Source organism: Capsicum annuum, chromosome 1 (assembly GCF_002878395.1).
Source record: "Capsicum annuum cultivar UCD-10X-F1 chromosome 1, UCD10Xv1.1, whole genome shotgun sequence".
Lineage (NCBI taxonomy): Eukaryota > Viridiplantae > Streptophyta > Magnoliopsida > Solanales > Solanaceae > Capsicum > Capsicum annuum.
Genome location: NC_061111.1, coordinates 198,411,415 through 198,552,931, shown reverse-complemented (window position 1 = coordinate 198,552,931; position 141,517 = coordinate 198,411,415). Strand labels below are relative to the sequence as shown.

The 141,517-nt window shown below is 35.0% G+C and overlaps 5 protein-coding genes across 18 annotated transcripts; 3 read left to right on the top strand and 2 right to left on the bottom strand.

Annotated features, from left to right (window-relative positions):
* Nucleotides 1-5,147: 5,147 nt before the first annotated feature.
* On the top strand, nt 5,148-8,779 carry LOC107843692 (glycine-rich protein A3). Of its 2 annotated transcripts, none has more exons than XM_016688063.2 (3): nt 5,148-5,313; nt 6,634-6,971; nt 8,397-8,779. In XM_016688063.2, exons 2-3 carry the CDS (start codon nt 6,662-6,664, stop codon nt 8,597-8,599), a joined length of 513 nt encoding a protein of 170 aa, XP_016543549.1. In that variant the 5' UTR covers nt 5,148-5,313; nt 6,634-6,661; the 3' UTR covers nt 8,600-8,779. The 2 variants fall into 2 exon arrangements, with proteins under 2 accessions (XP_016543549.1, XP_016543557.1); XM_016688071.2 differs by having other exon boundaries at nt 5,306-6,531.
* Nucleotides 8,780-21,711: 12,932 nt separating this feature from the next.
* On the top strand, nt 21,712-27,308 carry LOC107843663. 7 transcript variants are annotated; one of them, XM_016688028.2, is made up of 4 exons: nt 21,712-21,984; nt 22,452-22,536; nt 25,523-26,185; nt 26,478-27,308. In XM_016688028.2, exons 3-4 carry the CDS (start codon nt 25,578-25,580, stop codon nt 27,160-27,162), a joined length of 1,293 nt encoding a protein of 430 aa, XP_016543514.1. In that variant the 5' UTR covers nt 21,712-21,984; nt 22,452-22,536; nt 25,523-25,577; the 3' UTR covers nt 27,163-27,308. The 7 variants fall into 7 exon arrangements, with proteins under 7 accessions (XP_016543514.1, XP_016543527.1, XP_016543523.1 ...); XM_016688041.2 differs by having other exon boundaries at nt 21,722-21,984; nt 25,548-26,185; XM_016688037.2 differs by having other exon boundaries at nt 21,761-21,984; nt 22,480-22,536.
* A 5,107-nt stretch (nt 27,309-32,415) lies between these two features.
* LOC107843638 lies at nt 32,416-75,859 on the bottom strand. Of its 7 annotated transcripts, none has more exons than XM_047399822.1 (27): nt 75,495-75,859; nt 74,246-74,326; nt 68,649-68,786; nt 67,258-67,368; nt 66,917-66,967; nt 66,687-66,787; nt 61,508-61,601; nt 57,823-57,954; nt 57,388-57,651; nt 57,207-57,285; nt 56,323-56,411; nt 56,152-56,235; nt 55,684-55,758; nt 55,525-55,572; nt 54,645-54,740; nt 54,166-54,395; nt 48,897-52,378; nt 48,720-48,799; nt 48,452-48,532; nt 36,709-36,780; nt 36,529-36,634; nt 36,239-36,293; nt 35,300-35,428; nt 35,091-35,208; nt 33,938-34,017; nt 32,962-33,067; nt 32,416-32,881 (listed from the first exon to the last, which is right to left on the bottom strand). In XM_047399822.1, exons 1-27 carry the CDS (start codon nt 75,657-75,659, stop codon nt 32,873-32,875), a joined length of 6,156 nt encoding a protein of 2,051 aa, XP_047255778.1. In that variant the 5' UTR covers nt 75,660-75,859; the 3' UTR covers nt 32,416-32,872. The 7 variants fall into 7 exon arrangements, 5 of the variants coding, with proteins under 5 accessions (XP_047255778.1, XP_016543492.1, XP_016543477.1 ...); XM_016688006.2 differs by having other exon boundaries at nt 32,962-33,070; nt 75,495-75,858; XM_016687991.2 differs by having other exon boundaries at nt 32,416-33,067; nt 75,495-75,858.
* Nucleotides 75,860-127,015: 51,156 nt separating this feature from the next.
* LOC124898697 (F-box protein At3g07870-like) lies at nt 127,016-127,884 on the top strand. Its single transcript, XM_047412508.1, has 2 exons — nt 127,016-127,480; nt 127,597-127,884. The coding sequence occupies exons 1-2, from the start codon at nt 127,016-127,018 to the stop codon at nt 127,882-127,884; spliced, it is 753 nt and encodes a 250-aa protein (XP_047268464.1).
* A 6,154-nt stretch (nt 127,885-134,038) lies between these two features.
* LOC107843633 (membrin-11) lies at nt 134,039-137,074 on the bottom strand. The gene is made up of 4 exons (XM_016687971.2): nt 136,602-137,074; nt 135,627-135,747; nt 135,395-135,544; nt 134,039-134,438 (listed from the first exon to the last, which is right to left on the bottom strand). The coding sequence occupies exons 1-4, from the start codon at nt 136,922-136,924 to the stop codon at nt 134,277-134,279; spliced, it is 756 nt and encodes a 251-aa protein (XP_016543457.1). The 5' UTR covers nt 136,925-137,074; the 3' UTR covers nt 134,039-134,276.
* Between the last annotated feature and the right edge of the window lie 4,443 nt (nt 137,075-141,517).

The window sequence follows — 141,517 nt, the reverse complement described above, 5'->3', positions numbered from 1 at the left end:
ATATCTGTATATGTGGTGGCCCCGACGGCCAAGTATTATATATATATATATATATTTGCGCGTGTTGTGCTGATACAGGTAATTAGACCTTTCTATATGCAACGAAGTGCTGTCCAATTTTTTTGGTGACATGTAAGTGAAAGTACAGGTATTTGAACGGGTTCTCCCGGGCCTTCTCGGCTTCGGGTGCCAGTCCGGCCCGATGGGATTTTGGGGCGTGACAAAAATAGGTTATGAAAATTGTGATAATTTCTTAGGTAAAAGCTTTGCTTCTCATCCCCAATTCTCTCTAGTCCTCTCATCCCTTTCTACTACTGTTCCTCTTCTTCATATTGTAATTTCTCCTTTTCATATTAATCAAAGTTTATTAGTTTCGTTCACTCTGTGTATTGATTGTCGAGTTGAGAATTTGGTATCGTTACATTGGTGCTTTCATTGCTCGTACTCCCATGTCAGTAATGGTACTAAATCGATTTAGTGGTGGTAATCCTGTATTTTTTAGGCTGAGCGATACTTTACTTACCTTGGCTTCCCTGAGAAGGATTGGCTACCCCTTCCTTCCCTCTATCTTGATGGTGAGGCACTTGAATGGTTCCATTGGATATATCGCAACAAATAATTTTTGAATTGGAAGCGTTTCAAGGAGAAGTTAGCTTTGCATTTTCAAGCACGAACCTCTCCAAAATCTCATGTGGTACACTCACAACTTACCAATATTCTAACCTTGCTATAGAAGATACAAGACAACCTAGACAAAATCCATATCTCAACTCCTGGTACACCTAATGACACGAGCTTTTCACCAACAATAATTTAAGAGATTCCAGTAGAAAATGCACATTCGGATTATATGTACTAGGTGTTTGATGAAAGTTCTCACCAGATTACAGACTCAGTCCATGAATTTGACACTACTTTTGACTTGGTATCGAATATTTCAGACGGTTGCAAATACTTTTACAGGTAACTCAGGTGATAAGCAAACCTGCTTGGTTTGGTGAACCTGAAATTGATTGTTCTGGTGATACACACTCTAGGAAATCAACTAGAGAGGAAGATGAATGTCTCGACACTAATACGCGCATAGTGTTCAATGGAAGTCTCCAGCGAAATGAGTTCCACCTACAATGCCAATTTGCAAATCTAAAGATTATTATGACTGAAAAATCTATTTTCCATATGAATTTGCCTTCTAATTTTAATGGACCAACAAGAGTTGAGGGAAAGGCCTCTCTTATCCCTCATATCGATGATGCTTTGATTGTTGAGTCTTTTCTTCCATAACCACCCAATCATCTTTGGCCAATTTTGGTGATCTAGCAAAATATGAGATCATGAAAGATTATGAAAGATGGCTTACCCACTTTCTATTGGTTCGATACCGAAAAACATTTATCCCTTCCCATTTCCTTTATGTTTCGGCATATCAATGTGGTGGTATTTTATATGTGATGGAATTTAGAAATATTGGTAATCATCTTGCTTCTTTTGATGCTCAAGATGGTGGTGTCATGATTGTCAGCCGTGATGCGACCTTACTTTCTAGAGATGCCAATAGCAAATACATGTGGTGCTTTGAGTATGTGGTGCTTTGAGTTTGTTGTCATGAAGTTGTCTTCTCTCAGTGCACAAACTTGTCTCAGGAACTTTCTTTTATTTTTGTCGTGCAAAAGGCATGCTACATACTTTGACGTGCTAACATATATGGCACAATTGCATATTCTTACCCTATGACTAAAGTGTGGGATCTTGGACAGTTTGGAGTGTGAATTCCTACATTAGTGGAATAATTGAGCATCAAACTATTGGTGTAGATATTCATGATATCTCTTCAAGCCTTGCTAGCCTTACCTCGAGTGCAGATATTCTTTTTGAGACTTTTTTATTTACTCCGATTGTGAGGTGTCACAAGACTGTTAAATGTCTCATGATTTTTGATAAAATACCACAAAGATGTGTTGTTTGTCGGATTGAATGGATCGAAGCTTATGAATGAGCAAAAAATTGTGATGGAGTTTTCAGTTGCTATTCTAATCCATTCATCGGTATGAATTTCAATTGTGGTGGTTCTGCTTTGTTCTATATCGGCCAGTTTCTTCTGATGATTTCTCTTAATAACCAGACCTCTTCCTCGACTCTCACCCCTTGTCCTATTGTACTCCTTGTAACTGATAATATGGTTACATGGCTAGCTACCAAAGTAATTAAGATCTCATTCCTTGGTCATCCTAAGGAAGAGGTGGAATGCTATCTCGCAAAAGATGTTGCCTTCAGTGAGCACGTGTTAGTTGGTTTTCCGTATAGCGTGTAGGAAATTATCTTGTTCTGTGGCACTTGATTTCAGTTATTTGGTTTGGTTGCTGCAAGGAGGCACTTCAAGAGTTCTTCTGGTACCCATACAACTGATCTGGGAAGACATAAGCAACAAACAAAGCAGTTGGCCAACAAACATTGTGATTAGGTTGTACCTTACAAAACATTTATTAGTTGTATGCAAGGGTTCGACTTACTTTTCCGTTGCTCCTTTGAGTTGCTATGCATAAGTTTGGTGTGTAAAATGTTTCCCAGTTTATCAATATCAAGTCACATCCCTAGTAGTATCCTTGAGCACATTCGTGATGGTGTATATGACCGAGCAGTATGGGAACACAACCATATAGAGTCAAATATTTTGTCTTCTCATATGGGAATATTACAATTTGTCCATCTGGAGATTGTCAAGATTATGCAAATAGCTTCAACTTTTTATGAGGCTATTAGAGCCAATGTTGTAATTGTAACAGGCTACAAAACTCTTTTTATGGGATTGTTTTGTAGGACATTTCTAAGAAGATTTTTTGGACATCAAAGTAGTGCTGCAAGATCTATCAAGAATTCCAGACATGTGAGGAAGTTCTTTGTTTATGTTCAGCCATGGGCTTTTGACAATGTTGTTGTTGGTGCAAGGCTTTACAACTTGAACCTTAAGGACAAGGTTCTTATTAGGGTCGGAGGTATTGTTATGAATGGGCCTAGACCCGTATTGGCAAAACAGCCCAAGAGCATATTAAGTGGCTATGTGTGGGATCCGAATTGATAAATAGCACTTGTGGGAGCAAAATAGGTTATGAAAATTGTGATAATTGCTTAGGCAAAAGCTTTGCTTCTCATCCTCAATTCTCTCTAGTCCTCTCATCCCCTTCTACTTCTGTCCTCTTCTTCGTATTGTAATTTCTCCTTTCCATATTAATCAAAGTTTATTAGTTCCGTTCACTCTGTGTATTGATTGTCGAGTTGAGAATTTGGTATCGTTACAAATGAAGCATATTCAATGGGACATATTTCATGGCTTTTCATTAAAAACACATTATTTTGCCTTAACCATCATAATATCATCAATATGGTGCATTGAGATTCAAACTCGATGTTTTACCCATATAAAGGCCTTTTAGGCATAAATTGATGGACTTAAACCCCACATATTATCATCCCTTTTGATAATATTGTTCTTGAGGAATAAATTTAAAACATAAATGATTCCAAACCAATTATTTTTCCTCAAATCCAACAATAATTATATTACTCCCTCCGTTTCATAATAAAGGAATTGTTGAATTTTGGCACACATATTAAGGAAAAAGCATTAAAGACATAAATTTAACACAACTTTCCATTTTTATTCCAAAAAAGAAAAAAGCTGACCTTGTAATACCTTTTCAAAAGTTAATTGGTTGTCAAATCATAAGGGCAAATTTGAAAAAAAATTCAATGATTCACTTATTTTGAAACACCAATAAATACCCCAACAATTCACTTATTCCGAAACAGAGGGAGTATTAGTAACAAAAGACAGATAACATAAGTAAATACCAACCTTGAAATTACCTTTAGATTTGTGATCTCATCTTGTTGGTAGAGTCTCGTGCTGATAACGTGTTATGAAATAATAAGCAAAGAACAAGAAGAATGGAGAGAGAAGAGAGGAAAGTTCTTTATTTCTCTTTGAGGGGTAAATTACAATGAAGGAAACCCCTTTATTTATAGGAAAAAATTTGTAACTTTTTCATAAATAGACATACACTATATATGGTAAAGTAGACATTCACTATATATATGGTACATTTACACTAACAATTTAAAACCTAGGGTAAGACTCCCTCATTATTTAGGGGAAAACACCTTTCCTTCTCCTTGACTATCATCTTTCTTCTCTTTTTGAAGTCATTAATCTAATTAAATTCGATTTCCTGTTGAGTAATTTATGATGGGTTAAAACAGTCCCCATGAAAAAAAAAAAAAAAAAACTTTCATTTTTAATATTTGAATCCAAAAAATTCTCTTAAGAGTGAAGGTATTTCTATTATTATTTGTTGCTAAAATTACTTCATTATGTGATAAGGAAGTTGTTGGAAACAAAATAACGGGACATCGTCCAGAAACTAATAATCGCAAAATCTTAAATGATGATAATTGGACAACAAAAAGTACACTGCTAAAATATCTAAACGATATGCTTCACTAACGATATACGATATACTCTTTGATGACTACATTACGGATTCAAAATAATAGGACTCGTCCAGAAGCTAATAATCGCAAAAATTTAAATGACGATAATTGGACAAGAACAAGATACTATTAAGACATCTAAACGATATACTACATTAACGATACACATATACCCCTTGATGACTACATTAAAAATGTTATCATGGCAAGGAAATATCCTTTTTTTTTTTTTAATTTTGTTTTTTTGGAAAAAGTAAAAACTAACTTTTGTAAATTCTTTTCCCTTCCTATAAGAAAGGTAAAATACTCCAAAAAATAAAATGGATATCTTAACAGAGATTAATATACGTGACATAATCCTTTTAACCAATTGTCACAATTGGTGGCCTTCAGTCAATTTTGATGTTTTGGAATTTTTTTGTTAATTAATTAAAAAAATTATATATTAGCCTTAATATTCTATCCATTACCAAAATTTTATATATTAAAGTATAAATTTTAATTTTAACCAGTAAGATTAGTTACTTTATTCATTAAAATACTCCATGCATACGTGTGTGATCTCAATTTTCTAATCAATATCCATTAACATAAATAAATCAATTATACAAATGTTCCATAAATAAATAATAAATATTGCATAAAAGGTGACACGCTGAAGTAACGCGTAAAGGAAATTGTGAGGTTCAAGATTCCTATATATATTTAGAAAAAAAAGTAGGTGTAATTTAATACTAGTATTTGATATTTATAAATTTACAAAATTTCTGAATAAATTTTCATACTTCAGGTTTTCTCTGTGTGAAACAAAATTGAACTACAAAGGTGACAACTTTTTTATTTTTGTGATATTTTCAAGATTTTTTTTTTATTGATTTATTTTTTTTGGTTTCTTGATGGGGTTTAGGTGATACAACTTGTTTCAGTTTGATGCGGTTAAATATTTGTTTTCTTGATTTTTTTTTTTTTTTGGGTCTTAAAATATGCAGTTCCAATTCCTTGTATAGCCATGTTTGTGTTTTTACTTTACCGTTGATTAGATCTTTCTTGATGTTATGCATGTGACCCTGTTTCTGTTTTGCTGCATTGATCTTTAGTTATGCTTATTCTTGTTTTTCAGCAAGAAATAGGTCTAATTCTGGCGGTTTTAGGCCCCTTTTGGATAATCATGATTTGAAATCAAATTGATTTGAAGTTAAAGTTTTGTTTGCAATTTGGATTTCTTTAAGTTTTTTTTTCTCTCATAAACATGAAAACCCCATATGTTGTAAAACTATCAAATTTTTGCAAATTCTTATACAATCTTACTAAATGGGCAAACCACTCAACGTGTTAAAATTATAAAGATCCATTCGTCAACAATAGTAGTTACTAGAAAATCACATGTTCGAACATTGATTTAAAATCATAATTCCAAATTGCATGTCCAAACGCCTACTTAGATCTTTGGTTCTTTTATGTTCTGTATCCCCCATTCGTCTGTAACCCCATTAGAAAGAGGGTAGGGGGTGGGTAGGAACTAATCAAATTGTTGGATTTAGAATGGTGGTGTTTTAGTTGTACTAGTTTGATGATTGATCTTCTTTCTAAGGGGGTAAGAGAGGCACTTTTTCCTTCCAATATTGGGCAAACAATTTGTAATGTATAGAAGAAAAAACTTATCTTGTCCAGTGATGTAGCTTTTTGCAGTTTCTTCTTTGTGTTTATGTAATTACTCTCCATTCAGAAGATTGAATTACATATTCCGCTTATCAAATTGTTACATGCCGAGTTGTATGTTTATCAGGCTAGTAGTTCATGATCTTTAGAAAGTCAAGATGCAGTAATGAGTTTACTAATAGCACATAAGACAATTGGCTTCAAGGACAATCAGAAATTTGGTTGTCATTCACCAAAAACTTACTTGTTTGGTTGAAATAGATTGATTGGCTATAAGAATCTTCATTCTCTACTTGTGTTATATGGTTTCCTTGATGTCGAGTGACTAAGCAACTTCATAGATCTGCTGTGAAACAAGGTTACTGAAATTGCTAACCGATGAAGGTTGTGTTGTGTTCTATTTATGGAAACTAATATTCTCCTTTTTACCTAGCCGAATTATCCAGTGTGAATATTTACATCCTTATTGTTCTTGTTATTTTCCAGGCTTTGATAATTGAATTTGAAAAGAAAAATGGGGGACAAGCCTGAAGGAACTGACAAAGGACTGTTTTCTAGTCTTGCTGGATTTGCCATGGGCCAGCACCACGGAGGAGGCTATGGGGGATATCCACCTCACGGACATGGATATCCACCACAAGGATATGGATATCCACCACAAGGGTACCCGCCTTCTGCCTATCCTCCTCACGGTGGATACCCACCAGCAGGATATCCACCTCCTCCAGGTGCATACCCCCCACCTGCATATCCTCCACCTGGTGGATATCCTCCTGCAGGTTATCCTCCCGCTTACTATCCGAGTCCATCAGCTTCACATCATGGTAATACATTGAATCATTTTCTTAGTAGTTATTGCCCTTTGCTTTTAAATCAATTTCAAGATATAATGTCCTTTTGTTATCTGCATGTCCCATATTTTCTTTGTCGCGCAGTTCCTTTATTGATTACATTCTTCATTGTGATACCATGACTCAATTATGTGCAAGAAGTCACAACTAGATCATAAAGCTTTTGAAACTTCAGGAGTGACGGTCCAGATACAGGGGATTAACAACCTCAACATACCCAGTGTAATCCCATCTCTCAAGTGGAGTCTGGGGAGAGTGGGATGTATGTAGCCTTATGTAGTGTAATCCCATTAGTGGAGTCTCGGGAGGGTGGGATGTATGCAGCCTTACCCTGCCTTGTGAATGTAGAGAGGTGGTTTCAGATAGGACCCTCGGCTCCAGTAAAGCATATAAAAAAAATCAAGTACATATATGGAGGATTAAGACTTAAGAGCATAGCAGTACATATATAGAGGATTAAGACTTAAGAGCAGAGCAGTTAACTCCTGAACTTATAAATCATTAACATGCATATATGCAAGAGGATTGATCACCCATGTGATCCATTCATATATGCAACCACCTTAACAAACAGACGAAATAGTTGTTGCAGCTTTGATGAGATACACCATGCCTATGTTTCTTGGATTTTGTTAATTGGGGGTTGTGGGTGTGTAGGGGATGGGGGTGGGGGGTTTTACCCTATCTCCGTCCCCTATGTTAGGCGGCCATAATATTTTGTTACTTTCTAGTACTGTTACGTCAGAATAAAAGGTTCCACACGGGCGGGGGTATCCTTGTTTTGGAAAAAAAAAAAATGTTAATGATGTCGAGACAGATGAGGCTGGTTTTGGTTGTCTGTTAATAATTGCTGCCTGCTGCTTGATCTGTTTGTTAATGTTAACAAGTAACAAACTAACTTACAGGCAATGTCCATGTCGTGTAATTTTCCTGTAGTTTGCTGCAGAATGGATTTTCAATTGAACTCAAATGCATGATCAGATGTTCGTTTTTGGTTTGGACGTGCCTTTATATATGCTTCCTTGTTGTTTTTTACAGGGATGTGCTACTTCTCCGTGGAATTGATATTGATTTTACTACTTATCTTGACTGCTATATTTATGCGTCTGTATTGGTCAATGATCAAATATCAGTTTTGGTTTTACTCGTGTCTGATTAGATAGAATTGGATAAAAAAAATACCCAAATAGAGTGGTGACATTTCGTGCATATTAATTTGTTTTTCTCCTTCTAGCTATCTGCATACCTCTTTGCATTTTCCGTCTAAATCCATCATTTGACAAGTGAATCCATGCTTCTTATGAACAGCAAATGAGTACATGAACTTGTCGTAGTGTGAAAATGATTTTGTTAATATCTTTTACGTTACAGTTGGTTGACTATTCAGAACTTTTACAGGGCATGGACCTCCTATAGGGGGGATGCTAGCTGGTGGTGCAGCAGCAGCAGCTCTTGCATATGGGGCTCACCATCTCGCGCATGGTCATCACAGTCGTCCTTTTGGCTATATGGGCCATCATGGCAAGTTTAAGCATGGAAAATTCAAGCACGGGAAGTTTGGCAAACATGGCATGTTTGGCAAACACAAGAGATGGAAGTAATTCATTGCCCAGAGTTACAGGATTGCTGCTATTATTTCTTTGCTTGTTACTTTTCTGTTAGACGATAAATTTCTGGTGCGTTTTGTCTGTCTATTCACTGACAATCCGTGCTATCAACACTATCGATATGTTTTGTGTATATATAGTGTTTTCATTTAAAGTTGACGATTAGTTTCTGAATGGTTTCATCCATGCATATTATTTCTTGATCCGTTTTCAACTCATTTAGTATCATACTTCTAAATGACCACATCAAAAACTTCTTGTTATGAGTAGTTATTTATTGATCCAAAAGAGAAATACATTTAGTTCATAGATCAAAGTGTTCTTTTAGTCATGATACATATATTGATTTACATTTTCAGTCTTACCCCTTTTGTGCCAACACAGAGGATAGCAAGTAGCAAATGCGTCATATATCATGTAAAATCAGATGAACTAAAGGAACTTCGAAGACCATATTTTATAGGTGAAGATGACTTGTTTGGTTTACTACATTGAAAGGTTGTCTCGGTTCATATGGTTGCAAAACTATTGATAAAGAACTGAATATCTGAATCATAAAACAAGATGGTTGGAAATAGTTGATGAAACTTTGCAACATACATACGTACGTAGAAAGACATACCATGTTTCCATTTATGCTGCACAAAAATAATTAAAGTCGAATCCTAGATGTAAAAATAGAAGAAGGTGGGACCCCCTTTCTGTTGAAAGAAATGAGATTATCACGGTTAATTAACCAAATTTGCCTGACGTAGAGGCAGTCAAGAAAGCCGCATTAGTGAATATATATAACCTACAGAAAAGTGAGCTAACCAACTAATCTTGCTTGTACAATGGAAAGGGTCACTGGTTTATCTCTCCAGCGAATCAAATTGGCCTAAGGTGTACGTTCATGAGCCCATGTTAAAGTTTTCAATTAATTCTGGTCTTGAGCTCATGCTAAAGTTTCAATCAATTCTTGCCAATATCCACGCCAAGAAAATCCATTAATTTTGGATATGAGTATCCTTTTGTCACCATGTATTTGGATAGTTTATATTTGTCCAGAATCAATGTCATGCACTAGATCATGAATCAACTCAAAATGAAGATCGAAGTTTAATTTCCAGAAAGACACTTGTGATGTCAATAAGATCGATTCATCACCTCGAATTCAAATTAGAGAAAAGTATAGCTCCATATCTTAGGCCTTCTAGTTAATCAAATACGTTTACAATGTATAAATAATGTAAACTTTATACAAATTTACATATTATACTTATATATACATATAATATACATATGTGTACATAATATATACCATCACAAACAATAGAGTGTATATGTTATATGTTGTGTATACTTGGTCATTTTTGATAAATTAGATAGCCGAATGATATATATTGGTAATTATCTCTTTAATTTATAGTACTATGCTTTTAGTTTTTCAATCTTAATTGAACTGTCTTCTGAAATTTATTTTTGATATACTAAACAAGTAAATAGGAACGAACAGAGCAGTTTTCTGTGAGGAAATTATGTCCAGTGCCACCTGACAAGTCTTGAATTTTTGTCCCTCAAATGTCCGGTTTTGAAATTTTTTCCGCCAAAGTGGTCAATCTTAAATTTTTGTTCTTGCTTAATAAATTTCAATGTTTGCTTATGGAGCGGAACTTGTGGTCAATTGAACAAGTTCACTATCTTGAATGTCCTAAACGTCAACCTTATGTGCAAAAGTCAAAACTTATGTCTGATTGACGACATAAGTTCTAACTTTTGTCTACGAGGCAAAACTTCTGGTCAAATTGAGTAGGTTTATTGTCTTAAAATATCCTGAACGTTTACCTTATGGGCAAAAATTAGAACTTATGTTTGATGGACAACATAGCTGATTAAGTTCTAAGTTTTGTCACAAGACAGAAATTCTAGTCAGTTGTCAGGTTATTATTTTGAAATGTGCTTAACATCTGCCATATGAGCAAAATTTGTTAACCAGGTCCAAAACATCAAAATTGCTCTTTGTGAATGCTAATTTTTTAGATTTTTCTTATGGAAGACAAAATATCCAAACCACTCATTTTAATGTCAATGCCGGACTTGACCTTGTGAATTTGAGCATGACAGACAAGTCCAAACAAATAATCTGCTGGGAGAACATGGCTAGTGTGGCCAAGTTGATCTATATAAGGACCACCAACACCATATTCCTCACCAAAATTTCTCATGAAGTTTCGCATCAAAGAGTTTTCTTGACATTTTTAATTTTCTTGAAATATTTTGTCTAAGTAACTTACTCCCTTCGTTCAACAATACTTATCTATTATTAATTTAACACACAAGTTAAAAAATGATATATGATAAAGAGTAATTTTACTATATTGTTTTTTAAATATAATAAATTTATTGTCTCGAAAAATGCATAAATAGTACTCCTTCTGTCCATTTTTACTTGTCCATTTTTCTATTGACAGGTGAATTAAAAAGCAGTAAATGACAGGAGCAATTTTACCATATTATCCTTTGAATATAATAAATTTAATGTTTTGAAAAATACATTATATAATGAATTGTATTTAATGAATAGAAATAGTTAAATTGTCTATTGATTTTATAAAGTGGATAAATATTATTGGACATTCTAAAATAGAAAGTGGACAAGTAAAGACGAAGGGAGTATGTAATAGCAAGGGTAAAATAGATAGAAAGGGATGATTATCCATTGATTTTTCAAATTGGAACAATATTGCTAAACATCTATTTTTTAGTTTAGTGAACAAATATTATTACACGGAGGGTATTATGGTCCATTGCAAAGTCCCACATCGGTACTACAAAGTATTGGTGTGGGGTATTTGTAACCTTGGGCTCTTCCACCTTAATAGCTAGCTTTTGGGATGCAGTTCTCCTAAGATTGTAACAGTGGTATCAGAGCCACCCATCACCCTTTGCGCCCACCGTGCCTGGGATTGTGACGCCGGTATGGCGGTGTTCGGTCGAGACTAGCAATGTTTAGCGCACAGCCATCGAGGCACCTGGACACCTGACTCGAAAGGGCTACCTGGGAAAGAGCTACCTACATAAGTAGAGTTAAAGCTAACTTAGAGTGGAGCCGTCGAGGACGATGGATGCGGAGTATGGTGATTTGTTATGGTCCACTACAAAGTTCCACATCGGTTCTATAAAGTATTGGTGTGAGGTATTTAATTTACAGCCTTGGATTCTCCCACCTTAATAGCTAGCTTTTGAGGTGCGATTTTCCTAAGCTAAGGTTGTAACAGGGAGTAATATTTTTTAATTGTTTCTTATAAATGTGGTGCCAAGCTTTCATTTTTGCTGAAATAGTCTTCACGTTTACCTATATATAACTATTTTTTTCTTGGTAGTTGAAAGCCAGGTCACCCTTTAATTAGTTAGCAAATGAGAGAATATATATATCACACCAAACTTGTCAACTTTATGATTGATATACTTTAAAAAGTAAACCCTTAAAATAGTAAGAAAAAAAAAACCTCTTATGTCATTTTATTCCTACTTTCTATCCACCCCTTTGAAAAAAGATTGGGGAAATTGCTAAATTATAGGGGAAGTAAAAGAGGTTTGCAGTTTTGTATAACATATAACATAAAAGTACTCAAGGTCATTCAGTTGGAAATAAGGTTATTTCAGAAATATAATTTTAAATTATTATCTTCTATATAGGATAATTTCATGATTATGATATAAAGTTATCTTGATTTTAGCTAATATCACTATCAAATAATGAACAAGTTTGATTTCAAAGTTCTATTTCTTTAACCAAAGAACCCCTAAGAATGATGTTATGTCATTTTAAGGGAAAATTTCACAAATTAAATAGTCACTTTTTAACTCATGTTTTTTGAAAAATAACCTCTTTGACTTGGATCAAACTCCACAATGGAACTCCAACATGGCAAGACATGTATCTGTGTCATTTGAAACTCCATGATAGTGGTTATTTTTTTTAATGACAGAGCCAATTTAAAAGATAGCCGGTGAGCCCTATTTTTATGCTTTTTTAGGCCATTAGGTTAAGTCGGTATACAACAAAAAGTAACTTTTATGTCATATTTAATACATAAATATATTCTTTAACTTGATTTTAAATTACATCTATGACCTTCAACTTTGGGTGTGCATCAGTAGACACTTAAGTTTGTATAAGTTGAACAAGTAGACACACGTCCTATGTGGTATAATACACGTAGGACGCCATGTATGACAAGAATTGGCCACGTAGGACGCTAAATAGGACATATGTGTCTATTTGTTCAACTTTATACTAATGTAAGTGTATACTTGTGCACACCTAAAGTTGAAGGTTATAGATATGTAGCTTGATTTCAAGTTAAAAGACATATTTATGTATTGTGTCTTTACATAATTAATGGTGCCAAACTTTTATATTATCAATGTATATAACTAAGAGTTTAAACCTACTTTTATCGCTACTAGGTGTAATTGTATTAATATATGATAGATTAACATTGTCACTATTAAACTTTAGAAATAGTGAAGTAGGAAGGGAGCAAGAATTCCATATATGTAGATATTTGTTTCAACTATACATTCATAAAACCATATTGTATAAAACCTAACCATGTGAAAATACACGAATTTCCAAGAACATAGAGGGGCCACTATGAAAGAATCCAAGGTACATGAACACTGAACATTCGTACTTACCAAATTTCCAAGTAATTAAATCCCATGCATATTCACTTAACAGGGTTAATTTTAGTTGATCAAATCACGGCTAAAATCGTGGAGAAAAGTGAATTAACTTATAAGAGTTTGAATCTCGAGAAATTAAGGAAAATGAATCCAACACTTTAAAATAAAATAAATAGTACTATACCAAAAAAGTATACCATCTCATCTAACGATGTTTTTACATTATCTGTAATGTAATGTGTTGTAGCAAGTTAGTTATCATTTAGGCTTATTATAGAAATTTACTTAGACTTATGATTTGAACTTAATTAATAGATTTGACCTTTTAATACTAACGGGTCGTTTGGTGTGAGGTATAAAGGATAAGTAGTCTCAAAATAAAATAAAGTATTATTTTATCCCATATTTGGTTGAAGGTGTTAGTTAATAACGGAATAACTTATCCTACCATTTACATTATAGTGAAGGGTAGGGGTGTTCATGGTTTGGTTTTTAACCAAACCGAACCGCGATCCAAGCCAAACCAATATTTGGTTAGATTTGATTTGGTTTGGTTTTACTCTAAAATAACCGACAAAATAATCAAACCGAATCGATATATATATATATATATATATATTATAATTATTTATGTATTATTCATAAATACAATATAAATATTTGTTACACTTTATATTTTAATCATGATTTAACTTTAGTCGTAACACATTAAATCATTTCTTCATCTAGTTAATAATACCTTATGAGATTCTAAGTGAATTTCGTACTTTGATTGGCAAATGATACTAATTGTGAAAATAATAGTTTGTTGTATATTGAAATTTATAGCTGAGATTCATTAGACTATATACAATCATTAATTTTAACATTGTTTTAACCTTGTTGAGTAAGAAGTTTATATGTTCACCTTTTGGAGGGTTTATCATATCATTTTGTTAAATGTAGTTTTAAAATATATTCTTAGAAGTGTACATATGGTGTTGTTCATAGTTTTGCCGAAGTATAACACTCAGTTGACATCTTAGTTTCACGATTGAGATACAACACACGGTTAACATCTCATATGTTAGATTGGATTTATTTTTTTTAATTTTCAACTTTTACCATTAGTTAAAGTTATAAACCGAACTAAACCAACAAGAACCAAACCGATGGTTATTTTTTGGTTTGGTTTTAGAAATTTAAAAACCGACTAAGTTGGTTTGGTTATGGTTTTGACCAACAACCGACCCAAACCGATCCATGAACACCCCTAGTGATGAGATAAGTTATTCCATATACATGGTGGGTTAAGTTATCTCGAGTAATTCCGTGATAACTAATCCCCAAATTAATTATCTCAAGATAACTATTTCCCAACCAAACGATAGTACTCAATTTATTGTACTTGTGAAATTATTGATTTGAAGTTTAAATACTCAATCATAAACTCTAGCTCAAAAAATGTATTAATCCTTATCTATAATTATTTCATAAATAACCTTCGTATATAAATATTTTATTTATTTAAATTTTTGTAGTATTTTTCGTATTTTAAAATTTAAGTTATATAAATTTTATTTAATATTATATAATAGTATAAGTTTTTATAAATGTATCCCATAAATTGAGGCGAAGAAAATATTATTTACCCTGCTAAAAGCTATACTTAAAAGTTAAGTCATAGCAAAATGACCAAAAAGGTTGTTTGAAAAGGATAAAGTGGACCCAATGCGCCGCTACTTTCACATGCACATGACCTGCTCTCCTATAATTTTCCCATCAATTGTAAAATATTTCTTTCTATGTTAATTTTAAATAGCGTAGAGTATAAAAATACACCTAATTATTTTTTTTCTTTTACAGTTACACACTTAAACTAATAAAAGTGTGGAAAACACACTTAAATTATCACTTTTAATTTAAGAAACATATTTAAATTATTATTTATTTATTTAAAAAACACACCTAAAAGTTGACTAGATCAAATATTTACTTACAAACTCTTTAATTATGTTTAGTCATTAAAAATCAATCCAAGTCGCATATTTTTATTCTTGTTTGCTAATACTACTTTTTTTTTTTTTTTTCATTTTTTACATATTTTTTATTCATTTCGGAGGTATTTGTCAAACTAATGAATGATAGTTTAGGTGTGTTTCTTTCACCTTCAATAGTTTAAATATAAAACCCTTTTTAAAAAAATAATTTAGATATATTTTTAACACTTCACTCTTTTAAATATTATATTTTTTAATATTTTTATTTGACCTGTTGGGTTTTTGTTCTGTTTCTTCCTTGAAGTCACAAGAGAATGTTGTTCCACTTCAAACTTAGCCAATTATTATATAAATATGGTTTGTAGTAAAGATTGTTGAAAGTTTTTTATTCCGAATCAAACGTCTCTAGTTTAAATTTTGAGAATGAATTTAGAATGAAGATCGGATATCAAAACCAAAACAAAAAATTACGCTACCGTTTTTGGGAAAAAAAAAATATAAATAACATAAATATCAATCCTTTTAGAAATAATTACACTCTTTCCTACTTTTTTAATTACTTTATTCTTTCTCCCTATTAATATACATAACATAGCCGATATATACATAATATTCTGTGTATATATTGGAATTTTTATAATATATTTAGGGAGGTGAAATTTTTTGTAATATTGAAAATATAAGTTGTGTATTCGTGTAATTATAAAAAAAAAAAAAAAACATTTTGGTAGTTTTGTTTTTTCCTAAACATTGTCGGATTTCATGCTAGACCTTTCAGGGATGTATATTTGTATCTTTAATATCTTTCCATATCAATAATATTATCCACTTATTTCACATTTACTAATTTTTACAGTAAGAGGATAAAAAGAATCTTTGTTATACTTCAAGAGATATTATTAAAAGAACTAAAAATCATATGCTTGCATTTCAAACAATATTTAAGAACTCTTGTCCAAAGAAGATCCGATTAAATTGTTAAAAAGATATAAAAAGATCGTCAAATTGAGTTTAAGAAAATAGTTCACATGAAAAAAAAAAAAAAAAAAAAAAAAGATAGTTACAAAAAGTAGAACAATCATAAAAAAATGTGTTGCAATCGATTTAGAATTCTGCATAAAAATATTTTTTATAAATAGCGTTTTTATTGAATGAACTCTATGCAACATAAATTTAAATTAATTAAATTTTAATACGCGAACAATGGCCCCAAATAAGAAAAAAAGGAATAAATATAAATTTTTAGGGTCTTTTAAGGATAAGAAATCCTAAGAGCCTTAACTCTTAAGGAACTGTATGTCTACAACAGCTATTATTAGAAACAAACAAAAACAAAAAAACAAAAAATATATTTGGCATCAAAAATCTCTTGGCCATCTTTCTTTATAAATTTTAATAAAACAATTTTAGTTTATCCAAATAAAATTTTTGGATATTACATTTCACCATAAAATATATGCCGTTCATGTTTGTGACTTTAGCATGACAATTTTTGTACATCATTAATTATTTGTTTTTTTCTTGCTTTTTTCTATTCCAACTTTATTATTTATATCAAACAAGTCGGTGAAGCATGCATCGGTCAATTTCAAAGAAACATAACAAAATACACAAAAATCCACAATGGATTATTTGTCTTTATTTTATCACTTTTTTTTAATCTATTTTTTGACTCTTTAATTTCAGGCCAATAAACCGCTAGAGGAGGTGACTGAAAATGTCTTTTTCCATAACTACAAAAAGAAAAGAGAAAAGTGAAAATTACACACCAATAAATATTTTGAAGTTTCATTGTCAATACTATGACGTCCAAGTCGATTTTACTTGCTAAAATTGATTGTTAAATTAAAGATAGAGATTTTCCAAAAAAAATTTACTTTAAGATAGAACCCCACATCCTCTTTTAGATTAATTAACCCAAAGATTTTATTGGCTGTTGATATTGATTAATCGATACAAACTTAGAGAGTCGCTTTTGCTAGATCAGTTCTTTTCACCGTGTATCCTTAATTAATGTAACTTTAAATGTACTAATATATAGTAGATATGATTAAAAAGATTAAAATATATATATATGTATTACATTAAATATAATTAAATAATACTCAAATCAAAAAGTTTGTGAAGAGTGTTTAAAATTTAGTATAAGTAAAGGAATAATATTTAAAATTTAGATGTAAGGTGTAATTTATGAAAGGTATCCAGCTGAACGTTTTTAATTGATTGTAGTTAAGTCCTATAGAGGAGAAATAATATTTAAAAGACATGCCATGCAAAAATAATTATGCCCCTTTATATTTACATTTGATTCTAAAGTTACATATTAAAATAAGAATACATATCATAAACTACAGTTAAGCAATTAAAGTTCACAGAAGTTAGTATAATTTTGACAAGCATAATTTTTCAAGCTACTAAAATAAAATAATACTAGTTGCACTTAAAAAGGAATTGTATTAGTTTGAACTTTGTGTTCAGTCAAATAATGATAGGTACAAATTAATTTTTTTTTCTAGTAAAGTTTAACATCGCATTTGATCATTGTTTTACAATGTTTAGCTCTATACAATGATTATAATATTTTCTGTTTTGTAATTGTTTTCACTTGCTAGATTTAACCCCTTACACTATAATATTTTCCGTTTCATAGTTATTTTCATTTGCTACATTTAAATTAAGGATTTTTTAAAAATATTTTTTTTTAAGATAGAATTAAAATTTTCGTACATTTTTATCTCCTCTAGATTTCATCTATGAAATTACACCAGATATATATGTTGTTGTATAAAGTTTAGCTCTTTTTCTTTATATTTTTTATGATAAATTTAAGTATATCTAATTTTATCCTCTATGACATTAGCTTATGTGTAATTGAACAATCAAATTAATATGCTAAATATACATATGTCCAAAAACTCGCCCACTTTAGACAAGGAAGTGGGTAAACAACTTTTACTAAAAATTTTGACCAAAAAAAAAAAAAAAAACTTTTACTAAAATTTGTAGAGAAAGTTTAGGCTTTATGTTATTGAAAGGAATCAATATTTCAGAAAGTCTTTTGTCTTTATATCACAAGACAAAATAGTTTTCCTCATAGATACTAAGCTTGTTTAGCAAGTCTAATGAATATATTGCCAGAAATGAAAAAGAAGAAAAAATGATAAAATATATTTAATGCAAAGGTATAAAATAGAAAAAGGAAAACTAAGAAAGCTAGTGTTGTTATTTTTGTGTGTGTTTAATGGGAAAAAGTCATTAAAATTAGTTTGAATAATATTTGTAAAGTCAAACACATCTGAACTATTAAAGTAACCTATTCCACCTTTATATTTTATATATATTAAAAATAAATTTAATACCATCCTGAAATGTATAAATCACTCTCACAACATGCCATGTTTTACATTAGCCGACATATCAGCTCATGTCAAAAATTATAATTATAAATATATCTTTTTATTTATATTGTATTTGTTTATTAACTTTTTTTTAGTTAATTATATTTTACACTAATTAATTTCTAATTTATCATTAAAATTAAAACTCCATTACAAGTGTAGAGGAATCTCTATTTATAGGCATAGTGAATGACTTGTGGCATAATGAAAAGGGTTTCCAAGAAAACCCTTATACTACTATAGCTAATGATATAACGTCAAGTATCTTACTCGTTGTAAGTATCAGTTAAAATTTCCTGATTAGGTCACACAACTACATTGCGCATATGCATATTCTTGATGCTCTTGTCCCCGATCCTTTTCATCCACGTTATTCTATCCTTTCGAATGAAAATACTAACTCTGAATGATATTTTCTTCGAGATGGTCTTGGGTGAAAGTTTTGTTGTTGATGCCACACTTATCGTTCATCATAGAGCATTTATTTGCGAGAGGTTCCCTCGCTATATTTAGCAACCCTCGAAAATCTTTATCCAATGCACAATTAAAATTAAATAACTTATTCTTCCAACTACTAAAATCGTATTTATTAGGATCATAAAATATTTACCTTTAAATACTTTTTCTCCAAATAGATGATATCGCCATTTTGTTGAAGGCTAGAGTGAGACATGCCTTGGTCAGTGGCAGAGCCACCTTTATCATAAGGGGTTCATCTGAACCCCATTCGACGAAAAATTATATTATTTATATATGGTTAAAATTATTTTATATATATATATAATTGATGTCGAATCCCCTTCGGCTAATTTGTATGCTTACTTTTTTTAATTTTAAACCCCTTTAGTAAAAATTTTGATTCCGCCACTGACCATGATGTCATTGATTGAATCCTCAATTTTTAATAGTAAGAGGTTCCAAATTTAAATTAGAAATATGAGAAATCTTTATTAGAATATACTTTTTTTCTTAAAATGAATTTTACACAGTGAAAAGTTAAATTGATCATAATCCTAATACGAAATATCAATATATAACTAAGTGAGATACTAAGAATGTATACTCTTTTCTTAGTAGTTCCTTAAATAAGCGAGACTTTTCTGATAGAAAAATTTGCATGCAATCGAAATTGATCTTTAATTGATTTAACAGTCAAATATAATATGCGTTTTTTTTTGATCCATCTTAATTTTAATTTATAATAACAATATACGTAGTATATTATCCTCCTTTTTAAAAACAACTCACATATAAATTCTCCATTTTCCACACCATACTAAGCTTATCTATAGAATATATTTATTTATTTTAATAAAAGAAGAATAGTTGGTTAGGGAAATGAGGTCACTCTCAGCAAGAATTAGCTGTACTTGAAAATGATACTCTCATTTACAACTAAAGGATTGGTTACAGCTGTATCCAATTTAATTTCTTTCAACTCCCTTTTCTCCACTCCTAAATAAATATTACTATTTGGTAAAATACAATGCACAAAAAGGTCCCACAATTCTCTACTCTTTATTTTTTATTTTTATTTTTTTAAAAAAAAAGAAAAATGAAAATACTTATTCCACTTATCATGAATAATTACTTATAATGATATTTAAATAGTTTGATAATATAATTTCTTTACTTTAAGTTCAGACACCTCAGTGAGAAGGTTTGACAGGTTGGATATTATGAGTTTGAAGAAGGATAGAGATAGGTCGAAGATGTATTGAGTTGATGTGATTAAGCAGGACATGAGATATATTCAGATTATTGAAGACGTGACCGTAGATAAGGAGATGTGAATAACGCGCATTAATGTAGAAGATTAGTCGGTGAGAGTGTTGTCGTGCACTAGTCATATATGATAGTGTAGAATTTAGTCGTAGAATCTGTCTTGTTGTTGTCTATTGTGTTTTTATTATTGCACTATTTTGTAGTTAATTGTTGTTTTTGTAGTAAATTTTATACTATAGCGTGTTGTCATATTATCTTCAATGTGTTCTGTTGTTTTTTTTGTACTTGAATCTGCTGCACTTGAGTTGAGAGTTTTTCAAAAATAATATTTTTACCTCTCTGAAGTGATGGTAAAACTTGCAGAAACTTGAATAACTATTGTCTAAAATCTATATATGTTAAAAATTTAATTTGAAGTTATTGTAGCTCAGTGAAACACATAAAACTTTAATTTCTTAGTAACACCAATTGATCACTTTTAACAATAACAACAACACCAAATATACCAACATAATTCATAAGTTTGGGCTAGAAAAGATATTTTACTTTGCTTACTAAAATTGCACTGCCATAATATTTTTTTGGCAATTTAGATCCTATTATTACAATCCAAAAAGGAAAATAAGTTCACAGGATCATGCTTTTTTTTTTTTCTTTTTTCTATAAACATAAAAATATCCTCCTGTTACTCTCTATATACAAAAAATGTATTTCCTATATACTTCAAGAAATGCAAAGCAATAAATATATATGTATAATTGTTTTGACACATAAATTTCTACAATGTTTAGTTAATGGTATAAATTTACTCTGAGATTAATTTATATTATCAATCAAACATGATATAAATCTAAGCACAAAATTTATTCTCGGATATATAATCACCCAACATGAGATTATTTTATATCATCTTCTATAAGGGTCGTTTGGTACATAAACTAAATTATGTCGAAATTATAATTCGTACACGAATCTATCCCATGAGAGAATATAAACTAATCCCAAGTTGGAAGGAATAAGATTAGATATTTATTTCAAGATTAAGTTTGGTATTAGATTCATATCATATTTGGTTGATGGTATAAATTAATTTCGACATAAATTTATACCATCAACTAATAATATAAATTTAGTATCAAACTTAAAATCATTCACCTTATCTCATATACCAAACGAGCCCATATAAATTAGTCAAAAACTATAATCTCAATAATTTAATATACATACCAAAATACATCATGATATAAATTAGTCAAAAATTATAATCTCAAATAACTTAATATACATACTAAACTACTTCATAATATAAATTAGTCAAAAATTATAATCTCATATAATAATTTAGTATACATATCAAAACCACACCTAAATTAATACAATGTTCCTTTACTTTCTCCGCCTATTTCGTTCTAAATAATGAAACCCCATGTCTTCTTCTGTTCTCACTCTTTCTTTGTTTTCACACTACCAAATATATACTACATATAAAATAAATTTATATAACACACATATATATATTTTTATGACAAAGTAATGTTAAAAGATAATTTTCATGTATCTCGATTAATTTCACGTGATATGTGTGCACTTCAACAGCAACAACCAGGTAACTCGCTCTACACTCCTGAATGTTACATGTATATATATTTTAAAGATCGGTTCTTCTCGTGATCTGTGCACAGTCTACATGATACTAATATTCTTGGGTTTTGGTGGGTTTTCTTCAATCATTGTTATATATCACACCTCTCTTTAAATAATTCACTTTATACTATTTGGGATCTATTAAGTTACATAGAGGGGTGAGGACCATTTTTGGAGTTTTGGGTAAATTTTGGTATAGTAGTTGTATTAGAACTGAAAAAAAGTTTTTTGTGGAATTTTATTTTTATTTTTGGAGTTTTGGGTATTTTTGGTATAGTTGTTTTAGAAGTGAAAAAACGTTCTCTTGATTTTTTTTTTGTTTTTGGAGTTTTGGGTATTTTTGGTATAGTTGTTTGCAAAGTGAATAAAAGTTTTCTTGATTTTTTTTAAAAATTTTTTTGAATGACAAAGTTATGAGGATTTTCTCAGGCTTTTGGAAGGATTTGTGTATTTGCAGCTCTAAAAGTGGCTTTGGTTTTGCTATAAAGGAAGAGAAAGCTTCGTCGTAGAAAAGGTGGTTTTTTTTTTGGTTTGTTTTTTTCTCTTGTTACAGTGTTATTAGTCATTAATCTTATGTTTATTGTTTGTGTTTGATGTGGTTTTGTGCTAATTTTGAGTAAATGTTAAGTTGGTTGACCTTTGTTGATTGCAGAAGTTTCTTGTTTGAACAAGTTAAGTAGTAGTAATATTAATGGGTAAAAATAGTATATCTTTTAGAGGGATTGAAACTTGAAAGACCTAAAATAGAATTAGTGGAATTAAGGGCTTTCTGCATTAACTGGTTTGTTAGTAAAATGGTAACTGAAGTGATTTTTTTTTCTTTTTTGACAAGAGGGTGTTGTTAGGTTGTAAGTGGGTTAAAAAATGTGAATTTTTTTTGTCAGAAGCTATATTATTATTGGCAAACTGTTGAGTGCTATATAGAAGTGACAATGATACATGAATATCCTTTTCATGAATTCTCTAAATTGTAAGCTGCTAGATATGATTGCTAATGTAAAAGTTGGAAAGAAGGGAGTGTTTTAAGCAAAGGTGGATTACAATACATGCTTTATAGCAGCTTTTAGTAAACTTTTCCTGATTAAGAAAATGTTTTATGAGCCTTGCTGAGCTATTTACCTGGAAATGTGTTTCATTTTTTTCTGAACCTTGATAGCAGCACATAAAACAACATATTACAGATCCGCTAAATGGTTTGATACTTATAGAAGAAGACGGCTCAAAGATTGCAGTGAATAATACAATTTGCACCGATTACAATAGTCTGGCTCTTACTTTTGAACTTTATAGAGAAAAAACCTTCAAAAAGTGCAATTTCGAAAGGGATGTAATGACTGATCTTAGGATAGTTTTAACGCGTAGTTGTCGCCTTTCTTGTCGTTTTTGTAGTTTTAACGCGTAGTTGTTGCCTTTCTTGTCGTTGTTTCTCTTTCTTTGAGGTTTTTCCGTTGAATATACTGGGAGTGGGAAAGTGGGTTAGGAAGGGGTGGGGGCGCCGAATAAGCAGGCTATGTTGCTATGTAGGGGTGTTTGGATTAACTTTTTTTAAGTGACTTATAAGCTAAAAGCTAAAGCCAAAGTTGGTAGCAACCTACTTTTGGCTTTTGACCTTTTTTTTTTTGTACTTTTTAAGCTTAAAGTTATGCACTTTGTGCCTTTGTCAAACACTTTAAAAAATTAACAGATGCTTAAAAACCAAAAACACCTAAAAATAAGTCAATCCAAACACCCTCATACAAAGTTTAGAATTTCAAGATAAGTGACCATTCTTGTGGTAAAATTTGTTGCCTTTCTTGTCATTTATCCTCTTTTTTTGAGATTTTTCCTTAAAAGTATACTGGGAGCAGGAAAATGGATGGGGGCGGGGTTTTGGGGAGTCGATCGAACAGCTATGTTACTACATAGGAAGGTTGTAACTTCAAGAAAAGTGACCATTCTTGTGGTAAAATTTGATGCCTTCCCCTTTGCTCTTACTGGGGAAATTACAGTTTGCTTAACCTGTTTCTATGTTTTCTTAGACTATCCAAACATGCCCGTCTTTTTTCAGATTTATTTACTTGAACCATGAGGTAAATTATTTATCAGATGCACTTCAGTAAAGAGATTAGCTTGCACATGATTAATTGGCTGTTTTGTCTCTGCAATGCCAATCAACTAGGGAGCTAATTTTTCCCTTTGATAAATAAGTGTTATCATATTTCTAGATCCATGTTGAAAAAATAAGTGGATGTTGTGCTATTTAGAGGTTCAATAATGATGCAAAAATACCAATCAAAATCAAGTGTTTTGAACTGTAATCTATCTGCACCAAATGGCTGATATTTCTTCCTGCGCAGCCGTTCCTCTTCATGGAGCCTATATGTATTATTAGATCTCTCCATACACCTTTATCCCCTCTCATTCCAAACAGTATAATTTCTTAATGAGCAAAGGGGGGAAAAAGGTCTGAAATCTAATTGTACTTATGTTGCCATCTCTATTTCCACGGGCATTTCATGGAGATGTGATTTCCTAGATCTCTAGTTCTGAAAAGATTACAGTGTCGATTGCATTAGCATTGTGCAAGTACGATAATTAGTATCGCTGAAAAACTGTGGACTTGTCACCTGATTTTCCTTTACATTACTATCACTTATATAATAGAAGATAACAGATATAATGATGCTTGATGATTAACTTAACATAAGTGTCGATATGGTACTCCCTGGACAAATTTAATACTAGAGATCGATATTGCTTTTTCATGCACGTAACTTTGTTTACTCATTTAAGAATTACCAAATAATGCTGGATCTAAATTAACCGATTGCTGGATTTGTCGACATCTTCCTTTTAAAGGATGCAGCCTTTGCCATAATCTAGTAAATCCATGATTTGGCTGATTGTAAAATGGTTCATGACTAGCGTTCCATAGCAATGACATAAAAAATGCAACTGCTTCTTTGTTTCTTTCTTCTTTAATTTTAATGTGAGTTCCAGTTTGTTTTTCAATTCTGATGTGTGTGATTTTAACTTTGGATCAACTCAAGTTTGTACAAAATATTACCCTTCTCCTTCCTTTGTGGAAAGGCCTCCATCCAATTTGTTTGTAATTTAAATCTTGCAGTGCCTAGTCATATTCCAAGGGCTCTACACATAAGTTCCCTTAAGAAGCTAATAAGCTGAATTAATATGTAGTAGTAAGGGCGGCAACATGTGATGTGCGAGTTAGGCGCACATCACGGGTTTGAACCTAGCCGTAGAAAAAAGCCTAGTATTTAAGTGGAGAAGGGTAGAGGGGCGGATCCATTACCCGCCGTTTTCAAACCATAAGCGACTAGTCCTCGCGTTTTTTCAGTTAGAAAAACGTACGTTAAATTGAATGTTTCTCATTACTTTAAGTGAATGATAGGGAAACCTATTATCATCTGCAGTTCTATGTGGAATTTTGTGATAATTCCTGTTTGACCTTTATTAACTATTTCTTATGTTCCCATCCTGACCATCACATGGACTAACAGGATTTTATTTACTGTGAGATCAAAGCATACAACAAATGGCGGTGTTTTGACAAGAATGGATCCTCAGGCTTTTATTAGGCTGTCAATAGGGTCGTTGGGTTTGAGACTGTCTGGGACAACTTTAACCGGTACCAAATCAGGGATAAATGCACTCTCTTCTCCCTGTGTGTGTGAGATCCGTCTTCGAGGTTTCCCTGTGCAGACATCATCTGTTCCCTTTATTTCCTCACCTGAAGCTACCTTGGATATTCACAATGTTGCATCCAGCTTTTATCTTGAAGAATCTGATTTGAAAGCCTTACTGGAACCTGGCTGTTTTTATGCGCCTCACGCATGTCTGGAGATAGTAGTATTCACAGGACACAAAGGTGGCCACTGTGGTGTTGGTATTAAGAGGCAGCAAGTTGGAACGTTTAAGTTGGAAGTAGGTCCTGAGTGGGGTGACGGAAAGCCAGTCACTCTGTTTAATGGCTGGATAGGAATTGGCAAGAACAAGCAGGAGTCTGGAAAATCTGGAGCGGAGCTTCATTTGAGAGTGAAGCTGGACCCTGATCCAAGATATGTATTCCAGTTTGAGGATAAGACGAAACTAAGTCCCCAAATAGTGCAGCTTCAGGGAACCATCAAGCAACCTATTTTCAGTTGCAAGTTTAGTCAGGACAGGTAATATTTTTCTTTTCATATTTTAAATATGCTTTTTTACCTTTCCTAGGGAGGATTAGCATACAAAAAGAACGGAAGTACTACTTCTATTATCTACTTTTTTCATGGCACTAACTCTTAAGTTGGTTCATTTCTATTCTCCACTCTTAAATCTATCTGTTTGTAGTCCTTCGCCAGAGATGGTGTAAAGTGCTTGTACAGGGAATATCTAGTCTAGCCCCGTCTTCTTTCCATAGCCTATTTTAGAATCTGGTATTTCCTGTAATTGTTGTGTTTAATGCTGAATTTACAGGGTATCTCCGGTAGATCCATTAAATAATTTTTGGTCAAATTCAGTTGACGGTTCTGAACTAGATGTAGAGAAAAGAGAGAGGAAGGGATGGAAGGTGAAGATACACGATCTCTCTGGCTCGGCTGTTGCAGCAGCGTTCATAACAACTCCGTTTGTGCCATCAACAGGTTGTGATTGGGTGGCCAAGTCCAACCCAGGAGCCTGGTTGATTGTTCATCCTGATGTTTGCAGGCCCGGATGTTGGCAGCCATGGGGAAAGCTTGAAGCATGGCGTGAACGTGGGATCAGAGATACCATTTGCTGTCGCTTCCATCTTCTATCCGAGGGGCAGGAAAGTGGTGGTGATCTTCTCATGTCTGAGATCTTGATCAGTGCAGAGAAGGGTGGTGAGTTCTACATAGACACGGACAGGCAGGTTCGAGCAGCTGCAAGTCCATTGCCTAGTCCAAGAAGCAGCGGAGACTTTGCATCACTAAGTCCTGTTGCAGGGGGCTTTGTCATGAGCTGTCGAGTACAAGGGGAAGGGAAATGCAGCAAGCCCCTCGTGCAACTTGCCATGCGACATGTGACATGTGTGGAAGACGCAGCCATTTTCATGGCGCTTGCTGCTGCAGTTGATCTTAGCATTGAGGCATGCAGGCCTTTTCGCAGAAGGCTACGGAGAAGTAGTCGCCATTCCTGGTGATGTATACACAATTGATGATGGGGATACTGATTGATATCATTCTCTAATGAAGCAAACCTAGCCCTTGCTGTGTTTCTCCTGATTGTTGTAACTTAAACTTCTTGTATAGAATCAACTTGATCTATCTATTCTGTCTCCTCTCAAAAGTTGGTTAAGTTTGGTTCTCGCGATCCAATGGCTGAGATCCTCAGGACCATCATGGTTCTGTTCTCGCCGTCTGAATCAATTCTCGACAAGCAGTATGACGATGCGATTCTGACTAGCTCTCAGCATGAAAGAAAAACCCAGGTAGTGTAAGGAACAACATATGTCGAGTTTGATGTGTAGCTCTATGCTCAATTGTATTAATCAAGGAGGCGGTCCTTTGAGGGGTCAAAGATGTCGTACCAAGACAGATTTTGGGACTTGCTATCCTCTTTGGATCTTAGGTGCAACCTTAGAGAGCTTGTTTTGGCAGCTATTCTGTTATAGTTATGTGTCCCGGTTTTCGAGTTCTAGTTCAAGGCAAGGCAGGATGGGACTCACGGGGGTTGGGGGGAGCCTTCCCCTTCCCCTGCGAATGACGATTCCATGCCTTAAAGGCTATTCACCTCGGCATGCTGATCTGCGATTAGTAGCGATTCCAACTTCACCCCCACCCCCACCCCCCAACATATATATATATATAGGCAGATAATGAAGAGTGTAGTTTCCAAGAAAAAGGACTCCCAGAAATTGCCTATAGCTTGAGCATAAAATTCACATGTTATACAATGGCATGATCACATTTACAGCATTTTTACTAATGCTCACAAATGGTTGTCCGAATATTGATGATAACCAGCCTATAGCACTAAGCTTACCTGTCAAACTTGATAAAATCAAGAATGTAAGATTAGCTGAATGCTTGAATTATTGTGTTATGGCATTTATGCTCAAGAATTTATCATAATTTTCAGTCAATTGTGTGCACAAAATTAGTTTTACTGTTCTATGTTTTGCTGCTTGGATAGCTATGGCGTAGCAAACATAAGCCCTCAATTATGACCCATAACTATAGTTTCAAATAAATTACATTTTGCAGCTAAGGTAGCATTATTTATATCCCTTCCTCTCTCGTTACTCACCTCACTCTCTCCTAATATCGCTCGCCTCTCTCTTCCCTCTTCCTCTTTCTCGCTGCCTTTCTCCCTACTCCTCTCTTTCTCTCGCTCGCTCGCTGCCTCTCCCTCTTTTTTTTTCGTGAATATTTGTAAGCAATAGAATACCATTGCATTTGCTGTACTTGAGCTAAGGATTTTTTGGAAAAGATAGTGGTAAGGTCTGCATACATTTTACCCTCCGTAGATCTCCCTTGTGAATTTTTACTAGGTATGATATTGTATTGTATATTTTTACAAAATGGGTTTAGCATAAGGGCTCCATTTCTTTCTTTCTCCAAAAGGAAGACAAAAAGATAAAAATATTACCAAATGATATCAGTAGTTAAAGGAAGACAAAAAGTTAAAAATAATAAATGAAAGGGCAAAAACAATAAATTGAAGGACAAAAAACAGCACATCATGGAAATTAAGGGGGGCATTTCGGACAAATAGTTTGGGCCAACAGGATATTGGAGAAATTAGCAAGAGGGCGCAATTTAGGTAATTAGTTTGCTTTTAGGGATAAAATAGTGAACTAAGCTAGAAAATAGATCATAATAGTAGACCCCTTATGCTCTTGAAATTTTAAAATATTTTTACTAATTGACATGAAATATGTGCAGTGCACGAAATGTACGAAACGTGTATAGAATGCAAGAGAGTTTGGAGTGCAAATTTAGTGGTCCAAGAGGTTGAGTAGGCTACTCTATGTCGTATTATTTGGAATGAAATCCAACACTTGTGGTTCAAAGTAAGCTTCTAAAGCTTTCCCATAGTAAATGATACCTGGTAGCAGCACATGATCTCCCATCTAGATAACGACCTTGATCCCGCTCGCTAATATGTTAAAATACCTCACCACATGCTTATTATCAAGCTTGTATTTTTACATTCACTGACAAGTCTCAAGAGTTCTCCTTTAAGTTAAATAAGACCCGTATGTTACTTTTAGCTTCTAAACATTTCATTCGTGTACAATCTTCTCCATACCTCTTTGTCATTACATTAAGTGTTTATTCACTTATCTCTTATTGGTAGATTATGGTTCAAGGTACCAAGATGTTATGACCACGAAAGTAATAATCTCACAGGCTAAATAAACTATGTAACACAAATCTTAATTGAACGGGTGGCAACTCAGGGCATAAGCCTAGTATGGGCTGATCCCGATGCCTTAATATGTGGGTGGCAGTTCAGGGGAAAATGTAACACCTCGTATTTTGCATGCACTTGTTTAGGTTGAGTAGGTCCAATAAGGAGTATTTGAAGAGCAAATTTAGTGACTTGAGGCAGGAGGACGAGGTGGTGGTGAGATTGGATGCCCAAGATGTTTGTAAGAGGGATAACTTTAAGTATCTTGGGTCTTTGATTCAGGGGAATGGAGAGATTGATGAGATGTCTCTAATCGTATTGAAGCAGGTTGGATGAAGTGGAGGCTCGCCTCAGGAGTGTTGTGTGATAGAAAGGTGCCCCTTAAGCTTAAAGGAAAATTCTATAGAGTGATAGTCCGTCTAGCCATGCTATATGGAGCGGAGTGTTGGCTTGTCAAGAACTTCCATATTCAAAAATTGAAGGTGGCAGAAATGAGAATGTTGCGCTGGATATGTGGGCTTACTAGAGGGGATAGAGTTAGGAATGAGATTGGCCGAGAGAAGGTGGGAATGACTTCGGTGGAGGACAAGATGCGGGAAGGAAGACTCAGATGGTTTGGGCATGTGATGAGGAGGAGCAAGGATGCCACAGTTCGTAAGTGTGAGAGGCTAGCTTTGGATGGTTTCAGAAGGAGTAGAGGTAGACCGAAGAAATACTGGAGGGAAGTGATTAGACATGACATGGAGCAACTTCAGCTTACCGAGAACATGACCCTATATAGGAAGGTGTGGAGGTCGCGGATAAGGGTAGAAAGCTAGGGTGAGTGCATGGGTTGTAGCAAGTAGTTAGGAGAGTCCCTGTTTAACCGGGTTAGTAATCTAGGATTGTGTCAATAGGTAGGAGACGCTAGTCAGGAGAGTTTGGGTGTGGTGGGCGGCTTTGGTCTGTGAGTGTAGGTTACTGCTATGTGGGTGTCCTATTTCATATTTCTTATTGCTTATTACTCTTAGTTCTCATATTCCGTATTGCTCTGAGTTCTGTTTTACTATTTCTAATTCTTTTCTCCTGTTAAGCCACCCATTCTGCTTTACGTTTCATCACGACTTTGTTTACTATTCTTTATCTTGAGCCAGGGTCTATCGGAAACAACCTCTCTACTTCTTCGGAGGTAGCGGTATGGACTGCGTACATTTCACCCTCTCCAAATCCCACTGTGTGGGGAATATACTGGGCTGCTTGTTGTTGTATTTTCCTACATTCCACGATTTGTTCAAGTTCATTCATGACTCGTTCTGACAGTGTACATATAATTTCTTGAGAAAACAAAAATAGCAATTTTCGATTCAAAATTGCCATCGGAAGTCCTCCTATGAATTTTTCTTTCATTAGACATTCATCATTTTAAAAGTTTGATTTTTTTCTATATCAGTGGCATATAAAAATAATCAACAAATATCATATGAGCATTTTACCTCTAAAATTCAGAACAAATCATACTTCTTATTGGATGATGAAATCAATGGTGGAGAAAATGGTGATTTAGGTCCAGAAAAAGAATATGACCTAATAGATGTTGAGCTTTATTAGTTCATTACTTCATTTTCATTTAATGTTTCACACTATTAATCAACTGTCAAAATCGTCCTCACAAGCTTGATTTTTTTATTTTTTTAAAGAAAAAATTAGTAAAGTGTAAGTTTCCACCCAATGGTAAAATGTTACTTAAATATTTTATTAAAATTTGACTTTAGTCCATCAATATCTTCTATATAAAAACGTAAATATTTAGCTAATGAAAAGGCATCTTAATTCATTATTTAACATCATAATCGTAAAAAATAGACGATCTCAAGACAAAATTGGAACCCAGAAGCTCAAGCGAGAGTGTGGTGCCACTGGAAAAATGTCTTGTTTTACACCACAGGTTGCAGAATCGGGCCTTAGCTTCTACTAAATATTTGAAAAATATTTTAAAGTAAGATTTTTATTGTTATAAAAATACTTATAGTAAGAAGAAATCGAACCTCAAACCTCCTTGAAGACGCCAACAGGTCATGGGGCTCATTGTGTGCAAAGTTGATGTGCAGCTTATTTATATTCACCTTTGTAATATTAATTCTACTTGCATAAATTACTACGTAGTTACCGTTCAAAGTGGTGTGACACTTGAAAATTCTGAATCCTGAATCCATTATATAGAGATTTTTCTAAGTTATAAATGACCACCCAATAGATCCCTCAAAAGATTATTAACCAATAGAAACTTCTTTCTATATCCCAATAATTCGATTGAATGGTTGAAGCATTTAGTTTTGTTTCTAAAACAAGTATAACATCTATGGAAAAAGGTTATATTTATCCTTGAACTCTCAAAAGATTTTCATTATTATCTTTTTTTTTTCCAACATATTTTCCCTTTTTATTCAATTTAGGATCCTATTTATCCTTATACTCTCTCTCAAAAAAAAAAAAAAAAAAAAATTATATTCACCCCTATAACGTTAAATCTCCATTGTCTTCAACGTATTTATCCCTTTCATCCAATTTTAGAATATTTTTGCCCTTGTACTCTCAAAAATGTCATTCACCTGTGCTGGCACATTTTTTCCTCCGTCCCATTTTATTTGTTCCAAATTTTCTAATTTGATTTCTCATTTTTCTTGTCATTTTTCATTAATTAAGACAATAGTTTTTTTATTCTTTTTTACCCTTAATATTAATTATTTTTTCTCCAAATTAAAATGTAAACATCATTTAATAGGATTACATGGTAAAGTAGCCATGCTATTAATTGTCTTCTTAATCAATGTGCAATGTTAAAATGTTAAATTGAGTCGAGTAAAATGATAAGTGTGTGTGCTGGGGTGGGGGGTGGGGTGGGGGATGGGGGAGTATTTCTTTATCTATTGAAATTCCCAACAGGGCATTTACTCGTATATTCTTAACTGAGGAAAAACAAAAGAAAAAAAATCACATATTACTCCCCCCAAAAAGGGCCATTAAGCTGTAAGCAAAACAACCCAAGAGCAACAGCCAGAAATTGCCAAAATTTTAAAACATAAAATTCACTTGTCATTACAATAGATATGGTACAACCACTTTTACAAAATGGCTTGAATTTACAGTCTTGCTTGAGCTTCTATATCTACAGGTATATATATAGACCTACAACAACATTTTTACTAATGCAGAGTCCATCCTATAGTACTACTACTTGTCATGGAAGTGAGTATTCCATCAAAGCTTGGTAGGCAATGACATTGATTTTGTTGGTGCTTATTTAATGTTTTCTCTCCCATTTACTCTCCCGTCTGCCATCCCGTTCTCTTCGTTCCACAATCTGCCTGGACTTACTCCCCCGGGAAGTATGCCTTTGAGAAGACCCAAAGTTCATAGATGGTCCCTCAAGTGCTGATACCAAGTCTGCATCCCCAATACTACCCGTGTCCCCCGAGTCTCTACTACCATCAAAGTTTTCTTCGTAACTGCTGCCACAATCATCGGATCTGTCACGTGATTGTAAAATAGTTGGAAGTTGGCCAGAGAATTGCCTAGTCCCTGATAGAACAACGGTAGGCATGGTTACCATTGATGAGCTTGTTGCAGTTTCGGGCGGTGTCATCCCTGTACTAGTTCTGCTACCTTCATTACCTGCTCTTCCATTTTCCCTTTCACGGTATCTATCTCGCGGCCTACTGCATTAGATTGAAAAACACATCAAAAGAAGATTCCTTGTATTTACCATGCTGTCAAGACCATGGCATCAGTTGCCACAACCAGAATCCCACGGACATGACCCATGTCATATGAGCAACACACACTAGAAAAGAAATGCTAATTAACTACCCATCAAATTTAGTGCATTCAAAGTTCATAAACAAGGTTCAGGGTTTGGGGTTTATCGCATACGATTAGAGGGCATCCCTTCTCATCCTGGAACAGGAAAGGGACTCTATCAATCTAATGACATTAAAATGACGTGCTTGATCAATTTGTACCAGATATATGCACGGCTAGTACTGCATTCTCGAGTTATTTCCACTGGACAGTAGATATTCTTTTATGTCTAGAAGAAAATTCAATAGATGTGAGAAAGAAAATCTAAAGAACAGAATTACCGACTCAACCATTGGAAAATACAGTATTTCCCCTTTTTTCCAAATGGGGAAAGTGGGAGGGGATTACAATGTGGGAATTTGAACCCTCACCAACACGGTGAAAGTACAGGTAGCCAACCATCTAACCTACTAAGAATCCCCGAAAATGCAGTATTTTTGTTGTCCGTGAAAGTAGATCTTGTTGTAATCTTATATGGCATCCAAACGACAAGCCTGACCAATTTAGAACACCTCCCTATGTCCAGCGGCAATAACTAAAGCAAATGTTGTAGTTGAAAAATGAAAAAGGAGAATGCGAGCACTCCCCATAGGGGACAGGGTTTTGGAAGGAGCGAGACAAAGATTAACCTAAAATAGTTTGCTTAACACAGAAGATTGTAGTCAGATGCCAAAAAACATCGTTATTGTTTATCATGAAAAGAAGTAACAGGAAACAAAACTTACCCACTGTGTGTGGATGAAAACTCTCGTCTCGATGGTCGGACTCCAGACTCAACTTGCTCAAGTTCTCGTTGCAGTTCTCTCTGCAAGAAGATCAAGTGAAATCGGCATCCAAGACTTCCGCTCCATCACATGAAACTTAAATTTAACTTAGCATAATCACTTATGATGAGGATACAAATTTCTTTACAAGTACCGAATGGTGTCTAACACTAACTTTTATGATTACAAGGAAATGGTTTATTAAGTATAAAGGTGAGGCTGAAAAAAGGGTGACAAGTCCACACTTTCCGTGGAAGGAAATGTGTCATTAAGCAGTTAAGGCTGAATTAAGACAAACAATTCAAAGGACAGAGCAACCAGGAACTCGGGGAAAGGAAGAAACAAAGAAAAACTCCCAGAGAAACTTAAATCATATGGTGAAGATTAGGAATCTGAATTCTCCATGCAGAAATAGAAATTTTTATTTTTATGAAGCTTATATGATGGTGATATCTCACTATATTCAGAAAAGTCACTAGACATAAAGGTGAACATCGCTGATGCAAACAAAACCTAAGCATCCACTTGGCATGATTTAATAGGTCTAGTTTGAAGATGTATCGTGTGTGAGCAGGAAGCAGAAGTTAATGATCATTTATTTTCATCACTGTAAGGCAGCTAGGCGCCTATGGAACATGTTTCTGTGTATATTAGGTGTCAATGGGGTGATGCCTAAGACAACATTGGAACTTCTGAGAAGATTGATAATAGAGGAAGAAAAGAGCACTGGCGGGGGAGTGGAGAACTATCCGAGCTTGCATATGGTGCTCACTCTGGAAAGAAAGGAATGCAAGGTGTTTTGAAGGTCAAAAGACTAATTTAAAGAAGATTAGAATGAATTGTGTAAGTCTTTTGTACTTTGGTGTAAACAGACTCCTGTAGGGGAGGTAGTAGATTTAGTTGACTTTATAGGAAACTTGTATACTTTTTGTGGTGTGCCCACCACTTTGTGGGATGTAAGTTTCCAATTCATCATTGGTTGAATGATGAACCTTTTGGTGTGAATATAAAGGTACCCTTTTCTCAACAAAAAATTAATAGGTCTAGTTTGAAACACTTTGCCCCGTCTGTCATAAGCAAGGGATGACAATTAAGCTATGATCATATTTCATACCTGTGTTTGCTTTTCTTTCTCTAGATCAAGGCTGTGTCGCAACTCCCTAGTTTTTGCACGTTCAAGCTCCAGCAGACGTTGTCTCTCAATCTCCTTTTCTACTTCAGCTATCCTCTCTCTGACACAGTAGCATCATGTAGACATTTTACAACTAAAATGTAATCATCAGATAATGTAAGCAAGAGATTTCAGGGAGTACTAGGAAAAACCTATCCAGCTCTTGTAGAAGTTCAGCTTCTCGAAGATCTGCCTCTTCCAAGAACTTTTGCCGGGCATGTCTGTTGAGTAGTTTCTTTTGCCTGCGTGCTACAACCTCCTCTTTGAGTTTGGCCTTTTCTCTGGCAAGATGAGATACACAGAAGAGATCAAGGTCAATTCCTTTCATTCGTTTTTTTCCTCTTCAGGAAGACAAGTTTAGAACTAATAAGCACCCTCAGTTGAATAGTGTTTTATTTTCTTCAATCAAATCAGTTCTACTGTCCATGGGTGAAGACGAAGGTAGGAGATGAAAGGCAAGATGCCCTATTGAAAGTTAAATTGCTAACATTAGCTAGCTCAGCACCGCTGCATGGATTAGAGAGAACTTACCATAATGAATAAACAGAGAACAAAAAACTATAGTCTAACGCAAAAAACCTTTATCCTGCATCAAATACATATAGGAGACCACCAACCCCACATTTTGGACAAGTGAATCTGAACATTGAAAGACACCTTAGTCACTCTAGACATAAGTACAAATCTATGCGTGATATGAATTGACCAACCCCTAAATGGGTAAAAAGGCAACAAAGTAAAGCAGGGGTTTGTCTTCTTTTTTTTTTTCGTGTGTGATTGGGGGTGGGGGGTGGGACAGAAAAGTAGTTGTACATACATGTAAAGAAGTGCAAGCTGCTTTTCAAAGTGAAGGATAAAATAAAACTCTTAATTAGAAATAATCAGCATACCCAGGCAAGCGACACTGACACCCTGAAGCTACAAAGTGACGACGAAATGTGGATGTATTCAGCAACCATGATAAACTAATGAAAGCTTATGCTGAACACTAAACTAGCAGCCAGAGGAAAGAAAAAGATAAAAAGTTCAATTATACAGCTAAAAAATACGACTTCTATCTAAAGTATATATAGATTGTAGTTGGTGCATACAAGGATTTGATTTCCTCTTTGATTTGCTGCAAGCGATTATCCGGCCTTGCCGAATCTGCAAAATAGAATTTAGAAAGGTGAATTCCAGAAAATATGAATGTGCCCCCATCAATTGTAGTTGAAATGCAAAATTAGCTGTAGCACTTAGTTCTACAGCAGTTCATGCAACAGTATCAAGTCAACCTTCTATTCAGTGCGAGCACGTAGCAGTCTCACTTCCAAGAAAACAAGCTCTAACATGATAGATAGATCATTTGACAAAATATGCACATATTACCAGGAAATATTACCAGTTAGGAAGGGAAGCTGATGCAAATCATTAAATTCAGCTGATAATTCCTGCATTGTTTTTTCCTTCTGAAGAAGTTCCATTTCAATCTCGGCCTCCTCCAATTCCTTGAAGAATTGATGCTACCATCAAGACAAAAGCTCGAATAATAATGAATGTCATACAGCTACCAAATCCTTACCAGATCCTTTTGGTGGCATTCCTTTGAGAAAAAGTCGAAGTATGAGTTGACAGCAGCCAAATCAGCTATGACCTGAAAAATTGGATACTCAATACAGCATTCTAAAAGACAATCAAGGTCAAATTAGCAAAAATATGGTTTACGGAAATGCAAGAGGATACTAGTTACTAGTTGATGGAACTATCTGCAGAAAGATGCCCCAACCACGAAATAAACAACTAATAAACAAGAAAAGAAACGTAATGAAGAGTTCTTTTTATTTTTGAAATTGGTAATTGTTTTTTTCTGTAAGACAGTACATGGGTTGTACTGAAATCATATTTACAAAAGCTCTAAATCTACTGTCCTATCCCTATAATGAGTCTAAGACATCAATGATAAAGACTATGACATTAGAGAATATTTGATTACACCTAAAACATAAAGGTTCAGCTTTACTTGCCGGCATGCTATTCTCTACATTCTAAAAAACTCTAAGGTTCCTTTTCTTCCAGATTGTTCATTAGATAGTAACGGGAACTATTCTCCAATTATTCATGTTCTTGGCATGTACTCCTGTTTCTTCCCAGCTGTCTGTATGTATTTTTTCCTGGCATAGTCCATGCTATATTTTTTAGATTGAGAAATATTCTGTTATGATCTTTTGGGAAAGGATCGATTCACCGGGCGATATATAAATTCAGCTCGTTAAAGGGAGGCTGAAACCTTAGAGTTCAATGGAAGAGAGAACTTCAATCTCTTGTTTTTTGCTGAAATACGACTTATTCATTTATTCTCCAAAACTCCCCTTTAAATAGGAGTATTAGGGGTCGTTTGGTACAAAGAGAAGTTATCCATGGATTAGCAATACAGGGATTAGTAATGCAGGGATTAGTAATACAGGGATTATTTTTTATCAAGTGTTTGGTTCATTGTATTAAAAACTAGATATATCATGTATTTTAAAACTCTACAAAATCTTTTTTACAATTATACCTTTAAATTTTTATGAGATTTTCTAGTTCATTTAACTAGTTAAGTTGCTCACCCTTTGTGCGATATTAAAAAAAGCTAAAATATGAATAATAATTATAACTCCGCTTAGTTGATCATTTATTTCTTTAAAAAAAATTGAGTCTATTTAATCAAGAAAAATTTAAAACAAACAAGTAATTGAGATTAAAAAATGTAAAGCACACTATAAGAACATCACGGACGGTTGATAATATAATTTTATATTTTCAAATTATATATTTATTTGACAATAATCTTTTCTTTTTAAATTAATCCGTCTGTAAATTGAACAATTACAAAATAGCATAAATGTAGTTCACATTCGAAGCTATCAACCAACATAAGAGAGTAAATGATATTTAAGCACTTGATCCGCATACGCAAAGTAAAAAAAAGTTGGCAAATTAATGTAACATAACAATAAAATTTGTAGTGATTAAATTTAAAATGAAACTAAAAGAAAAATTTAATAAAAAGAATTGAGGGGTAGTTGAGTCATTTAATTCTCTTATCCATGTATTATTAAGCCATGGATAAGTAATCCCATGGTTTCGTAGGGATAAGATAATACACTCTATGGTGTATTAGCTATTTATGTATTAGGTGGGATTAGATTTAAATTGGGCAACCAAACATTGTACATAGTTGGACTAACTTTTAATCCGTGATTAATTTTATTTAATACGGCCTACCAAACGAGTCCTTACAGCAATAGCCTAATCCTTATGAAAGTAGAAAAAATAAAACTCTATTCTAGAAATTCTAATCCTAATGGAAATAGAAAACATAAAACCCTATTCTAGAATAATAAGTAAAACTTACTAAAATAGAATTACATATTTAATGAATTGCCTTCCACAAATCGACAACATATTCTCCACAGTTGATTAGTTACCTTACCGTGAATAAAAAGATGGACCACTGTTTCTCCAGTTTCCCCACAGAAAAACACCTAGAACACAATGGATTCCCCTCTTCATCAGGTTATCTTGAGTCGGCATAACTTCCTTTGCCAATAATCAGACAAAGTAGGCTACTTTGTGTGGGATTTTAGCTATCTGAGTAACTATTGGTTTGTCTGGTTAAGTTTCCTGTAAGTTGTATTTACTCTAAAAGCCCCTATGCATTTCCCTTGCAATTTTAGAATGTCTTGTCCGATTCTCAGGCCATTGAACTGGTCAATGGTGTTGAAAGATTCTATAGGAATTTTCAAATCATTGAGATTTCTCCTGAACTCAAAATTCCACCCTTCAGGTGTCCACAATTCAGATATTGTGCTTTGCTGATGTAGAACTAGAATGTATATATCTGAGAATAAGATCTCCAATCATTCTTCCAAAAAATAGTTTTAGCTCCATCTACCACTTCAATCTTGGTGTTGACTTTGAATTCATCCCAATAACATTCTAATAGACTTCCATAAGCTAACACCATAAGGAGTAGTGACTTCCTTTGCCATCCAGTTATCATCATCCTCGTATTTGTTCTTAATGACATTGCACCATTGGTTCTGATTTTCACTAGCATACTTCCAAAGCCACTTCATTCTTGGAGCATTACTTTGATTCTTCAAATTCTTGATCCACAAACCCCCACTTCTCTTCTCAATGGTCTGCCTTTTATTTGACTAAATGATAGCCTTCCCTTTCTTTGTTCCCTAGCCAAAGAAATTCCCTCTTGATGTTGTCCAACCTATTGATGATTCCTGTTGGTACGAGAAATAAAGACATCATAAACGTTGGAAGTGCATCAAGTATAACATTAATTCGAGAGTCAATCTGCCACACAGAGAAAGATATTGGGATTTTCATCCTGCTAACTTCTTCTCATGTTTCTCAATCACCCCATTCTAAATTTCTATGAACTTTGACTTTGCTCCCAGAGGCAAACCTAGGTAAATGATAGGCAGAGTACCCACTTCACCCCCTAAAATCGTCTTCAACATTTCCATGTTTGGCAAACATTGACCGAATAGAGGAAGCTTTTCCTCTAATTCACATGTAAAGAAGTGCTTAATCATTGAGTCCCTCCTCTACAAGTACGAACAATAAAGGTGACAGGGGGTCACCTTGTCTCAAACCTCTCTGTGTGCTTAAAAAACCCTGTTGGAAAGCCATTTATAAGGACTAAGAAGTTTATTGTTGGGATACAGTAATAGATCCATTGTCTCAAATTTTGTACCCAAATCCCATCTTCTCTAGCAAACTCATAAGAAATCCCCTATTGACATGATCATAAGCCTTTTCAATGTCAAGTTTCCATAGTATTCTTGGTTTCTTCAAACTCGGGTTGGATCAACCGCCTTATTAGCTATGAGGGCAGCATCCATAATTTGCCTTCCTTGAAAGAAAGCCAGTAAATGTGTCGAGGCATAATGTGAAGGGTAAGGGGATAGTCCTTAACAACTTGGATCATGCAGCCCCTTCATGTACAATGACAAGTAAACCTGTTTTAAAACCTAGAGGTGGTTTGGGCCGAAACTTTTTTTGAGCAAGCAGAAAATTCGAAACTCCAGTCTGAACCACCATCTTCTAGGGATCAGAATATTTCCTTTAAAGAGCTCCACGAAATTAGAACTTTGGCCTTAAGTTTTTGGAAGCCTTCCAGGGCTGGGAGTCCTCAACAGAGGATCGTGAAGGCATACACAGTATTGAACATGACTCAAATAACAGAGAATTGCACAAGCAAACAGAAGAAGAAACTTAGATTTCTAATCATAATGTAAAAGCTCCAATAGCAAAAAGAAAGGTAGATAATGAGATCAACGATGCAAGAGGAACAAGCTTAGTTTTACGGATACACGATCTAGAACCAGTTGTCGTACAATCATAGGAGTTCCAGGAAGCAGAAGTGGAGGCATCAAATTGGGTTAATAGCAACATCCTGGAGCTAGTTAGTGGAGGCATCAAATTGGGTTAATAGCAACATCCTGGAGCTAGTTATGGGGTTGTCTTTGAAGGATGTGAGAAGGAAGCTCTAGCGTTACTTATAAAGCTAAATGGAAGAAATGTTTTTGGAGAAACAAAGACAAGGTAACAAGATCATAACACCAAAAAGCAGGGAAATTGACAAAAATGAGTTGAACTTTGAATCGGATCTAAATAAAGAGGTGGAGGGAGTCAGAAATAGGGGAAGGCCTCTCAGTTTGACTTATCAATGAAAACCAAACTTTTATCCTGGAATGTGAGAGGGCTTAACATGAGTTCCAAAAGAATGACGGTTAAGAGTCTAATGCAAAAGTGGAAAGTAGACATCTATTGCTTTGAAGAAACAAAACTAGAAAAAGGTGTGGAAGATTTTGCTAAACAATTGTGGTCATGCAAGTGGATGAAATTAGGCTTTTTAGAAGCCGAAAGGAGTTGTGAGAGAATTTTGATATTGTGTGATAGGAGTGTGGAAAAGGATCTTTGTTGAGAAAGGTCAATACTCTCTAACTTACAGATTTGTAGCAGTTCAAAATCTTTTAGTTGGTGTCTCACCGGTGTGTATGCTTCTCATACCAGAATTGAGAAGAACAAGTGCTGGAAAGAATTGCTGCAATGAGAAACTTATGTGATGGTCCGTGGGCCAGTTGCGGGCATTTTAACACAATCAGATACATGGTTGAGAGAATGGGGTGCCATAGAATCGCTAATATTATGTCTGAGTTTTGTGAATGGATAGATGAGATGGAACTGCATGATCCACCACTAAAATGGGGAAGATTTACATGGTGTAGGGGAATTAATCATAAAAGTGCAGCTAGATTGGATAGATTCCTGTACTCAGTGGAATAGGATGAAACTTTTAAAGATATAAAACGGAGGATTCTGCCTAGAGTATTATCTGATCACGCACCAATCATCTTGGAGTGCGACAATTAGGATCATAAGGGGTCATATTTCAAATTTGAAAATTGGTGGTTGGAAGTAGAAGATTCCATGGATATGATACAACGCTGGTGGAATGAATTTGTAGTTGAAGGTAGCCGGGACTATAGGCTCAGTGTTAAACTTCAGTTACCGAAGAAAAAGCTCAAAGTCTGGAGCAGAGAAAAGTTTAGCGAGAATGTTAACAGAAAGAATAGTCAACTAAATGAATTAACAGAATAAAATCATGTGCTTGATTCCAGAAAATTGATTGAAGAGGAGATGATGATAAGGGCCAGAACTGTAATAAAATTGGAGGATTTAGCCAAGAATGAGGAGGCAAGCTAGAGGCAAAAATATAGAGTTTGGCTTCAACAGGGGGATAAAAATACTAGATTTTTTCACAAGATGGCAACAACTCATAAGAGATAATACTATTGATAGGTTGGTGGTAATGGGAGAAGAAATCCTAGAACCAAAAGATATCAAAATGGCTATGATAAATTTTTACAAAAGTCTACTCAGAATCTGAAGCATGGAGACCTACATTCGAAAACACAGACTGTCCGAAGATCACAAATGAAAAACAAGATTGGCTACAAAGACCTTTCGCAGAAACTGAGGTTTACCAGGCTATTTCTCAATGCGTCGTAGATAAGACCTCGGCCCAGATGATTTCACAATGGCTTTTTACTTGCTGGGAAGTTTTGAAAGAAGACTTGATGAGCTCCATACATAATTATCATCGGAATGAAGTTTTTGAGAAATCTTTTAATGCTACAGTTATAGCATTAAAACCTAAGAAGCATGGTGCAGAAGAATTGAAAAGTTTTAGATCAATAAGCTTAATTGGGGGTGTTTATAAAATTATCTCTAAGTTGGTCATAGAAAGACTGAAGACTATTATGGACAAGTTGGTAGATGAACATCAAATGGCATACTTGAAGGGGAGACAAATATTAGATGCTGAATTTTGTGCAAACTTGACATAGAAAAGGCATATGACCATGTCAATTGGGATTTTCTTCTGAAAATACGGAAAGATATAGGGTTTGGTGATACGTGGATCAAATGGATTGATTTTTGCATCTCTAGTGTCAAGTTCTCCCTTTTAATTAATGGCAATCCTAAAGGTTTTTTCCATTCTCAAAGGGACCTAAGACAGGGTGATCCAATGCTACCATTCTTGTTTGTCTTAACAACGGAAGGGCTAGATCATATGATTAGAAAGGCTAATGTCAGTGGCTGGATAAAAGGTTTTGGGGCACATAGTAATAGAGACGACATAGAGATCACTCACTTGTTTTATGCCGATGTTTTTTTGCGAGGCATAAGTGAACCAAAACAAACATCTGAGGGTCATCCTAACTATCTTTGAGGTTGTATCTGGATTCCATGTGAATTGGAGCAGAAGCTCTATTTTTTCAGTCAATCAGATCACTCTGATGGAGTGGATCTACTAGTTGTAAAGCTGGGATGCCAAGTGGGAGCTCTACCCATAAAGTATATTGGAATGCCTCTTGGTACAAAGAACAAAGCCCAAGATATTTGGAGCGAAGTGGTGGAGGGGTGTGACAGCAGGTTGGCTACTTGGAAAAGACAATATTTGTCCCTTGGTGGCAGATTGATATTGATAAACTCTGTTTTGGATGCCCTTCCCACTTATATGATGGCTTGCTTTCCTATTCCTAAGGGGATAGTGAAGAAGATAGATAAATTAAGAAGGAATTTTCAATGGAATGGTTCTGAAGTAAAGAACAAAAATCTTGTGAGACGGGATTCACTACTATGCAGCAAGAAGCATAGTGGACTTGGAATAAAAAAAATGAGTATTCACAACAATAGCCTATTACAAAAGTGCCTACAGAGGTTCATGACAGAGGACAGATCTTTGTGGGGAAGATTCATAAAAAAAAAAAAATGGTTTAATGAACAGCTGGATAACTGAAAAAGTGAAAGGTACATGTGGATGCAGTCTATGGAAGACCATAAAAAATATGTGGTCTAATTTTTAGACCAATATTAGAATTAAGGTGGGTTATGGGTTTAAAGCTTCATTTTGGGATGATTGGTGGATTGATTAGAACAACTTGAAAACCCTTTTTCCAGATCAATATATTTTGATTCTTCAAAAGCAAGCAACTGTAAGACAAATCTGGATGGAAAATGGATGGGAGCTGAACTTCAGAAGGGCTTTGAATGACTAGGAAGTGTGGAGCCTTTTCGATAAAGGTGCCTTCTCAGTTAAATCAATCTATTGGAAAATGAACAGGAGAAATTGTGTGTCAGTGGTATGGCCATGGAAATTCATTTGGCAATGAAATTCCTACCAGAATAATGTGCTTTGTGTGGTTGGTAGTTAGAAGAGCTTGTTTAACTCAGAAGAGACTACAAAAGAAAGTTCTTCAGATTTTCTCAAGATATCTATTGTGTGGGCAGGAAGCGGAAAACAATGAGCATCTCTTCCTGCATTATGAGATAACTGCAAATTTGTGGCAAATGTTCTTTGGTATGTTGGCGGTGATTTGGGCAATGCCAAGAACAACTCTGGAACTTCTGAAGAATTGAAAGAGTATTGGAAGAAGAGGGGCAGAGGAAGACGGGTATTTAGATGCACAGAGAGGAACCTTAGATATTTTGAGAACAATAGCAATCCCATCCACAAAATTAAGATGAATTACCTCAATCTTTTCTATTTTTGGTGTAAACAGGATGTAATGGGGAGATAGCAGTTTTTGTAGATTTCTTTGACAATTAGTAAGTTAGTAGTTGTACAAAGGATCCCCCATTATCCTATTTTGTGATTGAAACCTTTAGCCTTAGCACCAGCTTAATGGTGCTGAGCCTTTTTTGGATATGAAAAAATGTTACCCTCTAAAAAATGTATAAATAACATAAATATCAACCCTTTTGGAAGTACTTACACTCTCTCCCACTTTTTTAATTACTTTACTCTCTCTCCCTATTAATATACATAACATAGCCGACATATACATAACATTTTGTGTATATGTTGGGATTTTTGTAATATGTTTAGGGAGTTGGGATTTCTTGTAATATTTGAAACATAAGTTGTGTATTTGTGTAATTTTTAGAAAAAATAATTCTTTAGCACCTTTCTTCTTAGTAATCAAAGCTATGAAAGTAGCATTAAAACTTCTTTCAAACCTTTCTTGGTCGTAGAACTTCTGAAAGGTCTGCATAATATCATGTTTCACCACATCCCAGTATTTGATGAAAAACCCAAACCATCTGGACCAGGTGCTTTGTCAATTGCACAGTTCTTTAAGCAACTCAACACCTCATCCTCTTCAAAATTCTTTTCTAAAAGTCTTTCATTTCCTCCGTTGTCATCCTTGGACAATTTGTGAAATTACTGGCAAGTCTCCACTTTACTTCCTCAGAATATAACTTATGATAAACTCCAAAATTTCCTCTCGAATCCTAACTTATGATAAACTCCAAAATTTCCTCTCGAATCCTAACTGGATCCTGGACTAGGCTCCCCTGAATTAGAGGTTGGTCTATATTGTTGTATCTCTTATTTGCATTAGCCATCTGATGGAAAAATTTGATGTTCTTATCCCCTTCTTTCAACCACAAGCATCTGGATCTCTGTCTCCGTGATATTTCTTCATTCTTAATCAAATCCTCAAATTTCATGAGAACAGATGCCTTCCACTGATTCATCTTCTGTTAGAACTCTGTCCGTAGCAATGCTTTCCAAAGATGCCAATTTCTCTAGTAATCCCATTCTTTGTTGCCCTAAGTTTCCCTGCCAACTTCTGCTCCACTCTTTTAATTTATGTTTTAGGGCTTTTAAGTTGGAGGCTAAGATAAAGTAGGGCCTACCAGTATAGTCAAAAGAACTCCACCACTCCTTTACTCTATCCATGACGCCATCAGTGTTTAAACATCAATTCTCAAACTTGAAATAACTCTTGTTCTTCTTCTAGGTACCACCTTCAAAATAGCAATTGGAGAATGATCTGACACTAATCTTTCAAGAGCAACTTGCTTCAGATTACTGAATGTCATCCCATTCTTGAGATACCAAAATCATGTCAATTCTTGAGGCTATTCTTTGATTATCCCCTTTGAACCATGTGCAGCTAGCATTTTCTAATTGAAGATCAATTAAATTCATAACCTCAATCAGGTCAGAGAATTCCCTCGTTCCCTTTGTTCTTCTAGTACAGTTTACATGGTCCTTTAAATAAACCTTTGATGGAGCCAATCTCCTCCCATACCATTCTTCTTTCCTTGTAATAGTTAGGAGCATACACCCTTGTCATATGAGAGTTGAAATCTTGAAATTGTGCTTCAAATTAGCAGGTGGGAGTGTAAGCTCCTACCTCTAGTATTTCCCCTTTCCATACTCTACTATCCCATAATAATAATAATATCCTCTTTTAGTCCACTAGCCTCTCAACATGTCATTTTAATTTATCTTCCCCCTTCCCCCCCCCCCCCCCCCCCACCCCCCCAATAGTTGCAATATCAGACCTGCGAAAACCCCCTCTAATTTTGTCTCCCATAAATATATGATATCAGCTTTCCAGTCCCCCATTATGTTCTTTACAATTCTCCTTTTATCCCTGCTGTTCAAGCCCCTTACATTCCATGATACAAGTTTTATTTTTTTCTTTTGAAATTGATACATTCCATGTAAACATATGTTTCTCCCCTTATCTCTATTCCCACCACTCTTGAATTTTACATCAAAAAGCACTAAACTTTTCAGTTCTGTAGAGCCTTTATATTTTATCTTCTTACACACCATTGTAGATTCCTGGTACCTTGCTTGTCTGGAGCAATCCACTTGAAGAAGTAGTTCCATGGCTTCTTCCTCATGGCCTTGAAATCAGCCTGCAGTAATTTCCCCAATTTAAGCATGTTTGTTCTCACCGATGCAGAGACCTTCTCTTTCTCTACAAGAAGTTGTTCTTGTATATGCAATAGTTCTGCATCTTCAATGGAAATCCCTCCCCTATGATTTTTTTTTAGGGATTTATAACTTTTCTCATATTCAATTCTCCCCTTATGTCTTCTTGAGTATCTGTCTCCTCCATGGTTTGCGTAGGTTCTTCTATCAAATCCCTGATAGAATTCACCTTTGTTTCTCGGACTTTTCAAAAATGTCGACGGGTGCGTGTCGGATCCTCCGGAAATAGTGTATTTTTGAAGAATCCGACAAGGGTGCAACAACATTTTTGGAGAGTCCGAGCAACTTAGGAATTCACCACTATAATTTCCTGCACCATACTTTGTTCTGATGTTTGCACGGCTGAAAAGGAGACTTGAGATTTTAATTCTTCAAGGGTAAGCTCACTGGACTGGAATGATCGTTGTTTAGAATCAACTGAGTTGGGCTTGTTATTTTGTTAAAAATAACAAAGCTTGCTGGATCAGGCCCATTATCCTCTTCTACATTTAACTCCCTCATGTTGGGCCTCACTAGGCCCAGTGTTGGACTCTGCATTCAGTGAATCACGTGGAGATTTGTCCTCCAAACACACAGCTGTTAACTGACCCTCCCCCACATGCTTTTTTGTATGTGAAGTCCTAAGAATTAGAGACTTTTGTACTAAATCGCAGTGATAGCAGAGGCTTTGCAATACTGGCTTGTCCGAAGCTTGAACTGGGAATTTTGTGGGACTGTCTTCTCTGGTAGGTCTGCAATTTTTTTCGGCGACTCTTCGAACCTTAGTTTGCTTTCCGCCCATATCGTGAAGTGATAACTGATCCCTCCTCGCAAGATTTTCACCTCTTTTGATATGTTTCTACCGTCATTAGCTACCAAAATTCTCACCCACTTCATATGATTCTTCAGTTCAGTCTCCTCTTCAGTAGCAACCCATCCGCCACATATTCGATCAATTTCCACAAAAATCTGATGCAACCAGAGGTGTAAGAGAACTCCTACCACTTTAATCCAAGTTTCTTTGGTTTTCGAGGAATTTGGAACGCATCCTATCACCGGGCACCACTATTCTAGGTAGAAAGCTATATTCTTCCACTTCCATTGACCTTGTATCGTCTGTTCCACCATGAATATGTTGGGAAATTCAAATAGGAACATGTCTCCATATAGCTCATATATGTTCACCCCAAAGGTCTTCTTCCACTCGGCCGATGACCATCGACCATCTTCATATCACAGATAAAGAAGGCTTTTTTTTATCAATTATAAACAAAGAACTACACCAAAGGGGTACTTATAATTACAAGTAGTAGTGCTATCTCTAAGAACATTGGCTTTTAGCTAAGATGGTCACGCACTTCAAAGAGGAGGCAGAATCTCGTTGCACCCATTATCAAAAAAAGTTCCATGTGCTTGGCCCATGAAAAAAGAATCAGGCCCGCAAGTGGGAGGCCGTGCTGAGAATATAATTAAGTAAATGAAGTGTGATCTCTCTAACAGCTAGAGCTTTCAGAGGAGATGGCCACACACTTCCAACAATTTGCAAACTCATGTCAAAACCATAGGACTGTTTGTGTTACACATTGTCCCACATCGGAAAAGGGATTATATGTATTGTATATAATCCTATGAACTCATGTATCCTGTTCCTATGATTCTCTCCTCCTCTGTTAGTTCCTCACAGGAGAGGAATCAACACAAATGTGGAGTAGGAAAAGATCACATCAGACATGTGAACTAAAGAATGAATGATGCTGATTGCCAATTGCTACTTTACAATCAAATATAAAGCAGCTGATATTTTTATCATAGAAAGCAATTAGTAGTTTTATTCAAACCAAATACCACAAGTGTTCTAGATAATGTTCAAACGTACAGCTGGAGTTACTTTATACATATCGTGTCGGATGAAAAATGGGATATCTCGATGAAATATAGATCATTAACAAGAGACTTACTGGATTAAGATTATTTATACCTGAAGGATTGTTTCACGCGTATGACCAAAATCTGGATCCATTTGCTGCTGGGAATTTGAAGAGAGAGCTTCTTTCAACATCTTTTACCCATACAAGAAGTTCACGTTAGACGTACTTACAAAAATAATGTTGTCAAACTAATAGCAAGATTTTTGGAGAGAGAAAAGAAAAAATAGGAGTAGGAATTCAATATTTGATGTTTGAAATTCTAGACATACATTACTAAGAAAGTGACAAATGAAATCAGAGCCCTTCATGATCCATTACCTCTTTAGCCTCATCCCCTTCATTTCTCAATCTACATAAAGCTTGGCAAGTTCTTTTCTCAACTACGACGGGAAATCTTTCTGGGAAAACATGAGACAAATTGGATTGTACAATACTGACAGAACTTGATCTTATATCTGCTTTTGGTTGTAACAGAGAAGTACAAGAAAACTATACCATGTCCTCCTAATGCAAAACTTTCAACACTGCTCCAAATATTTTCAGGAATAAGTGAAAGATCTTCAACTGGAGAGTACAGACAAATATTGGCAAAAAGTGTAATCGAGAGTTGTGCTAATGGTCCTTCACAGGTTGGTTGCGATAGTTTTGTCAAACACTGTAGAACTGTATCCGCTGCTGCAAGAAATGATTGCAAATTGCGTCTTTCCGAGAATGGTACATAGTTAACAAGAAGTGCCATTGTGTGGATTCTTAAACGCTGTGAAGGGTCAGATGAAGCCAGCAGCGCTACCTGATCCCATGTACCAGAAACGAGCGCAGATATAATCGGCTCACGTGCAAAAGACTTACTTACTGATGAGGCTACTTTATCGTGAGTACTAGAGCATATTAAAGCAGACCCACTATGTCCATCTTGGCTCATAAGCTTCCCCAAGTGTTTGAGTGCAATAAATCGTTGTTCAGGCTCCGGATGGCAAAGCATGAAAGAGAACAGATCAATCATAGAACCTTCACATTCATGGTACCTGTGCATACCTCTTTCACATAGCAGAGAGATCCATTGATCACTGTGAAGCCTCCAAGCAATACTTGGGGCACCATGCAAGAAATTTTTCACTGCAGAGCATACACTGCCAATTACACTATGCAAAGAGAGGTGTTGAGGAACAGCAAGTACAGAACCAAGGATCACAGAAGCAAGCTCCCACAAGTGGTTCTCTTGAAGCACTAGAATCATTTCGGCAAGTCCTTCAAGACTTATTTTCCAAAAATCAGAGAAATCAGAAATAGATTCCATCTTAAGCGGAATTCCCTCCTCACTGCCTTCAGAAACTGGAACTTTCTCAGCAACCAAACTTAGGCATCTTGAGTACACAAAACTTTCTGCAGACACAAGGGCTAGACTCTTTGCTAATTTATGGTGAATCATAAAGCATCGTTCAATAGTTGGATTGAGCTTAGAAATGAGTGCTTCTAGCTCCTTTAAGAATCTTCCAACTTCCACAAATTTGAGATGAGACTTTTTGTTTACAACAGCATTATGATCGATGTTCGTTTCATCACTCTCAGTTGAGCCACAGATATCCAAAAGAAAAGTTGATTGCTGTTCAGATCTAACATCACATGGTGCAGAAATATCCATTTCAGACGACGGAAACGTAGTGTAGGGAATGACACCCCAACCTCTCAGTGTCTCGAGGAGCAAACCTCTGCAATTTCTTACAACAGCCTGATATGCACAAAGATAATCAAGAAATGAAGTAGTTGGCTCACAAGAAGCAAAATCAGCACAGGATATAGAAGACTGCAATAATTCAACTTTGTGTTGCAAGGATAGATCAGGAAACATCGATGCCAAAACAAAAATTGGCATTGCCCTGCATAGACCATCCTCTCTTGGAGTGCTCTGGTTCTCTTCTTTGATGATGTCAAAAATTTCGTCAAAGCATAATGATTCTAAATTAAGACATGAATCATCACTCACTAAGTTTTCATTGGCAGAACATTTTCCCAAAGAATATGAGATAATTGGCTTTACCAATGGCAACACTGAACTGAGAAATGACACATCACAGTATGAAGACCTACACAAGGAAACAAGAACTTGCATCAACCTTGGTACTTCTGGTACCAGTGCTTCCATGTGCTCAGCTACGATGGCTTCAAGCACATATAAGACAATTGCTTTTGCATTCTTAGCAACAAAGCCTTTTGCAAGCCCAGTAGATCTTCTACAAAAAGGTTGGTTCTCTTCTCGTACAAAAGGCCATGAACAAAAATCAGAAAACCAACATAATAAATCAGGTACAATAGCAGGAGAAAAAAATCTTAATTGCAAAGCAACAGCCTCCAATATAGATTCCCCAAAAACTTCAAACTCCTTTTGCAATTTTGGAAAGAACTGACTTATGTCAGGGTATATAACAGAAAAAGACTGATCTTCATTCTGTGGACTACAACTTTCACCCCCTTTTCTAGAACTTGAATTGTTGCCAGATTCTTCAATTTTCTTGTCATCTTTCTGCTCCAGGCAACCTACCACAGAAAGCTCATCTGAAAATATAGACAGAAGATATGTCAACTGTGGAAGATCTGAGACAAGGAACAGTTTCTCCTTCTGATACTGTGCAGCATTACGAGATATTGCCATCCAGCCAAGAAAACGGGCAAGAGGGGAAGCTGAAGATGAGAATGCAGGTATCTTTTGCAGCCAAGCTGAAGCAGGAAGTAAATTAGCAAACCGAAAACCGCTCCTGTAGTTAATTGAAAGCTCGGACCCTTCATCACAACCACTTGAAGCAATTATCAATCTCTGAAGAAGGATCCAGCGACGTCGAACTGCATGCAGCTTCCACTCATTCAAATGGACAGTTCCTTCTTTTAATTGATAATAAAAAGATCTCAGCTGCTGATTCAAGTGCTCAGCAGACTTTATGATTGTGTCAACAATGAGCTCAGGAGAACAGTTCAATCTAGTTCCAGAGTGCAATAGAAACAGCAGAATTTGCAATAGTATCTCATGTGTCGGGTGCTCCTCCTTTTGCAGACGATGAATTAAGAAGTCACATATAAGTGCTTGATTTTGACGAAGTAAGGTTATAGCATCTGCTGATTTTATATCTTTCCGAGATATATCAATTTTTCCATCAGTCCCTTCAACATAAGGAGTTGTACATTCCCCGTCGGAGTTCTGCTGATACTTCCTGTCAAGCTCAGCTGCTTCAAGAATTATTTCAAGAACAAATTTGTCCCTTTTCCTCTCAAGATCAGCTACAATTTTGAAGTCATTGTCCTCCTCAAAAAGTTTCTGAAGAACAGAAACTTCATAGTTTTTACATGGCTTCTTAGTACTCAGTTTGTTCATAATAGCTGAACTGTCCCTGGAAGACGACATAAAGAATGGATTAACATAGCACTCCGCTGCTAAAAGCAAAGCATCTATAGCAGCATCATGACCCTCGGAAGTGATCTCACACTGAGAATGCAAGTCCAGAGCTAAACGCCTAAATTCAGAAGCTTTCATCTGACAGTCTCGATAACTCATAAGCTGAAAGTAATCAGCATGCAGATTAGAATACTCGACAGTATAATCAATAGCAGATAGCAATTCGTTACCAAAATGATTGTTTGTAGACTTTTCAACAATGTGACTAATTTCCTTCTTGACATCAGAACTTAAGTTTCTGCACTTTTTCTCCAGGCTGCCAGAGACTAGTGAGATTCTATTGAGCTCTGGGGGGGCAAAGAGAAGGTTCACTTCCTCAGGGATGTCTACTTTTCCAGTCATATCAGAATCAACTTTTGCATCAGAATCATCATGACTGCCAGATCTGGAAGAAGCTCCACCATTGCGGAAGACGGAAGAAAGAGGTGAAACATTCAATAACTGTGGTTCTAGCAGCTCAGCACTAGGAGGTTGGCGAAGGTCAATGTCAGAAGGAAGCTGCATGTGAGGTTCCAAAACTGAGAGAAGTACACTGCATATTCATTGGTTCAAGAAAAATCAGTGACGAGGGAAAAGCTTACTGTCATATGCGCTTACGTATCAGTCAACAGACAGAGTTCAGGATAAGTGGATAACAGATAACTCTTCACTATGAGTCTATGACACATAAAAACTCCATTATATATAGACTCAGCTCAATAAATAGAACTATTAGGCTTCACTGATTACGGCTAGCCAAACAGCCCAATCAGATCTCACCAGAGCAATCATTCCAATTGAAGTTCTTGTACCTGACAAAGTTTTTTTAGTTTTTTGTCTCTGAAAGTTGTACAGAAATCCTCTTTCCAAGATAATCAAACAGTACATGGACTATATTTGTCCAGGCCTGGCATGTTGGTGCCAACAACTAAAGTGTCTTTTACAAATTATTTTATTATAATAAGAAGAAGAAGAATAGTCACAGGACATAGAAAAGTAGCTCTTACTTGCTTAGCATCAGCCTCAAAAAGAACATTTAAAAGGTGTTTAGCACCAACTCTATTTTCAATGTAGAATATCATTTCCAATCAGTACTAACACCTGCTTTAATCAAGTAATCTACTTCATACAAGAAATCTATCTTTCTGAGAGGAATGCAGGGTGAGAATTGAAAAGCAGACGGGCAGCAGAATTGGACAAGATGCAGGATATATTCAGAAGAGACCGAAATTTTTTATTTCACATACGGATAATCATAATCAACGGAATATCTTCTATGCCTTGAGTTCATAATATCAGGATAGCATCCAGATTGATGACATCTTACTCTTTACTGAGCATAGACTCCCAAAGTGGCTTTCAAATTAAAGTTATTCCTTTCATAAGACTAAACACCCTTTCAAAGCACTATCTGATCTAGCAAACAAAATATCCTCCAAGTATTGGTGCGCAACTCCGTGTTCTCTAAGACTTGCTTAAGGAGGGTTAAGCCTTTAAGCTAGGTGCGAAATAAGTTGAGAAAAATAGGTCATATGTTTCGCTTCACTTAAGTAGCAGTTTGCTGAACGCACTAAGGCGCTAAGGCATGCAGATTATCACCCATGAGCTCTGTAAAAGAATCCCACATCAGCCATATAAGGGATTGGTGGTTTCTTTAATATGACAAGGGCAATCCTCACCTCTTGAACTAGCTTTGGTGTTGAGTTAGGTCCAAGATCCATTTCTTTCAAGGCTCTGTCCGGAAGATAGCCACACTGTCCAATAAACTTTTTCTGTTCATTTGTCTGCATCATTGTGGTTTGGGTTTATATTTATATTATATATCTATTTTCGATCTTTCCGCTCAATTAGGCCTTTCTTCATTGAAATCCACCCTTTTTTCTATCTTACCCTTCAAATGGACCCAAAAATCTAACTCGGCGATCTGAATCCGCATCTCCAGAGGTATAGGTTCCCCAATTGGCCATTGTTGTTCTTGATCAGTTGGGGAAAAGCCTGCAATCAGATTGTTCTTTCTCTAGGTTGGATTGTTCTCAAGTATATAGATAGATAGATAATAGCTTAATCGACCATCACCATTTTGCAATTTCACAACTTTCAAAAGGTAGCATTACATAAAACAGGATAGAAAGGCAATTAATGGCTCTGTCATATCAATTTACAGATACAAGACCCAAAAAGGAAGCAAAGTATTTAATTTATGCTGAAATCAGTATTAAAATCAAAACAGCATAGAATCAAGAAGGGCTAAGTTCTGAAATTTGAAACAGGACATAGAATGAAGTTGTTCCCACTAAGAAACTCAATGTTTCAAGAAAGACTTGCGCATCGTTCTATTACCTTGGAGCAACTGATCCACGCCTCCATTCAGCTTCCAGAGAGGGAAGGACAGCAGGCTTGTGCGCAGCTGTCTGAATCACATTTAATGCAAGAGCACAATTTTTCTCTTGCTTTTCAAGGACAACTGAAGAAACGTTCCCAAAGGCTATAACGCTCTGTACAGGGGTTATTGCAGGATCAAGGTATGGTTCTAGCATCTCAACAAGAAAAAGCACTTGGTGCTTAGCATCCTGAAATGATAAAATTCCAAAATTTAAAAGCTTAAAGGTGATAAACAGAACATCTAAAACTTTACAGTGATTCTTCCCACATAGACTACAGAGCAGTTGTATGATTTCCTGGATAATACAACAACTAATCCTCGGTCCCAAACAAGTTGGGATAGTTATATGAATCCTCATCTTTCAACTAAGCTCACATCACCATCATAATATAACTCCCTGAATAATAGTTGACCAAAGTTTTAGTCAAAAGATTACCTTATATTTGATCAAAATATCATCCATAACCCCAGATAAAGCTAAGACAATATATTTAAGGGCTGCACGTGCACGAGTAAATGAATGGCGGGCACCCTGATACACATTTTGGGCAAAGATAAGTATTAATAAAAGCGTATATAATGAAAATGGGCTCTCAACAGCAAGAATATGGTCACATAATGGTCCCAACAGTCAGAAATGATCTTTGATAAATATGAAATATCCAATTGTTACAGCACAGGAAAAGATAAAACTGAGTCATGCCCTGTAGGATTGACTTGTCATACTATTGCTGCACTACTGTAACATATCGGCTATGACTTCTCGTATAGGTTGGTGATTGGTGTCAGTCTTAGCAATTAGACATGCTTTTTATGTACAAGGATTTCAAAGATGTAGAGCATCCACCAGTAAACTACTGCACTCAAAGACCACCTTAAACCCTTTTGACTTGATTGACCATTCAAGCATCTTTATTAGAATAATGTTGACTATCTCCTTCAAACTCAAGGATACAGTATACGAGACTATAGAACAGATCCAGTTCAAGCAAGGTTGTTTGGATGACGTTAACTAGCATGCTTCATATCTTTTACCAAGAAGAATTGTCCTCAAATATATGTACTACGAGATCCTACAGCATTTGTACTGTATCTGGCAGTTGCACTCATCAACGAAATATACATCTTCCTAGTTGCAAAGTTCCACTAAATCTACTTTGCTGCATTAGGTACTGCAGCAATATTGTCTCCATCATTCCTAGGGTTATAAAACGGTTAAAAAAAGGTTTATTGTCCGCAAGCAAGTTTTTACTAGTCAATCAGATAACCATAAAAAGCTTACTATGGTAAAATGAAAGAAAAATAAATAGACACACCTGGATTACAGGCAAAAGGTCCTCCAAAAGGTCAAGTGCTAAGTCGATCTGTAATAAGAGAAATCTTAGAAATTAGAAAAATTTTACAAGGTTGCAAGGTAAAACCTAAATTCTACTACATCCTACACAGAAGAGACTAAGAAGAAAGTTTTGAATAACCTTTGCTACCACTTGAGGCATCCATGGAGCGAAGACACCAGAGCAAAGATCAATGAGCACACATGCAGCCCTCCCCTGCCAGTAAGTGTCGAATTTTCAGTAAATAAAACAACTTCAGAACAAGAAAGAACAGAATTAGATGCTAATGTAAAATATTTTTCAAATCATTCATAACGTCATCTTAGATTGTAACATTCTTTCCTGGCTCTTATATGTATTTGCGTAACTGAACAGGAACTGTGTTGAGAATGGTAGCCAAACAGCAAAGCAGATAACGGGTTTCTCTTCACAGATAAAATTCACAGGCAATGAAGAAAAGGACAAATAAACTTGGTTGATCTTCCCAAATAAAAATTCAACAGAAACCAAAGCAAAGGCTGAGAAGACAAATGAAAAATGTTCAGCATTAACCAAAGGGCAGATGTTGTGTTAACAGAAGGGAGCCTAAAAGGAAGTCGGAGAACCTACATTTGATGGTGAAAATGATGATAGGAAACCTGCACAAGCACGAAGCAGAGGACGATAAACTGATGAAGACGAAGTCCCAACAATCTGCACAATAGCAACAGTAATGACACTGTGGTCCTAGATTGAAAAATAAAAAATAAAACAAAGTTTATGACAACATCAAAGAACAACCTGGGCCAGGGCTTTCTGTACAAATGGTTGTTTCCACAGAGATACATCTTCATCAATTGGGTCACTACTGTTGATGCTAGGACGAAGAGCTACAGGACACAAAAATAGCAAGAGAAAATAAGAGAGGGGAGAAGAATTAATAAATTAACTTGATGATAATGGCATAGATGGGTAAGATCCATATCTTATATCTGCCCAATGAGAGACTGACCCAAGATTAACAGTCACTAGAATTTCATCAGAAAAGTTATGGAAACAGTAGCTGGAAGAATGATCAGAATGCTGGTCAAAAGAGACGTACTGACAGAACAGTCACACAACGGGACACAGTGTTGCCAAAACGATCACCAGAAAGAGGGGCAGTTATGCGGAACAATCATCAGAAAGATACCGGAAACAATCACTGGAAAGAGGAGTTGTGCCACCAGAGCAATTACCAAAGAAGGCAAGAGTAATAAGACCACGAAATTAAGAAAACTTAGGTCAAAAAAATGCCAAACAGCATAAGTTTGTGCACTGGTAGGCGGAAGCCACTTAAATCTCTACCGAGATTGTAGAGACTCTAATACCAAGTGAAAAAACAAGAGAAGGAAAAAAGAATGAATGCAAAAGATGATGACAGTCAAATACACGATGCATATAATCATAGCTGTAAGATAAAATACATATATGTTTAGCTGGCAATGGACTAGATCTGACAGGGAAAAAAGAACTCTCTACAAAACCTTAAGATCTCAAATTAATATGCACTTGGAAGTGTAAAACATGTTATTTTTTCATAACAATAAAGGAAAAAAGATAATCGATTTTCAGCAAATATTAAATCAAGGACACGGATTGTCAAGCTATAATCGAGTAACTATGGAGCCGCAAAAGCGATATACCTGGCAGCAACGCTTGAACTAGGGGCAACGCCAACCAAAAATTAGAAGCATTATCTGCCAACTTGCTGCAGAGCAGGGGCTGTAAAAAATGAAATGTTGAATGTCAAAAGACGCAACATGTATTAATAAACGTATGACTACGATAGTTTAACTTTAGTAGAACGCTTTGATTGTAATTGACCTGGGATACACAAGCATAAAGAACATGTAAAATCCCTTCTTCCACAAGCCCAATATCTAAGACATTAGTGAAATTGGAGTCCCACGTATATTCTGGTATCTGAAATTCATCTCCGAACAAATCTGAGTAATCAGCAAAAGAAGCAGGGGTGCAAGGCTCAGATTGTGACCCTTCTTCAGGCACTGAAGTTGTAATTTCACTACAAGAAAGTGAAGCTTCTGGCGGTTTTATAGGCTCGAGGAACTTCAACAGAATCCAAGAGGCCTAGATAAAAGACGAGCAGAAAATAGTGCAAGTAAATGCTTCTGTTATTCTCAAGGAAATATTTGTATCTAGTAGAATCTTGCTTTATTTTCTTTCTGTTATGTCTTCTAATTACGCGGAGGGAAAAGAGGATGGTCTTTATTCAATAACAAGAAAGAGTAAGTGTATTACCATTCTGCAAATATTTCCCAGGTTAGAATCCTTGTAAGCTTTCCTCAGCAAAATGAAGATCGCATCTGGACGAAAAGCTAAGTAACAAGATGTAGGAAAAATCAAGGATGACATGTTGCGTGATCTCCTAGGCTGCCATGATAAAACATACAATTAGCCAGCAGCAATGCCATATAAGTAAGCAACGTGACCATCTTAGAGACAACTGTGCCTAAATTCTTCTACATGGCAATAACACTTGATTACTTTCGAAGATGATCCAAAAACAGTAATAAATGAAACAATAGAGCACATTTAAAGACCCTCATCAACAGAAGAAACATGTAAAGAAAATGTATGAAACAGAATAATATAAGTTCCCAAGCTGAGCCTGCAGAATTACAAAAACTGGCAAAGCTCTTTTCTTAAATAAAGGCGAAGAAGATACAATAAAAAATGACTGATTAAAAAAGAATAAAATGAATCCGAGCAAGATGCAAAGTTGCAACCCTTGTATACATCAAGTGTTGAGCCAGAAAGTGGAGTAAGCACATACATTTGAAGGGAAATCTCCCCACTCCAAAGAATGCAATAAGTCTAGATTAGGTCAAACTTCCCCCTTCCTACTCTTATAAGAGGCATTTGCACGTACAGGAAATAAACATTGCAAGGATATAATGGCCATCGATACAGCATACACATATACGTTGGACAGGAAAGATGAATCATGTCAGAATTTTGAGGCCAGCGAAATCTCTTCTGCCTTTCTACGTAACTGTGATTGACAACAAGGAAGGCTAGCTAAGCACTCCACTCTGAGAGAAGAGGGGTTAGCATGTTTTGGCAAATGAGAAGGAACACGTGCAAAATCTCAATTTTACATTTTTCTGTGAAGGTAATCAACTACAAAAGAACACATGCTAAATTAAGAGCATAAATTCCGTTCATGTCCACACTGGCATGTTGTCTCTAAGAACTGCCCTGCTTTTCCCAACCAAACTCTCATCCAATGTATCCCACCCCCTATGGTGATTTCTGCCATTTAGGACTGACTAAAATCTTTGAACTTTCTAAGGGCAGATTACCTTCTCTTGTATTTCATGATCATCTTTTCTCTTCATCTCTTCCAATCTGATGCAATTTTGCTACTTCACCTTGTTTCTTTATATATGAAGTAATCACATGCTCAAACAAAGATTACAGAGAACAGGATCTAAACAAAAAAAGAAATCTCTAAAAAGGAAATGCATGTCAGTTGCTTTGAAGTCTATTAACGTTATAGTACAGAACAGTCGGTTCATCTAACACCATCACAATGAAAGGAAACCAATCTTTGACAAACTGAACTCAGGAGTCTTTGGCATTGCACACAAGCCACATACACTATATAACAACTAGCACAGCGCAATTTTGTGAAGAAAAAGGACCTTGGTGATAATTGTACAGGAAGCGTTAAGTATATACAACAAAGCGATGTGGACTTTTAATACTCCTTTACAGCTAGTGCTACCTATGTACAACTTGTAGTAGTAAAACATGGGTGGCCTAAGATTGGATACTCCAACATCAGGGGTTTGTCGGGCTCTAATACATATCAAGTAAAATAAACTTTGGACCTCAAAGCTAGCTCATTAAGTAAGAAATGTTCAAGAACATATAAAGAGACTACAACTGTAACCTCAACTAATGTAGGATTCTGATCCCTGCAAACCTAAGGCTAGACATTTAAACTTTGGACGTCAAAGCTAGCTCATTAAGTAAGAAATGTTCACAAACATATAAAGAGACTACAACTGTAACCTCAACTAATGGAGGATTCTGATCTCTGCAAACCTAAGACTAGACATTCGGAGCAAAAATATCATAATACAAAGGCCAACATAGGATTAACCCAACATCAGAGATGGGTTTAACACTGATAACATGTCCAAAAAATAGACCTTAAACTTAACTCAACCGAAAACTAGCTCAAGTTGTAAGGATTGTCCAAGATCGAATAAGGATACTACAACCTAATGTGGGATTCCAACATATCCCTAATACTTACGGCTAAACTTCTAGATCATATAATCAAATAATATAGGTGGCCTTATATTCAATATACCAACAATAGGAACCACTCTAGCTGTGATAGCATCTTAATAAAAATAGTCCTTAAATCTAACTCAATTCCAAAACCTAGCTCGTGAGGTGACATTGACCTAAGAGTGCAATTTTAAGTAATAAGGGGACCAAATTTATGTGCATACTTCAATTCCTAAAGGAACTATATGTATCATCCTAGGGAAATCTCACCTCAGAAAAGTACAAGACAGAAATGGGCTAGTCTCTGTTGTTAATGATATACATGGCTGGAATCTCACCTTCAGAAGATAGCTCAATGACTAGGAAGTATATAACTTGACAGAATTCTACAACGTCATTGAACAATTTAAGAATCTAAATGCCAAAGAAGATTTTTTTTCATCTTGTTTTTTGTGCATAGAAACAAAGGTTTTTCACTCTGAAGTCAACTTATAGATTTCTGGACAGTCCCACAGTGCTCTTGGGATGTGGACCTAGAAAATGATTTGGAGAGTTAAAATACACCTTTTGAAGGTGACCTGTTTCACTGGTTAGTGCCAACACAGGGAAATCTTATGAAAAGGGGAAGCAGATGTGTTCTAGATGTTTTTTTGGTGTGAACACGAAAGACAACAAACCGTCTTTTCTTACATTGCAAGGTCACAGCATAACTCTGGCAGATTTTTCTAAACCTTAGGGTATCAGTTGGACCATGCTAAGGAATACTTCAGATATGCTAACATGCTGGAACAGAGATGGAAATATGTCAGGATATACGGAGAGATGGAAGATTTTCCTTGCATGCATCTGGTGGACAATGTGGAAGGAAAGGAATCAGAGATGCTTTGAAAATAAAAGTATCCCCTTCCAGAGCTTGAAGATGAACTGCCTAGTGACTTTATTTTGGTGAATACATACCCTACCAAATAAGGTGGAGGAGATTACTCACATTTTAAATAAATTAATGAGGGTATAGGGATAGGAAGTTTTGGTGTTTCCATCTATACTTTGTAAATACTACTGAAATACACTATTGGTGTGTTTCTTGTCTATATAAAATGTCAACTTTTTCAAAAAAAAAAAAAAGGGACTAGTTAACTGTGTTTATTAAAGCAATATATGAAGATGCTTCTTTTTGCCCAATGTGCTCAATGAAAATTGATCCATAAAGTAAAGGTCGGTCTTGTTTTCTTATCTATATGGAACTAGGTTAGAGATTAACAATCAGGATAGTTGCAAAGTAGCAACAGATCATTTGTGTCCTAAGAAACAGTTTCCAGCGAAGAGTACAAGGAGGAAAAGTACTACTCTCTCTGTCCCAGTTTAGGTAACACTCTTTCCCTTTTAGTTTGTTCCCAAAAAAAGAAAAGCATATTTATATATTTAGTAGCAATTTAACTTTAAAATGCGCATTGTGCCCTTAATAAGATGATTTATAGTCATGCAAATATCTAACTTATTTTAGACCACAAGTTTCAAAAGTTTTCCTCTTTATTAAATTCCGTGCTCAGTCAAACGCCATCACATGAATAAGGATGGAGGAAATGCTATTCCTCCTTTAGAGGAGACAGTTACTAGTTATGAGGCAAAATATCACAAACTGAATGACAAGAAAAGCAGAGGAGCAGTATCCTATGCATACCTCAAAATTCGATGATACAGTCAAAGCCATTACAGATTGACTGCTTCTTGAAGCTTCAGATTCTGAAATACTGCCTACCGACCTGGCTGTTTCCCTGCTTAAGCAGGAAAAATCATAGAGAACAAATAAATGTTTACCCCCAAAATAAAGCTTATACAATACTCACATCACATCTAATACTAGGGAAGTGAATATTCTTTAACTGAAGTCAAGGTTGGGAACCATCTCAAATAGGCTCAATAACAAAATTATCAACAGCCAATGGAACCCGAAAGATGTGGCCAATCCACAATGAGAGAACTTTACCCAAATGAATTGGCCATCCCCTTTCAATAATTAGTAGCAATTAGGGTTGTCAAAGGCGCGCTCAACCCCTGAAACAAGGCCCAAACCTGTTCAGCGATTTGACTCACTTAATGTGTGCTTCAGTGTCGTCATCAAGGTTTTTAAGGCATACTTTTCCTTGACCGTGAGCCTCTTCTGAAGAGGCGACACTAAACAATTGAAAGTTCACTTTATCATAACTTTTTTATACTTATTTGTTCATATCTTTGTCACTCATGCTTATAATTATTAGTTGTATTGTTTCTCCCCTCGCGCCTTTTTTCATTAAAGCCTGCACACAGTAGGGCTGGCAACGGAACCGGAACTTTCTGTTCCGTTCAGATAGTGACGTTTCCGATTGATTTCCGGTACCGGTAACGACACGGTCCGGTTGGTTCCGGTTTACCGGTACCCAATGGTCCGGAAAACGATACCGGTCCAGACCTACGAAAAATTCCGGTATTTCCGGTTCCAGTACCGGTTGACCGGTTTCCGGTCTGTAACTTTTAAAATTTGGCCTTTTTTTCAAAAAAAAAAATTTTACTATAAATATACTTCATTTCAATTATTTTTTTCACACAAATATTATCAATTTTCATATTCTCTCTTAATATTCTCTCAAATTCTCTCTAAATATTTATAGTTTTATTATATTAGTTGAACACTTGAAGTTGAGGATTCATTTATTATATTAGTTGGAGTTGAAGATTTTTTGAAGATATTACAAGCTTCAATTATCACCTTTTAATTCCGACATTTGTTATACGTCTGCTTTTACGCAGGCGTTCGGTATATTCGTTCCAACTTTAATCTCTTTTTATTTACGTTAATTATCTATATTTTTTATTTTTAGTATCTACATTTATTTACGAACATCACTTTGTATTTGTATTGCTTGTTTTAATATTTTATTTTGAAATATGGATTTTGAAAAAGATAGTAGTGGTAAAAAATCAAATTTTGGTAAGGTCTTTCGTAGAAATAAAAAAAGTAAGGCTAGTACTAGTTCATTACCGGCTAGATTTAATGAAACTTCATTATCACAACCTAATGGTTTCGATGTTGGTATCGGTATGGAATTAGATAATGAGACCCTGAATAGGCGTTATAATAATTTTGAGGAAAACTTATCAGAGGAAGATGATATAGAAGAACAAGAATTAGGTGATACCCCTACCCCTACTAGTCCAGTTACGGAATTATCGGAACACGGTGAAGAACTGTCTCCTTTACCGGAATTTACCAGGGCCAAAGGTACCGAACGTACTAAAAGGTCTTTAGTTTGGAAATTTATGGAGCATGATAGGGTAAAAAGTACTGCTACTTGCAATAAATGCAAGAACGTTTTTAAACATTTGACTGGGGAAAAAAATGGTGGGATAGGATTGCTAACTTCGCATTTGATGAGATGTAATAAAGAATTTATTCGTCTAAAAAACGAGGCTAAGGCAAAAAAAGATGGTACAACGTTTGTACATGAATCTGTAGGAGGTAATATGGTTCAAACACGTTTAGACATGTTTAACCCGGCTGAAGTAAGTTCATCCTCGACATATAGTGAAGATGTAGATAGAGAAGAACTAGCGAAAATGGTTGCTGTTATGGGTTTGCCTTTTAGTTTTCCTTCGCATCCCGGTTTTATTCATTATATTCAACAAGTATATAATCCCTCTTTTAAAGGTTTTTCATGAAATACAATTAAAAATGATATTTTTAAATTTCAAGCTGAACATTGTCATTTTCTTCGTTGCTTATTTGATAAATTTGATGGTAGAATATCTGTTACTTCTGATATGGGTACTAGTGTTGTCGGTAATGATTCTTTTAATCTCACGGCTCATTGGATTGATCACGATTGGAACATGCAAAAAAGAATTATTGCTTATAAATGTCGATGAGTCTAAAACCGGTATGTATATAGCTAATACAATAGCGGAGAGCATGAAATATTTTAGATTTATTGGTAAACCTATGGCATGCACATTAGATAATGCTTCTAATAATTTGAAAGCTATTGACGAGTTAAAAACTAGATTATGTTTAATGTATCAAGATCATTTTCATGTTAGATGTTCTGCACATATTTTAAATTTGATAGTACATGATAGTATTCATTTGTTTGGAAATGGTTGTCTTAAAGTGCGAATTGTTTGTAGTTCTATGCTTAAAAATTAAAAAAAAGGCTGTAATGGATGATTTTAAACGTAAATGTGAACAATGTGGCCTTCCATATAGAAAAATTCCAAAAGAAATTCCTACTAGATGGAATTCTTTGTTTCAAATGTTTGAAGTTGCTGTTATATATCGTAAACCTATACAATTAGTTTATAATTCTTATAATGAGGATGTTAGTTTAATGCTAGGTGAAGATGATTGGACTGAAGTAGAAGAACTTTGTAAATTTTTGAAAACTTTTTATCAAGCTACGAACACAGTATCTGCTCAATATACTCCAACTATTTGTTCTGTTTTAGTAACTATTACTGCTATTTCTAAAGTACTTGTTGAATATAAAAAAATATGTCCTAACAAAGAGGCAATTGAAGCTATGATTGAAAAATTTTAAAAATATTATTTTCCTATTCCACAAATTCTTTTAACAACTAATTTATTAAACCCATTTTATAAAGAACATGGTACAGTGATGTTGGTTAGAAAATTATACAACAATTTAGAAATTGGACTTCATCAAAAGCCATCAGTTGAAACTTGTTGTGCTAGCATAGTATGTACAGCTAGAAGTTTACATAACTTGTATCAAGTTATGGAACAAAATATTGGGCCGATTGAACCTCCTAGTTCTAGACGTAGATATGATGATTTAGATGACGAGATGGGCGAAGAACTTGGTCTTCAATGTTGTAGGAGTAATGATTTTGATTCGTATCTTTCGCAGGACCGGGAAAATATTAGAGATGAAACTGGAAAACAACAACTTTAATCGTGGTGGAAGACCCAGATCAGACAATTTCCAAAACTTTCAAGGATGGTTCGAGATTTGTTATCAGCTCAAGCTTCTTCAGTTGCTTCAGAGCAAGCTTTCAGCGCAGGAAGATTTATAATAGGAGATCATCGGTATTCGTTAGCAAGGGATAGTTTGGAGATTTCGGTATTATTTAAAGATTGGATCAATGCCGAACGAAGAAATTTTGGGCTCCCCAAATTGCCGCCCCATATTGAAGACGAAATAGATGAAATTTTTGAGGAAAATAGTGATGATGGAATGGAAGCAATGGAGGAACAAGGAAATAGACCAATTCCGGAGGATTTATCCGTCGAAGAATTAGAAAAGTTACACCAAAAAAATTATAGACAATTTAGATATTAATAAGATTCTACAATAGAAATCTAATTCACACAGAACCCTTCCTAGAAGGTGGCTGCGTAGCTTAGATTTACATTTAATATCTTTGTAATAAATGTACAACTTACGAAATTTGAATAAATATAACGGCTATTCGCCTAATTTTGTTTTAAATTTTCTCTTTTGTTTGTTGCAATTATGAAAAAAAAATATATATTATATTAAGTATTTAAGTTTATAAAGTTAGAAAAAATTTTAACTTCTTAAACTTACTAAAAATATTATATTAACTTAACATATATTTTTTAAGCTAAAATTTAAAACTTTTTACAATAATTAAAACTTAAACTTATTATAAAAAAGTTAATAAATTATATATATATATATATATATATATATATATATATATATATATAACTTATATATTAATCTCATTAAGTTATAATTTAAATTAAAACTTAAAAAAAAAAAAAAAAAAAAAAACTGGTACCAGCGGCGATATTCCGGTAACGTTCCGGTATCGCTCCGATCCGTTCCGGTTCCACACCGGTAGCTAGCGGAACGGTCCGAACAAGGGAAATTTTCCGGTATTCCGGTTCCGGTAACTCCGGTTCCGGCGATATAAAACGGTAATGAGGTTCCGGTACCGTTCCGGATCCGGTCAAACCGGTCCGGTGGTTCCGGTTCCGGTCCGTTGACAGCCTTAGCAACAGTAAGCTCACTTGTAATGATGATTGGTATTGCCTTGACTAATAGAACGGGAAAAGTGTGGTGATGCTGAACATTCCGGAAGTATATTGATACCTTGGTGGCAAGTTCTTGCCCAGGCTGGTCAAATATATTTTTTAGGGAAAAGAAAAAGAAAGAGATTTAACAAATTGCTTAATCTTTGATTAAGTTCAGATCCCTAAGCAAAGATAAGTGCTCTGTGCGTACTAAAATGTAGAGTAGAACTGATAAAAAGTTATTTTGTGAGAGAAGCATGTGAATGAAGCCACTTTACCAGTAATTTAAAAAAAAAAACATGTGAATGAAGCCCTAACCTTGCCCGACCCCTTTTATAGATATTATCTTGTATGAAGTTAACTTTTTAATGAACCCTGGGGTAAATTCTATATTCCTGCTACCAGTGTTATCAAAAGCAAAAAGCAAAAAAAAACCTCTAACTTTAAGCACAAAGCGCAAATAAAGAACTTCGCAAAACCTTGGCAAGAACACCTCCAAACAATAATTGTCCAGTATCACAATAATAATATTTGAACTGGAATAAAAAGTAATGATAATTTACTAGACCATATTAGATATCTTGTTTCTCATTATGTTAACGAGTTCTTCAGGGTTAGGAATGAAGCCTTAACCAATCTAATCTCTCAAATCGTAACAACTCCAAAATCCAAGAGAATAAAGTCTTTTAAGGAAAAACAAAGATTCAATTGCCACTGTGCAGAAGATAGTTAATAATCAAGTAATATCTTTGATAAAATCCAATACATACCAATTTGTGGAAACCTATTAGAGAAATATCTTGTACAAGAAATCGGGGACACCAACCTTTCCTTTACAATTTGAAGAATTGGATAAAGGGGACCGGCAATCATTGCAAGAAATCGAGTAGCATGTTCCGCAGAATCTGAAAAGCTGTTAAGATCAGCCTGCACGAATATAACAGAATTCTCAACAGAACCACATAATCCACCAAAACTGCGCTACCAGCTTGCCCCATTTCATATTTCAGAATAACAAAGATACTCCTATTTTTATATTTGAGATTAATGAAATACCTCTAGTTGGGGAAGGAACACTCCCAGCCGGTTTGCGATGTCTTGAAGCAGCTATAAAATCATAGGTCAGACAAAAAGAGCTGAAAATATTTACAAACATGTTTGCATACATCTAAAACAAACAACATTACTACTGCTTACTAAGACATTAATCCAATAAGTCTTATCCTTAACAAAAAGGATAAGACTTTTTTTTTTGGTTCAAGGACAAAAAGGATAAGACTTAAAGGGATGATGAGCCACAACACAAATTTATCTGACCATGGCAACGGGCAAGGCTCACATATGCATCTTACAATTAACGTGTAGAAGAGAAGTTCACCAAAAGCAGTATCTTCTACCTGAAGATGCATATCATTATCGTCCTGCTTGCTTGATATTATATGGGGTAGCAAGTAGCTGACAACTGGTTGAAACTCTGGTTCAAGACCAGTAACTGTGATACCAATCAACTGCACAGCAGAAAAGAGGGTATAAGTAGGTGATGAAATTAGAGCTCCGTACTTAACTGGTGCCGGCAATAACAGCAAGCAACCAACAAATTAGAAAAAAGATAAAAAGAGTAAAAGTCAAGCCCAGCCCAGCTCTTTGCAACAATATCTTAGTTTCCATTGTTTCTTTTTGACACATCTAGAGTAGATAGCAGAACGGATTATAAGGGATATTTATATTTTTCTTGGTATAGAAGCTATTACTGTAATCTGTGATCGACCTAGTTGAAGAAAGGGTAGGAGCTACTAATGAGAGGGAACGAACAAGTGGAACTTTGCATAAAGTTCGGATGGCTAGGATTTCCATATAGAGTCTAAATGAACTGTTTCTAATAAAATAGCAGCCCAAGTTCTTTTCTTCTATTTCCTTCTGAGTTCCCCTTTTTCTCAATCAGCTCTTTGTTGGAGCAAAATGAGCATATCCTTACCAGTGAAAGCTCCGTCCGTAGAATCCCCCCCCCCCCCCCCCAAGTAGCCTAGTAGTTCAGTCATCCCCCAATCTTGAAAGTCTCTTCTGAAGAGCAGGTCCCAAGTGTTATGATGCCAACTCTGAAACAGGAAGGGTGCAAAGATGGATTTTGTACATTGAGGGGTAGTCACTCTTTTATCCCTTACTTACTTTTGGTGAACCCACAAGGTCCCTTATAGTGTAGAAGATTGCGTGTATTTCAGAGAAAACCATCTTCTTTTGTAGATTTTCTACCTTTTAATATACTTCTTGTGTACGGGCTCAGCCCTTCTGTTTTTAATGAAATATTTACCATATATAAAAATAAGACTCTTCATTGCCATTTTGTATAAGTTCGAAAATTCATCTTTCAAAGCCACAGGATTTGATCTTCAGCAAGAATTTAGATGACAGAGGGGGAGCAGTAAAACACCAATTGTCGCTACTTATGACATTAAAATCAAAAAAAGGGGAAATTTTATGAAATCTAAGAATTCACTTTAAAGTTATCATCATGAACACGGAATATAGAAAAATCTTAAAATTACAATCGAATTAATGTAGAACATAAATCCACAATTAGACCAGTCTTAATAAAATAAACATCACATTATCTTTCATATTTTAGTGAGTAATAATTTGGTGACTTCAAGTTCTTAAACTTTTGAGCATGACTAAGAATAGGGATGGTGACATTTATATGAACTGACACCGAAGAGCAAAAAGGGAATGGCAGGAGTCCAACACAGCAAAAGCATTATTAAATTCACGACAAGCTCCAAAAGTGATTTACCTGTACAAAGAAAATTGCTATAGGGCTCCCTCGCAAGCAAGATATCCGAACATAACGGCATGGAGTATAATTCATAGGGTATATTATGTCCCGTCGAGGGGCTTCACAACGTGGGCGAACTTTCGGAAATGTCTCTGGCTATGAACACACACAGAGAAATCAAGAAAACATGCACAGTTAATCAAGGGGAGAATTCTTATGAGAAATATCTGGAAGTTTCACAGCCACTGAAAGTACTAAGAAAAAGTAAAACATTTATGAGAAACTTGACAAAAGTATCCAACAAAGGGCAGAAAAGGTTGCATATAAAATATAACATTACAAGTGGAGGATGTAATTACTTTCTCCAGTCCACAAATCTTTATGACAGAGTAAAAAGCAAATTAAGTATTATTTTACTAGAGGTCAAGTAATTTCTGAATGTTCTTCATGCACTAGGCTCCAACTTACGATTAAGGGGCCAGTTAAAACCTGATAAAACCTCCATAATAACTGAGAAATCCCTGAGTACCAGTGGCACATGATTCGAAACTAGGTGGATTATGGGGCTCGTCTCTCCATCCTTTCCACTTATTTTATGGTAGGCTTCGAATTTGTGATGTGTGCTAACTAACACATCACGCAATCTGCTCTTACCACTGGACCAAAGCCCTGGGAAGGTATCGTAATTTACATGAGACAACTTGATACATAATCAAGGATAGAAAATAAACTGTTCTATAATCAACAACAACATATCCAATGAAAGACCACAAAGTGGGGACTGGTGAGGGTAGAGTGTACGCATGCCTTACCACCAGCTCTTAAGTACACATTATAGTCATCATCATATCATATGATACTAATTCTATAAGTGGGAAGCCCAAGTCAAAAACTAGATTACGAAAATAACCTTCAAAAGTCAAACGACCAAATTACTCCTTGCCTAAAGGTGGAACTACCTTTTATTAAATGATTTAGATCAGCCTTACTATTTAATGGGGATAACTTTCCACCTTCCACTAATAAATTTACTCACTCCGTCCCATTTTAGTTGGTCATCTTACTAAAAATAAATGTCTCATATTAGTTGATCACTTACTAAATCAAGATAGAATTAACAAAAATCCCATTTTATCCCTATAATTAATAGTATACATTGAATATAAACAATTACAATTACAATGTCCATTCATATGCTCAATGAATATCATTAATGTGGGTAAAGGGTAAATAGTAAAATTCATCATTCAATTTATGATTTCTTAATCACCATGTAAAATGGAACGTGTCCAACTAAAATGGGACGGAGGGAGTATTACACTAGATGCACCTAATTAAATCCACATATTTCCCAAAGTTAATGTCTTAAAATTTCTATGCACGAAATTATGTCCTAATGAAATAGCTAACTCTTGCAATTCCTACCATTTGTATCTTTTGTTGTTCCTCTTTCAACATTTGGCTTTTATTCCCTTTGTTCATCTTTACTTATCCACTTTTCTATTTTGCACTGTCCTACAATATTTGTCCACTTTATAAAACCAATGGATAATTACCTATTTCTACCCATTTTACCCTTAAAATTAATATGATTCATTATCTAATGTATTTCCCAAAGCATTAAGGGGTCGTTTGGTGTGAGGTATAAGGGATAAATAGTCCCGGGATAAAAGGAAGGATTATTTTATCCCATGTTTGGTTTGAAGTATTTGTTAGTATTGGGATTACTTATCCCACCATTTACTCCATAGTGATGGGATAAGTTATCCCATATGCATGGTGGGATAACTAATCCAAAGTTATCCCAAGATTAGAGATTAAATATCCCGGGATAACTCTTTCCCAACCAAACGACCCCTAAATTTATTATATTCAAAGGGTAATATAGTAAAATTACCCCTATCATTTACTGTCTCTTAATCCCTGTGCCAATAGGAAAGTGGACAACTATTGTTGGACGGAGGAAGTAAAATGTTAACTCATTAATAGAATTACTCCAATAAATATAATTTCTTTCATTCTTCGACCTTAATCCAGATGTGCACACGATGAAATGAAGAGCATATTAAGAGTTCATCAGAATACTTTTCTCTTAGATGCAATATAAACCTAAGTTGCTCGGCCTCTTCACTTTCGGTGTCGCACCGTGTCAACACGACATGGGTGTGGGTGTGGGTTCCCTACCTACTCTGATCAATCAATTTTGTGTACTTTGACTAAAATCGATAGAGGAATTTCGGAGGAATTTCAAACAGATTCAATGATTTTGTAATCAAAACAAAAGCTAATGTGAAATTGAAGAAAATGGAATACATTGTACATAGAAATTTCTACACCACTCCTTTTCCTTTCATCTCCTTCCAGGAAAGTCCTCTTCTTGATCAATATTTTCTCCACTAATTCTCCACATAATATCTCATAATTTAGGTTTTATAAATACTTGAAATATTTTTTGCCGAATCCTCGCACCAGTATCCATACATAGATCCATATCTCCAAATCTTAAAATTTAGGGGCCGTTTGGTTAATGAATAAAAGTAGAGTTATTCACATACTAAACTATGTATAATTTATACAACTTTTGGTAGGTGGACAGAAAATAAGTTATTCATGTATAAAATTAATACAATGTTTGATTTTGTTTATAATCGTGGTGTCCGGACCACCTTGCGCGGACATCGACTAATTCCACGGGATATTTGTCACCTCCCACCAGCAACAGGTACCAACTCTGTCCACCAATGCTAGAACATATGGAAAGAAATCACCTAATGTCCATCTCTGTTGGAAATTGAACCTGAGACATTATGGTACTTAACCCCACACTCTTGGGTGCAAAAGAGAAAAATTAATACTCCCTCAGTCCCAAATTATGTGTCGCCATTTGACCGGACACGATATTTAAGAAATAAGTATTGACTTTGTTAAAGTTACAAAATTAACCTTCTTAAAGAAAGGAGTAATAGTATTTAAAATCAAGTGGGACCACTTTTAATTGAAAAAACAAATAAAAAAAGGAGTAATAGTATTTAAATCAAGTGGGACCACTAAGGGTAAAATTGTAATTGTGTCTTTAAAAACTTACCAAATAAGGAAAGGCGACATTCTTTTTGGGAAGGACCAAAAAGGAAATGGCGACACATAATTTGGGACGGAGGGAGTATAATTTTTGATTTGCAGTTTTATAATCCGCATAACTAATACATGTATAAATTATGAAGGAATCTATATATTATTTTATACATGATAGAAAATGGAATAAGTTATACATGAATAACTAAAACATGCATAACTAATCCATGAATAAAATAATACATAGATTCCCTCATAATTAATTCATATATTACTAGTACCCACATAACTCTCACTAGCTACCAAACGACTCCTTAGATCATGAAGGATGCGACCTTTAGATCCTGCACTCGTATCGGAAACTCGCACCCAAGTCTGAGAAACTTAGATATAAACAACAAAGCCACGGGTGACGCGCACAACAATCCATCTTCTCATTAACCACTCCATCAAAGCTTTTATTTTTGTATTCGATAGTTCCATTGATCTCTTTATTAGAATTTAACTGCATTGCATAAAATGTACTCCCTCCATTCCTAAATAAATAATGTTGTTAACTTAGGCAAACCCCTTAAGAAACTCATTACCAAAAAACAAAGAGTGTTTTTACTAACTTACCCTTAATAAATATCTTTAAAAAGATGTAACTCTTTATTAATTTCTCGATTATGTGAAACTCTCTTTATTTAAAGACGGGTAAAATTAGAAGAACATCATTAATGTTTTCTTGATTATCTAAACACCACTTATTTGAGAACAAAATGAAAAGGCTAAAAACACCACTTATTTAGGAACGTCGGGAGTATAAAATACTCTTTTAAGTGCTTTTTGTAATATAATTATAATAATTGTCTATTTCTATATATTCTTTACGTGTTCTTTTATGTTATGCCTGATTAGGTATTATCTTTACCAACTTTATTCAAGTATAATTTGTTTTTGCTTTTTTTTTAAAATCTTTATAGATTTGCTCAAAAAGGAAGACATTTATTCATGCAAAGAATTTGATACGACCAAATGTCAATTTTTGCCACACAGATTACATACTAATAGGATACTTGTGCAACACATGTTCCTATAGACTAGTAGTTTTAATAAGTTTGGGGTAACAGGGGCAACACAGGACCATAATTTACAAGTAATTTTTAAATATATTGAGACACTGGATACTTCTAGAAGCTACAAGGAGCATTATTAAAGGATATTTATTACAGCAGAAAAATCCACAAGGGTCAGTGGTGTACAGTTCAAGTTCAAAACTTGATGGATAATGGGTCCCCCGCTTAAATACCGCGCTTTTCTCTGCAGCAGGATTTGAACCCATGTCGTGTGCCGAGTCCATGCATTATTTGTAGTACTCTTATCACTAGACCTAAGCCTTGGGAGTGTGTATTATATTTAACGTAGATATCAAATGTTTCGGAACATCTCAAGATATAAAATGATTTCCATTATGCCCAAAGGTGTAAACACGAGCAACTTCAAGGAAGCCGTTGATGGATTACCAAGTAAAGAAGTTACTATTTCTCATGGGTTTTATTGGACCACAAACCATCCTTCACCAAAAACCATCAACCGCCCGCCTGCACTAGAACCACTGTCTCCCCCAAGGCACAACCTTATGAGTACTCAATCCGTTTAGTCCAATTCCCTTGTGCACTAACAAAAAGTGAAACACTAGTTTTTCCTCACAATACATGGTACTAAAGTAGCTAGGGAGTCTTTCTTGGTTTAGTGAAACAAGGCAAGGTACTTCTAGGCCTCATCACAATACTTAAGACATATTGGTAGGAGGCTTTTGGAAGCAGCCACCTGGTGGAATACATCTCCCTTTTTAGCCCTTCCCTTTTTAATTATAAGCACTGCTTACATAAACTAGATCGTTTTTCTGATAAAAATAAAGACCCTTCCGGTATTTTTTTTTTTTTTTGAGATAAGGGTAACTTAACCTTCCCATAGATCTTCTGGGAGATGGTTCCTTCGGAGAGGACGATGACTATAATTAGTGATTCTGCAAACCACCTTCCACCCTCCCCAATCCCATTCTAACCACTAAACAAAAATAAACACGAGACAAATAGGCAGTGTTACAAATTTGACTCTATGTGGAAAGGCATAGTACATCAAGGGCTAATGATGCCAAAAAGGTCAGCAACCACTGTGATTCTAAAATATAGATGAGTTGGTTCCTCTGGGAACCTGCAGACTCAGCAATTGCAACCTAACATTAAGGATATCATTTATAACATAAAACGAACTCCTTTATTGTAAATCCTCCATTGTAGCAACCTACTGTAGAAGGTTTGTGATAATTGAACTCACTTATTTGAACTCAATGGGAGGTTGGTGATTGAAAAGTTACAAATAGATAGTGATTGAAGCTCTTTTACATTAGAAATATACAAGAACTCAATGGGAGTAATATAATGTCAATCATATGGATTCCAAACTTCAAACGTGTTCCTATTGCACATAAATGTGAAACAAGAGATAGAAACTTCAATCAGTACAATCATTGTTGCAAAGATATCTTTACGCCAAACCTTGTATCGCAAGCCAGCTGAAATTTCCCATTCCAGCACAGATTTATTGTATATCCTAATATGTGAAAGCAGGCAGGGTTCCTGGATTGACAAACGAGGACACCAACCATCAGTTAACTCCAAAAATTAGTAATCAATAAAAGAGGAAATAGGCCTAGGAATATATAATGACACCAGCAGTCAGAAGGTTCATCCTAGATAATTAAGGCTTAAGAAAGCAAACTCTGAGACAGCAGTTTAATCATCTGTAGCAGGTGAAGACGAAGTTATCTAAAATCAAACAATTAACCAGCAACACTGATCATTATCAGAGAAAAATTCATTATTAACCCAAAATTCACTACAGGGAAATCAAATGAAGCAACCCCAAAATCAACTCAATTAAAAATAAGCTATTAGAAACAAAAAAACTCCACTTTAACCCAATATTCTTCAACCCTAAAATCAACCAAATTAAGCATAAGCTATTAGAAGCAAGAAAAAAACTCACTTTAACCCAAATTCGTCACACGGAAATCAAATGAAGCAACCTCAAATTCAACTCAATTATACATAAACCTATTAGAAGCAAAAAAGATATAACTTTAACCCGAAATTCACCACATGGAAAGCAAATGAAAGGGTAGCCCGGTGCACTAAAGCTCCCGCTATGCGCGGGGTTCAAAGAAGACTGAACCACAAGGGTCTATTGTACGCATCATTTCCTTACGTTTATGCAAGAGGTTGTTTACGGCCTTAACCCGTGACCTCGTGATCAAATGGAAGCAACTTTACCAATTACTCCAAGGCTCCCGAAGCGACCCAAAATTCAACTTAGATATTACAAGCCGAAGAGATTTAACTTTAATCCAAGATTCATCAACGCCAAATTCAACTTAAGCTACTAGACGCCTTTTTTTTTCCACTTTAACCCAAGTTCATCAACTCAAAATTCAGCTTAAGCTATTAGAAGCCAAAAAGACTTCACTTTAACCCAAAATTCACCACATGGAATGATGGAAAGCAAATGAAGCAACCCGAAATTCATCTTAAGCCAAAAAGATTTCACTTTAACCCAAAATTCAACTTAAGCCAAAAGATTTAACTTCAACAAAAATTCATCAACTCAAAATTTAACTTAAACAATTAGAAGCCAAAAAGATTTCACTTTAAACCCACATTCAACTTAAACCATTAGAACCCAAAACTCTAAAACAAACAGTTAAAAAAAATACAAAAAACTGAACAAACTGAAAGAAAAGATACATACATCGAGTTCGAGTAAAATCCACTCTTTAGTATTTGTACCAGTAGACCAATGATTCTTGAGGTCAGGGTCAAGTAAATGAGAAGCCTTCTGTAATGGTGATTCTCGAGACATACCCTTTACTTTAAAGGATAATGGCTTTACCCTCGGCTCTAACTCCGCCTCCATTTTTGTTCCTCCACAAAAAACACACACTCTCTCTCTCTCTCTTAGTGTCCTCTTTACTGCAAAGATACAGAGGTAGGGAGACTGTGAATAGACTTAGAAGAGTATCCAATCTTTTCACTTCACTGGAAAAAGTAGTATTAGTTTAATCCCTGTTCCGACATTGAGAGGGCTTTTTATATGTGAAGATCACTGATCCCGAATCCACAAACGGGGCCCCGACTGGCTTAAAAAGGGGAATGAAGGTGCTTTTCCTTTTCTTTTTTTTTTTTTTTTTTTTTTGACAAACAACATAGTAAATCTAGATAATTTGAAGTTTAATTACAAAATATCTCAATATTCTACATAATTATTGAAAACCCCGATATTAGATTTATTGAGATGCATAATTATTTTTTGATATATTCAATAAATATAAAATTTTTTATAAAGAACATAATTAGCTTCACATATATTTTTTTTCAATTTTGAGCCTGCCGAAATACATAATACATCCAACAAAAATACATTTTTCCTTTATAAAAATACATAATTAGCTTTTAATATATTTTTTCGATTCTAAATCGATTGAGATACATAATTAGCTCTCAATATATCCAACAAAAATATCTAATTAATTAGAAATTTTTGTAATTACTTTGTAAGAGTTGGAATTTGTGTAAATATGATAAGTTAAGGTGCATGTTCGTATTATTTTTTTAGGTCAAACACATCGACAGACCCTCAACTTGCCACCATCTTTCACTTTGGCACCTCAAGTGGATGTTGTTCACTTTTGGCACCTCACTTTGGCACCTCAAGTGGATGTCGTTCACTTTTGGCACCTCAAGTAGCATACAGATGTGTCATTTTGACACTTTTTGCTTAGTCATCATGGGATGTGGGTTACACGCATTTTAAGCGCATTTCAGAGGTATTTTCATAATTTTATCATCTTTCTTCTCTTTCATCTTCACTCTTTCATCCATTAATTTTCCATCATTTTTTTCTTTTCTTAACACAATTTTTACTCCATTAATTCTTGGGGGTCAAGTCCACAATATCATGTTTTTACTTTTTTTCTGCTTCATTATTGTGTTATTGGAGTGTTCTTTTTTTGAAGTTATAATGAGACTTGCATCTTTTTGCAATTCCATGAAAAAAAAATGAAAATCAAGCAAATTAATGAAGAAAAATTGCAAATCAAAGCAAAATCGATGAAGAAAATATGAAAATAAAGCTAAATTCATGAAAGAAAACTAAAAACCAAGAAATATCGATGAATGCAAAACATGAGATTCATTTTCAAGTACCCATCCAGTAAAGTATCTATGTTTTTTTTCAAGCAACTCACACTCGTATTTATGTTTTCTTCCGTTAATTAATTTTCTAATTGAACACTGACCTCCTCCTTCTCCATATTTTTTGTCATGTATCTGAAATTCTGGTTCCAAGCAACTCTCATTCATATTTATATTTTCTTTCGTTAATTTATTTTCTAATTGAACACTGACCTCCTCCTTCTCCGTATTTTTCATCATATATCTGAAATTCATGAAGTTATTAATGCGGATCTATCATTGTTAGAGAATGAGGAGGTATGTTTATCATTATTGAAAAGTTCAATCTCCATTAATGGAGGTTTAAGCTAAAAGAAAGTTGGGTAGAGAAGACAATGTGGGGGACTTTTTTGTAATTATTTAGTCAATAAAATATGTGTCATTAATTCATTAGATACAATTGTCATTTGTTTTGGTCCTTTTTTTTAAAAAAAAATTATTTGTGGATGTATATAATGATGTGGCGATATAAAATGAGATGGCACAAATCAATTGGTCGGTTAATTCATATTGGCGGCGATTGAAATGTACGCACCAGAGTTAATGTCGAAAGGTGCCAAAGTGGCACAATTTATAGCTACTCTAGGTGTTTAAAATGAACATAGTTCACTTGAGGTGCCAAAGTGAAAGATGGGGCCAAGTTGAGATGTCTATCGATGTGTTTAGCCTTTTTCGTATTGTTTCCTAAGTCCCAGGGGGTCGAGTGATAGTGGATTAGAGTTATGTGGGTATTAGAGGTTATTTGGTACGTAGATTTTATTACGTGATTATAGTCTTGTTAAAATTAATGTTTAAATTACCTTATATGGGAGGTGAGACAAAAAAATTTCATATTGAGTGAAATAAGATCAGATAGCTCAAGATTAGAATTGATATTAGATTTATATCCTGCTCGATTTAAGGTATAAATTATTTTCGAGGTAAATTTACATTGACAGTTAAATATGGTATAAATTTAGTTTGGGATTTAGCATCAAATTTAATTATGAGAAATCTCACATTATCCCACGTACCAACTGACTAGTAATATAAGAAATCTCACATGTGTCTTATGTGGCGTTCTACGTGGTCAACTTTTGTCTTATATGGTGTCCTGTATGTATCATGACACATAGGATCTGTGTATCTATTTGTTAAACTTTATACAAATTTAAGTGTCTACTTGTACACACTGAAAATTGGAGGTTATAGATGTAATTTGAGGGCAAGTTAAAGGGCATGTTTATGTATTATGCCTTTATTCTATAATTGAAGTATTTTTCTATTTTTTTTTAGCAATAATGTCTTTCTTTCAGGCTTGTGTGAAAATTTTATTTTTACATACTCTCTTCGTTGGATTTTACTTGTCATATTTTGACTTGACACATTTATTAAAAAAAAAAAAACAATCAATAACATAGTTATCTAACCAAAGTAACCTTATTAAATAATGTTTACATTGTGTCTTGAAATTAGCCCCCATTTGGTCATGAAAATCATAATTTTTCAGAGTTGGAGTTCGAGTTGAAGTTGAAGTTGGAGTTGTGTTTGGCCATGAATATAAATTAAAGTTGTTTTTGAAATTTTGTGAGACAAGTATGAGTGAAAACAAGCAAAACTTGTTTTCACTTTTTCAAATACAATTCCAAAATTGTATTTGGAATTTTCATGGCCAAACACATCTTGTTTTGATACAAGACAAACAAGGGAAAGCACAAAACATACCTCAAACAATCCACAAATTCAAGAAAAAACGTGGACCAAAAGGGGACCTCACTCGGATTCGACAAGTATAATAAGAATACGAGAAACAAGGGTGTATTTGACACCCAAAAACAACCAACAACTCAACAATAACGAGATGAACAAGATGACAACAAGAATAACTAGATTCGGATTCCACAACAACAAGATATAACGTTACAAGATTACAAAAGACAAAGGGGTAGATAGTGAGACATAAACTACTATAATGACTAAGAACCTAAGTGTAGATGACACACAAATACCCTTAATGATGATAGTAGGAACACCTACACTCTTCAAAGAGACACAAGAGAGGACCTCAATCCTTCAAGCACCCCAAGTTCCATGCAAACAAACAACAAAAGAAACTCTACCGTAATATTGTAACCTAGTTTCGGCCAAGCCTCACAAGAGAGAGAACTTGAGGTTTTCAAGTGTGTTCTTCTATTTTCAACATTAAAAAACTAAGTGAATAAAGCCTAACATGTTCCTTATATATTTGTAACACCCCAAGAACCTATCTCGAGACGTCACACGGTGCTTAAGGCCACATGTGGCCTCAAGCTAACCCTCTAAGCCTTTCATCACTTTCAGAACTCACTATAACACTAATCATGCTAAAATAGGGAAGAATAATCATGTCATGAACATACTTGAATGAAGAGAAAACTGGCCTGTACTAACAAAATACTGAAATTTCTGTACATACTGATACTCTAGTCTGACAAAGCCTCTACTGCATAAGACTGAGGAGCCATTGGGACAGATCCCCAACTGACTCATACTGAACTTAAAAGAAACAACCATCTATTAACAAGACAAAGTCAGGGACATAGGTCCTCTAACCATGAGGACTCACCAACTACAGAATGTAGATGAAAGTACCAAAAGATCACTGTCATTGCTGAGACTGAGCACCTGGACCTATATCACGAGAAAATATAGAACAATGAAGAGTATGGGAATCAGTACTTGGGAATGTACTGAGTATGTGGGGGTATATGCAATATTATAAATAATATCATAAATAGATAAGAAAATCATGCATGCTAACAATAACGACTCTCTTCGCTTGAACTAACTGAAAGTATATTCCTTGTAAATCAGCAATAGTAATACAAGTGTTGTAAACCTTATAAATCATTGTACTCAACTCAAACTCTTCAACTCAAAACTTAGAGTAACTTGTTGACTCAAGAAACTTGACTATTATGGACTTGGGAGTTTCTTATAACCGACATAAACCATGTGAGCTTACATGGAGTCCAACATCTTGCCCACATTGGAGAGAGCCATTTTGTCCTTGCCATCGGAGCAGAACCTTAACTTTAGTGATCACTGCCTTGGCCTTTGTCCCTTAATCTTAATCCTACAGTGGCACGTAGTTTTGGGGAAGTAGGATGCACTGAACTCACACTTCCCGCTTGGTGCTAAATACTACTCCCATACCTAAGCTCAGAACGCGTTAGGAAATCCATCTTAATCAAATAAAGGGTATACCATAAATACCAAATCATAAATAGTTCTCTTCTTTAATTCAAAACGACTATGGATTCCTAACTCGACTCAAATCAAAATAATCTTTCTCAACATTACGTACACTTGCTTATCAAATTGCATCAAGTATCAAAAGCTTCGAGAAAGCATCATAGGACTCATTCTTGACTCTCAAGCTCAATATCAATATGTATATGTGTGTGTGTGTGTGTGTGTGTGTGTTCAAAACTCAAACTTCTCATGGAAAAGCATAACTCATGACACTTGTCTTAAATCGCTAAAAAATTATCAATACATAATAACAATATATAACTCATGGAATAAATTCTCAATTTAAGAAGTGAAACAATGAAATAGTCATGTAAAACACTCTTGAATAGCTGTAATATCCCATATTTTGGACTAGAATGAAAGTCCATCATTCCTATGCGTAGACGTTTCAAAAGCCTCAAATCCTATGTAAATTTAGTGTTTTAATCAATTATGTAGTGTGAAAATCTATTTGAGCATGAATTTAGATCGTAGACGTTCCCTAACTCAAGTACAAGTTGAAAGCTTTCCTATCGTTTAAGTTTTAGTGAGTGTCAAAATTTGGGTCAACTTTATTTGATCATAACTCCTTTTATATATTGAATTAGAGGGCCTACTATATATAAAATGAAAGATCTTTGAATTATATTTCCAATGATACTAATTTCATCCAAATCCGACACCCGAGCAAGAAGTTAAGACTTTGCAAAGTGGAGTACGTTGCCTAACAAAAGGTGTGCGATAAGGTGTGCGACGCACACCCTAATATATGCGATAAGATGTGCGACGCATAACCTAATATGTGCGATAAAGTGTACGTCGCACATGTGGGTGTCCAGGTGACTTAAATAGTCCGTTTTGGGGGTAAAATGGTCCTTTTTCCACTCCTATATAATGCCTAAACATGGAATTAAGCCCTTATTTCACCAAAACATATTCTTTCCCGTAAAATCCTCTCAAGAACACAAGCTAGGGTTTTCATAGAAGATTCAAGTTCAAGGAAATTCCTCCGTCAATCATCAAGAATCTTCCTTCTAATGTATGCGTAGTGTTCATCCACGGATCCCTTTCATCCGTGGAGCTCAAGAACCATGTTTAAATAATAAATTATGATCTTTATGTTGTTGTGTGATTATGTCCATGTTGATGGTTGTTAATTGTGTTTCAAGAAGGTATCTAAATGTGTTTCCAAGAAGTGTATGAGCATGTTAGTTGGAAACCTATGAATTTGGGTGGTTTAAGATTTCTAAATTTTTTAAGTACACCTATGCTCAATATTATGCATGTAAGGTGTTTGATAAAATGTCTAGAATGATAAAAAATCATGTATTATAACTTAGGGGGTGAACTATATGATAAATTCATGCTAGTCTATTATGTTCAAAGAGTTCACTTGTCATTGTTGTGCAATATATGTGTTAATGGAATGTACATGATGATTGGGGAATGGATTTATAATGTGTCTATATGTCTTCCATGCTATGAACAAGATCATGATTTTGAAGTATCACATGAGTTATCCCCAAATTATTACAATATGAACTAAATGTTACATGTTTGCCATTCCCTTATGGTTAAATAGTTTCCATGCCATTATTATGAATAGTATATGTTGTTGGAATGCCCATGATATTAGAATATGATATTTATGACTTGATTTTAAGCATTCCTATTCATGTTAGATATTATGATGGTCATTTACTTCATGAAATCCCTCACTCATATATTATGGATTGTTATTGATGGTCATGTACTCAAGAAAGTCAAGTTGTGTCAGTTTACTTCCATCGAGTCCTGGGGGTACTTGTAGCCGAAAAATATAGTTGTGTGCCTAGAGCCATGACATGTCACGATACGCTTAGTCAAGCCATGATCTATAGAATTCAGTTACTCATGTGACTCAAAAATCTCAGCAGTCTCAGTAGTTCAATAATCTCAGTTATGCTCAGTTAATCTTAGTAATCTCAGTTAATCTCAGTAATCTCAGAAAATCAGTACTCTCAGAAATCTTATGAACTTAGTAGTATTCCATCAGTCACGGAACTCAGTAAGTTCAGTCAATCAGTTCAGTTCAGTTTCTTTCAAATAGGAGTAGGATTCAGCACCGAGCGAGCCTAGGGATGGGGACTCACCCGCTAGTGAGGACTGAGATCCTTAGAAGAAATCCCTAAGTTCCAGAAGCCAGTGTAGGTACGAGATGTCACCCATTAGATAGGACTGACATACTCAGGGGTCACCCATTAGCACATTTATATGTATAGGACTAATCCCAGGAGTCACCCACTAGATTAGGACTGACTCCACAGCAGCTGTCTTTACCGGTGGTGTGGTATTGACACCCTTCCAGTTAGGGCAGAGATTGGACCCCAGTTAGCTTAGCATGGGGCATGTCGGTTACATGAATACATCCCACAGTTATAGTTTTAGTATCAGTCTTCAGAGTAGAAATTAGAAATCAGGACTGTCAGATATAATCATTAATCTCAGTAAGGAACTCAGATAGTTCCACAGACTTAAAGACCACCCGTCATATAGGCGTGGTCTCTTATTAAGTTATTCAGTATCAGTACTTCTAGAGATCTCCCGTCAGATAGGCTTGATCTCAATCTCAGATTCAGTTGAGTATTCTCATTATTAGTTCCAGAGATCACCTGTTATTTAGGCTTGATCTCAAGCTTAGTCACTCTTAATCATTATTAGAGGATTTAGACTGTTAGATACAGTCACTCAGTATCAGTTACATCGGTTAGGCCGATCATAACAGTTATATTAGTTAAATCAGTTGTCATAGCTTACATTATCAGTATTTCAAGACTGTTAGACATGATCAATCAGACCAGTTCTTCATAATTCGAACTATCAGAAATAGTCATTCATTTATTCAGTATCGGTAAAGTCATGATGTCAGTATTCAGACTTAGTAGTCAATATCTCCACTAGTTCAGTAGCAGTTACGTATGTATGTATTCTCACGTTCATATTAGTCAGCATGTTCATGCATATAAACCCCATGCACTTAGCCTACCCCCACGTATACTCAGTATTTTTGTTGTACTGACGCATTCGCGCTGTGGTGCTTTCTTTTATGTTACACCATATGTTTTGAGGCGCAGATTCCAGACCAGCAGTAGCAGTTCAGTTAGCAGTGAGTTCTCATCTTTCGAGGACATGATCATTACATTTATTATTCTAGTATTTCAGTTTATTTTAAGTTTAAGGAGTTAATTGGAGACATGTTCCTTCAACTCCTTATTCAGACAGTTTAGAGGCTTTTAGACGATTACAGAGTTTTTAGATTCAAACTTTAGTATTTTCAGTTTTGTTTTGGTACTGTGATACCACCTCATTCAGACGTTTTATTGTTCAAGATTGAACCTTATGGCCTTTTAGTTTATGTTTCCGCATTTATATATATATATTATGCAGTTACAGGTATAGATATCAGTCATGGGTTAGCTTGTGGTCCTCCGGGGTCATGAGCACCGTGTAGCATTTCGGTTCAGAAAATCGGGGCGTTACAATAGCTCAATTCTCACAAATCAATAATAGAGTAATTTGGGTATAAACCCACTTGCACATATCATGAAATTCCAATAGTAAAAATAAATACTTTGGGCACAAGAATAAAAGGATATTCTTGTTCAAATCCTACATACCTTGGATTATGAATTTAAGAATAAGAGACTTGATTGGAATTTCTTTCTTGCACTTTTAGGCTAAGTTTCTTGATGCCTTTGACTTGGAGAACTTAATTCTTGAACAACTCGGTGAAATCTATGGGAGATTCCTTAAATTTCTTTGAGAAGATTTGATTTAGGATTTTGGAAGAAACCTTAGCTTTTAGAGAATTTTGGAGGAGAAATGAGAGAAAAATAATCTTCTCTCCTCCACTTGGATATATATATTAAACCAAAATGGGTGGAAAAGACCAAAATGCCCTTTTATAAAGGGTTGAAAATTGATGATCTCGGTCTGTGATGGTCGAACTGATGGTCCACCAGATCGTCCATCACTCGAGTGACAAAACTGGAAAATTATGCCTTAACGTGACAGTCAAAGTGACGATCCATCAGGAAACTAATGGTCCACCAGATCGTCCATCACTAGGGGGCCAGAAATGAAACATTCTTCCTCGACTTGACGCTCCTTGACAGTCTATCAAATTTTTGGCGGTTCACCATTTTGGCCGTCACATGATAGCCAGAAAAAGGGGTTACTGCCTTGGCTTGACGGGACACTTGACGGTCCACCAAGGACTTGGCGGTCCGTCAAGTCTACCGTCAGGCCTGGGCGATTTCGACAATGCTTAGTAAAACGACCATAACTTCCTCGTCCGATGTCAGATTTTGATGAAATTAGTATCAATGGAAAGCTTATTCAATGATCTACATGAAAAAAGTAGAAATTAGAGAAATACAACATAATATAAACATCAATCACTTTGGAAGACACCCCTATCCACTAAAAAAATAGATTTAGGCTTAAGGAACAATCGAGGTATTACAATATCTCCCTCTTGGACATATTCATCCTCGAATGTTGCCAGATAGTCCAAGAACAAGAGAAAATAAGGACGCACAACTAGAACGACTCACTCGAAGGGCTTACTTTACTCTTAACTTTTTAGTATTTCATAGAATGCTCGAATCATAGAGAGAGTAACCATATAGCTGAATACACTGGATTAGAAGGAAACTGAAATAAGGAAAAAAAATAGTACCTTCATCTTTATTTGAACTCGTGAAGAAGAAATGGGGGTATTTGGCTCGCATATCTGCTTCTGCTTCCTAAGTAGCACCCTTGACGGATTGATCTCGCCACAGAACTTTAACCAAGGGAACTTTCTTGTTCCTTAGTCTACGGACTTGATAATCTAGGATCTCGACCGGAACTTCATCATAAGAAAGACTATTTCAAACATCTAAGATCTCTGATGGATCAACAACAACAGAATCACCAATGTGTTTCTTGAGCATAGAAACATGAAATACAGGATGGACAACTGATAATTCTGCAGGCAACTCAATCTCATAAGCTGCTTTCCCAACACGATTCAAAATTGTATAAGGGACGACATATCGGGGAGTAAGCTTTCCTTTCTTTCCAAATCTTTTCACCCCCTTCATGGGTGAAATCTTCAAGTACACCAAATCACCCATTCAAACTCAAGGTCTCATTTTCTTACATCTCCATACAACTTCTGACGACTCTGGGCTATTTTCAACCTCTCCCGAATCAACCTAACTTTCTCCATAGCCTCGAACACAGCATCAGGTCCAATCACAGCAGTTTCACCCACTTCGAACCAACCTATGAGCTATTTACATCTTCTCCCATACAAAGTTTCAAACGGAGCCATTCCAATACTAGCATGGAAACTATTATTGTAATCAAATTCAATCAATGGAAAATGTTTATCCCAACTTTCTTTGAAATCAAGAACGTATGTTCTTAACATATTCTCCAAGGTCTGGATGGTCTTTTCAGCCTGACCATTGGTCTGCGGATAAAAAGTGGAGCTAAGATGAACTTGGGTACTGAGACCCTTCTGAAAAGCCCTCCAAAAATGAGAAGTAAATTAAGTACTCCTGTCGGAGATAATAGACAAAGAAACTCCATGCAACCTGAAAAATTCTTGAATGTACAGCTTAGCATAGTCCTCAGCAGCGAAAGATGTATGCACTGGCAAAAAATGCTTGGACTTAGTCAACCTGTCTACAACGACCCAAATCAAATTATGATGACGTCGAGAAAGAGGTAAACCAATCATAAAATCCATATTCACTTCCTCCCACTTCCAAGTAGGAATACTGAATTCTCGCATTATTTCACCGAGTCTTTGGTGTTCAATCTTAACCTGTTGGCAAGTTGAACACTTTTCTAAGAACTCCGCTATATTTTTTTTCATACCATTCCACCAATAGATTTCTCGTAAATTACGGTACATCTTGGTAGCACCGGGATGAATAGAATATCGCGCTCCATGTGCTGCAGCCATAATTTTTTGCCTCAAATTTTTTAAATCTCAATACACCATCTCCCCCTTGGGAGAAAACCTTCACCTTTTGGTCTTTAACTGACTCTTTCAGTTCAATCAAATAAGAATCCATATCCTGCTTCTCCTTCACTTTTGTAACCAGGAAAGATTCAAAACTACTATGAACCCAAATATTACCCTCATATGAATCAAAAAATCTAACTCCTAACCTAGCCAGACGATGCACCTCGCAAATTAACTTCTTCCTATCTTCCTCGATATGTGATACGCTACCCATGGATGACTTGCTAAGGGCATCTGCCACTACATTGGCCTTGCTCGTACCTCCCAATAGAGATATAGAATTTGAAATTGATCTTCTCCCTGATATAGAGCCTATAACTATTCCTCCGTATCGTATGGCCCCCGCAAAACTTAAGGAGTTGAAAGAGCAACTCAAAGATCTTCTAGACAAGGGTTTCATAAGGCCTAGTGTATCTCCTTGGGGTGCACCCATTTTATTCGTGTGAAAGAAAGATGGTTCATTGCGCATGTGCATTGACTATCGTCAGCTCAACAAGGTCACAGTCAAGAATAAGTACCCTCTTCCTAGAATTGATGACCTATTTGATCAGTTGCAAGATGCCAGTTATTTCTTGAAAATAGACTTGAGATTCTGTTATCACCAGCTTAAATTCAGGGAGTGCGATATTTCAAAGACAGATTTTCGCACCCGTTATGGTAATTTTGAGTTCCTGGCCATGTCCTTCGGGCTAACAAGTGCTCCAGCGGCTTTTATGGACCTCATGAATCGGGTGTTCAGAAATTACCTGGATATGTTCATTATTGTGTTCATAGATGATATTCTCGTATACTCTTAAAGTGAGAATGACCATGCAGAACATCTCTGAATAGTTTTGCAAACCCTTAGAGGTCATCAACTATTTTCCAAATTTAGTAAATGCAAATTTTGGTTAAGGTCAGTTGCTTTTCTAGGTCATATTGTTTCTTCTGAAGGTATTTGAGTTGATCCTCAAAAGATAGAAGTTGTGAAGAATTGGCCTAGACTTATTTCCCCATCTGACATTAGGAGTTTCTTGGGTCTAGCTGGCTACTACCGTCGTTTTGGTGAGGGTTTCTCTTCTATCGCGTCTCCTTTGACTCAGTTGACCCAAAAGAAAGTTAAATTCCAGTGGTCAGATTCTTGTGAGAAGAGTTTTCAGAAGTTGAAGACTCGACTCACTTCAGCTCCTGTGTTGACCCTTACAAATGGTGTAGATGATTTTGTAGTGACTGTGATTCTTCTAGAGTTGGTTTGGGTTGCATATTGATGCAGAAGAGTAAGGTTATAGCCTATGCCTCCAAGCAGTTGAAGCCGTATAAGAAGAATTACCCGACCCATGACCTCGAGTAAGTTGCAGTGGTTTTTGCCTTGATAATCTAGAGACACTACCTGTACGTTGTTCATGTTGATGTGTTTATGGACCACAAGAGTTTGCAGTATGTGTTTACTCAGAGAGAGTTGAATCTTTGGCAGAGGCGGTGGTTAGAATTGCTAAAGGAGTATGATATAAATGTGCTGATCTTTCGGGAAAACATCAAGAAACTCATTGACAACCCTAATAGACTGAAGAGTCGGAGTCTCAGACTTGGTGTCTTTAACTCGGACCAAATGATAGATACAACCCTTGGATATCAATTTCCTAGATTTAAGATAGGCTATGAAATGAATCTTGGGAGCTACAGAATTTTTGGACCACTAAAAAGCTGGCTCATTAGGAAACTGAAACTTGACTACATGGGTATGACAATCTATAGATGCATAACAAGAGTGAAGCCAATCCATACCCAGAATAAGGTCAAAATCAACTATGTCTAGCTCAATCAAATCTGCAAACATGAATCTGTGAAGGACAGTGATAGGACACTTCTTATACACTTGTTTAGCAACAACAGATTCACCTACTGGGTAGAAACTAGAAAAGGCTCAGGAATCTTTTCAGCATTGTTCTCAAAATTCACAGCCACTAACGGAGTCACATAATAAAGACTTGACCCAGGGTCCATCAATATATACACATTAAAATAAAATACCCGGAGCGTACCAGTAACAACATCTGGTGAATCATCCTGCTCCTGGCGGGGTGGTATAGCATAAAAATGATTCTAGCGCTGACCATTTGTAGTAATAGACGAGGCACCTTGAGGAGGAGTAGGACGAACTAAAGGGATTGGAGCACTAATAGCTTGACTCTGGGGACGAACATCACGGCTCCCGCATACGGATAATCTCTGAGTTTGTATCCCAACTTTCCACAACTAAAACAACCTCTCTGCTCAGCTATACACTCTTCAGGATGCGTCCTACCACACCTAGCACATGGGGGATGGTTAGGTCTATTACTCACACTGTTCTGAGACCTGGAAATAATAGGCCTATTACTCTGCTCCTACCTGATTTTGGATGTTGGAGCACTGGCTGATGAAGGCGCTGGCATGAATGAATGGCTCTGGAACTGAGGGTGGATCCCTCCAAGAAATCTAGTCTAGCTATACCCCTGCTGCTCTGATCTAACCCTCTTATTCTCTCTTACTCTCTCTCTCTCTCCTTTACCTTGTCTACTTCAATTTGTTGAGCATGTATCATTAATTTAAAATGATCCATGTCCCTATTAAGCATAGCGGATCTACACCTTTTCACGACATAACCCAACACACCAGCCAAAAACTTACTTATACTAGTTCTAGAATCAACCATCATACCGGGAGCATATTTAGATAACTGGTTAAATTTAAGACAATACTTTTTAACTGTCATGGGGCCCTGTCTCAAGTTCATAAATTCTCCTAATTTTGCTTCCCTCAGCTCCGGGGGAAAGAATCTATCTAAGAACACGTCCTGGAACAACTACCAATTCATGGAAGCGGCATCCTCCCCTCTACTCTTCCTCCACATCTCTACCCAATCATAAGCAACATTTTTCATGCGATAGGAAGCTAACTCCAAACTTTCTTCTTCTGTTACATGCATAATTTGGGTGATCTTTTTCACCTCATCAAGATACATCTACGGATCCTCACCTGTCTTTGACCCATAAAACTCTGGCGGATTCATTCGTATAAAATCGTGAACCCAAGCTGCCGCTGAATTACCTTCTTGTGGAGGTGGGACTACGGCTTGAACATTGGCCTGAGCGTTGGCAGTAACTACCTGGGTTAGCATCTGAAAAACTTCCCAAAATTCGGCATGAGTCACCATCTTACCTAAAGGATCAACGAGTTGAGGTCATTCATTGTTTCTGCGAGCCCTACGAGGAGGCATTTTCTGTCATAAGAGAGCACAAATTAATAGCAGAGAGAAATAGTTGTAGGCATGATAAACTTTTGAAAGAAAGAAATGACTTTTCCTAAAACGTCCCGTAGCCTCTTGCTCATAGATATGGTGCGCTACACACCGATGATCAAGACTCTAAGTAACGCGGCTTGTCAAACTCCCTAGGACTCTTTAAACCTTAGGCTCTAATACCAAGCTTGTAACACCCCAAGAACCTATCTCGAGATGTCACATGGTGCTTAAGGCCACACGTGGCCTCAAGCTAACCCTCTAAGCCTTTCATCACTTTCAGAACTCACTATAACACTAATCATGCTAAAATAAGAAAGAAAAATCATGTCATGAACATACTTGAATGAAGAGAAATACTGGCCTATACAAATAAAATACTAAAATTTCTGTACATACTGATACTCTAGTCTGACAAAGCCTCTACTGCATAAGACTGAGGAGCCATTGGGATAGATCCCCAACTGACTTGTACTGAACTGAAAAGAAACAACCATCTACTAACAAGACAAAGTCAGGGACATAGGTCCTCGAACCATGAGAACTCACCAACTACAGAATGTAGATGAAGGTACTCAAAGATCACTGTCACTGCTGAGACTGAGCACCTGGACCTATATCACGAGAAAGTGTAGAACACTGAAGAGTATGGGAATCAGTACTTGGGAATGTACTGAGTATGTGGGGGTGTATGCAACATTATAAACAATATCATAAATATATAAGAAAATCATGCATACTAACAATAACGACTCTCTTCTGTTGAACCAACTGAAAGTATATTCCTTGTAAATCATCAATAGTAATACAAGCATTGTAAACCTCATAAATCATTGTACTCAACTCAAACTCTTCAACTCAAGACTTAGAGTAACTTGGTGACTCAAGAAACTTGACTATTATGGACTTGGGAGTTTCTTATAACCGGCATAAACCATGTGAGCTTACATAGAGTCCAAGTTCTTGCCCACGTTGGGGAGAGTTGTTCTATCCTTGTCATTAGAGTAGAACCTTAACTTTAGTGATCACTGCCTTGGCCTTTGGCCTTTAATCTTAATCCTACGGTGGCACGTAGTTCTGGAGAAGTAGGATGTGCTGAACACATACTTCTCATTCGGTGCTGAATACTACTCCCAGACTTAAGCTCAAAACGCGTTAGGAAATCCATCTTAATCAACTCAAGGGTATACCATAAAGACCAAATCATAAATAGTTCTCATCTTTAATTCAAAACGACTGTGGATTCCTAACTCGACTCAAATCAAAACAATATTTCTCAACATCAAGTACACTTGCTTATCAAATCGCATCAAGTATCAAAAACTTCGAGAAAACATCATAGGACTCATTCTTGACTCTCAACCTCAATATCAATATATATATATATATGTTCAAAACTCAAACTTCTCATGGAAAAGCATAACTCATGACACTTGTATTAAATAGCTTAAAAATCATCAATACATAATAACAATATATAACTCACGGAATAAATTCTCAATTTAAGAAGTGAAATAATGAAATAGTCATGTAGATCACTCTTGAATAGCTCAATTCTTACAAATCAATAATAGAGTAATTTGGGTATAAACCTACTTGCACAAATCATGAAATTCCAATAGTAAAAATAAATTCTTTGGGCACAAGAATGAAAGGATATTCTTGTTCAAACCCCACATACCTTGGATTATGAATTTGAGAATAAGAGACTTGATTGGAACTTCTTTCTAGCACTTTTAGGCTAAGTTTCTTGATGCCTTTAACTTAGAGAACTTAATTCTTGAACAACTCAGTGAAATCGATGGGAGATTCCTTAAATTTCTTGGAGAAGATTTGATTTAGGATTTTGGAAGAAACCCTAGTTTCTAGAGAATTTTGGAGAAGAAATGAAAGAAAAATGATCTTCTCTCCTCTACTTGGATATATATATAAACCAAAATGGGCGGAAAAGATCAAAATGCCCTTTTAAAAAGGGTTGAAAATTGCTGATTGGGGTCTGTGATGATCGAACTGACGGTCCGTCAAAAGAACTGACGGTCCACTAGATCGTCCATCACTCGAGTGCCAAAACGAGGATATTCTGCCTTGACGTGACGGTCGAACTGACGATCCATCAGGAAACTGACTGTCTACCAGATCGTCCGTCACTAGGGGGCTAGAAATGAGACATTCTGCCTCGACTCGACGGTCCCCTTAACGATCCGTCAAAATTTTTAGCGGTCCACCATTTTGGTCGTTATATGATGGCTAAAAAAAGGGTTATTTCCTTGGCTTGACGGTCCACCAAGGACTTGGCGGTCCATCACGTCTACCATCAGGCCTGGGCGATTCTAACAACGCTTAGTAAAACGGTCATAACTTCCTCGTTCAATGTCGGATTTCGAAGAAATTGGTATCGATGGAAAGCTTATTCAATGCTTTACATGAAAAAAAAAGTAGAAATTAGAGAAATAGAACACAATATAAATATCAATCACTTTGGAATCCACCCCTATCTACTAAAAAAATGGATTTAGGCTTAAGGAGCAATTGGGGTATTACAATATTACAAAACAAATAGAAGTTAAAATGACTAAAAAGGACCTTTAAGAATGGGATGCCCCTCTAGTGTATGGAGTGAGCTGTTTTAGTGTGTATTTGGGCCTTTAATTACACTTCTCTTGCATATACACTTGGTTGCTTTCAATGCACACCCACATAAGTCTATTTCCATGATTATTCTCGTATTATCCTCTCCATCTTGAGAAGAATTTGCCCACAAATTCACGGATTTACTTCGTTCAATTGTCCACTTCAAAAAAAAGTACTCAAAATAGTCCGCAAAATATGAAGAACTCGAGAGCTCAATATGAACAAGTCTCGGCCAACATCTTCATTTTGAATCTTGGCTTTCTCTCAATCTTGAGACTTGACTTCAATTTTATCCGACTCAAGTCTCCTTCCATCATATAAGCATCATTGTAGACTCCATATACTTCGTGTCCTTTCTTCTATACTCCCCTATATGGATATATCGGTTTTGGGGAAGTGGAGTTTCGGCTGAGGGGGCTATTTTAGTAATGTGGAGCTTCGGTTATGGAGCTTGAATGGGAGGGAATAGGCCTCGAAGTTCTTCTTGTGAGACTTGATCAACTTGCGGGAGAAGTGATCTACCTTGTTCTCGATTTTGAGGGTAATTAGTAACTTGGCTCATGGCATTTTGTGGTGATCTTGGAGGGTTAAATTTTGTAGGCAAAGGCTCAGGAGGAATGGTGATGGAAGGGTTTTGGTCATTACCACTTGAGGAAACATGGAGTTGAGGGGTAGAAGCACGAGAGTTCCTTCGACTCTCCATTTGATCCAACCTCTCATTCATAGTAGACATCTCCTCGAATTGAGGACATAGCGTGAGCATACTTTTCATTCCTCGGTTGATAGTTTCAAGTCTTTCTAAGATAGAACCAAGAGCATTGTTGTCCATTATAGCCAAGAGTTACCTATAAAACAATAAACAGGTTATTCAAGAATGGTTCTCACACTCTCTCCTTAATCCTTTGTCCCTCGAATTTTCTCACTTTTGATCTCACAATTATTATAAGTTTGCTTGTAATCTATGAGACGTTGAGAGGTAAACCGAGTGTGTACAATGACTCAAAAGAGTAAAAACACACAAAGGAACATAAACACAAAAAAAATGGTTTCAAAACCAACTCACAATCTAGTAAATTGTCACTAGTTTGTAAGTTAGTATTGGAATCAACAAACGAAACTAATGAGACAACAAAATGAAAATAAAAGATCACAATTTGAGCTTAAAATTTTTGTGTGAACAGTAACTTGGGTGATGTGGCAGTACACTATTGGTCACGGCCCCACAATTAGTCACTAGTTGAAGTTTACAAACTTTAGTTACTATGTAATGGAAACAATTGGTTTTGGAGGGAAAGTATATGTCTTGAATCTCCTTTAAGTCTAATATTCAAAAGTCAAGACTTGACTTTGTACAATTTTCACAAAACAAGGTCCCTTGAAACAAGGAAAAGTGGTTGAAAAGTAGACGTCAAGTCAAGGAAGTGATGGCTCAAGTCTTCTCAGAAACAACTTTACAACTTGTAGGTTCACCTTTTTGAATCTATATTGCACTTTTGGTTGTCTTAAGTTGTAAGATGATATGAAGAACAAGATGAAAACCATAACAATCCTTCAAGAACAACAACAATATTCACGAATTCAAGACCCAACCAGCCACAATAAGTCACAAATTCTCGCCCTAGGTCCTTGTTCACAACACAACTTTAACAAGTTCAAGCTCAAATATAGATCTAGACACCTTTTAGTGTTAGTGAATCACGTAACTAACACAATAAACAACAATACACACCAAAGGACTACTAGATATAGATGCTATAAGAAACGTCCGCCAAGATGAACAACAAGAACAACATTTTCAAGGCCAAGAACAACAAGAACACCCAAGTTTTTTTCTTAGCAAGAAAGCCCAAGATTGGTATTGTAAGAACAATAACAATGATGGATTTGATACCAAATGATACAATACAAACAAGGGAAATCACAAAACATACCCTAAACATTCCACAAATTCAAGAAAAAATGTGGACCAAAAGGGGACCTCACTCGGATTCGACAAGTATAACAAGAATACAAGAAACAAGGGTATATTTGACACCCAAAAATAGCCAACAACACAACAATAACGAGATGAACAAGATGACAAAAAGAATAACCAGATTCGAATTCCACAACAACAAGATATAATGTTACAAGATTACAAAAGACAAAAGGATAGATAGTTAGACATAAACTACTATAATGACTAAGAACCTAAGTGTAGATGACACACAAATACCCTTAATGATGATAGTAGGAACACCTACACTCTTCAAAGAGACACAAGAGAGGACCTCAATCCTTCAAGCACCCCAAGTTCCAAGAAAACAAATAACAAAAGAGATTCCACCTTAATGTTGTAATCTAGTTTCGGCCATGCCTCTCAAGAGAGAGAACTTGAGCGTTTCAAGTGTGTTATACCATTTTCAATATTCAAAAACTAAGTTAATAAACCCTAACATGTTCCTTATATATTACAAAACAAATAGAAGTTAAAATGACCAAAAAGGCCCTTCAAGAATGGGTTGCCCCTCTATTGTATGGAGTGGGCTATTTTGGTGTGTATTAGGGCCTTTAATTACACTTCTCTTGCACATACACCTGGTTGCTTTCAATGCACACCCACATAAGTCATTTCCATGATTATTCTCGTATCATGTTTTCACTTTTCTCACTAAAGTAAAATAATTTTTCAAAAAAAAAAATTATGACCAAACGACTACTTAATTTGAAAAATGACAATTAATGCTAAGGGTAAAATATGAAAAAAAAAGTAGTCATTTCTTGATATGTCAAAAATAACACGTAAAAGTAAAATTAAATGATGAGTAAAAACAAATGAAGGAAGTGGGGACTTTGATTTGTAGGTGATAAAAGAGTTTTAAAATGAGGTGTAGGTGACACAAGTCTTAATAATTGAGTGGATTTGACAATTACTTTATTATAGATTAAGAAAGTTGGGTAAGTTTGAGAATAACCCACAAGTTTTTAAATTTACACTTTGATCTAAATATTTACCTAATATAAATGAAATCGGAGAGAAAAAGGCGTGTTTCTCTCTCTTCTCATCCATTGTTGTTTTCTCTCTCTTAGCAATTTTTGTTGTTCATTGTTGTTGCTGCTTTATTCATCATCTTCTGCTTCTTCATTATCATCATCTTATACTTTATTATCATCTTCATCCTCTTCTTGTTGACCATTGTTGTTGTTGTTGTTACCGTTGTCGACGCTATTTGACCAAATTTTTAGGTCAAATTTTATTTCGTACATCACTTTTCACTTTGACATTACTTCATAGGAGACTTTGGTAAGTCAAATTATAATTTTTAGTTGAATTTGTCACCTCGGTAACTGCTATTGTGTTGTTTTTCAACAATAGATAGCACGCAAACATGAATGCAGTAGAAAAACCATTTCTTTAAATAGATATGTTTCAACGGAAGACTCATATGTTGGATTCACGTTTATGGTTCTATAGTGCCGTAACATGAATCAAACAAATAGATCATCTGTTGCAACATATGACCCATCTATTGCAACCGATTAGTTATCTGGTGCAACATGATAAACATTTATTGCAACAGATTAGTATCTGTTGAAACAGAACCTGAACTCGATTCCAACAGACGTGTCGTTTGTTGTGACAAGGTAAATATTTGTTGCAATATATTAGTAACTTGTTGCAACATAACCTGAACTTAATTCCAATAGAAGGTAAATATCTATTACAATATATTAGTAATTTATTGCGATAGAACCTAACCGTGATTCTAACAAATGTATCATCTGTTGCAACAGGTAAGTCAACTGTCACAATAGGTTAATTATCTGTTGTATCATGTTACTCATCTGTTGGAATCGACTTCAAAGGTGTCTTAGTACTGTAATATCTATCCCAACAGGCACTTCATCTGTTGCAACAGATATATAGTCTGTTGCAATATATGATTCACCTGTTACAACAAATGACTCGTCTATTGAAATCAGCTTCAGGAGCATAACATGAATCCCAACAGGCAAGTAATTTGTTGCGACTGATCACTTACCTGTTGCAACAGATTACACATCTGTTGGGATTCATGTACGGAACTATGAAATCACTATTAACTTTTCTTAACAAATGACTTTATTTAGGTACCACTAATGGAGGGATCACTATCAATAGGGGTGGATTGTCATAGTCAATGGATGAAGAAGAGCAATCAATTTGTATGGCATTAGAAGGAGGGTGAAATACTAGAGCCGATAGCTATGATAGTCCAAAGTGATATTTCGTATGATGATTTTGTGAACTTAATCATCAGCTAGTGTGGACTGAATTGTCAACCGAAAGAACTCGTCATCAGCTACATGCACAACTCCTTTGAAAATCAGAGGGTACTACCTTTCAAGATAACCAATCAGGTTCGGTTGCGTGCTTATCTTAGTGATTCATCCAGGCCGGTATTAAGGGTGTACGTGGTTGAAAAGATCAGAGAAAATAAGAACTTGAACGTAGAAGAAAAACAACAACAAGACATCTTTGATGATAGGTTGGATGGTCTAGACATGAATATTCCAGATGATGATCACGCACCTATGCCCATTGATGCGACCAATACGGTAGGCAGTTCTTCTCGATCGACACAGTCTGGCAATCTTCAAGACGACAGGATCGGCTTTTTCAATGGAATGTCTTTCAAGGACAAGAAAAAACTATTTACTGCTTTGTTTATTTCTCGCTTGAAAAAAAATTCAGAATAAAGAAGGTGATTAATTCGAGCAGTGTTTTTTCCTACAAATGTGCTAATCCAAACTGCAAGTGGTGGTTGGGAGCGGTGAAGTATGTAAGTTCTAATAGATTCGTTATTCATAAATATGAAAAGCATCACACATGTGGTTCAGAGCATATCCGGGCCAAAATCCTCACGCCACGGCAAAGGTCCTTGGTGAATATTTAAAGAGTAGTTTCCCCGACGGCAAAGGCCCTTCTACAAGGGTTATGTCCAATCTACTCCTTACAGAATTGGGTGTCCTGCTTAGTTATTGGAAGATATATACGGCCATGGGGATTGCCAAGGACTTGGTTAGGGGGACACATGAGCATGGGTATTCAGTCCTGGATGCCTACCGTCACATGATTGAGTCCACAAATTCCGAAAGTAAGACGACATTGGATGTTGATGAAAACGGAAGGTTCAAGTACTTTTTTATATCTGATGGTGCTTGGATTCAAGGTTTTCGACATTTGAGAAAAGGAATATCCAACGACGGTACCTTCTTGAAGAGCAGGTATAATGGAGTTCTACTAGAAGTTGTGGCACGGGATTCGAAGAATCACATTTTTCCTATCACTTTTTGTGCAGCGGACAAGGAATGTGATGCTTGTTATGGATTTTTTTTGAACAACTACAAAGTTGCATCGAAGATACCGAAGAGTTGTATTTTGTTTCGGATAGGCATCCAAGTATTCCAAAGATGGGTTCAATTTTCTTCACTTTAGCTTACTTTGGTTGTTGCATCAGGCATTTTGGAGAGAACATTCAGACCAACTATCACAATGAAAGGATCGTGACCCTTTCTTATAGAGAAACTAAAGCATATAGTAGAGAAGAGTTTTTAGACCATTTTAATCAAATAACAGATGTGCATCACAAGGTAGCAGAACTTCTCGCACGTGTCGATTTCGAGAGATGGAGCCGAGCACTCTGTCCGGCAGATAGGTACATTCTTGTGAATTTATGTCTTGTTTGAGTTACAAGTTTAGTATAATGTCGTACTAAGTGATTCTTTTATATAGGTACAATATTATGACATCAAACATAGATGAATCAGTGAATTCATTGTTTGGCAATGAAAGAGAACTTTCCATCAAAGCTCTGTTTGAAATAATAAACAAGAAGTATGGCCAATTTTTTAACGAAAGGCGTGTGCAGTTCGAGGGCCCAAGAAGAGCCCCATTTGTTCTAGAAATCAAAAAAATAATATTAACGAACATCAGTTTGGGGAATAGGTTATTATCTCATCAAATAGTATATTACAAATTCAGTATCACCAGTCATGGTGATGTTGCCACAGTCGATCTTCAAACAAGATCTTGTACGTATAGAGTTTTTGACTTGGACAAAATACCCTGTCCACATGCTATGACAGAGCTTCGAGCTCAATACGGTCCAAAATATGGACCTAAAATTTACGAGCACTCCTCTCAATATTAGTCTGTAGAAAAATATAAAATGACATATAGTGGGCATATTACTCTAGTGTCTCCCGAAGAATTTTGGGTTGTTCCTGCAGAGCTTTTGGTAAGATTAATACCTCCTCCATAAATTGACCCAAGCACTATCAAACCAGTAAAAAAGCCATACAAGAGGAGGCGTGGAGTCGGAGAATCATTTTCATCAAGAAGAAACAAGTGCTCCGTACGTAAGCACGCTAGCCACAAAAGAACTACATGCTCGAAACGTAATCCACCGTGATCGTTGTAATTGCAAAAACTTGTGTTGTTTATTATGGACTTTTCTATATTTAACTCATTATTGTGAATGTAATGTTATCATTTATTACATATAAAATATATTTTTGATAATTTGTACATCAATAAAAAGAGGCAAAATATGAACTAAATAATATAACAGACCACAATTATTTTCAACAAATTACCCATCTGTGGCAACAGATGGACATTAGCTGGAAGAACATAACACAGTTCTATCAAACTAGAACGTTTTCCTCCAACAAATGGATAATCTGCTGACAGAAATTCAATCGATCTGTTCCGATATATGGTCCATCTGTTGAAAGAACTCAAACGCCAAAATTGCTATTGCTACTGGATTTAAAATTGTTCCTTACCTCCAATAGTTGACATGTTAACATGTTTAGAAGAAGGAATAGAGAGAATGAAAATTAAATAAGAATTAAAAAGCCAAAGTCGACCAACAATAAATTTTTCATTAAACAAAAAACAAAATACATTAGGTATAGAAAAAGAGGCAAAATATGAATTAAATAATACAACAGACCATAATTATTTAAAGTAGATTACTCATCTGTGGTAACAGATGGACATTAGCTGGAAGAACATAACACAGTTCCATCAAACTGGAATGTTTTCCTCCAACAGATGGATAATTTGCTGACAGAAACCCAACCGATCTGTTCCAACAGATGATCCATCTGTTGAAAGAACTCAAATGCTAAAATTGCTATTGCTACTGAATTTAAAATTGCTCCTTACGACTCCAACAGTCAACATTTTAACATGTTTAGAAGAAGGAATAAAGAGAATGAAAATTAAATAAGAATTAAAAAGTCAAAGTCGTCCAATGATAAATTTTCCATTAAACAAAAAACAAAATACATTAGGTATAGATCCGATATAGAATTGAAAAAACATTCTAATTATTATTATTTTCAGCAGCAACATTATTATTGTCAGCCGACCAATCTTCAAGCGGCAGAAGCAAGGTTCTCCTAAGCTTACGAATCTCCATGATCATCCGGGCTCTCGTGGCGGACAACTCCCACCGCAGGTCATGAACCTGTGACTCAACTTCTTGGATAGTGTCTTGTAGAATTGCAATGTCCCAATTTGCATCATCCATATCTAGAACACACATGAATTAACAAAAAAAAGTAAACACAAAGGTAAAGAAAAGAGTCTGAATGTAATACAATGTATACTACAAACTGGTAGATTTACACAGGAAAAAACCTTACCTCAACGAGAAAAGAATATGCTCTTTGAAGAGAAGTGGTTGAAGATGTAATCCAAAAAGACAAAATGCAAGAAATAAATAAAAGTGAAGGGACCTATTTATAGAGAATTGAATCAACAATGTGTTAGGTAAAAAGGCACGACTGTTCAGGTCTATTATATTAATTACATTCAAACTGCTGCCTTTTTGTTTTCTGTGAAAAGACGTGACTTTGTTTACATCCAAACTTCTCACCTTTTCAAAATGGTTTGAGACTTAATAACAACCATTATTATTGAGTTGTTGCAATGGATCATCCATCTGTCATAACAGATTTTCCATCTGTTGTAATAGATGGTCTATATGTGCAACAGATGGTCTGTCAAAATAGATTTGCCATCTGTTGAAACATATGTATTATCTGTTGTGACAGATAAACCATCTATTGGAGGAGATATTTTGATTTCTTCTAATAGTTGATTCATCAATTGCAATAGATGGAGAATTCAATTCATCAGCTATTTTGAATGTGTTAGATAAAAAGTCACGACTCTACAATTCTTTTTTAATAGTCATCACATGCGTGCAGATGAATAAACATTGTCTGACATATCTTGATAGGGTAGGAAGAATAAGGTACGTGCAGATGAATGGATCCACTTTCATGTGTGAGAGTTATATATTATTGGTCAGGCTACCGTGACAGACACACATAAAGTACAATAATTTTGTAAATATAATTTTTACTGATTAGACATTTATCCTTCAAACAAAATCCTGTATTGTACAGTTTAGTTTGATAGGTGCAAACTGATAAGGGCGAAGGGTTCCAAGATGGTGGTGTCGATACCCTGATACAATTTAATGATGGTTTACACTCATGTTTTTGTGTTAAGTTTAGGAAAGAGTTTAAGTTTTTGGTGGCAGTGTAAATATCCAATAGTGATTGGACCAATTTTAATGGTGCAATAGACTTCTTTAAAGGCCTCTGAAGCCTCGCAATGTAGCAAACAATGATGGAACCAATAGAAATTCCCATGGTCCAAATTTATATGAATGGGTTGCTCGAGTAGACTATTATACAATCGAGAATACCTGTGCAGGAAAAGGGAGGTGGAGAAAACCATATATTATCTCAGACCCTGTTTAAGAGAAAACACAGAAAAACAATTAAGGAACTTCTAGTGAATCTAGCCAATGAAACTGACATGAGAAATGAAAATTTTGAATAAGCTTCAAATATGGAAGTGTATCCAAATATAAAAATCCATCAGTCGTTGAGTAAAAAGAAGAATGGTCAAGAGGACTGGAGCTGGTCACTTTGCTAGAGACTACAACTAGCAAGCATGACCTCAATGAACTCACAAAGTGCAGGACCATAACTCTAAGGAAGCAACTTCGCGAGCACGGGAGATTGGTAAGATTTTCAGTCAAGAATGAAACCTGAAAAAACAACTCCAGAAGTAAAAATAAGGGAAGCCATGGCGTCAATTTTTGAAGTCTAACTTGTATCCCATGCCTTCTATTTGTGGCTATGATTAGGTCAATGACAGTAGAAATAAAAGGTCTGAAGTAGGGCAGAAATCCCATGCCTTGTTATTTCCACTGCCTTTGATGTGACCATAACCATAAACAGGAGGCATGGGATGCAAGTTTAACTTGAGAAATTACCACTTTGGCTTGATCCCTTATTTTTAATTCAGGAGTAGTTGGTTCAAATTTCAATCCTGATCGACAATCTTACCACCTTCCGTGCTCGCAAAGCTGAAACTTTAGAGGTCTGGTCCTGCATTTTATGGGTCTTCATTCAAGCCATGCTTAGTGATACGAGTGCAAGTTCATAACATAAGAAACAAACAATAACAAGAACAACAAGATGAACAACAAGTGCTAGTGAATCAAAATAGGCCACACAGGGCTTCACTAGTCTTCAAGAGTCACATTTTTTTTAGAATAAGAAGATGATATTAACAATAAGAACAAGCAAGTTAATAATAATGCTAGTGAATCGAAAGATCCTCACACGGCTTCACTAGACTTCAAGATTCCAACAACACAAGATTAACAAGATTACAAGAGGGATAGTAACTTGACACATAATATTCAATGATCTAAGAAACCTAACAAGATAAAGGACCCTAAGATTAATGAATATTAATACCAAGCTCTTACTTGGACCAAGAGGAACTCAAAGAACCCCAAGACCCTAGTTTCTAGCCAAGAAACAACACTACTATCACTCTACTAGTGAGTTTTTGGAAATGGGGCTTCTCCAATGAAAGAGAGAAGTTCCAAAATATTACAAAGTATTTGTTGTCTTCCAAAATATGAATGAAATAACTCAAAGTATTACAAAGTATTTGTTGTCTTCCAAAATATGAATGACCATCCTACACTTGCCAAGGGGTGGCCTTGGAGTGTAAGTTTATTACACTTAAAGGCTCCTCTTCACACTTAAAAACATTTAATCCATTGGAAGGCTCAAGTACCAACTCACACACAGCCATTTGCATGAACATAGCTCAGAGATTTTGTAACTCCCGAGCTTGGCTACGTGTGAATGATCATGAACTTGTTGGACAACTTGTAGAACTTATTGGACAACTTGGTATACCCATATCATCCTCTATATCTTGAGATGAATTTGACCTCAAATTCGACATTTGGTCATCCTTAACCGCATCCACTAGAGAAAGATCACCCACGTTAAAAGTGTTGTGCACTTGGTATTCCGAGAGAAGGTCAATTTTGTAGGCATTATCATTGATTCTTTCAAGTACTTGGAATGGACCATCACCCCTTGGAATCAATTTGGTCTTCCTTTGAGATGGAAACTGATCCTTCCTAAGGTGCACCCACACCCAATCTCCCAGTTCAAGAATGAGTTTCTTTCTTTCTTTGTTTGCCCGCTTTGCAATCACTTGATTTTTCTTCTCAAGTCAAAGTTGCACCTTCGTATGCAACTTTTTTTATAAAATCTGCCCACTTTTTTCCATCTAGGCTAATCATAAGATTACTTGGAAAAGGAGTTAAATCCAAAAGGGTAAGGAGGTTGAGGCCGTATACACACTCAAAGAGAGTCATTCCCTTACTTGAGTGTATGACACGATTATAGGCAAACTCAATCAATGGTAGGTGTTCCTCCCAAGAAGTTAATTTTCCCTTAATCATGGAATGAAGCATAGCACTCAAATTCCTATTTACTACTTTCGTTTGGCCATCGATTTGTGGGTGGCAAGAAGTAGAGAACAACAACTCGGTACCAAGCCTACCCTACATAGACTTCCAAAAGTGACTTAGGAACTTAGAGTCCCTATCACTCACAATGGTCCTCGAAACACCATACAACTTGACAATATTATCAACAAACAAAGAGGCCACACTAGGTGCATCATCATATTTAGAGCATGGAATAAAGTGTGTCATCTTAGAAAACCAATCAACCATAACAAAGATATTATCTCAACCTTTTCTAGTTCTTGGCAATCCTAACACAAAATCCATAGATATATCAAGCCAAGGATGTAAAAGGGTGGGTAGAGAGGTGTACAAACCATGAGGTTGGGGCCGAGATTTGGCTCCTTTGTAATCTACACATTAGCCGTAAATCCTAGACACATCTTTGTGCATTTTTTGCAAATAGAATTGCTCCTCCAATATTCCGAGGGTCTTTTTGACCCCAAAGTGACCCATTAGACCGCCATTGTATGCTTCTCTCATAAAAAACTCTCGTCAAGAGCTAGAGGGTACACACAATCACCTACATTTAAACAAGTAACCGTCAAACTTGGCATAGAGATTTGAACCCCTAGCTGAATTCCACTTATCCCTACCCCATTCTTCGCATTCCCTATAGATAGGAGCAAAGTGAGGTTCCTCAGGATCAACTCCTTTAAGATCTCAAAACCCATTAATTTTGAAGATAAAGTAGACACAAGAACGTGTTTTCGAGATAAAGCATCGGCAACCACATTGTCCTAACCCTTTTTGTAATGAATAACATAAGGGAAAGTTTCAAGAAACTCAATCCACTTGGCATGTCGTTTGTTAAGATTATCTTGTGCTCGAAGATGCTTCAAGGACTCATGGTCCATTCGTATCACGAATTCTTTAGGCTATAAATAATGTTGCCAAGTGTCCAAGGCTCTAATCAAAGCATCAACTTTAAATCGTACGTCGAGTAGTTTAGAGTTGCTCCTTTGAGATTTTCGCTAAAGTAAGTAATAGGCTTCAATTCTTGCATTAAAACCGCGCCTATACGAACTTTGCTAGCATTATATTCAACCTCAAAAGTCTTGTAAAAAAATGGCAATAGTAACAAAGGGGCCGAGATGAGCGTAGCTTTCAAGTCCTTGAAGGCCTTAGCTTGTTCATCTCCCTACTTGAAAGGCCGATCCTTTTTAATCACTTCGGTCGAGGGGCCGGTAATGGTGCTAAATTCTTTGACAAAACGTCTATAAAAACTATCCAACCCCTGGAAGCTTCTCACTTTACCTATGGTTTTGGGAGTTGGCCAATTTTTGATAGTGTTAATCTTAGATTCATCAACTTTGACCCCTCTTGATCTCACCACAAAACCGAGAAATACAACTTCTTAGACACCAAAAGAACACTTTTCTAAATTAGCATATAACTTTTCCTTTCGGAGGACATTAAACACACATTGTAAATGTTTTACATGCTCATCTAAGGACCCACTATACACCAACACATCATCAAAGTATACAACAACAAACTTTCCGATAAAAGGCTTCATCACATGATTCATTAGCCTCATGAAAGTACTTGGAGCGTTTGTTAGACTGAGTGGCATAACCATCCATTCATAGAGACCAAATTTGGTCTTGAAGGCGGTTTTCCATTCATCACCCAGTTGTATACGAATTTGGTGATAGCCACTCCTCAAATCAATTTTAGAAAACAAACGCGAACCACTCAATTCATTAAGAATATCATCTATCCTTGGAATAGGATCACGATATTTTACCATTATCTTGTTGATGGTTCCATAATCAACGCACATATGCCAAGTCTCATATTTCTTAGGAACTAGTAGCACCGGGACCGCGCAAGGGCTCAACTCTTCTTGATATATCCTTTGTTGAGGAGTTCCTCAACTTGGCATTGCAATTTCTTGGTATCCGTCGGGTTGTTCCTATAAGCTGGTTTGTTGGGCAATTATGATCCCGACACAAAATCTATTTGGTGCTCAATTCTCCGAAGAAGGGGCCTCCCGTGTGAAAGTTCTATTGGAAAAACATCTTCATAATCCTGAAACATACAAGAAATCAGAGAAGAAATAGAAAAATTAGTGGGGTTAGTGTTAAAACAATGTGCCAAAAGAAGCATGGGTGTCTCCTCATCATGATCCACGAAGAGCTCCTTCTTTCTAAACAACATCACCATGTTTTCTTTTCTCTTTGATGTTGAGGCAGCCTCGGATATCCCCACTACCCCACCTATGGGTTCCCCCTCTTTTTCTTCATTTTTGGATTTCTTCCCCATTTCTTTCAATTCTCCCATCCTTTAATGCAACTCATTCACTTGTGAAGGCAAAAGTGGATGAAGTGTGACCTATCGGCCAGCCTTTTCAAGTGTATATCGATTAGACCTCCCATCATGTTTGGTAGACCTATCATATTTCCAAGGTCTACCTAACAACAAGTGACACGCTTGCATTGGTATTACGTCACAAAGCACTTCGTCGTGGTAGTTTCCTACCTTAAACCATATCACACATTGCCTCATGACTTTCAATTCACCATATTCATTCAACCATTGCAACTTGTAAGGGATAGTATGAAATATAGTTGGGAATTTCAAGAAGTTTATCGTAGCAACACTAACAACATTTGCACAACTACCACTATCTATCACCAAAGTGAACACACTTTTCTTAATAAGGCATTTAGTATGGAATAAATTCTACCATTAGGTAGGATCATCTATCTCCTTAATAACCATGGCATGCCTCACTACAAGGTTTGGAACCACGCACTCCCCTTCTTTTGGATAAGCATCCTTACAATCATCATCATCATTATGTGACTCATTTTTGGGTTTCTCTCCATCTCGAGGCTCGGCCTCATTCTCTTATTTTTCAAGACCCACTTCCTCAACAAGATAATACAATATCCTTTACCTTAAAATCACATTGCGTTGGTTTGGACATTCATTGGATTTATGTCCCCAACCTTGGCACTTGAAATATTGGAACCCTTTAGGATTAGAATACTTGTAAGCTTTTTGCCGGGGAGGAAATTTGTGGACTGTTTTAGGCTCGGGCAGCCTTATAGTGGTGGGTTGGTCCTTGTTTTTGGGCCAACTTGAAGATGGTTGAACTATATCTTTGCTCCTCAGCCAATTCGAGGTTGATGGTCCCTTTGCCTTGAACGAGGACCTCTTTTTAAGCTCTCTTTCAATCTCAAGAGCCGCTTGGAAAATTCCTTCAATGGTATTAAACTTGTGAAGCATCAAATGAGTGGAGATCTCTTTGTTCAACCCACACTTGAACCGAATGATGTCATGGCGAATTTGTTCTCTACGATGATCAAGCTTCAACATGAGTTGTTGAAACTAATCATAATATGCCATCACACTTCGATTCCCTTATCGTAAATTGTACAACCTAGCAAGCAACTCATGACGATAACTTTCAGGAATACACCGTTACCTCATTAGATACCTCAACCAAAACCATGGTGGTGGTTGTCCATCAATCAACTCATTACTAAACTATTTGACATATTCCCACCATGTGTTAGCATAGCCTTCAAAGTGAGCTATGGCATAACAACTCTTCTTCTCTTCTGATATATCATTCACTTGAAATACTTTATCGCACACCGACTCCCAAGCAAGATACACCTCGGGATCACTTTTACCCTTAAAGATGGTGGCTCAATTTGATGGTATTGATGCCTACGTCTCTATCTTGGTGTCAGTTTCCCCTTTCTCCATACCCTCGGTATCTTATTGGATCCACACATCCCCCTCTCATATTATTTTCCCTCATGTAAGAATCGTCAAAGGCTCCATACCCTTCATAATACTCTCTACCATATCCCTCAAAGTAGACGGGATAGTTTTGGACGTTTGGAACTTGATTTGGAGGGATTAGATTTTATGGGGGTGGTGGTCTTTGGTTTAGTGGAGCTTGGAATAGAGGGTTTAGATTTTGTAGAGGCATTTGACGTCTGAGTCCCTCTTGTGGAACTTGAAGAGTTTGGGAATGGGTTGGTCTATTGGATTCTCGGTTTAGGGGGTTATGAGTGGTTTGGCTTGCGGCATTTAGTGGAGCTACTGAAGGATTTCGCAATTGTGGCCATGTTTCGGGAGTAACGATGGTGGAGGAATGTCTATATTGTCCACTTGATGAAACATGTTGAGGAGTAGAAGGATGAGAGTTCCTTTGACTCTCCACTTGTTCTAACCTACCACTAATAGTCGTCACTTCTCCCATTCTAGATCCCACTTCTGTACTCAACCTTTCAAGAGCTCGGGTCATAGCCTCAAGAGTGACCCTTATATTCTCAATTTCATTAGAATCCACGGTTTGAGATGTGATTCCATCCATTGTCAAGGTATCACCTACACAAATAACAAATAAGTTAGTTTAAAACCTCTCCTCACTCACACACTCTCGGATCACTCACACTCGAGCTCTACAAGTGTTGTAGATTGGCTAGTAACCCATGAATCCTTAAGGTTTGAGTATGCTCTTGTCCGGAGTAGATTCTTGTTTGAAACTCAAAGAATTCTTGTCGGACTAGAGTCAAGGAGTTACAACGTATTCAAATGACAAAAGCACATAAACAAATGATGACACGAATACAAGGCTTCAAAGGACTAATTGACAACCTAGTAGGAATGTACTACCTTGCTAATTAGTTCTCGAGTCAATTAGAAGAAACTAAGAATCAATAAGTAGAAACTAGAATATCCAAATTGAGCTTAATTAATGACGTGAACGGTGATTAAGGTGATGTGGCTGCATGGAATTGATGACGGGTCCATACATTTTGTTCAACAACTTGAAGCCTTAATCTTCACAATTTTGTAATAGATGACTTTAATTTGGAGGGAAAGTAAAGTCTTGTAACTTTTCGACTTTTTCTAACTCAAAAAGATGAGGCTTGACTTTACTAGTTCCACAAGACAAGGCTCCTTGTTTTAAGGAAAAGTAGTTTTTAAGTCAAGGAAGTGATGTTGGCAAGTCTTTTCACAAACAACTTTACAACTTTGTCTTACAACCCTTTTAGATCTATTTTAGTCTTTATAGTGGTCAAGTTATGAGATGATGAGAAGGTCAAGATGATCACCACAACAATACTTCAAGAACACAACCACAATTCACCAACAATATCCCACTTTAAAGTCAAGCAACAACACACAAACTCAGCCTACTTCAAGTTCATCATACTACCACTCCAAGTCCACAATCGCAATGCCAATATGTTAAGCTCAACTTAGCTTTAGACACCTTTTGTGTTGATGAGAAAGAAATCAACACAAGAAACAAAATAGAAAAACAAAAGAACATCTACATCTAAACACACAAACACCAATCTCGGCCAAGACAACAACACAACACAACACAATTTTCTCGGCCAAGAACAAGATGGACAGATTTCTTTTTTTTCTGGAATTTTCAGATTTCAGCAACTTTTTTTTTTTGGTATTTTTCAACTACCAAACCCAAGATTGATTTTATTGGAACAAAATCAACCACAAGATTTGATACCAAATGATACGAGCCCAAGTTCACAACATAAGAAACAAGCAACAACAAGAGCAACAAGATGAACAACAAGTGCTAGTGAATCGAAATAGGCCACACAGGGCTTCACTAGTCTTCAAGAGTCACATTTTTATAGAATAAGAAGATGATATTAACAACAAGAACAAGCAAGTCAATAATAATTCTAGTGAATCGAAAGAGCCTCACATGGCTTCACTAGACTTCAAGATTCCAACAACACAAGATTAACAAGATTACAAGAGGGATAGTAACTTGACACACAATATTCAATGATCTAAGAATCCTAACAAAAGAAAGGACCCTAAGATTAATGAATATTAATACCAAGCTCTTACTTGGACCAAGAGGAACTCAAAGAACCCCAAGACCCTAGTTTCTAGCCAAGAGACAATACTAGTATCACTCTACTAGTGAGTTTTTGGAATTGGGGCTTCTCCAATGGAAGAGAGAAGTTCCAAAATATTACAAAGTGTTTGTTGTATTCCAAAATATAAATGAAATAACTCAAAAATAACCCTAACACTATCTATTTATATTAGTCCACAAAGTGAGATAACAAATGACCATCCTACCCTTGCCAAGGGGTGGCCTTGAAGTGTAAGTTTATTACACTCCAAGGCTCTTCTTCACACTTAAAAATATTTAATCCATTGGAAGGCTCAAGTACCAAATCACCCACGGCAATATGCATGAACATAGCTTAGAGTTTTTATAACTCCCGAGATTAGCTACGTGTGAATGGTCGTGAACTTGTTGGACAACTTGTAGAACTTGTTGGACAGCTTGGTACACCCATATCACTTAGCTAGTTGCAGTCCCCAAACAAAGTGCACAGCTCCAGTCAACTTGAGTATTTTTCTTTTTCAAGAACGACTGATGGATTTTCATTTTTGGATACACTTTCACATTCGTAACTCATTCAGTTTTTTCATTTTTCATGTCAATTTTATCAGCTAGTTTTGCTATATTTTCCTTCCTACCCTGCGTTTCCTCTTAATCAGGGTCTGAGTTGATAAATGGTCTTCTTTACCTCCCCCTTCCCACATAGGTATTCTTACAATAACCTTCTACTGTATAATTGTCTCCTCGAGTAACTAATCCATATAAATATAGATTAGAGCAATAACTATATTTATTTCTATTCTTGTTTGCAGCAGTAAGAGGCTTCGGAGGCCTTTCACAAGTTCATTGAACCCTTAAAGTCATTGCAATCACTATTTAAATATTTACACTGCAACCAAAAACCCTAACCCTTCTCTAAACTTGACACATAAACATTAGCAAAAATCTTTGTTAAACTGTAACAGGGTATTGATACCACCTACTTGATCCCTCAGCCTTACTAGTTCGAACTTAACAATCTTAACTATAAAATGCCAAATCTTATTTAAAGGATTAACGCCTAATAGATAAAGAACCAACATTCACAAAATCATTATACAGGATGTGTGTTTTCACGTTAGGTTGATCAGTAATACATACCTCTTACATATGAAGTGGTTTTATCTGCAGCAGCTTATTCCTTCGAACCCATCTTTACTCTAGCCTTTAATGCTGGTTGGGGAGAAGTTGATCCAGTTTCACTTCTTTTTATTGGCAAACAAAAGAAATACATTTGATGACAAATAAGAGAAGAACAAAAAAAATTACAAAAGGGTAACACAAAATTGAATGAATCAACAGATAACCAATTTGATGCATCAGACTCCCTATCTGTTCAACTGATGAGGCATATATTGCAACAGATGGATGGCATGTTGCAATAGATGGGTCATCTATTGGAATAAATCAAACCAACCTTGCTACTAGTTTGATTTCTTCAAACAGTTGCTCTGTCTGTTCCAACAGCTGATTCATCAGTTGTAACAGTTGAGAAAACTGTTGTAATACCACCACCAACAACATCAACAATAAAGAAATAACACCATATGCTCCAACACCATCAACAACACAAACAACATATGTTCTAACACGACCACCCCCAACAACATCACCACCAAAGTATCAAACAAAAAGACATAAAAAAAAAACTATACTGACAATAAGGTTTTTTAAGTTCTCTAAACAGATGACTTTTTTTCACATATTTTAATAAAAATAATGGTTCGTTCATTCAAGACCTAAAAGTCACCTTTCCTTCAATTTTCTCAATAAATAGAAAACTAGTAATGGGTAAATCATTAATAACAACAGATGTAAATATCTAATTTAAATAACATACAAAGAAGAAGATGAAAAGGAAAGAGCAATAGTTAACCATACCTGTAATGTCAAAAAAGAAAAGGGATCAGAACATCCAGTTCAGTCGAGAAAAGATATTGATCGGTTTAGATCCTCATCTGAAAGAAGAGAGAAAAAAAAAGAGAATTGAGAATAAAAAAGAGAGTGTATTATAGATATAGGTTTTAAATATTCATTAATAACTTTTGAGGGTCGAAGAGATGGTGGCATTGAAAAGACCTGATAAGACTACTCAATGAGGAGATTTTTGAGTTATCCAAGTAGTAATATTGTTTACCACCTTAGTGTTTTATCTTTTTTTTATCTCAGACAGGAAATACCTAAATTGCTTTAAAAAAAAGATCTTAAACTTTGCAATAGATGACAATTTTTGTTTGAAAATTTCTAAAGCTCGGTCATCTGTCACAACAAATGGTAGCGCCTATTTGATGATTTATAACAGATGGATAATCTGTTGTTATAGATGACTTAATTTATTTAATAAATTATAACAGATAAGTCATCTGTTGCAACATATTGAACATTTGTTTTTATACAATTTCAATTGAGTTCAAATGTTCAACTAATAGCTTAATTGATTAATCTAGGACTAGGGGTAAGTTCTCATAGGGTCTACTACAACTTCAATTGAGTCTTTTGGCAATTGAATGATGAGACGATATTGCGTTCCTCCCGACCAGAGTCGTCGATTGATCGCTTTGAGATGAAGTAATTTTTATTACCTAATATATTTAACTAATACCTTAATTGATTAATCTAGGACTAGGGATGAGTTATCATAGGGTCAACTACAACAGATGACAGTGTTTATTTGATAATTTACAATAGATGGGTAATCTATTGCAATAGATAACTTAATCTGTTTGATAATTTACAATAGATGGGTAATCTGTTGTAATAAATAACTTAATCTATTTGATTAATTCCAACAGATAAGTTATCTGTTGCAACAGATTGAACATTTGTTTTTATACAATTTCAATTGAGTTTATATGTTCAACTAATACCTTAATTTATTAATCTAGGACTAGGAGTGAGTTCTCATAGGGTCAACTACAACTTCAATTAAGCCTTTTGGCAATTGCATGATGAGACGGTAGTGCGTTCCTCCCGACCAGAGTCGTCGATCGATCGCTCTGAGCTAAATCAATTCTTATTACCTTATATGTTTAGATAATAGCTTAATTGATTAATCTAGGACTAGGGGTGAGTTCTTATAGAGTCAACTACAACTTCAATTGAGTCTTTTGGCAATTGCATGATAAGACGGTATTGCGTTCTTCCCGACCAGAGTTTTCAACCGATCGCTCTGAGCTGAATCAATTCTTATTACGTAATATGTTCAAATAATACCTTAAATGATTAATCCAGGACTAGGTATAAGTTCTCATAGGATCAACTACAATAGATGGCAGGGTCTATTTGATAATTTACAATAGATGGGTAATCTGTTGCAAGAAATGACTTAATCTATTTGATAATTTACAACAGATGGGTAATCTGTTACAATAAATAACTTAATCTGTTTGATTAATTCCAACAAATAAGTCATCTATTGCAACAGGTTAAACATTTGTTTTTATACAATATCAATTAAGTTTATATTTTCAATTAATACCTTAATTTATTAATCTAGGACAAGGGGTGAGTTCTCATAGTGTCAATAACAACTTCAATTTAGCCTTTTGGAAATTGCATAATAAGGCAGTATTGCGTTCCCCCAACCAAAGTCGTTGATCGATCACTCTGAGCTGAATCAATTTTTATTACCTTATATGTTCAACTAATACCTTAAGATTAATCTAGGACTAGGGGTGGGTTCTCATAGGGTCAACTATAATAGACGGCAGCGCCTATTTGATAATTTACAATAGATGGGTAATATGTTACAACAAATGACTTAATTTGTTTGATAATTTACAACAGATGGATAATCTGTTGCAACAAATGACTTAATCTATTTGATTAATTCTAATAGATAAGTCATCTATTGCAACAGGTTAAATATTTGTTTATATACAATTTTAATTTAGTCCATATGCTCAACTAATACCTTAATTTATTAATCTAGGACTAGGGGTGAGTTCTCATAGGGTCAACTACAACTTCAATTGAGCCTTTTGGCAATTGCATGATGAGACGGTATTGTGTTTCTTTGACCAGAGTCGTCGATCGATCGCTCTGAGCTGAATTAATTCTTATTACCTTATATATTCAAATGATACCTTAATTTATTAATCTATGACTTGGGTTGAGTTTTCATAGGGTCAACTACAACTTCAATTGAGCGTTTAGGCAATTGCACAATAAGACAGTATTGCATTCCTCCAAACCAGAGTCGTCAATCGATCGCTCTGAACTGAATCAATTTTTATTACCTTATATGTTCAACTAATAGCTTAATTGATTAATCTAGGAGTAGGTGTGAGTTCTCATAGGGTCAACTATAACTTTAATTGAGCATTTTGACAATTGGATGATAAGACGGTATTTCGTTCTATCCCGACCAGAGTCATCAACCAATCGCTCTGAGCTAAATCGATTCTTATTACCTAATATGTTCAACTAATACCTTAATTGATTAATATAGGACTAGGAATGAGTTCTTATAGGGTCAACTATAATAGATGGCAGTGCCTATTTGATAATTTACAACAGATGAGAAATCTGTTGCAATAGATGACTTAATATGTTTGATAATTTGTAACAGATGGGTAATTTATTACAATAAGTGACTTAATCTGTTTGATTAGTTGCAACAAATGACCAATAGATAAGTCATCTGTTGCAACAGGTTGAACATTTATTTTTATACAATTTTAATTGACTTCATATGTTCAACTAATACCTAAATTAATTAATCTAGAACTAGGGGTGAGTTCAAAGGGTCAGCTACAACTTCAATTTTGTCTTTTGGTATATCTTTTATAATTTTAAAAAATAATTAAGATCAATTTGGACCAAATTAACATTTTCAAAACTTTTCAATCTTTTCCAAAATACAAATCTACCTATACAAATCATCCATTTGCAAGAAAAATGTTTCTTCATTTCAAATCTCAAGTTCTCTCTCTCTCTTTTCTCTCTCTCAATAATACAGACAACAACTATTCAACAAATTGCTCAACCCTTCATAACAAATTAATTTTCTTCTTATTTTCGACCACATAGGTGTTATATTTTACTTCATTTTTGCTTGTATCAGTCGTTTTCTCTGTCTTTATAGGTAATAGAGTTTGAAAAAATTTCTATGTTTGTTATTTTTATAATTTTGAGTTTTGATGGTAAAATCGTAGGAAGAACTCGAAAAAAATCTAGTTTTATCACAGTATTTTGTTAACTATCGTGGTATTGTTGGATGGTATTTGTGATGTTGGTGGTCGTGGTCGTGGTGTTGGTGTTGGTGGTCGATGTGGTGGCACTGGTGGTATTTGTGGTGACTATTAGTGGCATTGGTTGGTGGTGTTTGTGGTAGCTGTTGGTGGAGTCGGTATTCATGGTGTTTGTGGCATTGATTGGTGGTGTTTTTGGTGGTGGTTGTTGGTATGTCGGTATTGGTGGTGTTTGTAATGTATTTTTTTAAATTTATGCATACATCAATTGTAATGTAATTTTTATTTTTGTGTTGTTAGTAGGTAAAATATGTTTTCCCAAAAAAATGAAAGTGAAAGTGGATCAAATTCTGACCACCCAACAACAAAGGCTACAGTACAGAGGGATTCACAGGAGCTTCTTGAACAATTTCAATTAGGGAAAAATGAAATTGAAGAGAGATATGAAAACAACATTGAAGGAGGTGGACAAGGGTCTGTAGATGGTGATGAAGAAAATGAAAGTTAAAAAGAGGAGGAATTAGAGAGTGAGAAAGAGGATGATCATTAACATGATGATAATGGATAACCAATGGGGCGTGAATTAATATTGACATCCCAGCATGATACTGTCAAAACTATTAGTATTGACAGGTTTCAAGTTGTGATGCGGATAGATGGCCCTGTAGCAGAACTAATTGGTTAACTTGTACTTAAATGTCAGTTGGGGAAAATTTTAATTATTTTAGGAATATTATGAAGAAGGAAAACATAGACGGACTTTTTAAGAGGAGCTGTTTCGGATGCTTTATTGAGTTGCCCTAGGACCCCCTGCCCATTTTCAAATGAGGATGGTATATGTTCTTCTCAAGCGTAAGATCAAGAACATGGGGGATGATAAAGATTCAGCGGAGGGGGTTAAAAATATGGATGAAATCTAGATCAACTACTGTGGCATGCCGGTTTATTTTGGCTTGCAAGAGTTTTCCATAGTGACGGGCTTAAGATGCGATCGTCCTGAAGAGCCTATAACCAAGGGAACACCCTACAAAAAGTCCAAGGAAAGAAGTACAGCCAAACCAGCACAAACAAATAGAGGGAAGGCATTATCCCAGCGACCACCCAACAAAACCAACAAACACAAGGAAAAAATAGATGGGTTGTTGGACATTGCTAGACGTGGCTATAAAGCATCGGATTTGATGACAGATCTCAAGGATAAAACCATACCAAATTAGTACAGGAAGCAATTGTGCTTAGTTTGGTTTGCCCATTCGGTTATATTGGCAAGAGACGTCAACAAGGTCATAGAAGATGATTTGTTGGCACGTGCTTAGAATTTTGATAAATTCAAAAATTATCCCTGGGGATATGACATCGTCTACTTGATTGTTCAATATTTACTAACAAAGCTATCCCCAAGGACGACCACATTATATGGATTTTCTTGGGCTTTTATGATAAAATTAATCACTATTTTACTCATCTATTAATTTATATTGAATATAGTTGTTATGATTTTTTTGCTTGCTTCCTGTTTACATTTTTTAGGCTTGGGCATTTGAAGTCATTCCTCCCCTCCAAAAGCAGGTAATGGATTACCCGAATGAGGTTTCTTATTTAAGAATGTTTAGGTGGTTGGCTGCAAAGAACAACACAAGAATTAAGGAGGCTGATCTCTGTAACCCTTCGGTTGATGCAGTACATCTTATTCAAGTAAAATAATTTGACTCAATGAAAGAAAGTGAACAAATGTTATATCAGGTGCAACAGATGTTATATCTGATTCACCAGATGGGATATTTATTGCGATAGATTACCCGTCTAGTGCGAACTGGTGCAACAGATGGGTAATCTATTACGATAGACGATTGATATCTTGCATCAGATTACCCATCTGTTGTTTTAGTTCCCTGAACCCAAATCTTAACAAATTAATAGAAGGGTAATCTGATATAACATATTGTTTATCTATTACGACATATAGATCATCTGTTGCATAACATGTAACCCAACAGATTGCTAATCTGTTGTGACAGATGATTGATATTTTGCATCAAATTATCCATCTGTTGCTCTAGTGCTCTAAACCCCACTCAAACAGATTTTAACCATCTACTGCAAACTATGCAACAGATGTGTAATCTGATGTAACATATTATAATCAGTTGCAACATACAGATGATCTGTTGCATAAGTTGTCTGTGTTAACATGTAATCCAACTATGAAAATTATTATATTATTGATTAACATATATCTATCTTTTTTATAGGTTGTGTATCTATGGATCGTGCCTACGAGTAGCAGTTGGGGATGACTTCTTTTATTACTCTAGGTCATGTTGATATTATAGCAAACCCAACAGTGGTGTTAATAAAGAAGGAATTGGTTGTAGCAACAACCATAAGAAGAGCAGTTAGGCAAGGTCAACCTAATGTTGAGGCTCTTCATGACCAACCTACTGAGGCAGATCTGAGTGCTTCTTCTGGTGAAGTTGTAGGTGTTGGTGGTACGCATACTGATGCTGCTACCACTCGTGATGATGAGCATGTAGATGATCAACAAAAAATAAATATGTTTGAAAATACCCCTTTCACAGGTCCCCCTCACCCTTACATAGGTCCATCTCACCCTTACACCGGTCCCTCTCACCTCTCTTTACCCTTGTGTTCTTGTTGCAAATGCAAAGAGTGCAAGGAAAACAAGGATAAACTCTTTGAAAAGGTAGAGGCTATCGTTAAAGTTGTCGAGGAATTCAAATCTAAGAGGGGTGTTATACCATCCAAGAAAGTGAGAGAGTCATATACTACGGCGGTTAAGAGGAAGAAAAGAGCAATTAGCGATGCACTCTCCAGTCAAAAATAAAAAATATTAAAGTTCAGGAGCCATTGAAGAAGTTCGACATATACGCAAAACTTGCCAAAGAGAAGACGGATTTGCGACGGGCCAAGAATGCCAAGAGAGGTGCACCAGAGTACCCTAGGCCTCACTTTCCCCCCCAAGACTTCCAGATTATGAAAGATATATGTAGGCGGTACTAGGACAAGGTAAGTTTAGTTTTTCTAACCTAGCCTTCTAATCTACTCCATGAAGAAGAAGCTATGCAACAAATATGAAATCTGTTGCAACAGCTGGGTATTCTGGTGCAACTGGTAGTGGTTCTGTTACAACTTATTATCCATCTGTTGTATAAGTTACGTTGGATTATTGATTCAAAGAACCCTATGCAATTACTAACCTATTTAAAAATTGACTTCTTATATCATAGTATGTTGGCGAAATTCTCTGCCTCATGAGAAAAAGGCAATTAACGTACCCGAAAGCTTATGACGCTACCGATAGGGTAATGGACCTCGAATTCTACAAGAACCTCGAATAAATCTATGCTTGAGAAGTTCATATACCATTTTTTATTTGAAAACGTGTGTTGTTGTCCTCTGGTAAATCAAGATATTTTCCAAAGCAGTTGTCCCTAAAATAAGCATCTAATTTTTGTTCTCAAAGTATTTTTCTAAAGGCTTCAAAAGATTTTCCCATGACTAACTTAACCATGAAATCACTCATTAAATCTGTGACACCATCGTACTGCATTCTCATAGGATAATGATCAATGCTGAAGGTTTTGACCAACTCTTCGGTAGAAGGACTATTAGCATTTGGATCATCTCTTTTGAAATATTCCTCCTCCCCGTGCTCATCAGATTCTACTCTCGATTGAGATAACACTTGTAAAGCAAACTCATAGAGTGGTGGATGTAGCCTAGCTGCTTCATTTGTCCCTTTACTTGGACTTGATTCGGTTTCTATTTTTTTGGGAGCCATATTATCTAAAATTAATAGGAACATAAAAAAATATATTATAGTTGATTAATCCATTGTTAAAAAAGGATAACAGTAAATCTAACATGCAAAACAGTAAAATAACAATTGCAACAAATCACACATCTGTTGCACCAGGTAGTTATCTATTGCACCAAATAACTAACCTATTACAACAGATGAGTAATCTATTACAATAATACAAAACATATCACTCATTTTTAAGATAGATGAATAGTCTACGCAACAGATCACACATTTATTGCAACATATGAGTGATCTATTGGAATAGTTAAATAACCTGTTGCAAGGGATGAGTAATTTGTTACGACAATATAAAATATATCACTCATTTGTTGAGAAAGATGAATAGTCTGTGCAACAGATCACACATCTATTGCAACATGTAAGTAATCTGTTGGAACAACTAACTAACCTGTAGCAACTATGAGTAATCTATTACCATAATACAAAACATATCACTCATCTGTTGAGAAAGATGAATGGTCTGTGCAACAGGTCACACATTTGTTGCAACATATAAGTGATTTGTTGGAACAGTTATCAACGATCAATATTATTTAGATTTCTTCCAGCAGAAGGGTCGTTGTCGCGACAGATGAATGATTAGTTGAAAAAATCAAGTCTTAGACATGTTCTGTTAGAAGAGTTGATAGGATTTTATCCAACAAGAGGTTCATCTGTTGCATCAAATCTTTAATTCGATGGTTCCTCCATTTCATCATATGGTTAATCTGTTGCATCAGATTTTTAATTTGATGGTTTCTCTGTTGCATCCGATAGTAAATTTGTTGCATCAGATGGTTAATTTATTGTAACATATGTTTAATCTGTTACATCATATGGTTAAACTATTGCATCAGATGGTTAAACTGTTGCATCATATGATAAATCTGTTACATTAAATTTTTTATCCGATGGTTCCTCTGTTACATTAGATGGTTAATCTATTGCATCAGATGGTTAATATAATACATCAGAATTTTAATCTGGTGGTTCCTCTGTTGGATCAGATGGTTGATATATTGCATCATATGCTAAATCTATTGCATCAGATGGTTAATATACTACACTAGATGAATAATCTGTTGGAGAAAAAAATAGTAGCACGATTTTATTCAATGAAACAACAGTAATATCACCATTTTTACCAAGAACAAGAACAAATCAACCCAGCAACGGGCGCAACAAATTAAACTTCAAAATCAAATAAAAGAGAAGAGAAGAAAACAAAAGAAAAGAGAAGAAATATCAGAAATTAGGATTTTATTCAAATCGTATTTCAAATTAAAGCAACAAATATTGAAATTGTTAACCAATACTATAAGAGAAGTTGGCTCAAGTTCCTCGTTTTCTTCAAAACTAAAAAGGCCATAATTTTTTACCTATGAAAGAAGAAAAGAAACGATGAAGAATTTGAAGTTGTTATGGCCGGAGAGCAAGCCTATCATGTCGATTGACGGTTGAAGTCGAAAAGAAACTCGAATCCCAACTATTTATAGTCGGAGGTTGAAGTCGCCGGGAATTGAAAGGAGAAATTTGCAGAACTGTTGGTTGAGAGAAGCTGTCGAGAAAGAGAGGAGAGATGGTCGATGATTTGGATTGAAGAGGGGTGTAGGTTGGGTTGATTTATATTTTTGAAAAGATTAGAAAGTTTTAAAAATATTAATCAAGTCCACAATTAACTTAATCAAGTTTTCTAATTATGTTTGATCCTTTAAGTTGGTCAATGTCACCAATCCTTCATTCAAGACTTAAAAGACACCTTTCCTTCAATTTTCTCGAGAGAGTACCCTTTTCTCTCTCTTTTTCATTTTGCTTGACCTTTATATTACAAAATATATTCTCTTTTTACTTATTATTTTAGCAAATCAAGAGAGATTTATTATTTTCTTTAAATATTATTGTTATCATTAAGTAACTATATAACTACTTAATATGCGTGAGGATCTTGGGGGCTTGGTCATTCTCACAGGTCCAATAATTGTTAATCATATGCTTTCAAAACATAATTATCGAGATAAACAAACAAACTCCTATTAAAAAGGCTTTCTAATAGGAGTACCAAATCAACAATTATAAAACAAAATGAAATAAATAGAGGGCATTATTTTTTTTTACATTTTAGTAAAATTTGTGCAACTTTGAAGTTACAGTCTCATTTTCAATCAAAGGATTTATTATTTATTAACAATAATACCGATTCTTTTTTTTTGGTGTGTTTGATACAAATATGTTTTTTAATGAAAAATATTAATAAAAAAAATAGTTTTTTTTTAAATCAGTGAGTTTCTTAATTTATTTTCTTATATTTGGTATGTAAGTAAAATATTATTTAAAAATTATTTATCTATAATTTAGATAAGAATTATGAGTGGTGGGAATGGGGTGACGAGGATGGGATCCATTGGCAAGAGTAAAAATAAGGTGTCAATAAATATGAAATGCAGAATATAATTTTTCTATTTCCACAAAGTCATTTTCATAAGTCTACAAAGACTTATTTCTCTAGGGAAAATATTTTTTTCAAAAATCTAACCAGTCAAATATAAAAAAAAATGTGTTGAACACACCATTATTTGTTTTAAATTAAATTCTAAGTCTATTCGTATTTGTTAATTATTCTTCATACTTCTTTCCTCATAAATAAAGTCTTTTTAAAAATATTTTTTAAAAAAATTGTGTGTTTCTTACTTTATTTTCTTATATTAGGTATGTAAGTAAAATATTATTTAAAAATTATCTATCTATAATTTAGATAAGTACTATGAGAGGTGGACATGGGGTGAGGGGGATGAGATCTATCGGTGGGAGTGAAAACAAGGTGTATTGAAGAACGAAGGGCTCAATAAATATGAAATGCGGAATATAATTTTTCTACTTCCACAAAGTCATTTTCATAAGTCTACAAAGACTTATTTCTCTAGGAAAAAAATACATTTTAAGCAAATTCTAACCAGTCAAATAAGAAAAAAAAAAGTGTTGAACTCACCATTTATTTGTTTTAAATTAAATTCTAAGTCTATTCGTATTTGTTAATTATTCTTCGTACTTCTTTCCTCATAAATGAAGTCTTTTAAAAGTTATCCAATTCTATGACGAAAATACTTTGATAATCATAATGACTTACCAAACATGACCTAATCAACCTATCAATAAATTAGATTAATTATATAATAGAAAAATGTGACTTAATTTATATTTTTTAAAAAGATAAATTTTATATTTTTATATCATAAGATTGGGCCGGGTTTAGCACGAGTCTTATGCAACTAGTAAGTATGTATGTATGTATGTGTTTGTGTGTATACATACACATGCACACACACTGTCTGCAATCAATCTCCAAACTAGGTCGTGATGTGGAACGTCGTCCAAAGTTCCACATGTAATAGCTGAAAAGAAAAAATATCTTAATCGTAAAGTGTTAGATATTCTAATGGGGCAAAATGGTTCGGTGGACCCTTGTACTATGTCCGTTTTGTAATATGGATACTCCTACTTACATGTTTGTCATCTGGACCCTTTAACCCATTAAAAAGCAACATTTTAAACTCCTTTGATGGTGTGTGTAACACAACCGTCCCACTTCAGCTTTCACGTCACTTTTGAGTATTACATTAAATTTAATGCCCACGTCAACTGCCACATCAGCCGCCACAATATTTTTAAGTATTACATTAAATTTTATGTCATTTTTAAAATGCTACATAAAAAATTAAATATTAAAATAAATTTAATTAAATAAATTCTTTTTATAAATTGTAGAAATTCTAATACACAAACACAATAAATTTTTAATTTAAATTAATTTAAATTTTCAACTATAAATTCTAATACACAAACACAATAAATTTAATTAAACATCAAATTTGTTCCAAATAATTGAAATTTTTCTCCAATTAATTTTAAAAACTCTCTTGTGGCAATGGCCCTGATCGAGTCTTAATTTTATTCAACCCCAACGACGACGCTATTATCGGTGACAACGAAAATGAAGTAGCCTCGGTAACCCCAACTTCCTTAGTATCCATTACCCTTTCTTTTTCTTAACTTCCACTGTATTGTTTTTTCCAAGATTACCACTTTCTTTACCTTTAACAACCCTTTTCTTGTCCCTAAAACTAGCAAAACTCAACAATGAAGTTGGTGGGGGGTGTCAATGGTGATCCTTGGGGGTTGTGGGGGTGGGGGTGTGCTGGTGAATGAGTTAATGGTGATCCTTAGGGGTTGTAGGGATGGGGGGGATTAATGGTGATGGCCATGGCTGGACGGGTAAACGGGGGTGAAGGGTGAGGTAGGGGGTTGCTGAACGGGGGAGGGGGCTGGAAGGGTGGGTTATGGGGTGGTTGGACGGGGGAGGGGGTTGGGGAAGAGGGGCTTTTTTATTTTTTTAAAAAATTTATTATTTTTAAATTTTTAAAAATATTTTTAAATTAAAAAATGGAGGGAAAAAAGGCCCTTTTTAAAAAATTTTAAATTTATTATTATTTTATTTTTTATAAAATTATTTTAATATAAAATTGACTCTCACTTATACTCTAGGCACGTGCCTGCATGCGTTTCGTCCTTATTAGCCATTTTAATGCCACATAGGTCTGGTCAACGGTCAAAAGGTTTAAAATATTGTTTTTTAATGGGTTCAAGGGTCCAGATGACAAACATATAAGTAGAGTATCCACATTACAAAATGAACTTAGTACAAGGGTCCACCGAACCATTTTGCCTTCTAATGGTGTGAGACTTAAGGAGAAAATATAGAAGTTTGGCTCAAAATGGACAATATCACATCATGTTAAGAGTATATTGGGTTGTTTCTGTTTAGCCCAACAGATAGTTATAGTAAAATACCATTCAATAAGAGTTTAGAGTAAAAAGTGTTGGGTTCAAAATCGAGAGGGCGTCATGCGGAAGATAATAGTTGCAAACTATTTGAGACGATAAATAAGATGACAAAAGAAATACTAAAACATAATACTATTGATATGATCGGTCAATTGGCCTACATATTAAAAACCTAAATCAAAAAGCATAAAAACTAATTGAGAGAAAATCGCCCCCTAAACAAGACTCTTTTAACAACTACATTGTGGATGTTATTGTTTGTATGGTATGAGAAAGAGGATCTTCTATTTATAGAGTTCCAAAACTTTTCTCCAAGAAAGATGTTAGCCAAATATAGAAAAGTTTTATATTTTCCTTTCAGGAAAAGTAAAAGTAATTATGGTATTACTTTTATTTTCTTTCAAGAAAAGTATAACTTAATTTTGGTAAGAAAATTAGGACAAAACCCCTAACAATCTCTCCTTTTTGGCTTGATTTTCTGGCAAAATAATTTTGATCTTCCTTCTTCACACGATTTTTATATATCACTGCTGCTTACCATGATTAAAAATTGATATGAGTTAAAAAATGAATCCCTATACGTTAAAAATAAAAGCACGGGTTGATATTATTGAAACCCTGTATTATAAGTAAACAGGGTTGAAAGTGGAGTCTTGTACATTAAAAGTGAGCACAGGTTAAGAGTGGAGCTCATGCGTTAAAAATAAATGCACGAGTTGAAAGGAGCCCAACCGCTGAAAGTAAGCAGAGATTAAAAGTTCGAGCTCATAAGAATTGGTTGAAAACTTGTTTTAAAGATGGAGCAGCATGATTGCTGAAACTATGATTGAAATTTCCATATGTAGTATTTTTTGTTCTTTTTTTGGACTTTATTTTTGAAAATATAATTCTTCATTATTGTCAAGTTGATTGCAACTTTGATCGTAAACTGTCCTCAATCGAACCATCGAATCTTTGAACCATTGACTCTGATACCACTTGTTGGGTTCGAAATCGAGAGGGCGTCATGCGGAAGCTAATAGTTGCAAACTATTTGAGACGATAAATAAGATGACAAAAAAACATACTAAAATATAATACAATTGATATGATCGGTCAATTGGTGATACAAGATTAAGTGTGTATCAAGAGATTCCAACCAACACAACAACAACAAGATGAACAACAAAGTGCTAGTGAATCGAAAAATGGCCACACACGGCTTCACTAGGCTTGCAACACTTGTTTTGAACTAGAAAAGTGAGTTTAACAACAAGAACAACAAAGACAATATTGCTAGCGAATCAAAAGAGCCCCACATGGCTTCACTAGACTTTTAGATTCAACAACACAATGTTAACAAGATTTACCAAAAAGAGATAGAAACTCGACACATAATATTCATTCATCTAAGAACCCTAACAAGAGAAAGGACTTTAAGACTAATGAATATCAATACCAAGTTCTTACTTGGACCAAGAGGAACTCAAAGAACCCTAAGAACCTAGTTTCTAACCAAGATACAACATTAGTATCACTCTACTAGTGAGATTCGATTTTGTTCTCTCCAAATGAGAAAGAGAAGTCAAAAATATTATAAGTCTTTTTGTCTTCTATGATATGAATGAACTAAAGAGGATTAGCCCTAACACATGACTTATATAGTCAATTACAAAGGAGGGACAAAAGACCAAAACACCCTTGACAATAAGTGGGTGGGTTTAGGGTGCTTTGATGGGCCTCTTCACACTTTAATAAGTATAGGCCCTTATGGGCTCACAAAGGTCTCACATACGGGTAAGGATGTGAACAAGACTTGGAGTCGTTGCAACTCACGTGCTTGGCTTCGCGTGAAAGGTCTCGAGCTAGGAATTCCCGTATCAATTGGCCTACATATTAAAAACCTAAATCAAAAAGTATAAAAACTAATTGAGAGAAAATCTCCCCCTAAACAAGACTTAGACTACATTGTGGATGCTATTGTTTGTATAGTATGAAAAGGGGTATTCTATTTATAGAGTTCCAAAACCTTTTTTCCAAAAAAGAAGTTAGTCAAATATGGAAAAGTTTTATATTTTCCTTTCAGGAAAGATAAAAGTAATTATGGTATTACTTTTATTTTCCTCTCAAGAAAAGTATAACTTAATTTTGATAAGAAAATCAAAGCAAAAAAACTAACAAAAAGATGCTATTGTTCCTTGACATCATTGAGCTGAGGTTTATATAAAACAACCTCTCTACCTTGAGATAGGGATAAAATTTATGTACACTGTGCTCTCTCCAGACTCCATTTTTTGGATTTTACTGGGCATGTTGTTGTTTTGCATTGTTGCTTGACACCCTGCTGATTTATATGTTTCCTTTGCAGATTCTTAATAGTGATGTGAAAATAAGTATCCACACTTAACAGTGAAGTGCTTCTTATGATAGTGAGTCACCTTACTAGTACCACTTCCATATTTCCAAACTATAGTTTATAGAACTCCGAAGATCAAGAATCCGAGGTAATGACTGCTGCTTGTTAAATGGTTTTCATTTGCATAAAAAAAATCATTTTGTAGAAACAAACGAAAGAAAACAAACCAAGAAGCAATTCTCTTATTTGTTTCTCCAAATTAAAAAGAGATGGTATAGTAAAAACAAAAAAAGTGCAGGCCACAACATTGTCCATATTGATTGAGGAATATTCTGATGCAATCTGTTTATGAACTCATTTTCCAAGAAAGCAATGATGGGAATCTGAAATTTAAAATACCATTTCAACATCTATCACCGTGTCTTTTTTGGATCATTAAAGTCTTCCACCAATTCTACCTGAAAATTCTCTCTTCATTTCTGTGATTCTTACTTCCTTTATTAAATACGAAAATACCTTACAGTTCTGATTTTACATTGTTCCATGGACTGCGATCCTGCAAAAGAAAAGAATCTGGAAGATGAGACGAGAAATCTGATAGCTCGTCTGCCAAAGGAAATAGCACTTGACATTATTAGAGATATATCTTAAAGAGGATTGTGAATGATTTTCCCTCTTTATTTACAGATTTGGTTTTCCGTTTTTAGCATATTCAAAATTGTAAAGATTCTCATTTATGTTGATTGATTGTTGATACGAGAATAATCACGGATATGGACTTAGAAGAGTGCGTGTTGGACCCGACCCTTGACATGTGCAATTGAAGTGTAAAAGAGGCTCTCAAAATGCACCCAAATCAGCCCATAAATTACACTAGATGGGTGCCCACTCTTTGAAGGGTCTTTTGGTCATTTTAACTTATATTTTGTAATAGCTATAAAGGAACATTGTAGGGTTTTTAGTTCAGTTTTTGGATGATATTTGGGAGTCTTGTAAGACTTGTAAGAATCTCTCTAGTGAGAAGAGTGACCACCGAAACTAGGATACAACAATAGGGTGGATTCTCTTTTGTTGTTGCTTGCTTGGAAACGTTGATGCTAGAGAGGTGGAATCCGATCTTGTGTCACGTAAGAGATAGGTTTATTGTTGTGTGTAGTGTTAAGGGTTCAAGAGTGTTCATTTTTGGGTTCTTAAGATTATACCTTCATGTGGTCTATCTATTATTTTACCTTCTTGTAATCTTGTTTAGTGTTTGTGTTGTAATCTTGTGTTCTTGTTGTTATTGTTAAATCCGAATTTTGTGTCTTCTTGTTCATCATCTTATGTTGTTAATCTAGTTTGTTGTCCGCTGATTTGATGTAATAAACACCTTGTTATCTTCTTGTTATTATGTTCTTAGGAAGCCGCGACTTGATCTCCAAAAGGGTTCACGGATTTCTTCCATTTTGTAGACTGTTTTTTTGGACTAATTTTGGTGTTTCCTTGTTTGTCCCGTATCAATTGTACAGATCTCTTTCCTGATCCTCCTTATGGATCCATCCTCTTGTATAAATACCTTACTCATTATTAATAAAATAGCAACAATCTCTTCTGTAAATTACTTTAGAGTTTAGACATAGTCTCAAGGCTTCCTATTTCGCCTCTCATTCAGTTCAGGTTTGTATGCCATACCTGGAACATGTTGACATGTGATTCATGCCTTGTTGATATGCATCTATCTCGTGCACTGAAGATTAACCCATGCCTCCTCTTTACGACTTACCATCCTAGCTTTTCTTTGTTGAACTATCTGATCGTCATGATGATGAACACACATTACGAGAGATTCAGATTCCCTTTTCAACATCCATGGACATATTCCGAGTGGAGGACTCACGTAACAGTCTTCTATGTCTGTCTTGTGTCTATGACCATGAAGAAGCATACATATACAATCCTTTCATCAGAGAACACAAAAGGCTGCCAAATTGTAATGAGCTTGATGTGAATGAGGTGGTTTATGGTTTCGGATTTCATCCTGCTACTAATGAGTACACAGTGATAAAAATAAGCTACTATCCTCATGTCTATTATGTACCTTGGTGTTTTCACAAGTCCGTAAAGTATGGGTATCCACTCTCAGAGGTTCACGTGTTCAGTCTGAAAAGCTATACTTGGAGAAAGTCAAGAGGAATTATCTTACAAACTCCTGGGGTTTTAGTCGATGGAAGGCTCCTCTGGGTGACTAGATTTAATTGGCACCTTGATCGCCTCATCATTGCCTTTGACCTATCTAATGATACATTTCAAGAGGTTCCAAGGCCTGACTTCACTGTCAGCTTATTTCGTTGTAGATATCATCTTGCTTCCTTAAGAGGGTGCCTATCCGCATGTTTATTAACCTCTAATGGCGAGAACTTGGAAATTTGGATGATGGAAGAATATAACAGAAAGAGTACTCTTGGATGCACAAGTTCAATATTGGATCTTCCTCAATTTTGAGTCAAGATTTGCCCGAGTCATATGACATATGGAAGACTAGTTTGCAAAAGGAAACTGTTACAGTGATGTGCCTCTTCAATAATGGTGATATCTTGCTCGATTGTCAAGGTGGGATTTTAATTGCCTATAGCACAGACAAGAAAATCTTGAAGAGCATAAGCCTTTGTGGTATGCCGAAGTACTGTAAAACAACTGCTCATGTAGGAAGCCTCAATTGGATTGACAGCTTAGCTTAAAGTGGAAAACAATGTCCTTGTATCCCTTTGGCAAGAGTATATTGTTCTTTTATCTCCCTGTATTACTTTGAAATTCTGACGTATGAGATACCATTTTCTTCACTGTAAATTCAATCAATCGATTATGCCTCAATCCCGGACAAATTATCCTGGAAGTATTGTTATCAGCACCTGCATAACTGAAACTATTTGGATGTGTGGGGTATGGTTTATGCACATGTTATATCGATTGGCTACTCTTATCAGGCACTGAGGAGTGATGCATACCTTATCTTTGTTTATGGCAGTCCCTATTTGAACTTGTCAATTATAATGACAAGAAAAACTTGTACGGCAACATAGCTTAACTTTCTTATCAAGACGCAATTCTCGTCTTTGTTTCTCCAATGTTAAGCAAATCAAAAGGTGCCGGCCATATCATGACGGATTCTCATGCCTTAAGCTGTTTAATTGAGGAAAGTTCTGACGCAAGTTGTTATTTATGCATCATTGTCCAGATAAACATTGATGGAGACATGAAAACTAGAATACTAATTTCCCAAAGGGGCAAAAATAACTTAGTCAAAAGTGTTGGTTGCAATTACCTTGTCTGTTTGTGATGATTGATGGTTGTATACAAGTCTTTACCCTGCAGAACCGCTGAATTCCTTACTTTTTTAGCACAAAAGTATCTTTACCTCTCAGGTCTTGAGAGGCCTCCAAACGAAGTCTTCTTGTGCCTTGTGAGTTCTGATCTTACTTTGTTGCATGGACTCCAATTATGAAAGAGAAAGGAAGCTGGAATCAGAGAGTGCAGGAACCTAATAGAGATAATGAAATCGCACTTGACATAGTTTCAAGGCTTCCTATTTCATCTCTCATTCAGTTTAGGTTTGTATGCCAAACCTGGAACATGTCACCACTCGATCCACGCCTTGTCAATCTGCATTTGTCTACACCTATTGAGAGAGATTCTGTTGAATATTGAGTCATTTGGTGTTATTTTTCTTTTTTTGGTTTTAGTAATTTTATTTCTGAAATTAGTTGAGATAGAATAGGATTTTATTAGTAAGATAGAATAGCATTTTATTAGTTTCCTAGTTAGAAATAGAATAGGAGTTTTTGTCTATTTATTTTCTCGGATGTGAATGAATAAGCATGCAGAATATTTTTTATCCTCAAACGTTTTCTTTTCTTCTCTGTATTCTATAGAACAACAATTGGTATCAAAAGCTAATTTCTTAAAGGATCTGTGAGAGAAGAACTCAAAAATAACTCTGCGTAAAAGTCAATATTGTTATGGCTTCCAGCAATTTCCCAATTCCTTCGCTCCTAATTTTTTCTGGTGAGAATTATCCAATTTGGGCTGTCTAGATGAGAACATACTTGCGAGCATATGATCTATAGGAAGTGGTGGAGGTTGGAGGAGAGGCAAATCCTTTGCCATATAATTCAACTATGGTGCAAATTAAGAATCAGAGAAGAGGTTTCAAAAAACTTTAAATCTCTCTCTTGCATACAATTAACACTTTCGAAAGTAATTTTCGCAAGAGTTATGGCGAGTGAGACTGCAAAGGAGGCTTGGGACAAGTTAAAAGAAGAATTTTACTGAAGTGACAAGATCAGGTAAATAAAAGTGATAAATCTGAGTAGATTGAAATTCTCAGAATGAAGGATTCAGAAACTATTGAAGAATTCAACAACAAGTTGATGAAGGTTGTAATTCAAATAGACTTATCGGAGAAGAGCTTACAGATTCAAGAATCGTGAAAAACGTTCTTGTGAGTTTGGCGGAAAGATTTGAAGCAAAGATCTTCTCACTCGAAGATTCGAAGGATCTCACAAAACTGTCACCTTCAAAACTTGTACATGCTCTTCAAGCTCAAGAGCAAAGAAGGTTCTTGAGGCTAGAAAAAGCTACTGTAACTACTCTTCAAGCAAAGATGCAGATGCAAAAGGAAAGTAAAATCCCAGAAACTTCTACTAATTCTAGGAGAAAAAATCAAGGCGATTCTTGCAATGGAGTCGAGATATACTGTACGTCATCGTTGTGCTTGATGGTCACAATAACCTGCTCACATTGACTACTTCGACAAACTTGCTCAGAATTTGAGTTCCAATTCAAAGGAAAACTTCTTTTTATCATTTCAACTGTAATCACTTCTTGGCCGCTACATTCAGAAACAACACATTTTTGCCTTTGAACAGTAACATATAATCTTGTTCTAGCATTTGACCAATACTCAATAGATTTTGGTCAAGATCAGGTACCAACGAAACATCTTGAATAAATTTAGTACCTTTGGGAGCTTTAATTGCCACAGTTCCTTTACCAATAATCTCCAACTTGGTTTTGTCGGCCAACTTGACCCTACCTTTGAAAGATTTCAACTTCGTAAAATATTCTCGTCTGCTGGTCATGTGTTGAGTGCAACCACTGTCCAGAAACCATGTGTTTTTATTATTCAATCTTGTTGCTGCCATCGCCGTAAACACAAACTCCTCCTGTTCTTCAACTTCCGAAACGTTGACTTTCTTAGTTTGTTGGTTGTTCTCCTTCTTCACTTTGCAAAACCTTTCAATATGACCAAGCTTATTGCAATATCTACACTGGAGAGGTGGTTTCTTCCCCTTAAACCAACAATCATCCTCTTTATGATTGATTTTTCTGCAATACTTGCATGGAGGAAAATTTTCTCTTTTCTTGACTCCATCGCGAGAATCGCCTTGATTATTTCTACTAGAATTAGTAAAAGTTTCTGGGATTTTACCTTCCTCTTGCATTTGCATCTTCCCTTTGAACTTGGCTTGAAGAGCAGTTTCAGTAGCTTCTTCTAGCCTCAAGGATCTTCTTTGCTCTTGAGAGCATGTACAAGTTCTGAAGGTGACAGTTTTGTGAGATCCTTCGAATCTTCGAGTGAGGAGATCTTTGATTCAAATCTTTCCGGCAAACTCACAAGAACCTTTTCCATGATTCTTGAATCTGTAAGTTCTTCTCCCATAAGTCTAATTTGGTTTACAACCTTCATCAACTTGTTAAAGAACTCTTCAATAGTTTCCGAATCCTTCATTCTGAGAATTTCAAACCATCTTCTCAGATTTATCACTTTTATTTGCCTAATCTTGTCACTTTCGTGAAATTCTTCTTTCAACTTGTCCCAAGCCTCCTTTGCAGTCTCACTTGCCATAACTCTAGCGAAAATTACTTCCGAAAGTGCTGATTATATGCAAGAGAGAGCTTTAAAGTTTTTTGCAACCTCTTCTCTGTGATTCTTAATTTGCGCCATAGTTGGATTATCTGGCAAAGAATTTACCTCTCCTCCAACCTCTACCACTTGCCACAGATCATATGCTCGCAAGTATGTTCTCATCTTGATAGCCCAAATTGAATAATTCTCACTAGAAAAAATTGGGGGTGAAGGAATTGAAAAATTGTTGGAAGCCATAACAATATTGACTTTTACGCAGGGTTATTTTTTGGGGGTCTTCTCTGTCACAGATCTCTCAAGAAATTAACTCTAATACCAATTGTTGTTCTACAAAACACAGAGAAGAAGAAAACGCTTGAGGATAAAAAAAAAATTCTGCTTGTTTATTCATTCAACTAGGATACTAATAAATCTTATTCTATATCAACTTAAATAACTGAATTTTTGAAACTAGAATTACTAAACTAAAAAGAAAAATAACAGCAAACAACTCAATACTTCAACAATTTCCATCCCTGTCTGCTGCAACGTTTAGTTTTCTCATTTATTGACCCGAATCTCTGCTGTCATTTGACTGCCGGGGAACCAAAAATGGTGATGTCTATGTTATTGCAGTGAAAAAGATGGAGATCTCCTCTTTGTACAAGAGACTGCACCTGGGTACTAATATTACTTCTTTGGAGTTTTGTCCTAGTGAAAGATAAGTGCAATTCTAGCTCTAGTTTTCTATGGATTACGAGTTTCTGTCATTGTTCCTCTATTCTGAATCTTGTGCCTTTTCTTTTAGCAGCCATGTTTCCTTTTTTTTTTTTCTCCACAAGATATATATGGTGATATCCATAAATAAGAAGAAATTGTAGTAAATGTAACTTGTGACTAAAGGGTGGAAAGGAAAGTTTCTTGTACGTGCTAAATGCGACTTTAGTGGTGCCAAGAACCTTTCATGAATATCCTTGGTATATGTGCTTTTGTTTGGTGCATAAATGCACCACCAGTCACAACAACTGATTATTGAAGTAAACCAAAATTAACTGCTTCAGTTATACAGCGGCTTGTTATTGAAGAAGACCTATGTGTTTTACCCTTTTGGAGTTGGTCTGCTGCACCTATAACTTATTCTGCTGTTGTAGTTTCAACCTGTCTCTCTACCCTTATAGTCTTTAAGTCGATGATGCTAGTTTTAGGTATTCTCCTTGCCTAGATTTCTGTATGACATTCCATCAATCTGCTAAAATTAGTTATAGCAAAGCTATATCATAACTCAAAATGTAGTGTTAAGAGGGGCTCAGCATTTGATACTTGTTTAGCTTCTCTTTTATTGTTCTTAGTCTTAGGTTCTAGTTATCGGTGATACCTGATGACATGATTTCCTAATGATAATTGGAAAGTAACATCTCAATGAACTCTAAAACTAATTAAGTGTTAAAATTAACATCAATCAATTGTTCCGAGAGTAGTTTTAAATTCCCAGATCACGCCAACAACTTCAAGAAGGGGGAAAAGGTCATTAGTTCTAAGATTCTTGCAAGAATGAATATGGTGAATTAACTACTAATACTTACTCAACCAATAGTTATTATCTTAAGGATAGTTATTATCTTAATATCTTAAGGATAGTTATTATCTTAAGGAGTCGCTCTTTGAAAAGCGAGTGTGTATATACTCTGTTAGAGCACTGTAAGACGGGGGGAAATTACCAGTTTAACGTGATCACACATATATTAGACATCAGACAATACTATATTGGCAACTACACCAGCAGCTGTCCAACTGTGGCTATACAAAGCTATCACCATAGCAGACATGGGAACATGCAGGTTTTGACTTTTTCTTTTCATTTTATTTTAACAGGAAGACCTTTAATAATCTGTTATTTTCTTTCCGCAGAATGAATAACGAAGCATAAAACACAACTTGAAGATAAATACATAAACAGCAGAAATAAGGAAGACACCTTAAAGCTTTCACCTTTTAAGTAACATGCTACTAATAAACATCATATAAAGACTAACTAAAGCAAACACATAATTTTAACTGAATGCGTAAACTGTAGAAATCAAAAGGAACAAATTGAAACTCTCATCAGTGGAGCAAAACACCACCAGTAAACGTGATGGAAAACCGTTAACTTTGAAGCACAACAAACAACCTAACAAAAATACATAAATTATGGAATTGAAAAAAAGCACAATAAAGCCGTCATCTTTGAAGCAACACAGAAACCTCGATGAAGTAAACTGACCATTAACTGCGCAACATAGCCCGAAATTCCCAAACCGGTCAATTTTTTTAAGCACAAACAGTAATTTCAGCAATGTTGGGAAACCCAAATTCCTTAAAATAACACTAACACTAATTTAACTAACCCAGTACCTAAGCTGTGAAGCACAACTCAAAATTCTCCAGCAGGTCAAATTTTTTACAGCGCAAACGCTAATTCCACTAATACAGAAAAATCCCAATTCCTTCAAATAAGGTAAAAGAACCTCCCAAAATCAGAAGAGAAGGATCGAACGGCAACCCTTATTTCACCAACCCAGTACCTAAATTGGGAAGAACTCAAAATTCACCGATTAAATTTTTCACAAGACAAACCGCAATTTCACCAACAGAGAAAACCCCAATTCCGTAAGTTTCATCACAACAAACTTACCGTAATCAAAGATTCCAAATTGCAAACAAAATTTGCCTAATCAAAAACTGGAACAGGAAGATACCTGGCAGAAAAGAGGCACACCATCGATAAATGTACTTCTGCTTTGTTCATTGCATATTAATACAGCTAGCGCAGAAGGCAGCACAAATGTTAGAAAAAGGGAGAGAATGGCACGTATTGAGCTGCATACGCGTAAGCACAGCACGTGAAATTACGAAACTATCCCCAGACAAATTACATTTGACATGCAACAGACATGTCAAAACCAACGCTTATACAATGTACTAATTAATGCAATGGTATATAATCATACAGCATAAACTTGGTAACTTCATTGATATATACCAGTAACGTTTCCAAAAATAATGTTCATTTTTGACATTTTACAATGCAGTAATGCTTATCAAGATTTCTCCATGAGTTCAAGATAGGCTACACAAGTCGAATTCCTCTTGATTCCTCTAGCATGATTCTCACAATTGCATAGCCCTCAATACTACCCCAAGAAAATGTGTGTTTTCATGGTCCAGTTGATGATCAAGCACCTATCATCTTGTCCACCTCCAAATGAAAATCAGGATTGCGATTGTTAAGACCATCCCTGCATATTTGATCCATCTATCGACACGATTCCTCTTCTCAATGAGTCTCATTACAGAATTCGACAGCCCCAAAGTGTTGAGCACGTCGAGTGCTTTTCGTTGGGCTCTCTGCAACAAGGTTTCACAAAAGACAACCAGTTTAACCATAATATGCTTGAGACCAAAACATTAGAAAATAATAGCAGTAATCGTGGCAAAATTTGTTTTTAACCAGGGTAAATGATTACAATTATTCAGCACATCCACTCCTTTAACAAGGTAAAAGTTTTTTCAATATTTACAGAAGGGTTCAACTCAAGGCCCTGGAGATTTAAGACCTAAACCACTGGGACCTCAAACTCAGATTAAGAAGTTCCACTTTCAACCAGGAACTTCAAGACCCAAAAGCTTTTGAAAAGAATTACACTTGCAACCAGAGCTTGAAAAGCAGAAACCTAAAACAAATAGGACCTTTTAGCTGTCCTCACTTTACATTTTTGCTTTGCTGCCGCCTTTCTTCTTTTTGCTAAAAGGGTTTGTTCTAAGGAGCAAAACTTGATTAACCATCAAGCAGTTCATGACATTTTTTTTTTATAACCGTAGTGTCCAGGCCAACTCGCGCTAAATGAGACTAATTCCATTGGGTACCTACGTGCTATCACCAACCAGCACAGGTACCGGTATTTTAACCATCCCTCATTGTTATTTTCAAAGTTCAGAAGGATAAAAATTTCTACCCACCAGGAACTTCATGTTGTCTTTAGCTTGAATGTTTACTTATCTTACTGCTGTTCTATCTCTAAATTCATTTAAGCAAACATGGAGGAGAAAAGCATACTTACATCGGCTAACATATATTAACTATTTCACCTTTCCCTCTTTGAGCTACACATAAATAGTGAAGGCAATAATATAACTTGGAACTATAAGATAGCAAAATAACATTACCAAACAGCCAACCTTTTGTCCACCTTCAAGGCAAAATCCCCAGCATGTAAAATCTCTTTTCAAGGCAGTAACAAACTAAACAAGCTTCTACGCCGCAAATATGTAAATGAGTGAATCGGGTCTTTGTTGGAAAGTACCTTCAAACGATCCCTTTGCTCACTATATTTGGAGAGAATGGCCACACCCGTTGCCAGGGTTTCTTCCATCATCCTGGATGACCTACGAGCAGATTGCATGGCTTGTGCTTCGTCATCAAAAATCCTCAGAACATGGGATGAATCACCATTCTAGAACATAAAAGTAATCCATTAGAAGGAAACATCAGAGTATCAACAAAAAATTTAGTAACACCTATAGAAAATGCCATACAGTTCTCCCAATCAGTTCTGCTCTCTCTCGGGCTTCTTGCATACGCCGCTGATGTCTTAAATTATATTTATCCAGACTAGCTTTCAAAGAGTCAGCTTCTTCAGCCACTTGCTCCACTTTCCTGCATAAGGAACACAAACTCAGCGTGCAAAATTGACGTAAAATGAGCACGAGCCTGACTACCATTGAGCATACAACGAACAAGCTCCAAAAGAACACGACCTTCTGGTTTACTCCCAAGTATGACAGTCAACTTAATCAACTACTCCTTAATTCAGCAACCAGGTTCATCAGATATTGCAAGCTGGTGGTTTCTCCATTACAGCTTTTGTAACATCTTCATTCAATTCCCCTATATGATTATATACCCTCTCTTTAATGTTTTTGTCTCAACACCAACAAAAAGCTAGAGCCTTATGGATCAAAAGTGGCGACTCAAATATTAGATATTTCCATGCTCAATGGAAAATCAGATCTAGTATCAATGCCATCACTTCTACACATACTGAAACTGGTACTAAACTGACTGACCCTATTGATATTGAAGCTGAATTTATCTCATTTTTCTCCAATCTTATGGGGCATGAGGGGGAGGTGCACCCTTGTTCAGATGTTGAGATGGTCCAGGAGGACTATTGCTTATCTAGGGAGCAGCAGATGCTACTAATTCAGCAGGTTACAGCTGAGAAAGTGCGCACAGAAATCAAAATGATGCCAAAGCAGAAGGCTCCGGGAGTTAATGGTTTCTCAATTGAGTGCTTTACTACATGCTGGGATGAGGTACATAATGATCTTTTGTATGCTGTTTTCCATTTTTTCAATACTAGTGAGATGGATACAGGTGTAAATTGTACGGCTGTGATTTTGGTTCCTAAAGTTCCTCACCTACATACGTCAAAGATAATCACCTAAATTGTATATTTCAAAGCAAATCAATCTTTTCATATGTCAAAATTCAATGAAAATTAAGCGTACCTTTTCCAGAGATCACGCTGTGATTTAGCAGATATAGATCGCCAAAGAATTTCCATCTCAGAGCAAAGAAACTGGATCTGAGCGATATCGTTTCTCAAAGCGTCAAACGATTGTTCCGATGGATCGGCCATAGGGGCACTCGATGACGAAGACAAAGATTGCAAATAAGAAGATGAAGAAGTGTACTCGAATCGCTCGACCTTCTCCAAACCATCTCGAGATTTGAGTAAGAGCCGCCTGGAATTTTGGTAAAGTTCCGATAAGTTTCCACCGCCTGTACCGGAATTTCCTTCTCGGACTCCGATCCCAACCGCCGTTGCCATGGTTTGCGTGTCTTTTGAGAACGTCTTTGAAATGTATTACCCAAATGGTTCGGTTTATGTATTTTTCTGTACGGATTTTTTCCTTGTTTTTTTCTTTTTTTTTTTGGTAACATATTTTTGATACTAGAAGTGCAAGGCCATGGTATAACATGTAGATTGTATTTCTCAAGTTTTAGATTTATATTGGAATAGAAAGTTTGAGCAGTAGAATATTTTCATTAGTATGATTAAGTTGAGGCTTGAGGAGATCACAATTGAAATTTTTTTTTAATTTTCTTGTTGAATTTTGTGATAAAAAATATAAAGAAAAAAGAGACATAAATTTGATGAAATAATTTAAATTAAATATCCAGCAAATTATTGATTTTCAATATAGTAAAGATTAAGAATCATGTAAACTTACTCGATAAAGAGAATACACACCTTAGATTCACTATTGTTTTGTTTAATTATTAATTTCAACACAAGAAAAGAGTGTTGTTTTTTAACAGAGAAGGAAGAGTTGATATTTTCTTTTCTTTATTTTATTTTTAAAACAGAGAATGTTAATTAATATTGAGGAGCTGTAAAAAGTTGAGAAAGATGGCTACACATATTTGATAAAAAATTTGTTAATGTTAAGAAAGTGTGAAGTGTTTGGTAGCAAATTTGTGATAGATACACATTTTTTATACTTAAATTTACTTTATTTATGTTTAAATTAGTTGGTAAAAATCTTTTGCAAATAATCTTTATACTTCTTTTCTTTAATTTCTTTAAAATATAGTAATAAAATCACTTATACTTTATTCTTCTCACACGTTACTACATACATTTTATCCTCTTTAAATCTCATTATGTCATTTTACCCTCTTTAAATATCACTGTACATTAAAACCACGATTGAAGCAGATGAAGCAGAAATCAGTTAATTTTTAATTTTTTTTTTTGTTAATTATTGTTATTTACAGTACTTTTTATTTCATTTTCAAATAATATATGTTGTTTTATATCTTCTTCTGTCCCGTCCCAATTTATGTGGCACTAATATAATTTTGATAGTTAATCAAATATTTTATGTTGACATATCATTTTGTTATTCTTTTTTTTCTAATACATAAATGACTTATAATAAGGAGTAATATAGTAAAATCATCATTCGAAAGACGAAAATTTAATTTAAAACATTCAGAGTTAATTTCGCATTTTATGTCTATTTTATTTTTCATTAAATATTATTTATTTTCTTAATACTTAGATGACACATAATAATTAATTAAGAGCGATTGATTATGTTATTACTATAAGAATTAATATAATTTTATCATATCCAATAGTAATCATCAATAATTCACCGAAATAGTATATTAACTAAATACGGGATGCTATATTTGCATATGCAAAATATAATATTATTAAACATTATTGGATAGTGCATTATATTTATCTTTCACAATAATAAAATTTTACTATATATTTTTCTTTATTTCTTTTTAACTTGATACATATTGACCCAACACAAATTCTAAGAAAATATTCATTAGAAATTTATTTTATTAAATTAAATTTATTAATTTTGTACTTTAAAAATTTTAAGTTAAGTTTAACTATTAGTATTTCTCTATAAGCAAAAAATAATTTTAAAATTTAAATTTACTAAAATAAATAAATAAATAAATAACAAGATTAATTTTCTATATAAAAGTCAATTAAAATAATAAAATTGATTTATTTTAAATATTTAGTTGCAATTAATTAAGATAATTTTTTATTTTGTCATGATTTATGCTGCACCGATAAAATTTTGAGAGCTGAATAGAACTTTTATCTATTTTTAAAAAAGTATTTTAACTTGTTAATTATTGTGATTTATAATAATTTTTTTCATAATTATCAAATAATATATTTACTCCTTGTGTCCTAATTTATGTGGCTTCGATACAATTTTGAGAGTCAACTAAAATTTTATATATCTTTTAAATATTTTAAGTTGTTAATTATTATGATTTGCAGTACTTTTTCTTTTATCTCAATTAATGTGGCATTGCTAAAATAATGAGAGTCAATAAAATTTCTATATGTCTTTTAAATATTTTAAGTTATTAATTATTGTGATTTGTGGCAACAAATTAGTTTTAAATATGATAGACAATTAAATAAATAAAAAAAATTTACTTCCAATATGTAGTTATAGTTAACTAATATAAATTAATAGAATATATTAAATATTTAAATCATTATGATGAAACAATGGAATTATTATATATTGGGGTATGGTATGTAATTAAGTGAGAGTCTAGGAGTTTTTTTGGTAATTGCATAAGAGGTGGTCGAAAATAATTTTTTATTTTGTCATGATTTATGCTGCACCGATAAAATTTTGAGAGTTGAACAAAACTTTTATCTATTTTTTAAAAAGTACTTTAACTTGTTAATTATTGTGATTTATAATAATATTTACGTAATTATCAAATAATATATTTAATCCCTGTGTCCCAATTTATGTGGCTTCGATAAAATTTTGAGAGTCAACTAAAATTTTATACATCTTTTAAAAATTTTAAGTTGTTAATTATTATGATTTGCAGTACTTTTCTTTTATCTCAATTTATGTGGCATTGCTAAAATAATGAGAGTCAATAAAATTTCTATATGTCTTTTAAATATTTTAAGTTGTTAATTATTGTAATTGGTGGTAACAAATTAGTTTTGAACATGATAGCCAATTAAATAAATAAAAAACATTACTTTCAATATGTAGTTAGAGTTAATTAATATAAATTAATAGAATATATTAAATATTTAAACCATTATGATGAAACAATAAAATTATTATATATGGAATATAGTATGTAATTAAGTGGGAGTAAAGGAATATTTTGGTAATTGGATAAGAGGTGGTCGAAACCACCTCTTCTATTAAATATTTTAAATTGTTAATTATTATGATTTGCAGTACTTTTTCTTTTATCTCAATTTATGTGGCATTGCTAAAATAATGAGAGTCAATAAAATTTCTATATGTCTTTTAAATATTTTAAGTTATTAATTATTGTGATTTGTGGTAACAAATTAGTTTTGAACATGATAACCCATTAAATAATTTTTTTTTTTTTTTACTTTCAATATGTAGTTATAGTTAATTAATATAAATTAATAGAATATATTAAAAATTTAAACCATTATGATGAAACAATAAAATTATTATATATTGGGATATGATATGTAATTAAGTGGGAGTAAAGGGATATTTTGATAATTAGATAAGAGGTGGTCGAAACCACCTCTTCTATATAATAGAAATAACATAAATATCAATCCTTTTGAAAGTAATTACACTTTCTTTCACTTTTTTAATTACTTTACTCTCTCCCTATTAATATAGATAACATAGCCGACATATTCGTACCATTCTGTATATATGTTGGGATTTTTATAATATGTTTAGGGAATTGATATTTTTTATAATATTGGAAACATAAGTTATGTATTTATGTAATTTTTAGAAAAGAAATACGTACAAGTTGGGCCTTCAAAAATTTTAGTAAACTAAATTTACCCTTAATAAAATATCTTCAAAATTAGTTACTACATAAAATACCCTTTGCCTTACGGTTTTAATTATTTATTAGTATAAGTATCTGCACATTGAACGGATGACATTAGTATATTACTTTTTTCGTCTTATTGTATGTGTCGTTATTTTTTTTATTCTTTCCCAAAAAAATTATTTTTTCTTAATTGGTAACTATTAAATGATACAATTACTATTTTATTCTTAGTGAGTCCCACTTTATAAGAAAAGACAATTAAAAAGTAAACTTTAAGAAAAATAATTTTGTAAACTTCACAAAGTCATTATTTATTTCTTAAATTTATTATTCGATCAAATGACAATATATAAAATGAGATGAAAGGAGTACTATATAATCGTTTCTGACATCAATATCTTCTATAAGCTTATAAAATTATATTACAATAATTAAGTATTATTATTATATTATTTTTAATATATGTCTAAGCTGCCACCAACCCAACCATAATCAAATTGATATGAATAAAAACAAATTTATAATTGTCATAAAAAGAAATACATGTTTAATTATACAGTATTCATTAATATAACTTAGTTGATAATTTTCAGAATTGCATAAAAGATGGTGTATTTAATTTATTATTAAAACTGTTAAATGGAAAAGGTGAAATATTTATTAAATATTTGATACTCTTTAGCTAAATCAAAGTAAAAAAAATGCAATTAAAGATATTAATTTTTAATATGTGGGTATAATCGTTGTAATTTATATTGTAAACATTTTATTCTCAATTTCATTTTGAAGCATTCTAATATACAGTAAATTTTGTATGCTATATAATTTTTATTACTTATTAATTTATCTTCAAACATTATATTTTATCTATATTTAAAGGGACGAGTAAATTAATAAGAAGGTATAGGTCAAATTTAACAATTATCATTAATGTATTCTAAAAATATATCATATATTTAATATAATAATTTTAAAATACAATTTCGACCCCTAATGAAATGATTTATATACAAACAATATATATATATATATATATATATATATATATATATATATATATATA

Coding starts and splice junctions, on each gene's coding strand:
- LOC107843692 (XM_016688063.2), top strand. CDS start 6,662: ATGGGGGACAAGCCTGAAGGAACTGACAAAGGACTGTTTTCTAGTCTT. Junction 6,972..8,396: donor TCCATCAGCTTCACATCATG/GTAATACATTGA, acceptor GAACTTTTACAG/GGCATGGACCTCCTATAGGG.
- LOC107843663 (XM_016688028.2), top strand. CDS start 25,578: ATGGATCCTCAGGCTTTTATTAGGCTGTCAATAGGGTCGTTGGGTTTG. Junction 26,186..26,477: donor TGCAAGTTTAGTCAGGACAG/GTAATATTTTTC, acceptor CTGAATTTACAG/GGTATCTCCGGTAGATCCAT.
- LOC107843638 (XM_016687983.2), bottom strand. CDS start 75,659: ATGGAGGCGGAGTTAGAGCCGAGGGTAAAGCCATTATCCTTTAAAGTA. Junction 35,429..36,238: donor AAAGAGGAAATCAAATCCTT/GTATGCACCAAC, acceptor TCATCTTGCCAG/AGAAAAGGCCAAACTCAAAG. Junction 33,071..33,937: donor TTTTCATCCACACACAGTGG/GTAAGTTTTGTT, acceptor AATCTAATGCAG/TAGGCCGCGAGATAGATACC.
- LOC124898697 (XM_047412508.1), top strand. CDS start 127,016: ATGGACATATTCCGAGTGGAGGACTCACGTAACAGTCTTCTATGTCTG. Junction 127,481..127,596: donor TTCCAAGGCCTGACTTCACT/GTCAGCTTATTT, acceptor AGAATATAACAG/AAAGAGTACTCTTGGATGCA.
- LOC107843633 (XM_016687971.2), bottom strand. CDS start 136,924: ATGGCAACGGCGGTTGGGATCGGAGTCCGAGAAGGAAATTCCGGTACA. Junction 135,545..135,626: donor CAGAACTGATTGGGAGAACT/GTATGGCATTTT, acceptor TTTATGTTCTAG/AATGGTGATTCATCCCATGT. Junction 134,439..135,394: donor AGCAAAGGGATCGTTTGAAG/GTACTTTCCAAC, acceptor ACCTTGTTGCAG/AGAGCCCAACGAAAAGCACT.